Genomic DNA, 121,896 nt, shown 5'->3' with positions numbered 1-121,896 from the left:
GATTGATGCCTTGCACAATGTCTTCAGTGCTAGAATGAATGTCTAGACCCTACTTCTAGTCTTTCATGGCTGCTCTGCCCTATAAGTAAATGTCATTAAACAAGCCTTCAGCAAAAGTGGATATGATTTTTAATTTTCATTCCCTTCACTGAATCCTTAGGTGTCATCTTTGTATATTTTCAAAGTAACAGAATTTGGCAACAGGCCTTAGCAGTGTCAAGCCTTCTAATCAAGAGATGGAAGGCTAAGAAGTTTGAACAGATCACTCCAGAATTTTATCTTTTTTCAAAAAATAATGAATAAAATACTGTCAGATGGACACAATTGTATTTGACCTTCCCCAGTAGAAAAGTTTAAGGGAGAAATAAAGTGGAGAGGGATCTAGAAGATCTCTGGTGAGAGAAAAGTTGTTAAAAACACCAAAGTACATTTGAATTTCTACTTAAAAGCATGATCTTTTTCAAGTCTTCCCACATCCTACCCCACCCCTGGCTCTGAGTGAAGAGCAATTTGTAAGACAAAACAGTACATCAGAGATAAATTTACAAACTGACATAAGAGAATTGTCCCAGTGGCTACATTACCTCTTCAAGTTTATTACAGTATCTTTAGTTCTTATTGCATATATTGTTACATGCTTTTTACAAGTCAGAATTATATATATAGTATGCTCACTTTAGCAGAAGTTATGTCTATTGCTTCTCTCTTGGAAATCAGCAGCATGCAGCACAATATTTGGTGTGCAGAGTTATTGTTTAAAAAGTGAAAAACTACTTAGGTTTAACTGAGGAGGGAACATGATCTTTATTGGCTTATATACGAAGTTTAATTTTGGTTTTATGCAGAGTTTGCATAGTTCATGATTAATTTCTAATGAAAAACTAAATACGTTGTCAGTGACCTTGAAGAAGATCAGGTGACAGTAGCAAACAAAAATATCTGAAGAAGAGGCATAACTTTTAAAGTAGAAAGGTCAGCAAGAACTGCCTGAAACAAAAAACAATAAAAATTATTAATATCAGTTTTCTAAACAGCAAAGTTAAGCCTATGAAATAAGGTAAAACAGAAACACCATTACAATGTAATTCCGGCATTGACACAGACTCTAAGTTCTTCGGATTTGTCCTAAACCTCTGCAATGAAGCTACGTCTGCCCTTCTCTTTTCTGAGTATCTTAATGTTAGAATATGTGCCAAATGCTAAAATGTGCAGTAGAAAATAACCTGGACTTTAGCCGTGAGCCTTCTTCAAATACACAAAGTAGCATGAGTTTATAAGAGGTCTAACATTTCAACTTGCTTCTATAAATAAACGTACATTATGAATCCTAGTCCTGTGGTACTGGTATAAGGAGTAACTGATTTCAGGAAATCATTTTGAGATGGAAGCAATGTTGATTCAGTTGCAAGACGCATAAACATCCTCTTCCCTTTAAACAAAGAATGTAGCAACTATTTTAAGGATAAAATTTATATTTCTATGAGTGATAAATAGAGTAATAGGGTAAATTCTTATTTAACCAAAAGATGTTTCAGGTATAAATTATACTACCGAAAAGAAATCAGCTTTAAATAATTAACCCACAATTAAAAATAACCAAAAAAGCCCATGTATCTTTACTATATATCATCCAAACACACGCTCTTTAACTCTCTCGACTAGCTCTTCTTCGTTCTGTGAGCATAACACATGGACCTGAACACACACACACACACACACACACACGCGCGCGCGCGCGCGCGTGCGCACACACACACAAATGCAACATAAGACCCAATAGTTTCTATTAAAATTACTAGATATCTTGTTTCCCATAATGGGTGTAGTGGTTTCCTATAATAATCTTTTTTATGACTCTTTTACAAGAAGATTATTTTTAAGATATTAAGGAATTTTGAATTCTTAATATTACTTAGCTCAGAACTTACACGTTTTACCTAATTTAAAAAATTAGGTATGAGTAAAGTCTGTCTTATGCATCTGAGACTCAAGTGCCCGAGACTGGCAATCTCTCAGGAACTATTTCCATCCCATCAGAGTGAAACTTATCCTTACTTCAGCTGCAGCCAGTGATGTCACTTCCATCAGGTTTACTGCTCGGAAAGCAAACACGGCAGCTGCCAGCACTGGAAAAGAATGCACACTATTTCAATTGCTGGCCTACTCATCAGCCTGGCAAATTTACTGCTCTGCCCACAACCCACTACGAGAGCGCAGAACTAGTGCTTTACACGGCTGCATGCCTGCGTTCCGAGTTAAGGTCTTGTGGTGAATGGAAGTTGTCTCCTCTGGGGAACAGTACTTGACAGCTAGATAAACTGTATTTCACAATTTGGGGAAAAAGAAAGATTCGATGGTCTTAAAACAGCCATTTTATAAATTGTTTCTTCCATACTTAAAATTTAAATTATAAAAAATTTTAAATGGTATTAAGACCTAATGTCTGTCTTATAAATTAAGATCTATTTTGATGCAGATGTTTCTTACCGATGCGATAGAGAGGCTTCTGAAAAGTTAAATGGAGAACGAATTTTTAAATATATCATGTTTCATATGTATTGAGGAAGCATCCTGATAAAAATGTGATTATTACTTTTCTTAAAAATATCTTCATAATATTTTGTTATATTTATATTTTTATACTCATCATTGAACTTTCTTAGAGTGTCACAAATGGATATGTCTGTGGGAAGAGCTGCTATGGAATTGATCCTGACATTTGCATCCATGTTAGCTATAGGAAAAAGGTGAAACTTTGTGGCGGGGCGGGGATACCATTATGGGATACCTTGAAGGTCATTATACTCTGAGTAGAAAACAACATTTGGATTTTTGCTTCCATTAAACACAGGCATTTAAAAAAGAGTAATGCTAACATGCAATACTTCTCATTATAGAATCTACCATAAAACCCCACGTGAGAGGATGAGTCACTGCGAGCGATGGAAGGGCTCATGCAGGAGGCAGGCATCCCTGATACGGAGACAGTACTGTCTGGAGATGACTCTTGATTTCTTCCCCATTACCCGCCCCCCGCCCCCAACACCAGTGGTGGTAATGCATTTACTACCCAATGAGGCTATGAAGTTTAGGAAATGAATGGTAAGAAATCTTCAAAATTATTTGGAAGACTGGTTCCTAAGCATACTGCATAGTTAATGTGAATAGATATATATTTCTACTATGAGAATAATAATAGCAGTTAATTCTAATACCAACTCTACGAGTTAAATACTACTTTTAACCCCACTTTACAATGTGGAAACTGAGGCACAGTGAGTTTGAGTGACATGTTCAGAGTCATACAGGCAGAAAATAGTAGACTGACTACAACAACCCTGGCTCTGGCCCAAGCATCTAACCACAATGTGACGACATTATTGAGGCCGTAGGTAAGCAGTAATGACATCCCTAACATGGGAATCTGTGTGCTCTCCTGAGAACCATTTTCTCTGCTGTTGCCCAGAATGGGTTTCTAGAGATGGTGTGAAGGGTGACGCCACGGTGGTCCCAGGGAGGAGGGTGAGGCTGAGGAGGGGTCAGGACCCAGGCCTCTCAATTTTGCCAGACAGAGGCAGAGTGCAACCAGAGGCTGGGAAGCACAGGCATTTTTCTAGAGGACAACAGATTTTGGACAGCGTGGCAAAAAAGCATTAGAATTAGAGAGAAAAATTCTGGGGGAAAAATAGCAGTGGTAGAACAAAATTTAAAAGGTTAAATCAGCTGAAATTATCTAATATGTAACAAGGCATATAAGAGATCTGGAATGAAGAATTTACCCTTTGATTCTTTAAAAAAAAGAAGTACTTTGAAGTCACTGAGCTTCTTCGTTCACAGGAATATCAAAGAACACCAAGGATGTGAACCAGCATCTTCTTTATAGTTTCCTAATACCTGCAATCCTATTTGACAGTGGAGACATTTTAGAAGCTAGGGAGTGTGATCATCACTTCCATTTTTTGTGTGTATAATTTAACAGAGTTGGTAAAAGCTGGACAGGATGGTCAAATTTTCTGCTGTAGCAGGAAAGAGTTTTACATGGCGGGAAATTGTTTTTCCAAAGGTAGATAAGAAGGGGAAAAAAGAGCAGTTCACTCATTGACCTCAGCATCCAAAATGCCTATGTGCTCATACCCTTTATTTATCTTGGTGTCACATCACAGAAGTTCCTTTCCGTCCGCTTCATGTTTGCTTTGCCCAGCCCTTCCACAGAACGGGCTTGTTTGCCAAGGAGAAAACGTCTATACTGTAGGATATTTTCAAAATCACGTTTCATATGAAATGTAGAAATGCCAAGTTTTACCTTTGGTCTTTTAAACCATTCTCATTAATTTTAAGCAACTCTATCATGGACAATAAGACACCTTTGCTTTAAACTGTTCTGCAAAGGCTCTAATTAATTCGCAATTAAAGCCAGAAATGTTTACTAAAATATTTCTAGCAAATATAAAATAACTCATTTGAGCAAAAAAGGTGGATACAAAATACTCTGACTAAAAAATAACAAAATATTTGAAATAATCAAAACTAATTTGTATACATCTATATAAAGTTATCTTCCCTGTGACTCTTTATTTGAATTCCATGGTAGGGGAGTTCCTATCAATCTGGCTCCATTTCCAGATGTTCTATAATTCTTCTATGTTGATTTTAAAAAAGCTCTCAGGAAAAGTAGTGTGGATTGCTTTTCTACCTATTCATCAGTAACTTTTTTATTAAGGCACTGAGCTCATAGCTTTGTGTCTGCTTAGAGCAAATGAGGTATTCAGCATTCATTTAGCTCTCTTATACTTCTGTTTGTTGAGGGGTGATAAGTCACAGAGCCGAGAGAATTGAAATTAAAGGAAGGCCTTGGAGGCCTTCCAATTCAACATTTCTTTCATAGCAGAAAACCTCTTAACCCTTCAGGTGACAGTTAAAAAGCCCATTCTACTTTTGAAAAGTCCTAATTATTAGAAAGCACTTTCTTATACTGACCTCCTTTCTTTAACTTACTCTAATAATTTTTTGAAATGATAAAAAAACGCTATATATAATACTTTTAAAAACTTATGACATATGCTGAGGGAAGTTATTTGGTGGAAAGTCTAAAATCCTGTCGTCTGAGAAATGGTAGCAGAAAGCAAGTCTATCTGGCCCGGAAAACAGAAGACTTTGGAGAAAGGATGGGATGTGAGCATGGAAAAAAACATGATGATCCCTGGTTTAACAGGAGTATGTTTTAGCAAGTCGTTATTATCCAGAAATGAAATGGGCCACCTGTTAAGACAGGGATTACCCTGTACTGAAGTGTACAGAGAGAGGATGAGGACCGCCTAAAAGAAGACATACCTGATGACCACTAAGACTCCTTCTAGCTCTAGATTATATATATCACTGTCATTCGTCCAACAGGGATGCGGGCTCATATTTAACTCATATTTGTATAGGCTTTAAAAACAATTGGGATAGAAGGATACTAGGAGTTGTTGAAAACATTAGTAAGTGACAGATGCCTTTGACTACAGCAGTGGTGACATTTATCTTCATTGCACTTTAGTATTACTTTAATACTCCTTTTCAAATGCTACCCAATTACTCTAGACCTCTGAGCATTCAAAGAGTATGTTAATATAGTATGTAGAGAATCTTCTACAAGAAAAGGATCTTCTTCAATTAAGCATTATTTTCACAATATCCCAGAAAAGTGTCTTTACAATGCTATTGATACAAGGTAAGGAAACACAGGTTGACACAGTTTAAAAATTTGTTTAATATCACACAACTGGAGAAGGTGGGGTCCAGCACTCTGCCAATTTTTTTTGTTCTCCATTCATTGTTGTGAAAACCTTAAAATATTTATTTGAATTTCCTGGTAATCCCAATGATAAAAATAACTGAGTTTACTTTGGTACAAGAGAAGAAAAATAAAATAATTAATAAGAATTCTGTACCCCACGTGCTATCGTACAGTTGTCTTGTGCGATATCTGTCATAAGAACTGCTTAATTATTAAATAAATGGTGAAAATGTGGCTTGCTGAAAAAAATGAAATATTTTAGGCTTAAGAAAATACCTAAAAGGGGAAATTCAGCCACCACGGCGGGAGTTAGAGACATAAAGGAAAAGGTTTTGAATTCAATATAAACTGAAGTCCAGAAGAGCTGAGATTTCATTGGTGCAGGAAGGCTGAGTGTCAGTTTGGATTTTATAGGACAGTTGAGAAGGGGTCCAGAACAAATGCTGACAGTCAGAGGAGTCCAGAGTAGAATGAATACCTGCACTCTGTTGCACAGACCTCACAGGTGCTGAGAGCTGGTAAGCCCTGGCTGGACTAAAAGGGGGACAGGAGGAGAAACGGATTTTCCAGGGAGCCAAGAAGAATGGTTAGGAACAGGCTGATGTTGAGCAGTTACACAGACATACCTAGAGAGCAGAACCTCAGTACTTGTCTTCTAAGGCAGACATATCTATTAAATGTTCATGAATTAGAAATGACATAACTGCAGACTCAAACTCTAATTAGAGATGGCAGATGTTAGAAAGGAAAAGGACTTCACTATAGAAACAGTATGAGTTTTACAGACAAGCACTTAATCTTACCAGCAAGAATTTCCAGAGAGTTGTATCCTAGAATTCTATCCCACAAAAGCAAGAGTTGATCTGTAGCTAAGTATCCAGAGAAAGCTCGAACCATCCATTTAAATGATATGCGAAGTCTGTAAGCAAAGAAAAAATAAATTTTACCAGTGTGGTTTTTTTTTTTCCTCTTATAAAAGGTTGGAAGAGCCCAACCAATTCTTTTGTTAAGGTAACTCCTTTGTGAGTCTTAGAAATCACCTGGGCGTTTAGAACTCACGTACTCTCTTAAAAGGTGCAAAAGTGCAATGGCCAGGAACCACGAGTCCTCAAATTAGTGGTCTCAGAGTATTAAGAGGAAGACTTATACGTTATATAGTTCATCCTTTAGAAAACTCCCTTCTACCTTTTGTTTTTCAGGGTGTGTCTTAACGGTTTCAGGCAAGCCATGATCATTTGAATTTTTATTCAAAACACTTGAAATGGTGCTTGAAAGCTGAATATTTTTCCTATTCAAAACATTTATTCCACACGCCTGATCTCATCTGATCTCGGAAGCTAAGCAGGATCGGGCCTGTTTAGTACTTGGATGGGAGACCACCTAGGAAGACCGAGTGCTATAGGTGTTTAAAAAAATTATATTCCTACATTTCAGTCAAATGGCTACATAGGATGAATAAAATAAAACAACAGGTAGGAGCTTTTAAAATCAAAGGAAAATAGTTTTAATGCCATAAGGGACCTTAGAAATAGATTTCTGATTTCAAACCCTTCATTTAAAGATCAACCAGAAAAATTCAACTGAATTCCGTTTTGCAAAAAAAAAAAAAAAAAAAAAAAAAAAAAAAAAAAAAAAATGCTAAGAGGTATAAGATCCCACTATTTATAAGTAGGTTATGTTACAATAGCAATTTATCTCTGTAATCAGGAAATGAACTCTTTTTGCCTTTAATGCCTTAAAACATAAACTAGGTTCCTCACAGTTCTGTTCTATTAGTATCTAAACGTCATTTTTCTGCCCCTGAGAGGTGCTAGCCAAACTCTGCTGGAATTGTTATTATATAGATAAATATTTGGGTTATCCTCTTAAAACAAGAGAAAGGAACTCAGAGATCACTTTTGTTGGTGTCATATTCTCTTAAGACTGAAAAATCCCCTCAAGTTTCAGAAATTCCTCAATATGAGATAACTATTGTTCTAATAGAACAAATGCAAAGCAATATTGACAAATTAAATTTTTTGGTTAGTTTTACAATATCTGTTTAGTGATGTCAAAGAAACTTTTGGCCACTGGATATTTAAAATTTTTTAAATTCACTGGCTTTTAAGTCTAATTATTAACTTCAACTAGTTTCATTTTGCTGGATCTCTCATAGTGTCTTACTAGAACAACGGTATCACACATTGGGCTCTCCCCATATACAGCACAGAATTAGTTTCTTAAAAATAAAGTTTAGTGAGCTATAATTTATGTATAATAAAATTTACCCTTATTCATGCACAGTTCTATGAGTTTTATTAAGAACCAATGGAAATTTTAGAACTGAAAAAACACAAGAACAACAAATCAAAAATCCTCATGGGATGGATCCAACAGCAAAATGAAAATGACCCAAGAAAGAGGGAGTGAATTTGAATACAGATCAATAGAAAGAATCTAACCCGAACCAGAGTAAAAGGATTGAAAATAAATTGAACAGCGCTTCGGGGACCTGTGAAATAAGACCAGAAGTTTTAATATTTGTATCATCGGAATCTCAGAAGAAAAGGAGAATGAGTATGGTGCAGAAAAAAAAAAAAATGAAGAAATAATGGTTGCAACTTCCTAAATTTGGCAAAAGACAGAAGCCTCCTGAATCAAAGGGTATAGCAAACCCCAAAGAATATAAAGCCAAAGAAATCCATGCCCAGATTCAACAAAACCAAACTTCTGAGACCTAAAGACAAAAATCTTGATAGCGGCCAGAGAAAACAAAGACTGACAGTATTTCTTCCTAAAATGTTTGGCAGAATTTGCTAGCGAAGCCATCCGGGCCTGGAGTTTATCTAAAAGTAGAATGTGATTAATTAAAGATGTATATTGTAACCTCAGGGCACTATTACCACACTGAATGTCTGTGCTCTGCTCACACAAACACATCAATGTATATGTTAAAACTCTAACCTCCAATGCAATGGTAAATATATAATGTCTTTATCCCTGTTAAGAAATCTACTATGTCTGATATAGCCATTCCAGCTTTCTTTTGATTACGGTTTGCACGGTGTATACTTTTCTATCCTTTTACTTTTAAAATATTATCATTGTCTTTTTTATGTGGCTTTCTTGTCAGTAGTACAGTTAGGTCTCCCCATGTGGCAGTTTGTCTTTTAATTGGCATGTTTATTTCATTTTCACTTAGTGTAACTGACATTATTAAAGTAATATTAATTGACATTATCTCCTATCTTGCTAAACATATTTTATTTGTTCCATATTTTCTTTATTCCTTTTTCCCTCTTTTCCTGCCTATTCTTGAATTGAGTATTTTTTTAGTCTAATTTATCTTCACTGTTGGATTATTATTTATATCTTTGTTAAAACATTTTTTTTGTAGGTACCTTAGTTCATTCTGTTATAACAAATTACCATAGACTGTGTGGATTATAAACAACAGATATTTATTTCTGACAGTTCTGGAGTCTGGAAGTCAAATATCAGGATGATAGCATGGATGAGTTCCAGAGTCTTTTTTCCTTAAATTTGTAAAAATTGACTTCTTTTTTGACTGTTGTGCAAGGAATATTTGAATGTAATCAGACTTTTCTTTACTAGGATAAAGACATTTAGTTTATTGCTAAAAACTAAAATTCTGATATTTTTTCTAACTTGTTTATATACTTTAATAATTAAAAGGAACAACTTTATTTTAATGACTTATGATAAACATTAAAATTCTTATGTAGGAGAAAGTATAAAACTTGAATTGTCAAGCTAAAAGTCAATTTTTAAAAGACTTTTATAAATTAAAACTGATGATGTTGGAAGGTTTTTAATTCCAAATATAATTTCTTTGATATAGAAATATTCTGGTTATCTATTTCTAGAGTAAGCATTGACGCTTTGTGCGTTTTATCTAAGTTATCATATTATAGACATAAAGTTATTCATAATATTTCCTAATTATCCTTTTAATATCTATGGAATTGGAATGACATCACCGCTCTCATTCCTGAGTTTGATGTTTGTATCTTCTACCTTTTTTTAATTATTATTCTGGCTAGAGGTTTATTCATTTTATTCTCTTTTGAAAGAGTCAGTTTTTGGTTTTGTTGACTTTATCTGCTGTTTTTCTATTTTAAGTTTCAATGATTTATGCTCGTATATTTATCATTTCCTTCCTTATACTTGCTTTAGGTTTATTTTGCTCTTTTCTTTCTACTTGTTTAAGGTAAAAGTTAGACCATAGGTTTGAGACCTTTCTTCTTTTCTAAAATATGTGATGGTATCAATTGCTCTCAAAGCACTGCTTTAATCCACCCAACGAATTTTGATATGTTGTGTTTTCATTGTCATTCAATTAAAAGTGTTTCTTCATTTCTCTTGTGACTCTCTCTTTGACCAAGGATAACACAGTGTGTGTTGTTGTTTAATTTCCAAGTATTTGGAAAGATGTGATATCTTTCTATTATTGGTTTCTACTTTAATTCTGTTGCATTTAGTTAGACAACATGCTTTATAAGATTTCAATTCTTTTCGATTTGTTGAGGTTTGTTATATGACCCAGAATATGATCTGTCTTGGTAAATGTCCCATGTTCACTTGAAACGAATTTATGTTCTGTTAGTGCTAAGCAGAATGTCCTATAAATGGCAGTGAAATCAAGTTTGTTGGCAATGTTCAAGACTTCTATATACTTGCTAACTTTCTACTTTTTCTATTGATTGAGAAAGAAATGCTAGCGTCTCCAACAATAATCGTGAATTTGTCTTTTCCTTTCCTGTTGCTATACATATTTTTACTTCATGTATTTGAACCAATTTTTAAGGAATTTTTTGATTTTAAAGACAAGGAAATTAAATTATTTTGATTTAAAGTGAGAAATTGAGGCTCTTGAGATAAATTTAATTGGACCAGGTATATACAATTTGGTAGAGAGAGAATTTGAATCTGGGTCTGTCTGTTAAACCCACGCACTCATCCCTCCATCTGATGTGGATTCAAGTATGGAGAAGACACATATTAAACTGTTCCATTTCCTATTAATTCCTTTTGCGGTCTCAAAGAGTTAATACTCTTTTCAAATATGTTCTCCTCAATAGGAGAAAATGGTTGCATAGAGATAGTAATAAAACATGATAAATCATTTTTGATAAATCATTCAATAAATCATTTGGAAATTTCTGTTGCCTTAGACATTATGAGTTAAAAAAAGAGAGAAGTGAACCAATAATATTGAAGTCCAGAGTTCCCTGTATATGCACCAATAACTCATACTGAGATTGATAAACACATATCCAAATTTTTGAAAGGAAGAATCAATGTACAACCACTGGTCGTTAACTGAGCTAGTTTCCTTTAACAAAAGACAGCAAACTTTAACCTATAAAGCTTCCATCAGTTGTCCTCTGATATATTTAGCCTGAACTAACTTAATTTCAGTGTAATTACAACTCTCAGGTAGTATTTGTTTCCATAGTTTTTGTCTTAGTTTTGGCCAGTGCCTTTCATTATGTATAAAAATTAGTAATTCATTTTGGTAGTTCTTGTACCATGCACAAAAACCCTAGCAAATAATCCTTCCAAGAATTTTTGGCACAATGTAGAGTAACAGTTTGCTACTTAATAATTGTTTTATTACGGAAATTGTTAGTTTAATTTATCTGAAAAATTATTGCATCTTTGCAAGTGCTTTACAATGATGAAAAAGCCTTCTGATGTCAAACAATCTATTCTTCAATTAGGAGAGAAAAATACTCACGGTTGAGCCCCAATTTCTCGTAGATGATAAAAGAGTTGGGGGAGATAAGTTTGAAGAAGAGTTTCAAACAGCAAACAGAGTGATACAATACCCTGGGTACAATAATAAATCACAAATGAGATACATATTTTAGTTTTTAAAATTTAACTGTCAATAAATTATTCAAATGGAAGTGAGAAAGATTACCGACATGAATATTTTCAACATAAGTATTTTTTATATTGCTTAAGAGTCAAAAACAGGAACTACACTAATGATCTTCAACTTGTATTTAAAGATATATTTTACCCCTTTATGGAAATGTATTCTTACAGAGATGCTAAAGAGCCTCCTTTTTAACACAATGGGTTCTCTACATAACTTGGTATGTAATATTCAGAAAGTCCAAGGAAAACATCATTTTATAGAAAAGCTGTTACTTTGTAAGCCATGTATTATCACTTTGGCCCAGCAAAATTAGTTTTTTCTGGATGCATTCCAGTTTCCAGGCATTTCTCTGGTGCTACGGCCACACCTTCTACCTTCTCCCTCCGTATGTCCCTTTCCTGCCAGCTGCCTCACACATCAGGGAAAGCATTTCCTGCTTTTTTTCCACTCTTTCTTTGAAATCCATCTACAGGGAAAGACTGACTGCTAATTGCTTGATATCTGCACCAGAAAGTCATCAAACAAGAATGCTGATTTCATATGAAGATAATTTTTTCACTGAAATCTACTTTTATAAAAGGGTATTATTTATAGAGTACAGGAGCAACTGATTTAAAAAGATGGTTTCTCAAGTGTGTTTATTACTTGACGACTGAATAAAGTCTTTCTTGTGGCTCAGCATTCCTCAGGATTGATCTTTGTAAGGAAATTTTAATCCTCTTTTTGAGTTTCTAAAGAAAAAAAAAGACTGTAATGGTTCCAAATATTCATTCTGGCTTCAAGTCAGAAAAGGAGATGACCGCCTGGAAGTCTTTATTCCACTGGACAAAGGGCAGAGACGGGGCTGGCCAAACCAGTGAGCTGACAATAGACACTCAGGGTCAGTATGGAGATGGAGGAGGAATGTCCAGAACTGCCCGGTGTCAAGCTTCAGTGCTCTGCACAGGGAAAAAGCCATGGTGTGTACTGAGCATCCAGTTAAAAAAACTTAGGGGGAAAAAAGAAACTGAAGCATAAAATGGTACGGAATATGAGCATCAGAAATTTGATGCTAAGAATGAGGTTTTAGAAAGAGAATTATTCATATATTTCTGATTTTTCTAGATTAAATATTAATATAAGATATACACTAAATCAAGTTGTCTCAGAGAGAAGTAACCCAAGGTAATTGGTGGTGTTTCATTTATTCATCTGTGACATCCTGGATTTTTGTTATTTGCCAGTTTTCACTAGCAATGCATGAGAGCAAAACTGAAGATGGAGGAAGGTAGAATTGGAAAGCATAGGACTAAACTGGGGGGACAAAGGACAGCACTTAGTTTAGTAGCAGTGACGGTGTTAAGTAGCTAGTCAGACATGAGCGACAGGGGAACAAAGGATAGGGGCTCAGTCTAGAGACTGCCCAGAGAACATCCTACTGGTAGTTAGAGAATCAATCCCTCCTGCATCCCCAGAGACAAAGGACAGGAGGGCCATAGTCCTAGCTGGCTACAGATGCCTGCGCAGAAGGTACTACCTAATTTGCCTACAATTTAAGCTTCACTATAATACTATGTGTATGCCTGGAAGTTCATGAATTTAATTATGACAGACGAATTTGGGTAAGCACATGCACACAAGGCAAAGAGTTATATAGAAGCCAGATGTCAATCGAAATGACCTCACTTGCCAATCACCTAAGAATGTCTTTGTAACCACCCATCAGGGCCCTAAATATAACACAGACCTCTCCCTCCCCTGGCATTCCAGCTCTCCACCTTCCCTGGCTGTAACCAATACCCCCTCCCCCACTCCAGGGTACAAAACCTCGTCTCCATGTGGTTAGCCAGTTTTAGGCTTGACCCATCTTCTACTTCATAACGTGCTTTTAATAAATGAATATTTCTCATATTCACTCAGTTGGAATTCATTTCTTCAGCAGGGAAAAGGACCTAGAGGTGTGTGTGTTACCGGAACTCCGATGGCTCCAACAGTAACAACAGAGTCTCCTCTTTGGGGAAGCTTGGTAGCCCTGACACATTCTAATTTAAAGTTTCTTCGGAAAAGTCAGTCTACTTACTTAGACGTGGACCCCAGCAGGCCCCAAAGTGGAAACGTATAACTGAAATAAGATAAACATTGCTTTTACTTAGGCTCATAGGGGGAAAAAAGATAGGATAAAGGACCAGCCCAAATAAAACAGATAAAAATGTTCAACTCCCAATATGCTTCTCCTTGACTTTCATACTGAGGCCAAAGGATGACTTATAATTAGCCAAATATACTAAAAAATAAGTGAAAAACAAATATTTGATTTTCATTAACAAAAAAGGGATAATGGTGATGATACTCAGAACAACAATAAAAACAGCAGCCACTTATTTATTGGACATCTCTCATGAGCCAAGTACTACCCAGGTGCCTTGCAGACTTCTCTATAGCCTTAGAGAAACTTATCATTAATCTCATTTCATAGATGAGGAAATCGGCGTCCCAAGAAGGTAGGCATCTTTGTCCAAGAGAATAATGCAGATTTCTATGTTTTTTCTTTTAACATATAAAAGATCATTTAAATGCAATCAATAAAGGGCTTTTTTCTCTCTATTGCCAAAATATTTAAATATCGATTTCCTTTTCTCTTTCATTTTTCTACAGAAACACGTTGCTTGACATCACAAATTAAGATTTGCTGCTTTATAATTTAATTGAGTGGGAGACTTTTTCTTTAGAAAGAACAGGTTAGAGTCTGATTTGATCCAATTTTTTATAAACTTACAGAAGGATGAGAAGAGATGGAGTGAAGTCTGAAGAAAAAACGCACATACATCTCACGGAATATCTGATACAGTTTGGACGGTTCGTGGTATAGAAAACAAAGTGGTGCAACTGAAAGAATAAAAAAATTAATTGATAATATTGCAGGACTACTAAAATTTTAAAAGTAAGTTCACAAACATGAAAAACAAGTCAATGTTTTAGAGTAATAATAGTCATTCATAGACAAGTTTAAATTAGAGAAAAGGTCTGAATTAATTTTTAAAAGACAAGTAGGTTGAAAGAAATACAGTCACTAAAACTGAAGTGGTAGAGCACTAATTAGAGTTCCGTGGGGATGATCTGTGATTATTCTAGTCTACTGGTTCTAAATAAGGGGTTACTGCTAAAGTTTTTGTGGATGCTTAACATATTTTCTAAAATAGTATATATAAACTTTTTATCAAACATTTTGCATCATCTATTTCCTTAGTGAACATTTTCCCCTTGGATGTATAACCCTTAGCCTATTGAAATGACCAGAAATGTGAATAGGCAGGAGTTGACGTATTTTGTACTCTGAGCATTGTTAGCAGATCTAAACTGTCTCCCAAACCACTTTTAAATACTATTTATTTGAAAAATTCTTGCAGTTGGAATTATTAAAATAGGATAAAAGGCTACTACCATTTTATTATTAGAGGTAAAACTTTCTATTCTTAAGCTTTTTAGGTTTTTCATTTTAAATTCACATATTTATAAAAGATAAATAGGCTGAAAGGTCACCATAACATCATGTATTCCGTTATGAAATTTTGATTGTGCAAGAAAAGAAAACAGGGAGCCCTATACGTCACGATCCTCCAGACTACTGGTATGCACTGCAGTGACTATGTTAAAGCATCTAGTCAGCTTGATCAACACCACTGAGGAGAACAAAATGCAAAGTTCTAGATATTTTTGAACCCTTTTCATTGTATGCTAGTTTTAAAAGTATTTTTTTTTTTTTATTACATCATTCACCATGACTGTCTGATGTTGGACACTGAGGGGCTTTTTACAAAGAAAAGTATTAATTTATTGCTGATTCTTTTTATAAAAGTAAAATTTTAAAGTATTTCTGTTTAGCACAAAAGTGGGAGGGGGTAGCAATAGTGGGGATTACAACCTTCAATAAGTTCGTATGTAATGCAGGAAAATTTTAAATTAAGTGGTATTTGATGGAACATTCTTTCTCTGCTAATCTTTGTTAAGGCTCTTGCATTCTTCCTTCAATGACACAGGAGGCAAGAAAGGCAGTGTTAAGGAAAAGGAATTTTCCTCTACCCTACAAAGGTTCTTTTGGGGGTCTAATAATCAAACCAGCATGAGACATATTGACAGGAGAAAATCAAATTTAATTTCATATATACGGGACCTCACATACATGAGAGAGTCAGAGACCCGGCATGCATGAGTGGTTCAGAGGCGGAAAGGTAAAATGAGCTAAGAAATGAGATCGCTGAAGCCCAAGGCTGCAGAGCGGCAGGCCATGATTCACAGAATGGTAAGGAGAGCACGTGTTCAGTAAATAGATGTTTACCCTGACATACGAATAGGTCATCAAATTTTTTTCTGGTAATAACTCTTATTACAGTCAAGGCCCCAATTTAAATTCTTTCAGGGAGAGATAAAAGTTTCTTTTGAGCCCACAGGGTCTCAATTGCCTTTAGCTCAAAATAATCCTCATGCCAAGGGGCACTTCTTGGAGAGGCCTGTTCCGAACCCCTTCGGCACTCAGGCCTCTCAGGCCTGCACGTGTGTTTCCCATGTGTATCTCAGGATGACCAAATGCTTCAGCGTAATTGTTGCTGTGCGAACCACCAGTCTGGAGACATCACGAACTCAAACTCCCTGTTGTCCCTCACTGCACATTCTTTCTGACCTAGTATATATATTTTTTTTTCAGAAGATTTATGAGAATTAGTTCAGGAATTTAAGGAACCTCACTTTACACCTATTTGAAATAAATATTAACATGTATCTGTAGTTTCCATTGGATTAAAAAATGGTATAGAACCATTTCATAGTATGTTCCAGTTCTAATTTGTCAAGCAATCACCATCTGAACAATTACGATGACTCTTTAAATTTTTTCCCCCACTGGACATATAAACAAATACTAAACTCCATGTTTAAAAATGTTCACAATAAATTGTTAAGTGTGTGGGTGATGTGATATATAGTGTGATCTTCAAGTTAATTTTCTAAAGTAGAATACAATAGTAAATATTTTAGAGACCAACTTACCATACATTGAAAATCCATGAAAAGGGATTACACCTAAAAAAACAGAAAAAGTATTTCTTTTCAATTAGTATACCCATTGTATTATTAGGTAAATTTTAGAGGATTAAAACTGAAAATAGAAAGTTTTCCTATTTTTGTTTCGACTTTGCTCATGAGTATTAGAATGATTTAGTGATAATAACTAACAAGACAGGCTTTTTGATACCTTTAGAAAAGCAAACTAAAGGTTTTCAAAATATATCCAGATAATTTTCTATTAATGTTGAAAAATTAAAACTTTGGATAGAAGTTACAAAAACAGGGCAAAAACAGAATAAGGTAGATCACATAGCCAAGTGTAAGAACTAATTATAACAGCATAAGAAAGTCAATAGATTATGTCCTCCCTGAAACAACTTCATCCTGTATGTTAGAATCCAATCTGTTAAAAGATAAGCAAGCATTTTAAGGTCCTTTTGTATGTATAGATGTATTCCTTTATAAACTTACCAAAAATCATATCATAGAATGTGGTTCAGAAAAAATATTGGCAGCAATATTTTCAGTATAATTTTTGGCAAGAATATTAAACAAGAAAATTAAACACCCATTTCAAAAAAATACTTGAAGCCTAACTTGGTGTGCTAAACATCTTGTTACATTATAAGTGAAAAATCAGAATTTGATCAGTTTAGGTTCAAAACAGAAGTTCTGCAATATACACACACTGTGTGTCTAGCATTGCACCGAATCAGGGTGCAAACGCAGCACAGAAGAAAGCTGAGAAGTTTACTCTTCTGAAAAATAGTACAGAAACGCTTTATTCATCTGACACGTTCAGAAGAAAAAAACTCTTAGTGTTGTGTTGGCAGGGACTGTAGGGGTCATCCAGAGTAAGTTCTAATAAATGATCGTTCAGTCTCCATTTAAAACAAATCCAACAATAGGGGATGTGGTAATTTCCAGTGCAAGCAATTACAATTTTGAACAGGATTAACTTGGGGGAGTTATTTTTCATACTGAATCCAACTCTGCCTCCCTGTAACCTCACTTATTACTCCTAGTACTGACCGCGAAGGTTACACAGAGCAAGTCTAACATGTTGTCTCTGAAAACTTTCAAAATGTCTGAGGACACTGTTCTGTTCTCTCCTCCCACCCCTACCCCCATCACCACCAGGTTTTTAATTTAATTTAATTTTTTTTTTTTTTTTTTTTTTGCTCTAAGACTTTATGAGTTTCTTTCTTATTTAAAAAATTATTTTTTGTTTAGAGAAGACTTGATGAGTTTCTTTCACGGCTCCTCAGGTAAAGTGATGCTGAAGCGCTTCCTTACTCTCGTGTCCTCTGGACAAGCTGCCGTTCGCCACAGTCCATAAAGCGAGGGGCTAAAACCTCTGAGCACGCTCCCTTTCTGCACAGCACACAGCTAAGACACAGCGCATCTGCGGAGCTGTTTGTGACCTAAGTAAATGACTACACATTCGCATCTCCATTACATGCCTTGGTCTATTCTTCTCTGGTGAACCATTCCAGTTCAAGATCACTCTGGATTCTCACTATATTATCTAATGTATTCCCTGCTTTCCCTGGTTCCACATTACTGAAATATTTGATAAGTACACTATCTACATCCTCATCTAAAGCATTATAAAAATGCCGAACAAGACAGAGTGAGGACAGGACTTCCACACTGATAAGTAGTTCATTCATCGGCACCGGATTGTCTAGTTACGAGCACAGACCGGGTGTCAGACACACTTGATTGGGCTCATCCAGCTCTGCCACTTAAGAACTTTCTGCCTTTGGGTAAGTTCCTTAACTTCTCTAAGCTTCGATTTCCTCATCTGTGAATCAGAGATAATGCTAGAACTTAATATGATTAAATGAGATAATGGCTCTAGCTTATCCATTAATAAATAAACAGCATGGGCCTTAATAAAAGTTAATTAACTGGTATTATCATCCACAAATCAATTCATGTTTCTTTATTGTTTCAAGAAGCTATTTTTATCCAAAAGAGCATGAGGAGCACGCAGGACTGCTCCGAACGAGTGTGCCAGGGGCTGGCGTGCGGCCTCACTGTGCGCTTTCACAGGCTGGGGTTCTCAGGAGCTGCCTCTTCCGTCTCCCCGACCCACCCGAACATGCCGGCTTCGTGTTGTCCACCTCCGGCTGCAGCCTGTGCTGCTCATCGACCTCGGGCTCGTCTCTGTGTGATTAGCCTCCCTCCCCGCTCTTCACATGCTCAGCACGGTCGGAGCCGCTGCTGCTGCTGTGAGCTCCCTCACTTGTCTGTTCTTCAGCCCAAGTGTTCTTCACATACATCACCTGTTTTCTCGCTTCCCTTTAGGGAAGTGTTCAGAGTAAGATGCTTCTTTTTTTTCTGTTTCTTCTTCTTTCCACCCCCCAAGGGCTACCATCTTCACGGGTGCTCTTGATCCTCTTTCCTTGACATTCACAGCAGCTGACAAACTAGTCTGGTCTGTGATTTGTTTCTGTGTGGCCTGTGAGCTAAGAGTGGCTTTATATTTTTAAAGGATTACTTTAATAAACGACAAAGAAGAATATATGACAGAGACTGTGGCCAGCAAAATTTAAGAAATTTACCGTCTGGCTCTTTCCAGAAAAAGCCTGCCGACCTGCGCTCTGGAATCCTGCCCCGCCAATCCCCTCCCCCTCTCCCTTTATGTGCGTTACTTAACCAACGTGTCTTGAACCTCTAGTATGTACTAGACACGGTTCTAATAACTGGAACTTCCTTTTTATTAGGAACAGAAAAATTATGATAAAATCAGTGACTATATGTCAGATGGTGGTCAGTGCTACGAAGAGAAATAATCGAGGGAAGAGGGATAGAAAGGAAAAGGCCTTGTTGATAAAAGAGCCACTGGAGCGACAGAGGTGAGTGAATGGATGAGGGCGGCCCGGGAGCCCTGGGCTTCACGCGGCGATGGCCGGAACGGGGATGAGTTACTGAGGGGAGCTGGTCTTGAGGCGGAGAGTGGGGGCATCTGCTCCCCACCCCTACTAACGGAGGAGTAGGGGCAGGGGCGGTTTGGTCCTATGACGGTTCTCACGTCTTTAGTCTCTCCTATTCCACTGCGCCCGTCCGGCCAAGGATAGTACGGCCTATTACAAATACCCTCAACAACAACACCAATATAATTGAAAGTTCATTTTCTTCCCTGAATCCTACTTTCCCATTAAACAAATCTCTAATCTCTCTCCTTCCCTTGAAGCCAAGCTTAATTTTTTGAAAAACATCTAAATTAACTTTCTTTACTTTCTCATTATATATCCTCAACTCCTTAGTAGCTGGTTTCTACCCCTCTGACCCTAACTTCTGGTTGCTAAATGCGGGATCTCCTCTCCGTGTGGTCTGGCCCCACAGCAACTGAAGCTCCTCCTCAAACCTGAGCCTGGCAGGCACTGATGACGCCGAGCGGACCAGGCTCCCTGCCTCTGAGAAACTTCTGCTGCTGGCTCTTGGTTTTGGTTGCGTTGTGTTGTTGGCTAGTTCTCTCTTCAGCCCACTCCTTACGGCTACTTCCCTAGACTCTGTCACACTTGTTTTCTCTCTCCTTCACCCAGCATCTCATTATTAACCTGTAATTCCCACTGTAAAAGCCCAGGATCCTGCGCCTCCGGGATTTTCTATTTCTAGTCTTCAGGGAAGAAAGCTTTGAGTCGTCTTTGCTTTTTAGTTCTCCTTCAGCCTTTACACCTAAATGTGACCACGTTGCTTTCCTGTCCCTTTAGGACAAAGGGTGCCTAACTCTTCTGGATTTGGCCACATCTAACAGCAAAAATTCAAATTCTGTGTGACACTCTGAGTCTCTATTTTCATTTCCGAAAACGGCAATCAATAAGACTCAACTTTATTGGGTTGTACCAAATACCAGTGAGTTAATGTATTTAAAGTGCAGCAGCGTAGTACTTAGCACACAGCAGATGTTCGATAACCGTAGCTATTGTGTGCTCTTGGAGAGAGGGTACCACATTTCAGTATTAGCTTAAATCTAAGAAAAATTTTTTTTGTCAGTATTAAATAAGGATTCACTTCAGCTTAATCAAGATTAGCCAGGGCTTACAACCCCGAAAAAGGGGACACAGGCCACTCTGTTGAAGGACGCGTCAGATTCCGGCAAGCAAAAGCGGCAGGCATGAGCGGCCCTGAGGAATCCATTAACGCTGCAGGGCACATACCACCGAGAGCATTTCTTTGATCTCAGAGGCTGCTATGTTCTTGGGCAGTTTTTCAAAATCTTTTCTTTGGCTCTAATCACTCCAGTCTTTCAAGGGTTGAGTTTCATTTGCCTGGCCATCATCCAACAGTGTGTTACTTCTAACAGCCGTCAGGATGCTTGCGACACCATCTCCTATCTGGCCTTAGAGTTCTACAGGTTTGCTATGAGTGATTAAGATACAAACCTTCCTTTATTGATATGAAGACTGTCTAAAATATTAATTGCCTACTCTGTTCAGTAGGAATGACTTTATAATGATTTAGTGTGCCTTCGGCATAGCTCAGGATGCTAAATATTGGCAACAAAAATGAATCTTGAACTACATGAGATATAAATAGTAAATATGACTCAGAAAATATCCCCAATATTAACATGCTTTGCACTTACTAAATATTTCCCCTTTATTTCCTCACCTTTTCTATTAATACTTAGCATTTGTAGTTGTACCATAACACACACACCTGATTCACTTTAACATCGCTCTAGTTGAAAGCAAATTTTTACACTCTTTCATTTGAGATTACTTAGTACTATTTATTTAATTCGTTTGTTGAAATAATCACTTCCTCTGTTTATTCTCATTCCGCATGTAGCCTACAGGTCAGGAAGAGCAGGGATTAGGACAATGGTTAAATTGTTTTCTACCTATTTCCATTATCTTTCTGAACTAAAACGTTAGGGTGTGAATTTGTAACTTTATTTTAGCAGTTAACATTTCGCAAAACATCAGAACATATTAATACTTAAATATCAATCTAAAACTCATACTTTAATAAAAATTTTAATTAGGTTTTTAATTTATGTCTAAAGTTACACATCAAATGAGTTTTGGATTATAAACTGTTTTAAATTTATTTAATTAATATAGAGGACAGGGTACATTGCTATTTACCAACCTGATGCTTACGAGTAGATTTAAAATGACCTACTTTCATTATTTCTTCCAAGAGCCTTTCCCAATCCTTGCTGCACTGTAGGAGGTTTAGCAGCATTCATGAAATACCAGCAGTGCCCATCTCCACACCCGACCCCACCCACCCCCAGCGGTGATAACCAAAGCATCTTCGGCATTGCCAAATGCTTTCCGGGGGTTGGAGGGTTGGGGTGGAACTGCCCCTGGTTGAGAACCACTGCTCGAGAGCACTAATTTTCCTCTACCTAATGCTCATTGGCAATTAATTATTTTCTTTTATAGGACACGAATGTATTTCTTATAGTACACACAATTAGCAAATTATGATGTTTTAAGTCTCAGTCAGAAAAAAGTCTTGTCTCTGCTTCTATTCTTGCTCCTCTGTATTCTACTATATTAATTCCCTCATTCATTCACTCATTCATTTAACAGTGTTTACTGACCAGTGACTGTACGCCATACCTGATTCTAGGTGCTAGGCATGCTAGTCATCAAAACTATTGTCATTGTTCCCTTGGAGCCTACATGACCACCTTAACTAAACACCTGTGTCCTCCCCCATCCCCGTATTAATAATCGATTTATTCCCTTTCATTGTTCACTTTATCGCTCTGAAATTATTTTCATCAGCTATTTATTTACTTGTTCGTTGTTATGTCTCCTTCACTAGAATGCCAGCTCCTTAGCAGCAGGTACTTCCATTGTGGCTCGCCCACCCACAAGAGGGAGCCAGAGCAGGGCTAAGGAAGTATTTATTAAATGAATAAACGAAGACAAGTTGTACATGTTGAACGAAGAATAAAAACAAGAAAAGCTTATAAAATTCTGTGAGGAGTCTCCTTCGGCTCAAAAATTTTGCTCATCAGCTGTTTAATGGATCTACTAGAGAAAATCTGTCCACTGACAAGGCCTCAGACTAGGTGAGAGGGTCACCTCTGATACCACTAAGGCCGGTCGTTTCCACTGGCAGAGAGGGGCTCACAGGTGGGCGGGTAAGCCGGCAACCTCTGCCCCTTGTCGGGGACCGAGTGTGTTGGTGAGCTGCACGCAAACCCCTGTGCAGGTCCGGGTCCCGCTTCGTAGTGCTGGTGGTAGAGGTATCCCTGAGATTTCAAGGTAACCCTATCTCTGGCCGTGGTTGAAAATCTTGAGTGGGTAATATAAAAATGTTGCCTTGAGTAAAAAATAAAAGGACGGCAGACCAACTGGTCTTTGTCTCATCTCGTTCTGCAGCTTCAAACGTTTCCCAGAGAAGCAAGTCCTCCCTGATTCTGGTAAGGTTCCAAAATAACCAGAACAAAGAAATGTTTCTGAAAAATGAAGTTTATGAACCAGTGTGGGTTTACTCCATTAACATTAAACTACTTTTATTCTCAATGAAAGTCTTTCTAGAATCTATTATATATAATCCTTTTCTTTTCCAATATGTTAAGCACTTTCTTTTCTTTTAAAAGACACTGTAGCGAACTCAATAACATTTTATGAGGCAGTAAGGCATAGTGATTAAGAATATTGCTTCTGATGTCAAAGGGCTTGGGTTTAGAGCCTGGCTTTGCCACTCACCAACGGGGCAGGTTAACACTCTGCCTCAGCATCGTTGTCTATAAACAGGGATAATATTAGTCCCTGCCTCAGAAGGTTCTTGTAAAGATTAAACAAATTGATACATGTAATGTAATTAGAACACTGCATGGTATACAGCATTGCTTGGAAAATGTTACCTGCTGCTGTTGCAACTACTACTACTACTACTACTATTATTATTATTATAGCAATATTTTTTCTTGGTGCCTTATGTTCAAAAGTCTTAAATTATTATAATATGTTACAACCCAGCGATAGCTTTTTAAAAGCATAAGGTTACTAGCGTTTACATAAAATAGCCCTAGACTGACTTGCTGGAGTGCTCTTCTATGCCATTTTATAGTTTTTCTATTTTTCTTTGTAGGTCTTCTACTGGTAGTCATTTTCTTATCTCTATCAGCCTCTTTCCATACTTCTAGTTTTACATGGAGAATAAGAACTAATAAACCAAGTTTGTTAGACATGAGCATTTGTAAAAGCTAGCATGTGTTTTAAATTAAAGTGGAAGAGCTCCCCTGTGAATAGAGAGAAGAACTTGACTCCACAGACATCTCCTCTGGCTCTTCAGAGCTATTTTATTTTCTCTTATTTCCTAACTCATACATAATATAAAAAGTGATCTGAAATTTAATTTTTGGGGGGTGATAGATATAACTAAGGTTATATATAAATATTAAAATGAAAAAGCTTCTAAGTAGTTCAAATAAATACTCATTAAACTCCCACTATAGGTAGATACTGGGGGAACAAAAATGAATGATATGGTCCATGAACTTGCAATCTGGAGGGGAAAATAAAGCAAAAACAAACAATGTTAAGGGAATACACTAAAAGATACCAAAGACTTGCACACTGGGCACTGTGAGAGTCCAGAGAAAGGGCCCTTACGGAACCTGGGGAGCAGGCAAAGCTTCCTGCTTCCGGCAGTGCGGAAGGGAGCCCTGACGGCCAGCTGAGGAAAGGGGGAATGGGCAATTCGAAGCGTGAAAATGGAGCGGTAATGAGGTAGGAAGCAGCATAAAGCTTTCGTGAGAATATGTAGGGCTGTGTGTGTGTGTGTGTGTGTGTGTGTAATTAACAGTTTGATGTGATTTTTTTTTTTTTTAAAGTGAGATGGGAAATGGTGAGACATCAGTGAAGCCAGGAGTTAGGCTGAATAGAGGCCAGAGTCAAGAGATGTCCCCATGTGCTGTGCCGAGAGGCTTGGCCATTACTTGTAAAGATGGGGGCCAATAAGAAAGCTTTAAGAAGAAAAATGACAATTTTCATATTTTCCTTTTAAATTCATAACTCAGACAGCATTTCGAAAGACAGAGCAAAAGTAGAAAAGACTAGAAAGAAGAGAGACCAGTTAGGTGTCTGTTGCAATGAACAAGGTAGAGATGGTAAAGCCTTAATGAGGACAAGGCAGCAGGTGTGGTGAGGAAGAGCGAGGTCCCAAAGATCAAACTGGATGGTTCTGGGGCATTGTTAGACGAGGGCGGTCTAAGGCTGTGAGGAGTCAAGGACGACTGCCAGGTGTTAGGCTTGGAATCGCTGGTTAGACGACAGTATAATTAACTGAGAGAGAAACAGCACATTTTTTGTTTTGTTTTGAAACTTAATTTTGTTTTTGTTTTTCTCTTTTGACTAGCGGGCATAAGAAGATGAATTAATGAGTTCAGTTTGAGACATGTTAAGTTTGAGTTAATTATTATAGAGGTGAGAATTGCAGATATAAATTTTAGATTAAATAACAAATAGAGCCAAGAGTGAAGCTGAAAAGTCCCAGGAAAATGTGTGGAAAGAAGAGCAGAGAACAAGGAGGAGGGCCCGTGAAAAGACCTGGGCACCACACTGACAGCGGCAAGGAGGGAGGAGTGCCAGGAAAGCCAGCTGTGGGCTTTAGACGGATTGCTCAACAAAGAAGCTAAACACACTTGTTACCGCTGCATTTCTGAGCGCTCATTACACACTAGACACTGCGCTGCTTTATACATTGTATCCCACTTAATCTATTATCCATATGCTATAGATCAGCGGTTCCTAACCTTTTGCTCACTACACACCAGGCGCTTTGCTATTTTATACACTGTATCTCGTTTAATCTACTATCCATATGCTATAGATGACAAATCTGAAGTTCAGCGAAGTCATATAACTTACCCAAGGTCATAAGGTGGCAGAACTGGGGTCTGAACCCAGGACTGTGGGATTACAAAGCCCATGTTCTTAACTCTGCTGGAGTAAAAGTCCTTCTTCAGGATGCAACTTAATATTATCTAAGGACTGCTATACATTGTTTCCCAGGAAGCGCATCTTAAAAGCATCTAATAATCTCAAAGGAATATTTAATAAGCTCATTATACATCTGATCACTTTGCATAATGAAAATAGATTACTTTGGTGAGATATTTCTTCATAATCTTTTTACTTCATAAATACCACAGTTGTCCAATTATTAGAACAACAAATGGTAACAGAAGAGAAGGCAATCCACTCATTAGAGCACTGCTCTAAAAAAGCCAAAAGGAAGATCCCGGGTGGACCAGAAAACTAAGTGTCCTGGACCTGGACACATGCCTACTTAGTGTTCTCACAAACATTACTATCGATCTCAAGGAAAACCAGAGAAGATATGCACAGTTTAGCACAAGCCTACCACAAACATCAAAAAGTTCCTTAAAATCGGTATTCCACAGGTTTATTTTAGACAATGAATTATTACACATTTAAAGACAGAGAATAAGAAAGTCATTCCTATTATAAAAGTTGTAATTTTCCTATTTCCCACTAGAGGAAGCAATAGCATTACTCTTACCATTTGGTGGATAAAAGACAGCATATTCTTCTATTCCCAGTTTTCCTATAAGAGAAAGCAATAGGGGGTTTCAGCATGATTAAATAAACAAAATTTTAAAAATTAACTAATTTTGTGAAGGTACTAATAATGAAAATTTTAAAACTACAATAGTAAAATCTCGTTTTATTTTATGATATGGAATTAATTTGAAAGTACGCACACATTCTTCTGATATTATTAAATTCTTCCATCAATTAAAATCAATAATATAAACTTAAGGACAAAGTAAGTGATATAAAGTAATTTACAAAACAAATGCTTTCAAGCTTTTTAAGCACTTAAGAGAAGCATCTATTTATAAGCTTAGAACTGTATTGCTAATTATAAACAATTCTAATATATTCAATAAAGAAAGTCCTAAGGGTTGCAATGCCTCATTAGTTCACATTTTTATAGAATGTGCTGAAAAATTAAAAATTAGATGTTTTTAACTATTTGGTTAAAATATTTTCAAAATCTCAAAACAGTTGATAATGTTCAAGATTGAGACTAAATATTTGAAATCAGAATTCTCTCAGAAAATTAAAGTATATTCACCACATTCAAATGTTTGAAAGAGTTTAAAAAATAGGTTTTCCGCAAAACTTTTAAGGTTCTGAGTTTTTTCCCACTTTCCTCAATATCTTCAGATAAGTTTTATCTTGATAGTTTTTCTAACACCCCTGAGTCTATTGAAAAGTCACATGCAATCTTGAGCTTTAAGGGAATATTTTTGATTAAATAAATAATTTTTTTGTTGTTGTTCTCGTTGGGAGTGGTGGCAGAGAGGAAATGAATAAGAACCATGACGAGTTTAGGTTAAGGTGGAGACAACAGGGCTGATTTTGTGTGCAAGGAGAGAATTAAATAATGAAAAATAGATTACAGACAGACAGATGATGTAGATAGATGATGATGATAGATAGATAGATAGATAGATAGATAGATAGATAGATAGACAGATTATAGAGAGTACCTGGTGGTGTGTACTTGATACTGTGCTAGATGCCAAGAGGCAAACAGAAAAAATATAAGACTAGGTAAGTCTCTCAACTCTGTGGTTTATAATCCAGACTAAAAAACATGAAACATTTAGGAAATGTTTGCTAAATTTCCTGCCATAGGCTTTAAGTATTTTTGAGGTTTAAAGGAGTGAAAAATTGATAATGGATTGATGGACTTGGTGAGATACAGACTACTACTTCAAGGACCTATAATTTGGGAGGACAAGAAGTAGAAATCCTTCCATATGTGGGGTACACACGGAGGCTAGATTTGGGGAAATGTGGAATAATCAAGAAAGCGAAGTTAACTAGGTTAAAACAGGAGCAAGTGATGGACAGCCTTAAAACCTTGGCTGAGTTTAGAGGTGATTCCATTAGACAATTAAGTTGTACAATCAGGTTTTTTGTAGATGATGTTAAAGAAACAAATAAGCAAACAAAAGTCTTCTGTAGGTTCAATTTAGAAGCAGTTGAACAGAGGGAGCCCCTAGGCTGGGGGAGATTGATCCCAGCGCAAGGTGATATGGGCTTGTCCTAGGTAGGACAGGAGTTGCAGCACTCAGAGGGTCAGACTTGGGACACACAGGAGAAACTATTTCTTTATGGGAACAGCAGAGGGACCAGACACAATAGTTTTAATGCCGGGTATTCACCACTAATAAAAATAATTAGCTGGGAAAGGGTCCCAGGTGAAAGTAGTTCAGTCGTCAGGATATTGAAATAGTGCTACCTTGTAGGCACTATTAGTGATAGAGAAGAAAGCACTAAAAGGCACTAAAAAGCAATTAGAGCTCTATTAGCATATACATTGTATCAAAGTTTTAAGTGTTGTAGAACATTTAGGGAGAAGGAATATAGAAGGTTAAAAAATGTAGAAAAAGAAAATTTATGAGATGAACTCATAGACGGAAAAACAAAAGTCAATAGATGTGACATAAACAGCAACGGGGAGAGCAAACAGAGCTGATAAAGGCGAAAAGCAGCTGCTGGGAACCCCTGCCGTGTGACCCGTGCTGAGGGGGTTGGGCGCTGACTCCTGCGGGAGTGAAAGGACAGTGATAATCACCCGGGGGAAACCTCGTTCAGTAATTTACAACAAAACAATTGGCAACACCGATCTACGCTATTAAATGAACAGTCTTGGCCCCATAATGTACATGTTAAAGATTACTTTCTTTATGTTACTAAAATCTTACCTCTTATGTATGATTTCGGTGGTGAAGCACTGTTGTACGCAAAGTGACCCAACACAGATGTATCCCGGGAAAAACAAAGTAAAACCTGGGTGGAACATTGGGGGGGAAAGAAAATTAAGCACCGTTTAATGGATTGCTATTTCCTGCTTGGGAAGTGTTGGGGTAGAATCTTTCACGTTCAGTACAGAGACTGGCAATGGGAAGGGTGCCCTCTATTGGTAGATCTGTGGTGTTACAGTGATGCCTCGTGTGATGGTCAGAGTTCATCCAAAGATTTCTTACTGTTAGCCACTTAAACAACAGCAAAACATGCCAGTTGCTAACTACCAGTTGATTCGTTTATTGCGTTTTGTAGCTGGAAAGGAGAAACATCTGGGAAAATTTTAACAGATGAGAAATATATGGGGAGACCTAGAAAACTGCAGTGGCAGAGAGCAATTTGGGAAGTGCAGGAGCCTGGAACTAGACTCACTGCTGCGACGCAGCAGCAGGCAACCGACTGGGCGTGTCAGGGCGGGAGGGAAGGCAGCTCATGTTATTAGGAGGGATGGCAGCAGAAGCAGAACAAGTGGCAGCCCAGTACAGGTTAGAACCTGGTTGTCCAGACCAGCAGGTAGAGTGTGGCAACTCTACCTGAAGGTGAAAATAGGTAGGGCAGAAAAATCAGAATCAAGGATGTGCATTAGGAGGAACTGCACTGCTGACACCAGCTGGAATTTTGGGGTAAAGGGCCAAGCTCCAGGATGGCAATTAGAGACAGGAAATCCGAGTCCTGGTATTAGAAGATTTGGGATTCAAAATATGTTACTAAGAAAAGAATTGGGAAATCACTGGAAAAGGCAGAAGCCCAGATAACAGAATAGGGATACAAAGTCAGGGCTGGACCAGCAGCACAGTGAATGGAACGAGAACCTGCTGGTCCAAGACACCAGAAAGGCCAGATTTAGAAAAAGGGTAGATACGGAGACTGGGCATCGGTCAAGCCCAAGGGTGAAATGTGTACCAACCATTGCCACTGATTTATTTTTATTATATTCTAAAATACTATACAAGCAATATATGTTTATGATAACATTAGATACATAGGTCACCGAAACAGGAGGAAAAATGCCCATAATCTCATCAGTGTTAATATTTTTTATGTATATCCTTTCAGACTAGTCTTATACACACATAATTTTTTTAAACAAAATAGGATTACACATACTGTTTTATAATCTGTCTCTCAATATTATAAAATAAATATTTCCTACCTACATTTTTTAATGTTGCAGAATATTCTATTGTATAGATGAATAATTGTTTATTTAACCTGCTTTTTTTGTTGGTCATTTAATTATTTCCACTTTCCCAAACTATAAACAGTGTTGCAGTGAGCTTCCTTATAGCTAAATATTTATGTACATCTTTACTTAAATTTCTAAAACTGTACCAGATGTTTTGTTAAACTATGAACATTTTAAATCTACTATTTAGAAACTCTTCCCTATGAATATTTTATACATTTTGGACAATAAATTAACTTGTAGGTTGTCATTAAGTACTGGAACCCAAAAATAGTATTCACACTACCCAATTTACTTCCATGAAATAAGGTGCATCTTCTGTTTGAACACATTTTAAAATTCTAACATAATTTAAGACTTACAATACCACTAAGTATTTTTAAGAATTTGATGTAAAATAAAACTAAACTTTGGAAATGATAAAAGGTGGACTTATAACTCAAAACATTATTTCTATAAAATTCAGTGTTGTTGTCTATAAAATTTAGGTAACAACTGCCACGAGTCTCTCGGGAGCGGAGTCTGTGTATCCTGGTAACATAGGCCCAGATTTTCCTTAAAGAGGGATTGCTGTAGTTTTTCTCATCTATATATGAACACAGAAATGCCACGTGCCATCTAATTTTGTAGTCTAGTCACAAAACCCACTAAATGGGTTGGACTCAGAGCATGGCCAGAAACATTAAATTCACTCCATTATCACCAACAGTTTTCCCATAGAGCACTTGTGTTGCTAGGCAGCTCTGCCAAAGGAAAGCCTGTAATTAATGATAAAAAGAGCTTTCTTCTGTCTTATCTCATACACACACACACATACACACAACCACACAACCACACACACACACACACACACACAAATAAATTTTCCCCAGAGCAAAATCAGAACTCGATTTCTGATAAAATATTTTCAGAGTATACAATTACATATTTTTCTAATAATAAAATATTGTTTTCAATGCATACAACTACATTTTTTATTACTTAAAATAAACTTTTTTCTAATTCAGATAAACCATTAAAGGGTATTATCATGGAAAGTGTTTTCTTAGTAATTATCCACAAGAGGAAAATTTAGTTCTACATAATTCTCAAAAACAGAACTTAAGTATTGTAAGTATCCTTTCATGTATGTTATAGGGATAAAGATACATATTAAAGCTTAGTTAGTGTCATTTCTAAAGCACTAAAAGCAGCAGATGACAGCAGAGATCTATGACTGAAAAAACTATATGAAATCTAAAATTAATACAAGAATAAAATATCGAAATGGAAAATAAAGGTTAAAGCACACTCCTATAGTACTTACTGTCTGTGACATGAATTTAATATCCAATGCTTTATACAGACACTTTAAAATAATTTCAAAACATTTTTAATGTTCATGTCCTGTCTTCCTGGTTTCATGTCCTGGTATCATTTACATATATTATAAGGTTCAATAAATATTTACTGATTATCATTCTGCTTTTTCTCATCATTTGTAAATAATTCCATTTTTCAGACTCAGTCGCTTTTAAGTTTTCCAAGTTAATGTGGGACAGGCAAAAATGAATATACCCTCAACAGTTAATTCTGGCACTATTTGGAAAAAATGTTACTGCTCTCGTTTACAATGATATCATTACCAATTGTTAATCAAATGAGGCAGATTTGTTACCTGGGGAGTCCCTTTTATCACCACCAAAAGGCCTTTGTAGTTGTAACTTAAAACTGACAATCCTTTCTCCAGTCACCACATGGGATGAAACTGTCAAATTTACACTTTCTGTACTCACACGCATCATGGCCTTCGGTTGATGTTATATACTTAATGTTATAACAGTTAAGTGTTCAGGATCAAAATAGCATAGAAAGAACCAAAAATTTAACAAGTTACATTTTAGACAAGTAACAGAGATTTAGTTTGATTTTATTTGTTTTATTTCTTTAATATTATGTAACATTAACTGATCTGTTTCCATTAGGAGTCAGTTCACATAAAGTATCTATCACATCTAGAAGTAAACTCTAACCGAAGGGAATCTACAGCCCCACATAATGACAGGAAAACCTTAGTCAGCCAATAACTATTAATATCAAGCTTTCAAATAAAAGAAGAAATCTTCCTTGTTAACAATAAAAAAAATAAAACTGTATCAATTTTAAAAAGTATATGATGTTAAGAAAAATATTCAGAATCTACAGCATTATGTGCCAGAAGAAACACTGAGGATCTTATGGAATTCATATGGGAGAAACAATTATAAAATAATTAAATGAGTTAAAACAAGTAAATAAAAAGCATTATATGGCACTTTAAACACACATTTTAGATGGCCATAATCTTGTCGTGTGTGTCTGTACTGGCAAGTAGGGAGTAGATCAGGAAAGGTATATAGGAATAAATGATATTTCGGCTGAGAACTACAAGAGAAACAGGAATCGATTAGGAGAAGAGGGGAGAAGTGGACGAGGAGGCTGGAGAGGTGGCCAGTCGTGCGGTGTCATGGACGCTCCATGAAGGATTTTAGTCTTTTTGGTTTTAACCACATACATGACATGAATTGATTCGCATTTAAATAAGATCACTCAGGCAAGAAAAAGAAATTAAAGGCATTCGAATAGGAAAGAAAATAGGAAAACTGTCTTTATCTGCAGGTGATATAATCTTATATACAGACAATCCTAAAGACTATCAAAAACATGCTAGAACTAATCAATGAATTTAGTAAAGCTGCAGGATACAAAATCAACATACAGAACAGTTGTGTTTCAATACATTAACAACAAAATATCTGATAAATAAGAAAGAAAACAATCCCATTGACAATAATATAAGAAAATGCTAAAGAATAAATTTAACCAAGGAGGTGAAAGACCTATATCTGAAAACTACACGACTCTGATGGAAAAAAAAACTGAAGAAGACACAAACAAATGAAAACATATTTCACATCCACGGATCAGAAGAAATAGCATGGTTAAAATGTCCATAAGACCCAAAGCCATATATAGATTCGATGTGATCCCGATCAAAATCAAAATGGCATTTTTCATAGGAAGAGAAAAACCAGTCCTAAAATTTGTATAGAGCCACAAAAAAACTTGAAATATCCAAAGCAATCTTGAGAAAGAAGAACAAAGCGGGAAGCATCACAGTTCCTGATTGCAAACTTTGCTACAAAGCTAAAGTAATCAAAATATTATGGTACTGGCATCAAAACAGACATTTAGACCCATGGTACAGAATCAAGAGCCCAGAAAAAAAACACCTACAAAAACAGTCAACTAATATTTAACAAGAGAGCCAAGAATATTCAATGGAGAAAATACTATTTACAATAAATGGTGCTGGGAAACTTGTTAACCACGTAGAGAAGAATGAAATTGGGCCCCTATCTTATACCACTAACAACAAAAAAAAAAACTTAAAATGGATCAAAGACTTAAATTTTAAACCTAAAACCATAAAACTCCTGGAAGAAAACATAAGAAAAAGCTCTTTGACATTGATCTTGGCAGTGATTTCCTACGTATGACACCAACAGCATACGGAACAAAAACAAAAATAAGTGGAACTATTTTAAACTTAAAGGCTTCTGCATAGCAAAATAGACAATCAACAACATGAAAGGCAACCTACAGAATGGGAGAAAATATTTTCAAATAATATATCTGATAAGGGGTTAATATTCAAAATATATAAACAACTCATGCAACTCAACAGCAAGGAGGGGAAAACCCAATTTCTAAAAAAATAGAGAAGTTGGATAGGCAATTTTTCAAAAAGGATATGCAAATGGCCAACAGGTACATGAAAAGGTATTCAACATCACTAATCATCAGGGAAACGCAAATCAAAACCACAATATGTTATCACCTCACACTTGTTAAAATGGCTATCATCAAAAAGACAAGAGATAAGTTGGTGAGAATGTGGAGAAAAAAGAACCCGAGTGCACTGTTGGTGGGATTGCAAATTAATACAGCAACTATGGAAAACAATATGAAGGTTGCTCAAAAAGTTAAAAACTGAACTACCATAAGACCCAGCAATCCCACTTCTGGGTATATACCCGAAGGAACTGAAATCAGCCACTTGCAGAGATACTTTCATGTTCATTACAGCACTATTCAATAGCCAACCTAAGTGTCTCTCAATAGATGAATGAATAAAGATATGGTATAAAAATACAAAGGTGTGGAATATTATTTGGCCACGAGAAAAAAGGAAATTCTGCTATTTGCAAGCACTTGGATGTATCTTGAGGGCATTATGCTGAGATAAGTCAGATAGAAAAAGACAAATAATGTATGATACCACTTACATGTGGAATCTAAAACAGCCAAAATCAGAGAAATAGAAGGTAGAGTGGTGATTACCAGGAGTTAAAGGATATGGGAAACAGGGAGATGTTGGTCAAAGAGTAAAAAATTATAAGATTATAATTTATAAGATTAACAAATTCTGGAGATATAATGTACAGCATGGCAATTATAGCTAACAAAATTGTATTATATACTTGAATGTTGCCAAGAGAATAGATTCTAAATGATCTCACCACAAAAGAGAAACGGTAATCACATGACAGAATGGAGATGTCAGCTAGTACTATGGTGGTGATCATTTTGTAACTCATAAATATCTACCTAATCAACAGGTTGTTTGCCTTAAACTTATACAGTGTTATATTTCAATTATAACTCAATAAAGCTGTGGGGTAGGGGGAGGAAAAGAATTTTCTTTCAGTACCTATTTGCCTTTCCTAGGAAAGAATTTATAAAGGAAAAGCAAGATATATAGAATAGCTGCTTGATGCTTTCCTTCATTTATCAATTTTTAGAATAACAGGTTGGTGCTCTAGCAAATTTCAGAAGTAACTAATGAGATTTTTGAAAAGATACCATTAATGAACTGCAGATTTTAGTCTATTTGATGTTTTATAAAACCAGTCATTATATTTTTTGATGCTCAAATTGTACCATCTTTGGCCAGGTGAGCCTGTTTCAGTTACCTGTTAGTATATAACAAACTACCCTAAAATGTAACTGGTTAAAATAACACACAAATAAAAAAAAAGACCACTCTGATTTTAGTTTGTAAAACAAACTAATGGTGGCCAGCGTAATGTAAGAGAGATGAATAAGAAGGCTGATTTACATTTTAGCTATAATAAAGAAGCAATATTTAAAAAAAAAAACATACATTATACCAATAAAACTATTCTGTTTGGGAGAAGATCAACTGAGTTCTCCTGCATAAGAAATTATGAAAATCTCAACAGATATAATTCAGAAACTAGTAACTCTTGAGATTAAATTTTAAAATTTGGGGTTAAAAAATAAACTGAATCTCTGATCACCTTTATGGAGATAAATCTAATTGCTTTGCCATGTGTCAAATCACATGATTTGACAGTATTTTTAAAGCCCTGTTATATACATAAAGGAGTCTTTAAGACCATCTAGCCCAAACTTTCATTTTAATGATAAACATACAAAGGCCCAAGGAGGCCTGGTAAATTGCCATAGGTCACAGAGATGTTTGAGGACAGAACTACTAGAACCTGAGCTAAATGAAGAAAAAAAGACACTATTCAATATTGATTTGAGCACTTTGATTATATTATTTCACTGCTTTCTGACCTCCATGGTTTCTGATGAAAAATCAGCTGTTAATCTTATTGAGGATCTCTTATATATGACAAATCTTCTTTTGCAACTTTCAAGATTCTTTGCCTTTTGGATAGTTTGACTATGATGTATCTGGGCTTGTGTCTCTATGTATCCTACTTGGAATTTATTGAGTTTCTTGTGTAGATAAATGTTTTTCATCAAATTATGTCTTTACATAGTTCCTCTATTTCTTTTTCCTTCTCTTCTCCTTCTGGTACTCCCCTTATATGTATGTTGGTGAGTATAATGGTGTCCTACATTTCTCTGAGGCAATGTTGATTTATATTCATTATTTTCCCTCTGTTCTTTGGGTGATATAATCCTTATTTATCTAGGTTTAAGTTCACTGATTTTTTTCTGCCTGTTAAAATCTGTTGAGTCCCTCCAGTGAAGTTTTCATTTCTGTTGTTCTACTTTTCAATTCCAGAATTTCCATTTGGTAGTTTTTAATAATTTCCATCTCTTTATCGATCTCTATTTGATAAGACATCATCATCATACCTTACTTTACTTCTTCAAGCACAGGTTCCTTTAGTTCTTTGAACGTACTTAATAATGGCTGCAGTGACATCTTTGTAATGTCTGATATCTAGGCCCTCCTATAAGCTGTTGGGACTTGTTGCTGTTGTTGGCTTATTTGTTTAGCGACTTAATTGAAATATTTTATTGAAGTTTATTTCTCTCACAGTGTGAAACCTGTGATATACCTTGAGGGTAGAGCCTTGGGCATACACACAGTCACTCTTTGATGACACTGGTTTTAGCTGGAGTCTCTTTGCCTGTCTCTTTCCCTGATTCTTCTGCTAAGCTTTCTGCCCTTGTTGGTATTACAACCAGATGATAAGCTCAACTAATTGCCAGCTGTTTGCTCTACTGTTTTCAACAATGTTCTTAGGAATAAATTGCCCCACAGTCTGACCCAATTTAATTTGGAAACCTTTGCAGAAATCATTTTGGAGGCCAAACTTCGAGGACTCCTCCCATCTGTCTCTACCCCTGGTCTCCCTGGTAAACTACCTGACTTATGGTTTAGCATGTTACTCCCATGAAGCTAACTCCCTCTTCTTAATTGCCTACTTTTAAAATCTCCATTACTTTAGAGAGCCCTATTAGGCCTGAACTTTCTAAAACTCCATTTAAAGTCCATTCTTTAAGGAGAGCTTCAGATCGTTCTTTTCTTATGGCTGCCTCTTGTGCTGTGGGCAAAATATCTGAGTCACTTCTCTGGAGTTAGGGATGGGGACAGTGGCTCACTTCTTTCACAGTGACACTTCTACTTTCTGAGAAGGGTGCTGGCAGGAATGGGGGGACGAGAGGCCCTTGTCTTCTCACTTTGCTCTACCCATGTGGAACCTCCACCCTATGAGCAAACTGGAGTGAAAGCAATGGGGCCCCAGTATTCTCAGCCTGTCAAGAGCAAGCAGAGCTCTCAGGGCAGAGTTCTGCCCTGTAACTGGAGGCTGTTTGGAAGAAGGGAGCCCCTGACTTCTTGACAGCATTCTTCTAGAATTTAGCATCTGCAACACAGAGGTAAGGAGCATGAGAAATATTGGCTATCTGCCCCTCTTGTAAAGATACTGTGGCACTGACTAGAAGAGAGAAAGGAATTCCTTCTTGGCCATACTCAGCTGAATTGAAGCCTCCTTCATGCTGACCTGGACGGGAAGGGATGGGGAGAGTACATTATGGCTCAAGTGCCATAGGTTGTCCCTTACTGAGATTTAATAACTTCCCTGAATAAATGTGGTTTTTTTATTTGCTAACTTGACGTATGAACTTAGGATAGTTTCTAATACTTTAAATGTTTTTGTTTTTGTTTTACCAGCTATGGTTTTTCTACTAAGAATGGTTCCATGGAGCTCCTTATGCTGCCATTCCAAGTCATAATTTCCACTAAATATTTCTAAAGTACAGATGTTATCAGTAAACTAACATTACTATATAAATAAAGCATTAACATTATCTATATATTCTGAGTACTAAGAATTAGGCACTAGGCTACATATTGGCTACACAAGTAAATAAACTTTTAGATTTTTGTATTTTCCAACTTTTAATTAATGACTAACTTTATATCAATGACTAACTTTATATTAAAAATGAGATTTTAAATCTTTATTATTTTTTAAAATAAAATTAATTGCATATTTGAAATTGTTGGAATTCTCTTAAAATTGTTTCTAGGATTATTTCAATTTTTAATTTTATAAATAATTTTTTTAAAAGTCTTCAGACTTCATAGCTTAAAAGGTATGATTGATTAACCTTCTTGAGAGGTTCTTATTTAAGTCTGTCATTTTTTCTTAGACAGATGCACACCGCTACCACTATTACCAACCAAAAAACTGCTAATCCAAACAGCTAGGACTTATTTACATTTAATCAAACAAAAATTGCTTTGTGGAATCTAGATATTTTCTCCATGACATTTATATTGACATTTACACAAAATTAAATTATTAATATATATGTGATATCTTTAAAAATATCCTTTAGGCCATTCTATATAAGTTACATATTTTCTATTTATGATATTTTTATTTTAGCTAATAATAAAAGGACCTAAATAAAGATCCAAACATCCACAATATCAGCTTATGGAATGATCAAAGAGTAATCATGACACTTTGACCTGATTTTAAAACATTTAATTATTTATTCAATACCTTTAATAGAAAAGTATTATGTAAAACATTTTTTTCTAAACATCTGGGGATGGCTTAAATATGAATTTGACACTTGATTTAAGAATCTGTGCCTGTACATCTCCTGGTTGTTATGACCAAAAGGAACAGTCCAAACACTCATTCGGGAACTCTTGTTCTCCCACCTAATGCCATATAAGAACAAAAGTTAACCTTATCCTAAATTTAGAACCTGTAATTTGATACAAAATAAACATGGCTTGGATTTCAGAAGGATTTGGTTAACAACAGAGCTGTCACCCAAACCATCGTTGAGTCAGAGAACTTAAAACAAGAATATTATATATTTTAATTTTTCAACTTACCTGGTATAAATAATCTTCAAATACAAAATAATAATCATCATTGCTTGCCGTCAACTTCACATCCTAAAATTAAAAGTAGAGAATACTGAAAAGAACCTAAATAAATATGTCTATAGTACTAAGACATAAATGCAATATTTAGAAAGGATACTGTAATTATTACTTTATATACGATTATAAACTTCTCAGTTAGATTTTACCACTGCTATAAATTTACTTGACTAATATATGTGACACATTATTCGACATCAAACTGCTGACGCTTTTTTAGGTTCCATTAGTAATTCCTTATTACTTATTTCTATTTTATCTGCTTTTAATCTACTTAACTGTCTTAAAAGTTGGAAAAACAGATGTAATCATAACATTCAGAAGCAATCATAACAATCTGGACCTAAATTACTATTCCAATCTCATCGTCCACTGTTCAGGTCCACATTCTTGCCATTCCCTCAAAATACCAAAAATCTCCTATACCTTTGTAATTATTCACTTGCAAGTCATTGCTTATCAACAAACAAACAAACAAACAGGATAATGTTTATGTTCAAGAAGTCTACAATCTCACCAGCAGGAAAACATGCAGAGCAGAAATATGAAAACAATTAAATGGAAATATTCCAGAAACCTCCGATAATATTGCTCAATCTACAGAATTCAACTGGGCTGTTGAGCATGGCAGCAAAAACGGAAGGATGACGTGAGTCACAGATGACTCTGGAGGTGGTTGAATGTATGCTAAGTCCTGAAAGACTTAAAGACACAGATTCAGAGAGGAGAAAGAGGCCAGTCTTCCACGTCAGAAGACCCCATGGGCAGAGGCAGAGATTATGCATTCTCAAACAAGGATGATATTGCCTCTAAGGGGGTGAGAATTGGTTCTTGTGGGCCAAAAATATTTACATATTACAATGGTTTGTGGACCTCCAAAGCTTATCCCTACCCAACAAAATCTTATTCTTTAGTATCTAAGTTTTATGTTAGAGAAAAATTAGTTATTTTTCTCTTTAGGGGGTAATAATGAACTGGTGGAAAACAGTAGACGATTGTGGGGATAAAATTCAAGTTTGTGAAAAAAATACAGTCCAGAGAGAACCATTTAATAATTTAGCTTAGGGACGGTTTGATGATGTTCTATATTTAGTGTTGCCTTCTTCCACGCACTCCTTTAACCACTAAAATAACTTGACTTTACTTTCAGTTAAATTAAAAATGAGTCTTTGCCAAAGAGAGCTATAATGAAACTTCAAATGATTTTTTAAATGCTCGTTCCCTCAAGGGCTGACTTTAATAACATTTGGAGTTGCTCCAACAAGATCAGCAAAGCTAAACTCACGCAAATCTGGAACAGAGACTGACATCTTCCTGAAAACACTTATGTTGTGGACAGTCAGGTCTGATTCTACCAAAACTTAAATTTAATTCTTCAGACACAAACTGTTTACCTCTTTCTTACTGATTTAAACTGACATTATGTTGGCAGGAAACAGAAGTCTCAAGCTAGCACTCCCTGATTTTCTAAATGCCTTCTCTTGTGAGGATTCTCTCATTCGAATAGAAAAGAGGTTGAAGGTATTAAAGCCCAAAAGATCTCTCATCCAGTTGCTAAAATAATCGCCTCACACATGATCATTGGACATCAGTTAACAGTAGTACCTGTGATCCAAATCTGTGTAAAACCTCTGTGAGAACCAAGATTTTTTTCTCAAAAGACTGTATCCTCTTAACTCTCATCTTTGCGCCCGGCAGCATACAGTAGGTAAAAGTAAGGTTGTGAAATCAGATTGCCTAGGTTCAAATCTTGGCTTTTCTACTCAACACGCAAATTTAAACAAATTTCTTTAATCTTTCTTTGCCTCAGTTCCCTCATCTGTAAAATGTTAAAAATAACAGTACTTCCTATTTTGTTATACTTGTCAATATGTGGCTGGTGAGAAAGGGAACGACGTCAGCATAACATGGAAATCGTGTTGGTTCATACACGATTTTTCTTTAAGAAGAGGGAGACAAGACATCAGGATTAGAATTATAACAAGGAAGGGAAAATGCTTTCAGCTCAACTGCTGCACAAGCATGATCCCCTATAACTATATTTCAAAAAAATTACAAACGATGGCTGCACTGGGGGCTCCCCCTCCAGAGAGGCACGCCTCTGTCTTGGACATCTCTCAGTTGCTTTACCTCCTACCATGCTCACCCGAACACAGCTCCAGTAGCCCCGCCTACCGCTTTCGTCTGCATTATTTTAGTATTTCTACTTTATTATTTTTGTACCATTTTAATAGTTCCTGCAGGAGCAGCCTGCCTGAGCTGTCCAATTCATTTCCCAAGCTACCAATTATTCTGTTAGTACTCTGGTTACAAATTGCAAAAGCTATCTCATCCTATTTTCCCCATAAACTCTATGATTTTTAATGCATGATTTTGTAGAATGCGAAGTTTTTTTTTTCCAGAAAAAAAAAAAAATCATTTACAGCCTAACTACTGGTATCTGCTACCCTTAAGTTTCGCTGTCAGGATCAAACGACAATCCTTGTAAAGGGTTTGGAACAGTGCACGGGACATACTTAGCGGTCATTAAACATGCATGATCGTCATTATCAACCACGGTCGTGTTCCACCCAGACAAACCTGCAGGTCCTCCTGTGCCATCTTCTTTCCCTCGTTTCTAAGACCTGAAATACTATGCCTTTCTCCACTGTCTTACAAGTTCTAAAATTTAAAGCCAAGTATTTTACATAGACTAATTATTAACCCAGAATCAATCATGTCCTGTATTATGCTTACGGCATGTACATCTCGACTTGATACCAGATGCCTGGAGACAAAAACTCAGTGTATTGCTATCATAAAACTTGAGACGTGCTTAATCATATGTCTAGAAACTAAAAGAAATTAAAAATAACAAATGACGTCAATATGAAAGAATAAACCAGTAGGTTATAAAGAATCATGAGATAAAGAAGAAATGCTTATCATTCTCTTAATCGAAACACAGGAGAAAGAAGAAAGGATCGTAAGGAGAGCTTCAAAGGGAGAGAAGATAACATTGAATGGAGACTGAAAATTTTGAAGGTCAACCTTAACTTTACAAATAAAATAATCACTTAAAATTATTTTTCAAGGTTAATATATATCATTATATATAAAGCAGGCCCTGTATGTTAAAGACTTTCAATAAGTGTTTAATGATATTAATAAAGTAAAAAAAACTATGTACACTTTTACTTACTTTATAAATTAGACTATCCACCAAAAGGTCATGTTGTATCACATTGGTCTTAAGCTGCTCATAATATAAGACATCCTAGAGTTAAAATATAACAAACAAAAAAAATTAAAGGTCAATCACATTTATAAAGTGTGAATCAGCCTCAAACTTTAATAAATAAGAATCATTAATAGTACTATAAATGCTAAGAGGATAGGGACTTTATTTTATTTGCTGCTACATTTTCCATGCCTGGCCAATATTAGGTGCTCAATAAATATTCCTATCTTAACACTTAGGATGAGATCTGGCACCTGGTAGGTATTGAAGTAATAATTGCTAAATTGATTACAAGTTAACTTTAATAGCAAATACAGTATTTATTAAGTAATTACTAGGTATCAAGAACTGTTTTACCCACTATTATGAGTTAACTCATTTAATCCCGTACCTACAAAATAAAATGGTTGTGATTATTATTCCCATTTACATTTGAGAAACTGAGGCCCAGAGTAAAAAGTTCTTGCTGTCCCATGCCACGAATGTAGTATGATTTGATCCCAGAAAACGTGACCCCAGAACCTATATAAAAACCAGGACCACTCTATACTGCCTTTCTAATACCTAAATTATTATAAAATAAAAAGTTTAAGCATACTAAATCATCCCTAGTAAAAAAAAAAAAAAACCAATCACATAGCTTATGAAAGAAGTTAGTTGTTTTATATTAGAATATGGTACCATCATACTATAACACATTATTAACTCTACACAGTGATAAGATTAGGCTAATATTTAATCTAATAAAGAATAAGAAATAGAAGGAAGAGAGGGAAGCTGGAAAGGAGAGAAAAAAAGAGGGAAGGGAAAATAAAAATGGAGAGAGAGGAAGAAAGGGAGGAAGGACTTGACACTACATCCTGCTAAGTATCAGATTAATAGTTGGTCAGGGAATTTATAATGAAGGTTAAAAAAATGAATAACAGTTAAAAAATGAATAAAGATCAAGTTGGTAGCGGCTATGTCAGAGAGAGAGAAATATCTCATTGCTTTAGCTCACTCCTGTTTTCCTCCAACTCCCTCCATCCGTCTCTTAGGCACTTTAGCCCTGGTTTCTGCCCATGTCCAAACACTGCTTGGCTCCATTAGCACACACCAGAGAGAATCTGTATGATTCTCTATGAAGACATTCCCTCTACCAAGGGTTGTGGGACAGGGTCGTCTGGGACAAAGAAGAATATCTGCTGCCTAGCTGCCTTGGCAAAGGCAGTTACAGTCTTGTAGTGGGGTGTTTGTCAGACTTCGGTAGAATAAGTAAGAGCATCCAGCATAGACTTCTTTTTTAGAGTGTTTAGCTGTAAAGGTAGAGGTTTGTAAACTTAATTACTAAAAAGAAGTGGTTGAGGAGAGTGAAGGTCAAAAACAGACACTGTGAAGACGAGGTGGGCTGACCAGAAAAATCAAGGTCAGGCATTATTATAGACCTAGGTAAAGTGGAGAACCTTATTTAGAAATCACTAAAGCAAATCTTAAATGTTAATATTAGTCTTGGCTATTTTACCAATAAGCAAGTACCTAGAAAAAAAAGTATTAAAAATTTTTCTGACTTCTTTTAATTAGCAAGCTGAAATTAAGCAAAAAAAAAAAAATTAAAACATGAATGTTTACTAAATATGAATATTTTGACACACACCTAAAAATATGTAGGAATAAACTGCATAAAAGTAATCCTTTTAAACTTATTGCTTATTTTCTTAAAAAGGGAAAAAAAATCAAAGTTATATAATGTTTTAGTAAAAATAGTAAATAAATTAACTACTAGGAACTTAAAGCATTATATCCAAAGTCTTCTATTGAGATAAGATTTTTAAAAAATAGCTTTATGGGTGGGAAATATTCCATTTCTCTCTCTAACTCTTCAACAATGACTGCATTTATGTGTGTAGCTTATTTTAAGTGATTGAAAAGTAATTGACCAGAGTTCCGGTTAAGTATTCTTGATAAGAAGTATTCTCCCTCTCTCCCCATTCCCCCACCCCTGCCTCACTCTCTAATGTACCACCCTCAACAGTTATTTTGGAACTGTTACACACGTTTGTTAAGGTTGCACTTTCACAGCTGAAACTAAGTGTAAGTGATGGAAAGTTTTATTCAACAAAGATTGCTTCTCTAAAAATACGAATTTCTATTTATAGATGTGTCATTTTGCATTTAGAAAATTAAGATGACTATTAGTTACAAAATTTAGGAATAAAAAACCGCCATTAAACATTATAATAAACAATCATTATCTGGGATTACTACTTTACTCTAGAGTGATATCTCTGGAAAAATTCTAAATTTGTTTTTGAAATGGCAGTGTTAGTTTCTCTGCAGAGTCAGGATTTGTTATCTAGCTCCTGCTCAGTGAAGATGGTAGGTCATTTACACAGTTAGATCAGTTACACTTCTACTGGAGTTGATACACTAACAAAAAAAAAAAAAAAAAGAAAATGCCCAACACACACTCAAATCTATTTTGTAAACTGTTACTTCTAAAGTGTCCCCACATTAGATCAGCAATATCATTTGCTTTAAAACTGCTCTGAAATGAATCACAAGCTTTATTCTTCCTAAAAGGAAACAAGTGATTTTTGACAGTGCTGTTCCCAACAATAGATTTAAAAACACACACATACATGCACATGCACGCGCACATATATGTAATTTGCAAAGGTCAGAAGTGTAGTTTTTATGATGTTTGCCTTTAAATACTGCATTGTTATAAATTATAATTAATTTGTAACATAATTATATTCAATATGTAATTATTATTACTACCATTAATGGTAACCATTTATGTCAAGCACTGTGTTAAAAGACTCATATACATTATTTCATTTAATTCTCACAACCACTCTGTAATATAAGCATTATTACCTATATTTAAGAATGGGTAAATTGAAGTTTGAAGAAATTTAAAGAGCTCACTCGATGACGTATTTCAATAAGTCGGGAGAACTAGGAGTTGAAACCAGGTCTATTTGATTTTAAAACACATGTTTTTAACAAGTAGGCTAGGAAACTATTAGTTTTCTATTTACTAAAGTATTTAAATGAATGACTCATATGATTAATGAGCTTAGGAAAAAATCCCCACTAAAAATAATTTAAAAATAATCAGTCTCACATTTTTTCTTTACTGAATCTATTGTCTGTTGATGATTTCTCTTCATATTCATTATATTTCCTAAAATAAATGTTCTTATACTTAGAAAAATAATATTCTCCCATAATCTGTCAAAATAGTACATATAAAATAGTACGAATAAAAGAGTACATATTTCAAAAGTAACTGTAGGGACAAAGTATTCATTAATTACACTGAGTTGCCTGTCTTAATTTCTCTCTATTCTAACACCTGTTTCCATTACACGCCTTCAGTAATCCAAATGGGCAGACTCCATTTCTTAACATTTTACTTATTGTTCTTTGTGTATATAAGTACACACTAATTATTAATAACAAAAACTTTTATGTTAAGAGTATAGTAACTAAATGATGCTAATCTTAGAACTAAAAACTACAGTAATTTTGAAAACAAAAAAGGAGGTAAATGTTAGATTAATAAACAAAAGTATTTCTACTTTGAATAACCGGCATTTGAAAAATAGTTCAAATTTGGCCCATCCTTTTTCCTTCTTACCTCAGGTTGACTGGAAATATTCAAAATGAGAGCCCATAATTCCGCTCGCAGAGCTGTGGGGCTTCCTTGTCTGATGTATTGTTGAGCAGCAGCACTATCTTGTTCTGCTAGAACTGGCCAAAGTATATTAAATCTTATTAGAAAATTCATAATTTAAGAAATAACGCTGACATTGTTCATTGAAAATCTTTTGGGAAACTAACATTTCATCTTTATGTCTTTCATAATTACATCATGCCTTGACAACCTTCTTTTACTCTCTGCACTTTGATATGGTCCTATTTATAGCTCTCTAAGGTTTAAGCCTTAAGCTCCCCCGCCTTTTACCCTGCCTGTAAAATTTTTTAATGTAGGTACCTTGAGATCACTTTGCTTTAACTATAGCTCCATGGATCTGAAATTAGTGATGCATATATATAATTTTTGGATTCTATAATCAAGTAAAGTCATATCTAGAGAATCCCAAAATTTCTTATGTATATTCTATGAAGTCATAAATATTTTAGTATTTGGAAGTGTTATGGTATATGAGTACTATGATTAAGAATTATAAAGGATGTAAGATATCCATTCTATTAGGTGACTTCTTAGCTGTCTCTCAAAATCAAGAGAAAAGAAGGATTCTTTAAAGAAAACAAAAAAGATCTGATGACCTTTTAGGAAGGCCAAAATTTATTTGTAAGCAGCCAAATTTATAAAATCAATATATTATACTTTTGCTTTCATTTTCATTTTTGTTCTCTTTAGTGAAAATACCAGGTATCGAGTCTGGAAATAAAGCTCCCCCCCCGACAACAACAAAAAGACATACTAGTCAACTACTGATATTTGTTTAACAGTACTCTTTTTTTATATTTTCTTCTTAAAAGGGAAAAATTCTTACACTAAATGAAAATGACCAAATCAAATGAAACAAAAAAATGAAATAAAATTTAAAAAGATGAACATTTTAAATGGGCAATTGTGTTTAATGAAAATTCAAATCATACAGATGAAGTCTTTTAAACATGAATTTGATAAATTAAACTATGGAGTTTAGAATATGACAATATAATTGCCATAGAAGGTTCATTCTGAAACAAAGACTTATTTGTACTACTTCTTATTTCAAAGATAAAACAGAATTTACATAGACAAGGAAAAAAAATCTTCAAAAAATGGGGAAAAATTATTCCCCAGAACACTAGAAGCCGCTTCAGTTATTAAGTCTTACCATTATGAACAGTCATCAGGAAGCGTGACGGTTACATTTTCTCCTGATGCAGGAACATATTCCCATTAACACTAATGAGAAGTGTGTGGGCGCATCAGAGAAAGAACCTGCTTCTTTGATTTTAAAATGAAATTCTACCGCTGAATGGATTAAGCTAACATCCTTGAGGAATGTGTATCTGCATTTATGATTTTCTTTTTTGTGAACCATCTGTATACTTCTTTATCTGACATTTATTGATGAAGTTAAAATGATGCATTTCCCTTCTTTACAAAGATTCCTATTATACTATCTATGCAGTTAAATATAACTCCTTTTTAGGTTTTTAGCTTTTGGAGATTAAATTTCAGTTGGGAGTATATGATACAGACATTTACTTAGGACTGTCTCATTTTCAGAAATTATAATAAATATAATCAAAAGCTTACCTTTATGCCCGATACGTACATGCTCATTTTCAAAAAGTTCTAAAAGTGATAAAAGAAAATAACATAATTAAATACAAATATGATGAACCATATTTAGGACAACGGTATATTTTTTCTGGTATCGATATTTTCAATAATTATGTTTAAAGCTGAATGGTTCTAAGAATATTTATATGTGTATGTAGAAAACCATTTTTAAGTTGTTTAGAGTTTGTAGAAATTAAAAACGAGTTAGGTACATTTAATCAGAAGAAAAAATTGATAAACTAATTTTCCTTTGTTAAAATAAAACTGATCATCTTAAAACACAAAAATGTTTTTGTTCATTCATCTTTAATTTTTTCCCTAAAAAAACACACACACTCACACAAAACTTGGGTGGTTGCCAGAGGTGGTGGTGGGAAGCAGGGGTGAAATGGGTGAAAGGAGTCAAAAGGTACAAATTTCCAGTTATTGTTATTAAGTAAATAAGTCCTGGGGATATAGCATACAGCATGGCAACTATAGTTGATACTGTATTACATATTCAAGAGTTGCCAAGAGTAAATCTTAAACATTCCCATAAGAAAAAAAATTCCGTAACTATGTATGGTGATGGATGTTAACTAGACTTATTGTATGAAGAATGTACACATTTTTCAATATATAGGAATATTGAATCATTATGTTGTATACTTGAAAATAATATAATGTTGTATGTCAACTAGACCTCAATTAAAAATAACTTGTTGGCAGCTTCATTTGTGAAGTCCTACTTCTACTCTAATCTACCATTAAAGCAAATCTAATTTTTAAAAGGCTTCATACTACATAGGTAAAATTGTACTACACAAATGCCATTTAAAAAGATTATACAAAAGAAGCAAAGGTTCGTTTTAAAAGTACCAATCAACAAGAAAAGACTCATAAACTAGACCAAATTAAAATTTTAAAACTTCGGTTCATCAAAAGACACTGAGAATGAAAAAAGTAAGTCACGGAGTTATAAAATGTATTTGTGATACATGTATCCAGCAAAAGATCCAGAACATATGAAGAACTCCTGGTAAGTCAATACTTATATACGACCCTATTCTCCTTTCCAAGTAACACTGTGGCCTAGCAATTCTCAAGTCGGGCAAAATCTAAGAATTATACCACTAAGAACAATCTCATTGGATGAACAGTCATTCAACCCAAATTTTAGCAGTTCTGCTTTGAGAAGCAGAGAGAGCAAAAATACGTGCACCAACTAAAGAGATCATCACCCCCTCCAGGTAGACGGACACTCTTGACTCCAACGGCCTTTGTACATAATTACAGCAAACACCAGGCTGATTCTTGTTTGAATCTTATCTTCCACCGTATCTTCCCTAAAAGCAAAGATTATGTCATATCTACATATTCAAGTCCCTTGCCCTTAGCAGGGTCTCACGCATACTTGTATTCTAAGTGAATCAAAGAAGAAAGAACTGTACTCGAAGGGGGGAAAAATAGGTTTTTTAAAAAAGCATGGCTATTGTAAGGTTTAGAATAATTTAAAAACAATTCTTAAGGATTATTTCGAAAGTGAAAAACATAAATATTAAGGTATATTACTAGTTCCTTTTCTTTTTGTTAGTTATATATGGCTATTGCTGGCCATGAACAGAAGTATAATAAACATAACTTCTAGGTTGCTGAGAGGTTAAAATGAGATAACACACACAACACATAATATATGCTCAATAGTTTATTTTTATGTGTATTGTTATTATTAAGAACAATAAATAGCCAACTTCCTTATTTTATAGAGGAAGAAACAAGTGCAGAGATATAAAGTGACTTGTTCAAGACACACAGTTAGCCAGTGGCAGGCGGAAAACTACGACAGTTAGATCCCTGACTCCTGCATAGTATTATTTCTAGTACAATAAAGGCCTCCCATATTTAATTTTTACTTCCTTTTTATTGTAGCTAAATATAAATTTTGTTTTTTTTAATGAAAAATATTTTGTATTTATGCACAAAAAAGAGAAAAAGAGAAAAATTAGGGAAATTTTCAGGATGATTTAGATTTAAAAGATACTAATTTTAAAGCCTAAGTTTATTCAAGGTAGAGTGTCATGTTTGCTTAATAGTGAGATGCAAAATAATAATAATAATAAAATAGTGATGGCCAGTAAAGGGAAACGTGAGTGCTGTCAATAAAGATTTTGCCAACAAAATGACTTTTGTATGTCCAGCAACTTTTCAAAATTATTTTTAAGATCTTCAAGTAAAAAGACAAGAACTAATTGACTGAGAATTATAACATCTAGGATTCTAGTCAATAATTAAGAGTAACCAAGGTGTTGCAAAAAGCATTCTTAGTTTTCAGATATAAAAGAGTTACTGGATTAATCTGGAAATGATAAGATAAACCTTAACCTCACTCTCATTTATCATTAATTATATGCCATTTGGGAGAAACACTAACCAGGAGGCACTTGTGTAGAATCATCTATACCCAGTTGTCCTGTAGTTAAGCCAAGTTCCACAAAGAATTCTTTCTGAAAAATAACACACATAGAGTTAACAAACATCTCAGACTTTGCTACACATTATTTTTAAAAAATCACCTTCACTTTAACATCAGCCTAAATAAAAATGACAATGTAAAACAAATCTTTGCTTCATTCAAATATCTAAAACAAACAAAAAGAAACATTACTGAACCTTTAAATAGTAATATACTAGTTCAAAATTAAGAAGCGGAACAACTATAATTTTACAAGTATTGCTGTTTTAACATTTATTATTTTTGTATGAAATAAACATGAATAGAAAAGATAACAACTTACTGGGAAAATTATATATATATATACATATATATATATAATGAGAAAAAAAAAACACACATAATATTTCTCCAAATGCAGAACCTTCCTTTAGTAGTAGTTTTCTTTCTCCTTATTTCTTTGACCTAAGAAAAGCTTTTACTTTGATACCTTCTCACCGATACATGTGATGCCAATGTTTAAAAAAACTTTTTAAAAACAGTTCTTGATTTTGTCTTTTTAGGTACGAGGCTAATTACTAAAGGAAGGAATGATAATTATCCTTTAAGAACTATTACTATTCGAATCTTTGCTGAAATACACATATACACATAGTATATGCAGCAATTGTCAATTTATTCTTCTAAAATCACTGTCTTAAATGATCAATATAATTCTGTATCTGTGCTTCCTATGGTAGGTACTTACTTTTTTCAGCTCTTAATTAACTAAACACCACAAATATCCAAAACAACTTAATAATTTTTAAGTAAAATCAGACAATCAAGTGCTCTGCTAAAATAAGAATAAATTAGATTTATTCTCCAGACTTCCTCTACTTATCTAGTAATGTCTGGGGAAAGTAATCATGTTTAATGTTATTTTAAATATATAACAACCCTGTATTATTTGTATTATTTTTCTTCCCTAAGTAATTAAATATTTCTATTAATATTTGTTTCAGTGTTTTGTTACTATTCTAATTGCTAAAAACAAACTTCCTTCTCCTTTAAAAAATGAAATTAGTTTTAATCTTTCTAATTATCTATTATTAGTTAAGTTAGTAATTTATTAATGTCCCTCACAAGACAGTTATTCAGCCTAATATGCACACACATTTCATTTTTGTATTGATTTCAAATAACTGCATTATATTTCAATTTTTAACTAAACTTGATTTTTATCTATACTTTTAAAAAGCACTGCATGATGTTAATTTTTTAATGACTAAAGAGGTAAAAATTTAATGTTATTTTCCATTTTCAACCATTGTCATCCATTTATTTTAAATTCTTCCTTCACCAAAATCATTAGAATTAATGATAATGTGTTTGATTTTTTAACTAATTTGATCTTCATACTACAGAGGGACTTAAGTCCAACAAACATTTCAGTGTTAAGTTCTATAATCACAATGAAGAATTATACTTATGCTGAGACATGTTTAGAACATAAACAAAACAGAACATCCATTTTCTATTTCACTGCTTTGGACTATTTTTTGCTCAACATCAGTTGACCTGAGCCCTAATCACAGTATTCCTTCAAAACTCACCCAAGATGTTAAACCTTCTAGGACACCTTCTTTGATATTCCTGGCTGATTTAAGCAACTCTCTATGCACATATGTTACCTTTTATCAACCTCTACCAAAGCATATAATCACATCCATTGAAATTATCTTTTTACTGTCCATCTCCCCACTAGGCTGAAGCTCCTGGAAGAGAGGGACTGTCTTACACACATTTGCACCCCCAGCGTTTAGCATAATGCTAAATGACACATAGCAGAGGGGCTCAATAAATATTAAACCACACCACTGAGCTCTAGTCCCGATCTGCTGCCACATGACTGAATTAGCAAACAGGAATTAGTTGGGAACTTCACCTTACAGTTAATAAATTGCAGTTTTAAAAAATTTCCTTTTAACACTGATAAATAACATTGTGTTACATAATGTTGTTAATATAGTGTCTACATAACATTGTGAACTAGGTTTAAGGGCCATCCATTACAGACTCACTGAACCTCACCAAGTTAAATGCTCATACAGACAGACCAGGGTCACAGATAAACCATGCATCCCGGAGCCAGAATTACTATATCTCCAGATCATGTGATTCAGGGAAGGCGGTGACAATTATCTCTAATGACTGTAGGAAGAAAAAGACTAACAATACTCTTAGTGGGAATAGTCACAATTTCTTGAAAATTAGTCACAAGTTTTTGTTTTTTCAATAGCTAAGAGTGAATCCACATTAGCTCCAGGTCGCCTCAGACAGACAGAAAATATAATTGGTCCCACTCACACACATGCTGAACTTTTTCATACATTATCAGCTTTCCCTGCTTCTTGAGTAGCAAATTCCCCTGAGAAGACTTCCCACCGTTTCCAGGAGAAGAATCTGCCATGTCCTCTTCTGTACGGCCAAAGCATTTTGCACAAATCACTACTAATATGGGACTTTTAACATTTTTCAGAAATAACTTCTTAAAAATTAACTTTGTAACAAAGTTGTGGTTAATAATTATACGCTATTTACTATGTTCTACTAATAGGGTAACTTTAAACAACAGAAATTTATTCTCATAGTTCTGAAGGCTAGAAGTCCAAAATCAAGGTGTTAACAGGGCCACGCTCTCCCGAAAGGCTCTAGGGGAGAATCTGTTCCTTGCCTCTCTCTTAGCTTCCAGTGTTGCTGGCAATCTTTGGTGTTCCTTGGCTAATAAAAGCACCACTCCAATCTCTGCCTTCCCTGTCATATGACATTCTCCTAGTGTCTCTCTCTTCTGCATCTCTTCTCCTCTTCTTATAAGGACAGTAGTCATATTGGATGTAGGACCTACCCTACTCTAGAATAATCATCACCTTAACTTGATTGCATCTGCAAAGCCTATTTCCAAATGAGGTCACATTCACAGGTACTAGAGTTTAGGATTTCAACATATCTTTTGGGGGGAACACAATTCAACCCATAACTTCTATCTTCTAAAATATGTTAACTTATTTTTATATGCCTGTACTTACCAATTCAGGGATGTCTTTTACTTTCAGAGGAACTTGGATTAAACCCAAATGAGTCCTGAAACTAAGAGAATCACCATTTTCATAATTTGGGTTGCGAAGATTAATTAATACCTTTAAAAACAAATCCAATGAAATTGATTAGTTTCTTTATATGATATCTACACTTATAAAATTTGCAGTGGTATTCTTGATGTATTGCCCCCAAATTAAAAACTATTTGGTGTTATGCATATATTTTAATGACATTCTAAAATACTGTTAAATTTTACTAAAATGTTAAAATACCATAAACATGATGATGATGATCTATCATGAAAAACTAAAAAGTTTAGTTTTAAAGAAAAAGTTTTGATGGTAAGAAAAAATAAGACCAGGGAAAGTGACAGAAAAATTAAAAATGCTTGATTGTAATATTTATCAGGGAAAATTTTAGGACCAACTTTAATCCTTCTAGAAACAAATATTGACAATGTTATTAGAAAGATGATGAAGTAATATTGCAGGGTACACCTCTAAACCAAACCCACATGGAAAAAAAAAAGAAATTTTCAGAAGGCAAGCTAACAAGAAAGACCATTTATATGCTTTTCAAAATTAAGCAAATAAAAAAAGTAAAATATCTTCATATCCTCTAATCTAAAAATCTAATTTCAATGAGTATAGTTATGGAAATAATTAAAGATGTTTGCAAAAACAGTACAGAAAGAATGTTAATGAAGTGCTGTTTATAATGGAAAAACATAAAACAACTTAAACATCCCACTAGAGGGAATTACTTAGATAAATTATGATTAATTCACATAAAAAAATACAGTGTAACTACCTCAATTGATATAAGCAATATAGATGATAACACAAAAAAAGTTCACAACGTATTATGTTTTTAAAAGTTATAATAATTATAATGTTTATTGCTGTATGATGATATTATGAGTAATTTTTGTTTTAAATTTTCTTGTCATGTATGTTTTCTTATTTTTCTATCTATTAACATGCATTTTGAGGAAAATAATAATAATTAAAAAAGTATTTTAAAATTAAAACTCTTGAGGGAATGAAACCATCAAGAATCCATCCATCAAGAAGAAGATTATGATAACAGAAACACTATCATATTGAGGAAGGTATTAATAAACTGATAACTAATGGCTGATAACATGGAATGTGCTATTATGCTAAGTTTCCTAAAATTGCAAACACAAATTGAAACTAAAATTATCAGTGGTATTTATTTTAAAGAATATAAGGTTTAGCAAAGGATCAACAGTATTAAATACAGACTAATAAATATAGCACAATTTTAGCATAATTATGCAAATAAGGGATCACTTTAAATGGGAAACTTACAAACACAGAAAAGGAAAAGAAACTTTGACTAAGTGGGTAATAGAAAAGAGAAAATATTAGAAATGTAGAAACTATAACTAAGGAAATAATTATAGAAAATTTCTTGAATTAAGAATCTCAGCATGACCACAGCAATACGACAAGAAAGAAAAATAAAATGTATCCAAATTGGAAAGGAAGAAGTAAAACTCTCGTTATTTGCTGATGACATGATACTATATAGAGAGAATTCTAAAGAGTCCACTAAAAAACTGTTAGACTTGATCAATGAATTCAGTAAAGTAGCAGGGTACAAAATTAATATTCAGAAGACAGTGGCATTTTTATACATCACTGATGAACTATCAGAAAAAAAGTTATGAAAACAATCTCATTTACAATTGCATTGAAAACAATAAACTACCTGGGAATTAAATTAACCAAGGAGGTAAAAGACCTGTTCTCAGAAAATTACAAGTCATTAAAAAAAGAAATTGAAGAAGATACAAATAAATGGAAGCATATACCGTGCTCATGGGTAGGAAGCATCAACATCATTAAAATGGCCATACTACGCAAAGCAATCTATAGGTTCAATCCAATCACCATCAAAATACCAATGGCATTTTTCAGAGAGCTAGAACAAATAATCCTAAAATTTATAAGAAACCAATTAAAGATCTCAAATAGCCATGGCAATCTTGAGAAAGAAGAACAAAGTTGGAGGTATCACACTACCTAATATTAAATTATACTATAAGGCTACAGTAATCGAAACACCACGAGACTGGCATAAAAACAGATACATTGATCAATGGAACAGAATAGAGAGCCCAGAAATAAATCCACCCCTATACACTCACATATGACAAAGGAGACAAGAATATACAATGGGATAAAGACAGTTTGTTCACTAAATGGTGCTGGGAAAATTAGACAGAGATATGCAAAAAAAAAAAAAAAAGGAAATCGACCACCTTCTCATACTTATTATGCTAAGTGAAATAAGACAGAGAAAGATAATTGCCATATGATTTCACTTATATGTGGAATCTAAGGAACAAAAAGAACATACTAACCAAAAATGGACTCACAAACACAGAGGACAATCCAATGATGGCCAGAGGGAAGGGGAGTTGGGGAGACTGGGAGAAAAGGGTGAACGGTTAAAGAAGTACAAATCAGTAATTGCTAGATGGTCACAGGGATAGAGAGCACGGCATAGGGAATGCAGTCAGCATTAATGTAATGGCTAGATGGAGAGCCAGAGGAGAGAAAGAACAATTAGGGGGATCGCTTTAACGGATGTACTGTACACTTGAAAACAATAATAAAATTAAATCTAAAAAAATCTCAGCGTGAATAATAAAGGATCGTTTCAGCAACAGTCTTTAAGGAAACAGAATATGTGACTATTAAGGAGAAAAAATATTGTTAAAGGTAACCATGTAAAAAATACATAGCCTTTAGTGCTAAAAAAGGAAAGCGTTTGGGAGAAACCTTCGATAAGTAAAAGAAACAATGCCATCACTATAAAGGCAGTTGCTGACCAACCTACTTGTGTTTAAAGTCAAAAGCAGGCTATTTATAACTCCAAAGGCCTGAAATAATTTCTAACAATGTTTAAAGCTGCCGAACTGGTATCAGAGACAATAGGTTCAGAAAAGAAATATAAATAAAATGTAAAAGATTCATTCATTTGCTCATTCATTCGACAAGTATTTATTGAACAGGTATATGCTTAACATTGTTCTACCTGTTGGAGACAGAGCAGTTAAAGTTAGATTAACTTGCAGCTGTTATCTATCTATGCTTATACCCAGGGATACCTGGAAGTTTATAGTGACCTAGATGGGATAGAATGTACTAACTAGTCAGTTATAATGTGCTACTTAATGTCCTTTGCACTTACATTGTTTATGCCTGGACCACTTAGAAGAGGGAGGGAATAAAAAAGGAAAATATTCACTGAGAACCGATATGTGCTAGGTTGCAGGCTACATGATTTATGGTCATTATTTCTTAATCTTCCTAATTGATTTACTTGCTTCTAATCTTTCCACACACCAATGTATTTTCCAAGAGCATTTTCCAAACACAAATATGTTCATGATATTCCACAGCTTCAGTGACTCAGGGGCTATTTACATGGTGATTCCACTGCCTGGAGCTATTCTTATATCATCATTTCTTTCACATTTTCTCCTATTGCTATACATACGTTTAACCAATAGAACCTACCTCAAGAAAATCCTTAGGTGCATAAACAGGTCTGAAAAGGCTTAAATCTAGAATTAAGAAGATAGATTAAACCAAAATTCCAGTTAATATGTTCTATGAATGTTTATTAATAATAAACATTAATAATTCTTTCATATGTTGCTGTGCAGCTAGATTAATTCAAACATTTGTCATTTTGTCAAATACTGGGAACACAAAAATAAAAAGACAGTTCCTCCCCTTGATAGCTTAAATGACATATTCTGGAAGAAATTAAGAGTCTCCCTTTCACAAAATTGTGATAGGTTACTTAAAATTGAGTTGAAAAAACATTGTCGACATAATATAAAAATTCTACATGAGAATTCTCAAAGTATATAGAATACAAACGATGCATTCTTAGTGAATCCCTCTAGTTGTTTTGAACTGTTCTCCCTTTTAAATTTCTATAATATAATGCTTCCTCTATTATGGCACCAATTTCTTGTCCAATTCCCCACACATATTTTTAAGGAGTGGTGAGAAATTATGTACATGTCTACCTATGTAATTACATATATATATAACATAGTAAATTATATAAAGTTGTTACACATTATACATTTATAAAATTGGTTGACTGAATTTTAAACATTAAAATGAACCAAAATAAGCCCGTAAAAACATTTTAGAAACCCATTAACCTGTCTTTAACATCTCAATGTAATTAAAGCTTGAAAAATATTTACCTTAACTATGAGTCTAAGAAATCCACTGAATGATTTAATTTACTCTTTTATAAAAATGTTTTCAAGTGCTCCTTTAAAAAAGTATAATTGATTTAAGTATTCTAAAAATAATGGAGAACACTGAAAGTTAGGAATTTTTAAGCTGCAAAGTAAAAGTTTAAGCAAACAAAATAGATGACAGTAAATTACTGGGAAGGGAAAGTTGCTTTCTACTCAAAAGAATTGTTAATGTTGTTAATTTAGGTCCATGATTAAGAAGGCAATTTTTTCCCCACTACCACATGTAGAAAAAAGTTCTTAATATACCTGGTTCATCAGTTCCCATTTCATTCCATTTATTGAGAAGTTCTTTCTGTTCTCCAACTGGCCTCTAAAAAAGGTAATTTAAAAATTGGTTTCATTTTGTGATGTTCAGCAATGCAGCTGAAAAACAAGAATTGATAACTTATCTAAAGTTTTAAATAAGCTACTATAACATAAGGAAAAATAATTTCATTATATATGGTAAACTTTTTTGGCATTACACTTAAACTAATATTATTATTTAACTATTGTATCTAGTCTCAATGGCTCAGCTAATGAGTCTAAGAAATGAAGGTAAATAACCTGTACTGGCCAGTAAATTTCACAAAGAAAAACTGCTCCTCAGCCACACACTACACCTCTTACCCCATCCAGCAACCTCAGAAATGCATCGCAAGGGGGACTGGCCAAGAGAGTATGATTGTGAGTCAGTAGCATCATCTTCCTATATGAAAGACAGTATATTACACAATACTACATATTTAGTCAGTTTTTCATATAAATTTATCCTTTTTTTACACCATCCTTCTGATGTCTTCAGTGACTTGTCCTTGGACATTATCCAAAGTACATTCATTATATTCTGTCCAACAGCGGAATAAATATCAAATGGGGAGAATGGAGAGAAACTTGTTCTCCCCTAGTCATGAGCAGCTGTAACGAATCCAGAATGCTCCTCAAGTAGATTTTCTCTCCTTTTTCATCCCTCCCCACTGAGAGCCCAGACTGACAGACAAATGTTGAATATTAGATCTAAGTAAATGTAATACTATTCAATCTAAATAGTTCTGCAGAGAGATGAAAAATCATTTTTTTCATTCCCTATGTTAATACTGAAAGATGGTAGCATATTGGCTACTACAAGATGACAATATGCCTGAATTTCATCTTTAATTAAAAAATACGGTAACTGTGCTAATTAGCCAAAAAGTAAAAAGATTAAACGTAATTAAAATCTTTAAAGTGCATTTATAACCTTTATAGCCAAATCTCTAAATAATGTGTATTATAGATTCTATACTTTATTTCTATTTATTCTCAAGTTATAGGTTTATTACAAAAAGCATTACATGTATAATAGAAATCTGTATAGAATATACCCATATAATTGGCCTTTCACAGATTTGTTTCAAAACAAACCAATATACTAGCCAAAAAAAAAAAAGATAAATCTGCCTAACAGTTATAACTTCATGATACTTCCTAGTGCTTAATACACAATAAAATACCTAAATGTTAAAAGTAAGTACCTTTCGTGCCAATGGAATACTCAGTTCAGTGCACATACTATTTAGACTCTTCAAAATTCTTTTTTCCCAACTTCCCTGAAACATAAGGAAAAATCTATTATTGTTTCTGGTTAACAATACTGAAACTGATAAAAACAAAACAAAACAAAACAAACAAACAAAACCTCTGGTTAAAAAAAATAAAAAATGAATTATATAGAAATGGTGAGGTCGGTTGGGATTTAGTATTCATTAGTCAATAAATATTCATTACTGCCTGCTATGTGCCAGATACTATCCTTAGTGCTGTGAATAACAGAAAATCTCAGTCTTCATTAAACTGACACTGTAGCAGAGGATGAGAATGAGGGGGAAAAATAATAAATTAACAAATCACACAGTGATAAACATTATAGGAAAAAATAGCAGATAATAAAAAGGTAAATTAAATTTAAGCATTTTATAAATGTTTGATACTCAGGAACCACATTAATGACCTAGTAAAAAAAAAATTTTACAGAAATTATTACATATGACTTTTCAGCTCTAAGTAAGTACTTCAGTATGAATGTTCTAAGACGACCTTCTCCTACAAAACCATAATACCACTATCACACCTAACAATAATAATATTTCGTATCATCTAATATTTAGTCCAAATTCAAAATTTTCCAGTTGTCTCCAAAATATCTTTACAGATTTTTTAAACCTAGGAACCATTAAAAATTCATTCATTACATCACATTTGGTTGTTACGTCTCTTTCAGTGTAGCTTAATCTAGTCTCTTTGTCATTTTCTTTTTTAGGATATTGAGTTTTTTGAGGAGTCCAGGCCAGTTATTTTTTAGAATGTGTCACAATCTGGATTTGTCTTAACTGTTTTTCACGGTATTGATTACCTTCTCCTCTATTCCCTACATTTCTTGTAAACTTGAAATATTAAGTTAATTTTAATAGATATAGATTTGATTATTCACATGTATCATGAATATTTTTAGTAAACTACTCTTTTTTACGTCGAGATAAAATGTCATAAGTTCTGTTTGGCTTTTTACTTAAATATGCCTAAAGTCTACTCCTGCCTTACTGAAACCAAAATAAAATAATCCCAAAGCTCTAAAATTTAGACCAAGAAAAAGAGAACTATATATTATATTATTCATAAAAGATAGTTATAACCCATCAATAAAAGTAGAATAATAACAATAGGTCCTTTATATGGTTATTATAAAGGTTAAAGGTGTAAAGTACTTTGAACAGTGACATAACAATGATAATAATCATTCAATAACTGAAAGCTTTTGCTACAGCTGTCATTCATAGCTTCTTTAACACACACATTTATATTACTCTCTTTATCTAGATATACTGTCCATGCTCTATTCCATTCCCTAACATACTCATTCCTACTTTATCTGAATAAATCTTATTCACCTTTTAGGTCTTCACCTCTATTAAGCCTTCTCTTACCTGGTCTTCCACCCCAGATGGTATTAGGTGCCTACTGCTTATGGGCTCTCGAAGCACCCATTCCTTCACCTATCATGGCACATTATCTCATTTTGTCTAGCACATAACAGATGTTCAATAATTGAAAAGTTTTCTACTCAAAGTAATGTTATAAGCATTTTAAAGTTTTCTGATACAATGACCTAAACAATAGATGAACAAAAAAAACTCATCTATAGAAGAAATATAGAGCTGTGTAAAATAAGCCTTAGTTTATTAAATATATAAAATAGATCTTCAAGAATAAAGTAATACCCTTAATCAATTATATTAAATACTCCCAAAACTAATTCCACTTACTAGCTTATTTTCGGTTCTCTTTACTACTGTAAATATTTCTCTTAGATCCAAAACTTAAAATATGTTAGAGTACCTTATTCATGATCAAACATGAATTACAACAATACAGCTCACTTTCATCTCCAACATCCTTATTCTTAATCTTTCTGGGTAAACCTTATTCCACCTTTACATCTCAGCATGAATCACTTTTCTTCTAATTAGCCTTCTGTCACTTGCTCCCCACTCCAGATTGTGGTGGGATCAGGTACAAAAAAACTTTTTTTTTAAGAAAGTAATTTTAATTTAAGCATTACTATGAAAAGAACATTTGCATGAAGATTAAAAATCTAATCCCTGAATTTGTATTATTTATCCTATTATATAAAGAACTAAATTGCTGTCTATTGAAACATGATTCAAAATATTCTCATTTTCATCCACTCATAAAAAGGGCTCTTAAACTGATGAAAAGACAACTCTCATATAAAAACAAAATTAAAGTAACAGCAGACACAATGCGTGGCTCATAATATATTCCACACATATTTTCAAGACTGCAAAACACAATTTTAACATAGCATAAAGTCTAAAACCTCAGCATGAAAGCCATTCAAAATAGAATACCACCTTCTGGAATGACACATTAACAAGATATTCTGAAACATATTTGTTAACTTATCCTTTAAAAAGGTTATTTTGGCAAAAATATCTCATTGAGATGATTTCTATAAACTATAATTTTAAGTAATTAATCGTAGTTCTCCTAAATGGGTACCCCGCTGTACCAAGTATTTCAACTTATCAATTTTAAATTTAACATTGTATGTTAGATATAGAGAAAAAAATACTTAAGAAAAAAAAAGTACACAGAAATAACACATTAGAATAAAAAGAATGAAAAGAGTTTAGGAAACAGAGTTCTGTAATTTACATATGTTGTTACAGCTGTGAAATATGTATCATTACTCTCCTTTTATGAATAAGGAAACTTAAAAAGAATACATGAGAATAGAATGAGAAAGAAAGCAATGTTGATTAAATCTTTATTCAATTATCATTTTTTTCTGTGTTCCTAAAGCAGAATCTTAGAAATAACCCAGAAGAGAAGAAAGAACATGACTAAAAATTAAGGAGGGATAGAGAAAAAGAACATTCAGTTCAGAAAAAAAAAATGAGATTTTTGTGGCTAAAGAGATTTTTGTTCTAAAAGGAAAATCAGGTGTAGTAGTTGAGTTTTCAAATAATGAAAAGACATTGATTCAACAAATATTTATCAGGCATCTATTTAAACACAGGCCATTAAAGATGAATAAAAACAGCATCCCTGTCCCTAAGAAACACATTGCTTTTGTGGTGTGGAAAATAAGGCAGGTAAACAAATAATGTGGGATGGGTTCAAAAAGTTCATATGGGCTGTATCAGTCCATATATCATAAACCACAGAAAGAACATAAAAGAATGAGCAAAGAAACAGAAAGCTAGATCAAAACTTCTTGTTGTCAATTGAACACATACCACTTGCTTTAAAGTCCTAAAAATAATGAAAGAAAAGTGATCCCTGTGGTTCGCCATGTCTTCTCCTTCCCCTGTTCCATGTTGATGACACAATGGCATTGTTGGCAGGGCTTTTCCAAGTTACCCTTTGTAAGAACTGCGGTCAGATGGTCAGAGAAGTCATTTCCACAGATATCAGAAATAGGAATGTAACTTCCTGACAATGAAGGGAAATCCAAGATGAAAGGAGTGGCTGCTTTCAAGCTGGGCCATCCGTTAGATTCCCTCAAGAACTCTAATCTTAAGTGGTATTCATTCATTCCTTTGTTTACACACTGACTCACTGACTCACTCACTTAATGCCTTTTATATGCCACACACAAAACTAGGACCAGTGAGTAAATCTTATAAGGATCATATAACTGTTTAATATAAAAACTTTCCAACCAGTAGAAAGACTTAACCAAAATGGCTTAAGTCGGTGTTTTCAGAAGTACTTGAGAAAAAGGAGATCAACTCCAGAGTTTAGACTGGATAAAACTAAAGGCCCACTTCGGCTCCAGCTTTATAGATACTTAATTTTTCTCAAGTTCTATTTGTAGAGGTGACTAAATAAGCCCTGAGTTTCTAAAATAAATGCTCAAAAAAAATCATAGTTATTCCTGTTCTATTATTTATATAAAAATTTCAATATACGCTTAGCATAAAAAAAGAGTGAAAATAGCAAATAAGTTCTTAAATGACAGTAAACTAATACAAAATAGAAAGTAATGTTTTCTACCCAAAAGGCCCACAAAATAAATAAAGCTTTAAAATTCTATTTAAAAGGAAAATGAATGGCCTTTTACATTTAAAATGTTTAAATAGGAAGACATTATGTTTCACTCAAACCCATATCCTCTCCAAATGAAATTATTGTTGCCTTCAAATCAGTTTCCCTAATAATTGGAATCTATGATATTAACTCAAAGAATTTCAAGAGTTTTATAAAGAAGGCCAATTTCTAAGCCATGAGAAGCAAAAGATTTATATAAAAGAATCACAATTGTATTGAAATCTTTAAATGAGTATTAGCTATCATATTTTTTATAACAATGAAAGTAAATAAGCCCTTAAAAACTGTATAATAGTGTGCAAAAAGTTATGAAATTATAAAATTGAAAAATACTTCACCCTGTCAAAAAATAAAGAAAAGCAAAATAATTATAATGCAGCTACCTAATGAGAAAATATTTTACTAATTCTTCTTTGACTATCGATGTAGACATTTATTTAAAATAATTTATAAAACATAACACTATGTAAAGAAGGAAATAACAAATAAGAATCCATAAATTTCCATCAGCCAAAAATAACCACTGTTAACATTTTGTTTTCATTTTTTCTATGCGTGTATGTATATAAATGAGATATGTATGCGTATGTACATATTTAAAGTGGAATTAGACTGTTTTATATTTGCTTTTTTCATTTGAGACTACATTGTATGTACTTATTTCATAATACTTCTTTAAAAAATGACATATTGATGCTTGTATAACACTGTCTTTTGGAGTGACCATGTTATATTTGAGCAAGTCCTATTACTGTTCATTCAGATTTAAAAAAATTTTTACTATTATCATAACATAAATTTTTGTTTCTCTGATTCTTTCCTTTAGATAAGGTTCTAGAAGTATAATTATACCAGGAAAAAGGGTATAAATATTTTCTAGGAGGAAACATTTTCCACTTTTTGTGTATTCCATTCATTCATCATTTTAAATAATATCTATTGAGCATCTACCATGGGCCAGGCACTGTGCCAGATGTTGGAGATAAGTTGTGAAAAGAGAGACTCTGAGCCTGGTTCACAGAGACTACGGAACCTCGGTAATGATACAAACAACTCAAGTACGGTGGTAGGAAGTATAGGGTGCCTCCCGTGTAGAGGATCGGAAACACAAGAAAAGTACCAGAAAATCCGAAATATGGGGGTCAGAGGCTTCTTTAAAAACTATCATCTAACCTGACACCTGAAGAACATGCATAAGTTAGCCAGAGACATTCGAGATTTGTGGGGAGGCAGTTTCAGGTAGAAACGATGACACGAGCAATAGTTCTCCCACTGGAACAACTGGAAGAGGTCAGGTATGATTAGCCAGAGAGGACGTGGATGGAAATGGGGACGGATGGGGCAGTGTGAGACGGCAAGAGAGAAAATGAGAGGTAAAAATGGGCAAGATCGTTTACAGCCTTGTAAGCAAGAGGAAAGGACTGGAATTGTATCCTAAAAGTCTTAGAAGTTTTAAGAAATGGACAGTACAGAAAACTGAAAGACTGATTAGGGAGGGGATGGGAATTGAAATAATATAAAACTAACAAATTTCTCATTTTTGCCTAGGTTACTACATTGACAAGGAGCAGGGTAATTCAACCACGTAGCATATTTCAAGTTTGCCTGAGCATTTCTGGACTGGATAGTGGAACAGGCTGAATATCACCTAGAGCTAGACTTCCAGGTTCAAATTTCAACTCTTCCACTTACTAGTTTTATGAAGTTAGACTTAACATCATAAGAGTAACTCACCTCATAAGCTTGTCATGAGTATTAAATCAGTGAATACTTGTAAAGCACTAAAATGGTGCCTGGCACATAATTAGAGCTCTATGTGCTTACTAGTACTTCACAAGAAAACTCATGCCTTTATATTTATCATGCTGTATATGAGTTTCTTCAAATACTGCCTTTTCTGAAATGTGTAGCAAAGTAACTCCCAAAGTATTTTAATGGGTTTCACGGTCATAAGTTTGAACAACACTGGATTAAATAAAATTGAACGCTTCTTTACTGTTGAACTTCTCTGAGCCTTTAACATGCCAAAATTGATTGTAAGCAACAAAATTAGAGTATTGGATCAAAACCCAAAATATAAGATAAAAATCCATGAGTCCCTACTGATACACATAAGTGATTAGAATAAATAATTAAACAGTGGGGGAGAGACAACTCTTCTATGCAAAAAAAAAAAATTCAAATAATTTCTGTTGGCACTTCCTCCTCAAGGAGGTGGAACACAACCACCCCTCCTGAAGTGTGGATTATATATAGTGACGCCCTTCCAAAGAGTACAGCACGTAAAGGGAGAGACAGAGTGCCTTCGCAGTGGAGACGCCTCCCAAACACTACCTCAGCCAGGAAATCAACGTCTATATCAACAGTGACAAATCACATTGATAATGGGTACCCTGATACGATGTGATGAATATAAATGGCACTTTATATCTGTGGTCTTCCTCCAAAAAAACCAACAACTACAGTCTGATCATTAAAAAAAAAAAAAAAAAAAAAAAAAAATCTGACTAATTCCAACAGAGGGATATTCTACAAAATACCTGACTAGCACTTCTCAAAACTGTCAAGGTCATCAAAAACAAGGGAAGTCTGAGAAACTGTCATAGCCAACAGGAGCTTAAGGAGACATGACAACCAAATGTAATGGGGTACCCTGGATGGAAGCCTGGAACAGAGAAAGGATATTAGGTTAAAACTGAAAAAATATGAATAAAGTATGAACTTTATCTAATAATAATATATTAATACTGGTTCACTAACTGTAACAAATATACTATAAAATGTAAGAAGTTAATAATAGGAGAAACTGGTATGGGATCTATGAAAGCTCTCTGTATTACCCTCTCAATTTTTCTATATATCTAAAACTCTTATAAAAATAAAATCTATTAAAAACAATAAATTGTGATTTACCAACAGGAAGGCAGTGTGTGCCTCAATTCTCAAATTTTTTTGTCCATGGAACCCTTTATGATGGAGCATCTCTCAGGTCTGGTATTCAGCAGAAAATACTCTGGGAAATGCCAATACAGCATAAAAGGACTCTTTCCCTCATCAGCCCAGAAAATTAAACACCAACCCAGCTTGCCAAAGACTGCTGAGAGGTGATTCACATCCCAGCTCTGAAGACACAAGACAAGCTAAGTGAAGTTATAATAACTCATAAAACTTTATTTGGAAATAAAGGAATCAAAAATTTCTAGAGTGCAGTTCTAAAAATATTTTTCCCACATACTTTACCGAATAAAAGTGATTTTTGATTACAAAGAGCAAAGAACAACTTAATAAGGAACCACCTCCTTCCCAGTATTCCTACAAAACTTCCTAGCCACCTCCCCTATAGTACACAGCACTTTCTACCTTAGATTACAACTCCTTGTATCCAAGTCTTCTTTCAACTATTAAACCATGAAATTAACTAAAGGTAGAATCTATGTCTAAGTTACTTCCAAATCTCCATAGCCTATAGCAGAGTGTCTTCCACTAGTAGGTATTCAGTAAATATCTTTTAAACGAATATTGTAATCATTTGTAGAAGAGCTAGCAAACGCTTTTACTATTCATTCAACACTAATTTACTAAACTCCTGCTACGTAAAGGTAAGTATGCTAGATGTAGTGGGTGTACAAAATGTTTTGAAATCGTTACTGCTTTCAAAAGATTTATAACAAAAGTCAGAAAGATGTGTACAAAAATTACTATAATAAAATGAAATTTATAAGGGCCATAAAATGATTGTGCGCTAAAAGAGTCCGAAAGGGAGAGATCCTTTTTAACAGGGGTAATAACAACGTCAGAGACGAGATGTCATCTGAGCTGACCTTAGAAAAATAGATGGGATTTCTGTAATGCAAAGCAGGCGGACAGGGCTTTCCATGACAAGAAAGCAAAATAAGAAAAATGTTAAGGATGAAAGAGGGAAAAGGCAAAATGATTCACTTGGAAGGGCACGAAGGACAGTTTAAGACAGCAGAGACTGAATAGGTGAAGGGGAAGCTGGAGACAAATAGTAAAAATTCTTAAGTGTTGAGTTTGGGAGCAAAAACTTTGTTAGGTAATTGGGGGTCACTAAAAGTTTATTAGAAGGCAGCAAGATATAGAGCTGTTCACCTGCTTGTAGTTAAAGTTAATTGCATTGCAATTATACAAGGTGATGGGGTGAGAGACACACTGAAAGTTAGGAGGTATAAGAATAAGACAAGGACGTGAATTAATGCCTGAAACGAAGTAAGCACTCAATAAAATACAGTCGCCATTATCATCATCATTACTGTGATCACTATGGTAATGGCCTTGATAATAAGAAAGAAGAGGAGGCTATAACACTACGGAAAAAAATAATTTATAGAACTTAGTGACTATCTAGATGTGGAAAACTGAGACCAAAGATATTTCAAGTCTAAATTACTATAATTATGATGGGAAGCAATGAACGGAAATAGGAAGAGATGCTCATTTTAGGAATAACATCATAAACTCAATTTTAGACATGTTGAGTTTGCTCTCACAGAAGAAATATACAATAGACAGTTGTATATGGTAAGTGTAAGTATTGTGTATTGTGTATATGATGGCAGGAGCCAAAAAAAGAAGAAGAAAGATGTGGCAGAAAACAGGGAAGCTGTGGAAGCTTGAATGAGATGACCTAAGTATCCTTACTAAAGCAGGTGGCAAATGTTAAAAATGAGAGAGACGGTGGTAGAATTTCGGGCTACACAAGTGTGGAAAAACTTTGGGAATACCTGGAAAGCAGATAATGAATAATAAATAATTAAAGGATCGACAGGCAACAAAATGAATCTGATGAAAGATGAATAAATGAACTTAGACAAAATTAATGGTAAAATAAAACTTATGTGATTTTCTTCTTGAGTATACAACAGTTTTGGAAAAGAGAAAAATAGACAGTAGAGGTAGCCTTAGGCTGAAGACTGGCACAGCAGACAGAATGGAAGTCTAACGAACAAGAGCGTATGAGGTGCAGGAGAGGACGCGATGGGACGGTAGTGATGTGGTCCAGACGGGGTAGCTTTCATGCAAGCAGGAGAGAACTCCCCAACAGAACAGCTCGCTGAAGAACTAGATGACTCAAGGAGAACAAACACAGGAAGAAGGCAGACACTAACTGGTAGAGGAGGAATTCAGTGTAACCATGGTTAAAGAATTGATTATTTCAACAAATATTTATTGACAGTGTTCTGTAGACTGGCACTGTGCCAGATATTGAAGATGAAAAAAAAAACAAAAAACCATAGTCCCTACTCTTCAAGACTGAATACTTTAGTATAGGGATTGGTGAACTTTATGTAACAGGGAAAACAGTAAATGTTTTAGACTTTGAGGGTCATAATGTCTCTACTACAACTATTTAACTCTGATGTTATAGTGCAAAAACACCCACAGACAATATATAAATAAATGAATGAGACTATTTTCCAATAAAACCTATTTTACTAATTCCTGTAATTTTCAATGGGTCACATGATATTATTCTTCTTTCAATTTTTCAATCAGTTGAAAATGTTCAAAAAATATTCCTAGCTTGCCAGCTGTATAAAAACAGGTGGCAGGGCAGGTTTGGTGCACGGCTATAGTGTGCCAACCCCTGATTTGGTGGCTAAGTCGGGAAAGAAAAGAGAGAAGTACCACACATATACACAATGCGTACACTTACCATTCCTTTATCTGCTCAGCAGCTAGTGGTAAGCTGTAAGAACAGACCTATTGTTTATCTCTCTATCTCTTCTTTTCAGTCAAGAGAAGAAACCAACTTTTGTGTTTTGTTTCTTACGCCTAATCTGCTAAAACTGATACTTCCTATAAAATTTTTAGAAATTTTCAAATTTCACCAAAAAAGATTTAGACCCAAAGTTTTTATTTTTATTTTTTTGAGTTTATATTTTCATAACAAAAGATCAAAGTTCTTTCACACATGTGTCATTTAATGACTATGCTTTATGACATACCAATAATAAAGAAATATTGTCTGATCGTAGCCCTAAAGGTACCACTTAGAGATAGAAATATATTACATATTTCCTCAAATATCGCCATGTTTTTTTGTTTTTATTGCTTCCTTTCACAATCTAATTTTGAGGGGTTTTAAATGAAAATAAAACTTGAAAAATATCCCCCCTCATACCACTGCAGTGGGACGTGGTAGCTCACGGCAGAGGAATATTTCTTAGGCACAGCAGAACCACTGTCATCATCATTGAAGCTGGATGATGGTTCATGGGAGTTCTCTGGGGGTATTTTTGAAATTTTTACAATAATTTCTGAGACTATGATAGAGAAAAAAGAGTAACTCTGTGATAGTCACTAAGCGCCTTGGCCCTGGCAGTCAGAGTCCTACCCAACACTGTGAGGTACAAACAGCGCCACCCGGCAGGCAGGCAGACCAGGCTCCACGGAGACAAAGGACAGTTTAGAGTCAGGGGCATGTGACAGAACTGATTTTCTATTTTAATAGCTTTTTATATTGTTTCTGCTTCAATTATTTTACTTTATTCTTTTAAAGTGGTATTAGTTTTCAGCTCATTTTAGATACCAGGTTCATTTGACTTCTGCAAAAGAACACGATTAGTACCTAACAGCCTGCTGCGAGGACAAATATATTTCAAATACAGTATCAATAACACTGGCTTCAAAAGCCAAGATTTTAAGGGAAGAGTGAGTCAGTTCATTCCCATTTTATTCCTTTAATATCACAGAGTATAAAGATGATTGTTGTATAATACATTTGTCATATTTTAAATTTCAGGCCAACATGACTCAATAATTTTTTTTTTCTTCTACTCAAATGTTTTCAGGATTACTTTAGTAAAATAAGTGTGATCCTTGGTTACTGAAAGTAAAAAAGAAGAGTATGCAAATACTATTCATATCACTTTAGCAGTTCTTACCCAGTTTTTCATATAAAGGATAATATATAATCCTGACAGCAATAATGATCTTTCGCTCTGCATTGTATAACCTGGCATGGAAACATATAATTAAAAAGGAACGATAACCAACCTGTGCTTTTCTCATGTATACCAAAGGTTCTTTTAGATGTTCAGGAGGTGCAGCAGGATGACTAGGTAAAGGAAACCTAGGGACAAAAAAGGCGGCTAAATATTGTATATTATTCTTGATAATTAACTAATTCTCTTGGTTAGAAATTACTTACCTCTGTCGTCCATGTTAGAAATGAAACAATATTTGTTAGCAGTTCTATATGTTTATACAAAGTGCAACAGACTAATAAATTCTTTATTCTTATCCTATTAGTACTATAGTTTTATTTAAGCAACTTAATAACTAAGTTGCATAATAATCTGAATTCATAAAATGAGGTATTTTTAAAACTATTTAGCTCTGTAACTGCTCATATGAAAACTGTCATAACTTAATTTTAACATACACATATAAACATTTAGAGAGATCTTGACAGGTTAAAAAAAATCCACATCAACTCTTTTCATTTCCCTCAATTTCCTTTTCCAAAAGATTATATATTTTTACAAAGTTGAAATAATAATATAAATATAATCTATTATACTACTCATTTTAATATGTAATACATAAATTTATAAGTTCGATAAAATTTAAAATTTTAATGTCATGAATTCTTTGTTTTTTCTAAGTAACTTTACATTTTGTATTCAAAATGTATTGTTTTTACTAAGAAAACATTTATTCAACATTTTTGAGTCATTCTACGTGCTAAGTATACGGTGATGATTAAGACAATATCCTCTATTCTCATCTACCTAACATTCTAGTAAAGAAAGTCAATAATTCCAAAAACAAACAAATACATAGAATAATATCAGGTAGTAATAAGTGCCATGAGAAAATGAGAGCAGGGTATGAGACAGAAGTGGTTTGGAAGAGTAGGGGAGGTATCTAGGGGAGATAATATTTGAACTAAGACATGAATGAGAAGAAGTTGTCTACGATATGGGGGGAGACCATTCCTGGTAGAGGGACAGAAAGCATAAGACCCTGAGGTGGAAAGCCGGAATGGTTGGACTGTAATAATCGAGGCACAGAGTGATGTGAAATCATAGACAGAGAAGGCAATAGGAAAACATGATCGCTTTCAACATTTACTTAGAGGTTCCAAGAGCTTTCACAGCAACATGTAACTCCTTTTGAAGTTGGTCATAGGACTTGTACCTACAGCAAAGCACCATGTTCCAATAATTGAGAACCACACACTGAATTTTCAAGAAATTCTTCATGCTGGGACATCAGCATGTGAAGAGTTAACATGCCACTTGTACCTATCCCAGAACCTAAGTATCAAAGGCTCAAATGTCCTTAAAAAACATTTCTAGAATAAAAAAGTCAACCTATCCTACCTAACTTATAAAGCAGTTTCACTTACTAATTATTTCTAGCTGTTTGTCCACTAAAATCTACATTCCATGTACTTAAATAAATTATCTTTCTCAAAGGAAAAAATGATAGCCTCTAGATACCTCAGTATTCTTTCTTATATGCAGAATAGTTTTAAAAGCTATATATTTCATATATATAGCTCAATATATAATTTGTAAAGAGATACGTGGTTTAAAATAAAATAGTGCTCTAAAATCCTTTCATTTTAACATTAAGTCTTTCTAAATGTAATAAAACTTAAGACATTTAGAATTGAAACTTGAAAATACTTCCTGATAATCTCAAGAGTTAATTCTCAAAAAAATTGATCCAAAAAGCGGGTAGCAAGAAGTGGCAACCCAAAAACATTACTGCTGAACCAAAATCAAGTTAGATATTTATTCATTCAGAAACATATAATGAGAGGCTACTAAGTGTTTAAGGTAATAAAGATACAGCAGTGAACAAAATAGGCTAAATTCTCTGCCCCCACAGAGCTCACACACTGGTCTGCGGAGGTGAGGGCTGTCAGAGAGGAGCCATGCATGGAGCCTGTGCGTCACTGCTGACTCCTGACTCTTCCTGTCCACTTGAATACATTTCATCTTTGTCTCCCCCACTGACTCTGCGTTAAGCAACCAGCATCTCTCGCCTGCATTCATCCAAAAGATTCTCAAGTAGTGTCCCCTGCTTCCACACTATTTTCAACCTATTTGCCAATTTGCCTGGCGGCTATCCAGGAGCAGCGTCTTCCTTATTCAACACTGACTGTATTTCCAGCATCTAGCATTATGCCGAGCACATCTTAGATAACTGGTATGTTGTTGAATGAATAAAATACAAATATGGTCATGTCACTATTATGCTTAAAATTATAAGTGAAAACCAAAATGTTTTAGGATCCAGTCTACAAAGCTTTGAGTACGAAGCACAGCCCTGCCTACACATCCAGCATCATCCTTTACCATGCCCTTTCCCCTATATCACCCAGCCATACAACTTTTTTCCTCCAATGTGCCACATTTTCACCTCTAAGTCTCTAAGCCTCTTGTTCCCTTCTAAAATATCTGAGCCCATTGTACCTCTTTGCCTAAAGCACTTCTCTTCTCTAATCCTTCCCCTAACTCTAGCTTAATGTTTTGATCTTAGTATGAATACTGTTTCCTTTGCTAAGCCATATTAACATCCTCAATTCGAGTCAAGTACTAGATGCTCCTTGTACTTCCCCTATCATAGCACTTATAATATTGTACCATAACTTCCTCTTTAAAGGCTGTCGGCTCCACCAGGATGTAAACTCTGTGAAAGCAAAGACTATCTAGCTTGTTCATTTTCCTCAGTACCCAGCTTGAGGCATAACACATAACTAGTACATGGTAACATTTAAAGTAAGGCAAAGAAGAACTATATGATTAAAACATTCTCATCGAGGTTGACTGCCTGAGCACTCTTCCAGCAAACACCAGGAACATTATAAAGGCTCAGCAGATGTTGAGGTCTAGTGTAAGGTATTCACTATCTAAAATCTTTCCATTTTTGTCCTACTACTGTTCAACACTCATACCTCTCCAAGGTACTGTAGACATTTACATATATCTACTATAACAGGAGACTATGGTATATCTTCTTAAATATGTATAAAGGGTTTTTTTTTGTTAAAGGTTTATTTACTTCTTTATGTTCTTTAAGGGAAAATGATAAGTCATCTAATTCTTTATAAATGGCTTTGCACAAAGTACAATGAAGACTAAAACAAAGAAATAAACTGGTGCATTTTCAGTGTAAAGACTGTCTTAGTGAACTCTTTCTAGTAAGTTTAAGATGAATAATTATACTGAATTCCCCAATTCAACAAATATTTATCATGTGTTAGCACTGGTAAATGGCTCAATAACTTTTTTTCTAACTAAATAGCATCTATTTGATGCCATAGGAGGTGCTTAAAGTAAAACACAATTCTCGCTTCATAACACTTTTAATCCAGGCAAGAGATACATGAAATGTAGTAAAACCCAAGTGCTTTGGAATCAGACATCTGGAGGTCAAGCCCTCACACTGCCATTTGCTAGCTATAGTTACTAAAGTGGGCTGAGCCTCAGTTTTCTGTTCTGTAAAATAGTGATAATAATAAATTCTATATTATAGGGTTGCTATGAAAATTACATTACATGAGGCAATGTATATAAAGTCCTTAGCACAGCACTTGACATAAAATATGACTTCGATCAATGTAAATGACCATTAATGTAACATTAAATCATTATTTACAACACAGTAACTAAACAAAGTGGCAACCTTGAGTGTGAAGAGCTGACCTGGGCTACAATTACAAATTTCACATAAATAACATAAAAATGGAAAGTTTCCAGTTATATTTGTTAATTAAAAATCTGACAAAAATCTTTGGAATGTTTACTAAAGTAAGTAAAATGAAGTGAACAATTTCTAGGTATCATCTGTATAGCTCACGTGTCCACACCTCTATTAGGCGTGAGAGTAATTCTTTTTAACTCCGATTATTTAACCTAAAGAATATTTCTACTTCACTTTCTGCCTTCCTTGCTTGTCTGTCTAATGGTTTCTGCCAATAAAAAGGGCAATGAAACACGCCGAGTCCCCTCTCCTCTCCCGAATTGTGTGTGGGGACCCCTCTCCCTCACTCTGGAGGGTCCATCCCTGGGACAAGAGCTCTGTTACTACTGCAGCCCTGGCCCCTCTCTGGAACCACAGAAGAGGTTTAATGCCTTATCTGATTTTTAAATTTTGGAAGAATAAACTGAACATGTTCACCCACACTGTGTAACTGGAAGGGCAAATCCGTTTAATTCTGGAGTTCAGTTAAAGGCCTCATTTTGCTCTCACACTAAGCTATGCCTTCCCACCTAGTCATTGTCAGAAATAAAAGTATAATTTTGATCTCCCATTTGCCTTTATGACTTATCTTATTTCTCAATTTATTCAGAACCCCAAATGAGGAAAAAGGTAGTTTCACTGGACTCCTTCAAAATTATTCAAAAATATTTAGTTAACATCTATTGTGTAAGGTACTGAGGATATGACCATGAATGAAATAGTGTCATGCCACAAGTATAAAAAGGCACTCTGTCTCAAGAACAATTTTCAAGATTGCATTAGACCACAAAAACGGCAATCATCAAATGAGAATCCAATGTTTGGAATTACGCACAACAGATGCTTTGATTCTATCAGTATCGAAGACAAAGACACTGAAATTACAAGCTTTCTATGCAATTGTCAGAGAGAGAAATCACCATGTTCGCATTAATCACGCTGTGGCATCTCTATATATATTGTGAATTTAAAACCTTACTTGTCATGGTAAACATCCATTCCTTTGGTGACTAGCACCAAAAGCATAGTCACAGTCAACTTTAATAGATAACACTTATATATGATGTTAAGACTTCATACACCAAGTGAGAAAATGGTGATAAACAAAGAAGCAAATACCAATTTTAAAAATGTGTGTCAAACACAGGTGCCCAGACTTTCACTGAGTCTCTTTATATTGAAACGGTTCTGGTAAACTGAGTCGTCTTGTTTCCCGGTCAATAGCAGGTTAGAAGGGGCAAGTTGGAAAGGGGAGCATTAGAAAGGAGAGGATGCTACAGACACAGATGCATTGGTAGTGGTAAAAATAAAGAATAGCGGGCATAAGAATTCTGTCAGACTCTATATACACTCCATGAGGGCAGGGACTGTGCTTATTGTTCTAGTCTATATGCCCAGCCCCTAGCATAGTGCTGGTACATGGTAAGTACTCAATAAATGACTGATGAATAATAAAATATTAAAAACTACAAAAGCTAACTTGTAAATCTACATTTTTGTAATGACAAATAGTTCTATATACCTCAACAGACTCTGAGAGCAAGTCTACATAAACAGAAACATTGATTTCTTAATAATGATACCAATTTTGCAAAAAAGTTAATCATGTCTAGTACGGTCACTTATGAAGACAAATAAAAGGGGGTGATATCTGAAATGGCAGCAATAAAAAGAAGGCTGGTAAGCTCCAGTTTTCTGAAATGTTAACTTGTGAGAAACATCTTATTCCCTAATTACGTTGGATAAATGAATTGTTAACATAAGATTTTTGGTGGTATAATTTTTGGTGGTATAAAAACCTCACCTATTCATTATTAATTCTCAGGTAAAACTGTAATTGTTAAAAGTATTAACTTATTTAAAATGCTATTAAATACCAATGAGATATATTAGTACAATGAGTATATATAACAATACTGTATTTGGTACTTACAAAGTAAATATAGCTAACATGACAGTATCTCAAAATAGGTATGAAAAACTCACACAGTCAGTTCACTATAAACAGCATTCTGAAGTTTCTTTTCCCAACCTGTTTTTTAAAAAAGAATAAAATATATAAACATATTAGTTTCTAATATAAAGATACATTATAATTAAATTTACCTAAAACTGTAACATTATATTTGTTTTTGAAAGAACTTTATCAACAGCCAATTGCTGAGTAAAGTGTTATTAAGGAATTAGTTACTATATATTCACTATATCCCTTGGCAAACACTGCATAGCCAAGTTGTCAACATGACATTATTTTTTAAGTAAAACTATTGCACCATTTTATCAGGATGTGAGGAAAATTCCCTTTTTTCTTTTCTTTCTTTTTCTTTTTCTTTTCTTTTTTTTTTTTACTGTTAAGGTGTTCGATGAATGCCAAAATCTTTAGTGATTGCACTGCTAGTGCTATGAGGAATGTTAAGAAGGAAGGGCAGAAACAGCCAGGCACTTGACAAACAGATCACAAGTAATTAGTTACAACTAACTAATCAGACTCCTAAACAACAGAGGCAGATTAGTATAAGGCACCGCCAATTAAACCAGTTAGATTAGCTGCTAACTACCTGAACTTTTCTGGGTAAGTAAACCACTTAATTCATCAGTTTCATGTGCAAAGGTTATAACAGGGAACTTCTCTTCTTGAAAGGGTAGAAAAGAGGAGGGAAAAGAAGTGTAGAAGGAAAAAAGCCACAAATAAAAAGTAAAAGACAAGTCACTTAACCAGGGAGATTCTTCATACATTCAGGATGTATTTTGAGCAGGAAGGTAACAATATTTAAAACTGATCAATGTAAAGGAGTCATCCCCCACTGCTCCTGAATTTTTGCAGCATTTTATTAATATGTATAAAAGTTCTAATTCTTCCCAAATAAAACCTATCCGGCCACTGTTTCGCAATTTTGAATGAGTAATTGGGCAGCTGGGGATAAAATATTCCCTTCGAATAACGTATTTCCTTATTTTGCCTTAAAGAATTAGGGGAAAAGGCAGCTACAAACCTGAGGTTTTAAAGAATTCTTTAATGTCTTCTTTTAGTGATTCAAGTTTAATCTCGGGTCTCTGAAGACTGGCCTAATTTGGGAAAGAAAAAGAAAGAAAAAGACAGAGGTCAAAAGGAAGTCATTTAATATTAACTAAAATTTTAAAAAGAAATGTCCGAATGTTCATGCTATTTAAAAATTCCCCTTTGAGGTCAGAGCACCTTAGGATTAACTGGACTAGCTCACAAGAGAGAAGACTTTTTCGTCTATTTTTAAAATAGAGGACCTGTGACAGCACAGTGCAATCCACTCGAAATATAAAAACTTGTAGCTTATGAACAGTTAACATCATCTACGGTCTTTATCTTTATGAATATGTAACAGCTATTTTTCTAGTAGGAAAAATACCCAGATTTCATAAATTCATTCTCTTAATACTATATTCAACATATAAACAGCATCAACACCTAATGACCAAAACCCCAGGTGCATCCATAAAATAGATTTTTGAATATTGTCTTCCTCTTTGGATTGCTGCTCAGTGTGAACCTGCATTTGTTGTGCATATTTATGAAAAACATATAAAACTACAATTTCACAAATGCTTATTAGTATCTCTTTCATTTGCAGGCTTTCTAGTCTACTGGTTTTTCATACTGCAATTTTTACCAAAAATAATAATTTCTCCAACTTAGACTGGCTTCAGTTACTTTCAGTGCGCTGGTCTTTCATCACCTCCTAGCTCTCTCCATCAAGTTCTGGAAGCCCATTTCTTAATAAGGCATTTCTCTTAAGACATTTTATAAGCAATTCAAACCTAGTAAGTCAAAAATTGATTTTATTTTCCATTCACTACCTTGCTCTTTCTCTTCTATTTTTTAACCCTTATCCATGCAATTACCATCCATCAGATCTTCCAAATAGGAAACTTCTATTATTCTCAATTGCACACTAACTCTTCTAAGATTCAACCCATTTCTGAGAAGATGGCATTGGTGGCAGTGTGTTTTGTTTTTAACCTCTGATTTCTGCATAAAAACAGACCAGGCAACTAGATAGCAAAAGCAAAATGCCAAGGAAAACATGTACAACAAAATTTGGTCCTAAGATATCCCCCACAAACCAACAGAAACAAGACCTATATGGTATTAGCATCCATCCAGGAAAAAGCAGAGGGAAGCAGCTGGGTATTTGGTGGAGGACTCCATAATAGCCAACAAGTATTCACTGGAACATATGATAAGCCAATTTTAGAACAAGAGCTAAAACTGGGAGGAGTTTTGCCTGCTCCAATATAGCATACGAGGTCTGAAGAGACTGGAGTAACCTAGCATCTATGAATTCTCAAAACGAACCAACCAGGACACTTTCCAGAGAAGGCCACACTGAGGAGAAAATATTGATATAATAATAAAAATTGAGGATGACAAGGAACGAACTTATTACCTCGAAAACTGGTAAATAAAGGAAAAGTCATTTACCCTGCCTTTCCTATAGAAGCTGCACCACTCAGTAACCAAATAATAGATAAGGGGCAATGTCTCTTTACAAGAGTATTCCAGCTAATAACTAAAACAGATACGATAGAATTAGAATATCACCATTTTGCAACCCCTAATCAGTTACTAATTATAGGCATAGGGCAAAAAACAGCTATTAACCTTGCAAAAGACAACCAGATGTGATGTGCTTCTCAATGACAAAACACTCCACTGCCAACAGCCATGGCCACCTGGGTCTGCTAAAGCCGCTGAGTCCAGTTGTCAATTTACAACTCAAACAAAGGACAGAGAAACATGCTAAGCTTCACTATGAGTGTGTAATCAGAAAAATTCAGGACGTGAGAAATTCTAAAGGTCAAACACAAAGTTTCACTTTTTTATCAGGGTGGATTTTACAGTCATTCGTATTATAATAATTCATTATATTACATATTTGTTTTGTACAATTTGTGTTTTGATTTACAATAAAAAGAGTTAAAAAAGAAAAAAAAATTATATCCCCCAGTCAATTCCTTCTCTCCATTCTAAAGTCCTACACTTAAGTCTATGTCCTCATCGTTTCTCGTTGGAACAACACAACGGCTTCTGAGCTGGACATCTGGTCATCTTATTTGAATTGCACCTATCCCTGACCCCCATTCTCGCACCCTCTTATTCTACTTTTTCTTCTTTCTTAACATTTATTACCTCCTAATATACTACATGATTAATTTATTTTCTATGTTTATTGGTCTCTATTTTGCTACACTTAGAAGTAGGGCAGATATCTTTGTCTATTTGTTCACTGTTGTATCCTAACTGCCTAGAATAGTTACTTTCACAAGTAGGTGATCAGTAAATGCTTATTAAATAAATAAAGCAATTTCTCTTTTTTCCAATCTATCTATCCTCTAGCATTTTCGTCCTAAAACATAAGTCTTTCCTGGCTGTGGACCTCCACAGCACACACAAGAAGTCTAAACTTTTTAACAGGGTGGTTATACTTAGTTAGCCCTTCATTATATGGACCAACTTATCTCTCCAAATTTATCAGCTGCTTCTTCACCAAGCTAACAACATCCTCTCTTTTCTTATACCTCCTCCCTATGCATACTCTACTCTCTAGTCACAGTGAACTATATTCACTGATTCTCCAACTGCCAAAAACTTTAAGGGTTCCAGGCTTTTGTTCATGTCTCCTCAGATATAACGGCTCCTCCACGACCTTGGCAAACACCTACTATCTTCCAAGACATTCCTCAAATATCACCTTCTTTCCCACCCTTGCCTGCAAAGATAGTACATTCTGTTCCTCTGTTACAGCATTTATCATGATTATGAACTCACCTAGTTATCTTCCTGACTGTTAAATTCAAAGGCAAAATGATATCTTCTTTTTTTCTGCATTCCAAATGTTAACTTGGCACTGTTTCTTGAAAAAAACTATACTGACCAAACCATGTTATATCCTTTTTAACAAATTTCCCCCAAATAAACAAGGACCTTTATAAAAATTATTTTTAACGGTCTGTTTTTCCTAGGATTTTAAAAGCTGCAAACCCCTGCTTATTATTCAAAAGCACTGTGGCAAAAGGAAATAGGTTTTCTTTTACTAAGCTTGTGTTTGGAAATGACTCAGAGGTAGCACAATTTGAAAAACTTTGAGAGAGAAATTGGTTATTCCTTCTAAACATTTTCAACACTTCAAGATTGCTACACCTCCTGGGTATACTTTTTTATATCAAAGGCAAACCAAATTCACTAATCATCTCGTCTAATTATAAAATTATTGAGAAATTGGAAAAATCAAAAGCGGAACAGTAGCAGGAGGACAGCATGGTAAGGCACAACAGTTCTCAAACCTGTTTCAGCAGCGTAACCCCTTTTCAAATGAAATCTGAGCCCTAATAGGGACCCTATTATAGAAAACACTTTGAAAGTGATATTATTAGACAATGAGAACAATGAGTCTTTTTTTGTTGACTGAAGTATGATTAACGTTAAAAAGGTACAACTTTCTACTGCTATAGCCTCCATACGCAATTTGTTTTTTTGTATTTTGTTTTGGTTGCTCAATGTAAATAAAACTCTTGATTCCCAGAGATAAGTGTTTGCATTTTTAATAGCCATCCTGGCAATCTCAGCACACTCCCCAATTAAACTGCTGTGGGAAATTGAAGGAGAAGCAGTTGGAAATTTTTATTCTGAAGACAAATCACTAAAATTATTTATCATAAATACAAAAATCAGACAAAGAGCTTCTGGTACTTGTAACTGCTAAAATTATGCATACCATCATATCACTACCTCATGATGCATCGCTGGCTCACTTGTCCTGCATCTCAGCAGAGCCCCACGATGGGGGCTGCTGAGCAGATGCACCTGTGCTCAGCTCGGCCGACACCAAACACTGCACACCCCCCTGCACTACTATCCCCACTTGTACGATGTACCGTGAGCAGACATGCACAAGCCCAAATATTCTGAAAAACCAGTGCAGAATACATCCTTCCTTATTGATGACACATTTGTAAGTGTTCCGAACACACACACACACACACACACACACACACACTCATGCACACAAATCTTTCTAGTTTCTTTCTACTTCCACCAGAACAGCCTAATCCAAAGCACTGGCCACTGGCAATCTTAAATCCCTAAACTTGGTGAGTAAAGGAAACTACAGAAGCAAAGTGGCTGAAGTTGCAGCTGGGTCAAAGAAGCTGCGATAAACCAAGGCCAAATACTCCATGAAGGCAGGGACTTGAACCAGGGCATAAGAAGGTCTATAAAAAGGGTTCTAAGGAACCTTTAATTCCCTCTAAAGAGGCCTCATCCTCTCTACTCTCACTATGCCACCATGCTAATCCTGGACCTCATCTTTCTGTGCCTGAAGAATCATAGAATTTCAGGTTTAAAAGGGACTATAGTGTTCTTCTAGGTCAACTAACAATTACTGACTGAGTCTCCTCTCCAAGTAGCTTTCTGGCTTGGAAACTCTAACTTAGACACTGTAAGCTAGCTTCCTAGTTTACAAGCTCACTGCATCACTACCTGAGCCAATTCCATCTTTGAACTATTCTATAAAAAAATTCTTTATTATGAGCTAAAATTGATTCCCCTTAAAATCTGCCTCCATCACTCCAAGGTCACAGAAAATAAGCCTAATCCCTTTTTTGTGAGCTACCTACAAATATTCAAATGTAGCTATTGTGTTTTTCCTGAAAGCTTCTCTTCTCAAGGTCACATGTATTTCCAGGTTCTCCAGGTTCTCTTCATGTGACAGGTTCTTCTTACCCCATTGGCCATTCTCTGAGCAAAGTCCAGTCCAACTTGTCCCCCACTATTGTAACTTCCTAACTGACCTGTCTACTCCACTCATTCCACTTGACCACTGATCTTCAAACTTTTAAGTCTCAAGACCCTCTAAAAAATTATTAAGGATCTAGGAGTGCTTTTGTTATGTGGATTATATTTCTTGATATTTATAGTATTATAAATTAAAACAGAAAAATTAAACCTGGTTTCTTATTAGTATGGCAGTTCCTCAAAAAAATCAAATTACCATATGATTCAGCAATTCCAATTCTGGGTACATACTCAAAAGAAATGAAGGCAGGTACTTGAACAGATAGTTTTACATTCATGCTCATAGCAGCATTATTCACAATAGATAAAACATGAAAGTAACCCAAGTATCCACAGATGAATGAATGGATAAATAAAACTAGTATAAACAACAATAGAATACTATTCAGCTTTTAAAAAGGAAGACAATTCTGACACATCTATAATACAGATGATACTTGACATTATAAGTGAAATAAGCCAGTCACAGGAAAACAAACTTAGCAAGTCCTCAAATAACATTGTTTCATTCAACATGATTCTTATACATGTCAATTAGCCTATGGTAAATTGTTTTCATTATGTATCGTTTCATTTAAAGTCACAGAATCCATCCACAATGTTAAGTGAAGACTTACTGTACTGATTCCTCTTATAACAAGGTATTTAGAAGAGTCAAATTCATAGAGTCAGAAAGTAGAATGGTGGTTGCCAGGAACTGTGGGGATGGGGAAATGGAGAGTTCTTGTTTAATGGGTATAGACTTTCAGTTTGGGATGATGAAAAAAGTTCTAGAGATAGACAGTGGTGATGATTGCACAACAATGTAAATGTACTTAACGCCATTGAATTGTACACTTAAAAAATAGTTAAAATGAAAAATACTACATATACTTTATCACAATAAAATTATTACATATATTTTACCACGATAAAATTATTTAACTAATTTAAAAATAATAATATAAACCCATTAGAATTTATTAACCTAAATATTTTTATTAAAAATAACTATATTTTCAGAAACAAAAGTTAGGCATTATTTTAAATTTTTGCAAATCTGATATTTGGTTTAAGAAAAGATAGCTGGATTCTTCAATCTGCTGTGATATTCCATCTGTGACACTAGATTATTGATTGATGTATATGAAAAAAAAATAGTGTCACACAGATAATGTAACTGGAAAAGGGAAGGGTATTATAATATCCTTTTCTAATAAGGTTGATATTCTCCTTTGATAGTACACCAAAGTTTAACAAGGAGTGGTGTCCTACAGATTAGCTACAACGTTGAATCTGAATATCAATCAACTTTTCATACTTTATTATTACATAAATATGTATCAATCTGCCTTACACTTTGAACCAATCTTCTACCTATACATGCTTTTGTAACATTATGCATTGATCATTTCAAATATATTGATTGACTAAGTGATGCAGTGGACACATTTCATTAAATAATATCAAAAAGCTCAACATTCTTTAATATCACCATCAACAGTATCAGAAAAGTCTTTAAGTAGTAGGAAGCCATCAAGTTCACAGAAGTGGATTCAGTTTTATAGAATCTAATTTTTATTTAAAGCTTGAATTTCATCACTGGCAACACATAATGGTTTTCCTTGAAGTGAGGCTCACTTTGTTTATTTTAGGGAAAATGTCTGCCAAATACCTAAGTCTGAGTAACAATAGTTTGTCAATTGTTCTTTTAAGTAAAAACAGTGTTTTGTTTTTTTCAAAAAGCAGTTATGCTTGTAACTCAATTGATCAATTAATTGCAGAGTGCTTTCCCTCTAGATAATCATCTTATTTCAACATACAGCAGAAGTGCCTAATGTGTACTTTCCATTTTCTCAAACAGAATATTTAAATATGTGTAGGCAAGAAATGAGATTTAATAAAATTAATAACTGTTTACTGTTTCATGAAGGACACTCAAGTAAAACTGACTTTTTTAACTATAAATAAATGATGGTGAAAATACAACTACTAATACAGTTTGGTACAAGTTCCCTGCTTTGTGCTAAGACACCAGCAGTTACATGCACTGCCATTGTTTTTTACCATCAGCACAAATGTCAGCACAAGATTTTCTTTTTTAGAAAAGGTATTATTATATTACATATTATATATTGTATTACATAAAATAGTTTTGACCTGAAAGGGTCTTAGGGACCACCAGGGGTCCACAGACCGTACCTTAAGAACCACTCCACTAGACTATAGGCTTCTTGAGGACAAGTGTCTTTCATCTTTGTACCCCAGGATCTAGCACAGTACCTATCGCATAGCACTTCGGAAACACGTTTTCAATGAGTGTGTTTGCTCTACAGATTCCTTAGATCCAGACCTGCAAAATCCCATGGGAAGCACAAGACAAATAAGACACTGTTCTTCTCTGGGATTTTTAGTCCAGAAAAGAATAGCCAATAAAAATAAATAAGTAAGTAAATAAACAAACAAACAAACAAACTCCACCATAAGAAAGAAAATATGTTACAACAGAGGTACCATCCAGGGAAAGGAGCAATGAAGACACTAGAAAGAGGGGTCACGGGGAGAAGAGGCTGACAGCAACGGCATGGGAATGCTCCTCCGCACAGGCAGCCTGTGGAACGGCAGAAGTTCCAATAGAATGTGGGAAGGAATAAAGTGCAGGGTGAAGCGGAAACACTCTCCTTTATCCCTGTCCTGCTCACCATTACTCTGTCACCAGTGCCAGATTAATGCTCCCGAAAACCACCTTCATGTCTTCACCCTCCTCAAAATACCTCAATGACACCTTCACTGCCTACAGAATAAAGGCAAACTCATTTTGGCATTTACAATCCTCTAAAACCTACACCTACCTAACCCATATAATCTGTGCTCCCTAGAAGTGCCCTGTAACAGAAACCTGCTCAGCCTTCTCACTGTTCTTACACTGGGAATTCACTCCCATCTTCCCATCTCGGGTGCCGTCCCAGTCTTCTCCATCCTCAGCCAGCCATTTTCTTTTAGTATAATCTCTACCCTAGTCTAAGCCTATTCGTTTGCATTCTTCTTTCAATAATTAGGTGAACACTTCCTGTGTGCCAGTTGCTGGATATAAAAAGAAAAACAAGACATAGTCCTCCCTCACTCTTGATGAAGTCACAATGTATTGAGGGACATAAAATGAAGGAAAAGTGTGATTAAAAAAAAAAAAAAAAAGACATGTCTACAGCCATGCTACCCTGAACAAGCCCGATCCCATCTGATCTCAGAAGCTAAGCAGGGTCGGGCCTGGTTAGTACTTGGATGGGATGCCACCTAGGAAGACCAGGTGCTGTAGGTGTAAAAAATAAAAAAATAAGGCAGTGAAAGGACATGATGCTCTTTCTCACATCAATCTCCAAGCGTTCTTATCATGAACATAATTGTTTTGGACTCTGTCTCATTTCTCCCAAGAGCCCCTCACCACCACAGAAGAGAGGCTCATTAAAACACGTTGAGTTGAATATTCTCATTTCTTCCTAAAACTTTTGGATCTTTCTAAAACTTTAGACCAGATTTGTTTCTATAATTTGAATAGTCCCAATGGACATGCCTTAGTTTCGAAATGGACACTTTGGCCCCGTGCAAGCTGACCGGGTCCTATGCTCAACCTGGGCTGCGTAACTGGGGCCCTGCTCTGGCTTCTCTCACCTGAAGATGGATCCCTCACTGGCTTCTTTTGCTGATGTCCCCAAGCTGACCCACTCCTCTGCCAGCACTGGCTGTCTTAACCCCCTCACTCCACATCTTTACATTTAGCCTCCTTGCCTGAAACAGTCTTCAGTTTACATTTAGTAATCTATCTTTTCCCTCTCATTTCAACTTGGCCTTACTTAATTCAAGAATCTTACATGACCTTCTCTAAGCAACTCAGTGCAGGAATAAAACATGGAGAGATATACTTACTTACACGAAGCAAACCCACATTTTAATAGTTATCTTAGCCCTCCAGTACATAAATTCTATGAAGACAAGAGGTTTCTTATTTTGAAATCCTGTACACCATAATTCATTTCTTCACTGTCTCACTTTCCAGGATTAAAGGACATGACAGGAGCCAAGGTAGGTATGGGTGAGGATGATACCACTCTCTGGTTCACACCAAACACAATCAGAGTCCCTGAATTATTAATTTATATATCAACAGCACTGGTCCAATCTGGAGTTTTCCCTAGTATATGCCAAACCCCATCTTAGAGAGGAAAAAAAAAAAAAAAAAACAGAAGACAAGCACTAATCATGGCACAGGTTTTTCAATAACAATATATGTTCTACCTATCCATGCCTTAGAAAAAATATGTTTAATTAAAATATTTAATTAAATCCATTTGATTTTCATTTCCCTAAAATAAATAATAAGTGGTCAGTTTCTTCTCTCCTTTTTTATGATCTCAAAATTCTGCATACATGGTACATATTTCTGATAATGATGAATACAAAACAAACGATATTTGAGATATAAGCTCATAGGTTTGTCAGTAAAGGGACATGAGCATCGGGATGCTTTGGAGTTCAAGACTTGTGACAACATCCTATCATTTATATTATGTCTTCTCTCTCCAAAGCCTATCTTCTTTCGGCTTCCTTCCTTTCACAATTCTATTACTTATAATAACAATCTGAACAAAAAGACTTATTAAATACTTAATGGAATGGAAATAACATTTGAGGTTTTACACAACATCCATTTTAAGTACAAATTATGCATGATATGAATAATGATGATCTATTGCTAGATACCAAATTTGGATGTAGGCTATTTATTCTAGTGTCTAGAAGATGAGTATATTCAATTTTAAGATGCAGGTTGGCTTCATAACAAAGTAACTGAGGAAACTCAGAAATTAAAAACATAACCCCTTCTAGAAACACAACATTCCACGTTACCACACTAAGATCTTAAATAATTAAACTTCAATATATATAAGGATATATGAAAATACAGTCAATGCTTAGTTATAATACAAAAAGAGAAGCAACAGTGGTGGGGAAAAATCTAAAAATCATTTACATTGTCTTTGAAATGCTCTATGTGCTTTTATTTTTCTAATTAACTTTTTTCCTAACTGCTCCAGCACTTACTGTGTATGCTCAAACAGACAAAATGGAAGCAGTCCAGAAAACGATGGTGGCAAGAAAATGCCCTCCAGAATAAATTTGTAAAGACATGTAACAAATAAACATCCAGTTGTTTAAAAGTATAATGTCAAAGCTGATTTGTAAAGTTGCCTTTTAAGAGTTAGCTGATTTCTATTAAATGTTGATGGATATAAACTAAAGCAAAGTTGTTATCACATATTTTCAAGTCCAAAACTGCATTATCTTAAAGAGTTCCATAATTATATTTTTGAATTTATAATACTATAGGTCTGTTATTTTATTTATCTTAAGAACTAATAAATACGTGTTTTTGAGTTTCCCATGTAATCATCTCCTTACTCTGCTTTATCTTTTTCTCTATTCCCTTGCCTTATTTTTTACTATATCAAGGCAATTAATTGTCTGATGTTATAGATATGGATACATAATCCTTTATTTGAAATTCCAAAAACTTTAAAACTAAAGTTTTTCATAATGTAATTGAGGCAAATATGTCCTGACTTGAACTTATTTGACAGCAAAATCTGATCTGACCTGAACTGACATGAGACTATTTATAGTCCTTATTTATCACACTTGTGAAAATCCACATTTTGCTGCATAAATATTAATGTGGATAATTACAAAGTGCTGCAAGACCATGTTAGGGATATTAAATAGCATACTGTATCTGCATAAATTACCTTTCTAAAATTTGAAAAAATATAAATTCGAAAGCACATCTGGCTCCAGGTTTTGGATAAGGGATTGTGAGCCTGTTTTATTTATAACATTAGCATCAATCCATGAGTGCGAAATTTTCTTATTCACTGTTGTATCCCTGGGCCTAAAATTGTGCCTGACACAAACTAAACGCTCTTAAAACTCAACAATAAGAAAACACCCAATTAAAAAAATGGACAAAAGATCTGAACAGAAGACACACAAATGGCAAATAAACATATGAAAAGATGCTCCGTATTATATGTCATTAAAGAATTGCAAATTAAAACAACAGTGAAAACTATTACAACATACCTATTAGAATGGCTAAAATCTACAACACTGATAACAGCAAATGCTGGTAAGGATGTGGAGTAACAGAAACTTTCATTGATTGCTGGTAAGAACGCAAAATGGTACAGCCAGATGAGTTGAAAACTTATGTTGGCACAAAAACCTACATAGGAATATTTTTAGCAGTTGTATTCATAAGTGCCAAAACCTGGAAACAACCAAGACATCCTTCAATAGGCGAATGCATATACAAACTGTGATACATCCACAGTATAAAATGCTATTCATCAAAAAAGAATAAAATAGAGGAACATAATATATATTGCTAAGGGAGGGAAGCCAGCTATAAAAGGCTACATTCTATATGAGTCCAATTTTATGACATTCTTAAAGGCAAAAAAATAGAAATAGTAAAAAAAAAAAAAAAAGCAGAAGAGAGAGGAATGAGTAGGTGGGCATGGAATATTTTTAGGGCAGTAAAACTATTCGATAAAGTAGTACAATAGTGGACATATGACATTATAAATTTGGCAAAACCCATAAAACAGTACAATACAAAGAGAGAACCCTAATATAAACTAAGGGCTTTAATAATAATGTATTAATATTGTTTCACCAATTGCAATAAATGTACTATGCTATGCAAAATGTTAAAAATAGCAGAAATTGTATGCAAGGGTAGAGGGAACTTCTGCTCAATTTTTCTGTAAAGCTACAACTATTCTAAAAAATATTGTCCACTAAAAAAAAAAAAAAAAAAAAAAACTTCCCAAAATAAAATCTGAGACATAGGCTTCATTGGAGAATTCTTCCAAACATTTAATTTTAAAAAATCTCATAAGGCTCTTGCAACAAATAGAAAATAAAAAAGGAAGAATATAAAACTTATCAAAGACATTTTCAGAAATTAAAATTACAGACCAATCGTTTTCGTGGACATAGATACAATCCTTAAACACCTATTATTGGAGTTCTGCTGACAGGATATAGAAAGCCAGTATAAGAAACGTCTCTCCCACCCCAACAATGAGAAAAAAATAGCATAATCTACAAAATCATAACTTTTGAACTTATCAGAAACTGAAGATGAGACAATCAAGTGAACTAAAGTCCAAAGAATAAGAAGCCCCTTTAGGGACAGCTGGGACTCCAAATTATTTCACCTTTGGTGGAGCACAGGAGGAAAAGGAGGCTACCATACAAGTAAGAAAAAGGAAATCAGCTACTCAGCTAAAATTTTAACTGTTATAGATTAGATGTGGGCTAGCATGTTAGTACAGAATGACTGAGAGCTCAAAACACAAGGGGAACTCACACTCCCTTGCATGCTGTTTTCCAAAGTCTTCTACCAGATGCCCACACGAAAGACTGGGGGAAGATCAGGGATCTGAAGAGAGCCCCTTTTTTTGTGGCCCAGGTGTGCAAGAAGGGATAGGTTGCTACTGCAGAACAAGCATAAAACCATGCCACCTCGCCCACCCAAACTCTCCTCTCATGTGAGGAAAAGACATTACACCTCTAGGGGAGGGTTCAGAAACCAAACCACTCTGAACACCAGGCAATAATTCTTTGCTTCTGGGGTGAGATAAATTAATAACTACCTACCTCATGGGAAGGGAGGGAAACTTTCTTGGGCCCAGGATATACCAGGCATAGGTAAGCCAGAACTAAGAAGGAGGAGGAGTCTCTCGCTCATCATCTGTTGTGACAGTCATTCTGTACTAACATGCTAGCCCGCATCTAATCTCTAACGGTTAAAATACAAGGCAGAGTTTGGCTGCCAGTGGGAGAAGAAGAAGGAACTCTGAGAAAGGCCCACTCCTAATGCACACGGACTTAGACAGTACCAAGGAAACAGAAAACACCTGTACCTACCATGAATTTAGGACTGAGAACCAATAGACTACTGCTGCAGAAGGAATAAGAGCAAGGAGAGAGACCTCTCTCTGTGGCACAGGTAAGCAGAGACAGATGCAAGTGGAGGATGTAGTAGAAACTCTGAGAAAACCCCTCTAATACCCCAGGACCCTTCCTAAGCACAATGCTACAGGCAGCCCACCATATTTGAAGCTTGTGGTACACCGAAGCTAATAACAGTCATAACAAAACTCAACCCTAGCTTGCCTTCTGACTGTTTTGACTGAAGCCTCCATACTCAGTAAGGATATAAAACACTTCAAAAAATTGTCAAACTACTTGACCTAATTGACATTTATAGAAGAGCAACAGCAGAATGCTAATGCTTTTCAAGTATAAATGGAGCACTCGATAAGATAAATAACCTAAATAGCCCTGCATATATTTTTTTAATTATTATTATTTTTATTTAAAATGTTCCCACGAAGAAAACTCCAGGCCCCAATGACCTTACTTGGAATTCTACCAGACATTTAAGAGAAAATAATATTAATTCTAGACAAGTTATTCCGGAAAATAGGAGTGAAAGGAACATTTCTCAATTCAATTTATGAGATCAGCATTACCTGATATTAAAACTAGACAAATGTGTTAAAACCACAAACCAATTTTTTATGAAAAAACTCACAAAGTCTTCAACAAAATATTAGCAAATTAAATCATAAAATATATAATAAGAATAATGCACTTGCTTTATAACCAAGTGGAATGTATCTCAGGATGCAAAACCGGTCCAAAATTCAAAACTGATCAGTATTATTCACCATGTTAACACATGAAAAAGAAAAACACATGACCATCTCTACAGATACAAAAAAAAAGGTATTTAATAAGTTCAACATGCATTCATTCAGAAACAAAACTCTCAGACCTAGGAATAGAAGAGAGCATCTTCAACCTAATAAAAGGCATCTATACAACATTGCACAGGAGGCACTAGCCAATATAATAAGGCAAGAAAAAGAAATAAAAGGAATAAAAGGCATATAGATTGAAAAGAAAAAAGTAAAACTATATTTATTCACATATGAAACAAGTAACTAGAAAACCCTAAGCAATCTATAAAAAAGGTTCTATAACTAATAAGTAAGTTTGGTAAGGTCACAGGATGCATGGCAGATAAGTATCAATTGTATTTCTGTATACTAACAAGAAACTATTGGAAACTGAAATGAGAAAAAAATCAACACTTATAATAGCATCAAAAACATGAAATACTTAGGGGAAATCTTAAAATATGTGCAAGATTTGTATAATGAACTATAAAACACTGACAATAGAAAATGAAGAACATATTAATAAATGGAGAGATAACGTGTATTTATGGGCCAGAAAAGTCAATATTGTTAAAAGGCCAATTCTTCTCAAATCAATCTATAGATTCAATAGAATCCTAATCCAAATTCTAGCAGCTTTTTCATAGTAATTTACAAATGATTCTAAAAAGGTATATGGCAAAGCAAAGGGCCTAGAATAGCCAAAACAATTTTGAAAAAGAGGAACAAATTTGGAAGACTAATTACCTGATTTCAAGACCTACTGTAAAGACACAGTTATTACCATAGTGATAGACAAATAGATCAATGGAACAGAACAGAGAGCCAGAAATAGTTGTGTGTGTGTGTGTGTGTGTGTGTGTACTAAATAAATTTTCAACAAAGATGCCAAGGAAATTAACAAATTGGCATTAGAAATAGATGTGGTATTAGACAATCACATGCAAAAAAAAAGGTTTACATTGCATCATATACAAAAATCAACTCAAAATGGATCACAGATCTAAATGTAAAAGTTAAAACCATAAAACTTCTAGAACAAAACAGAAAGATGCTTAGGTAGGGCACAAAGAGCACAAATTATAAAAGAAGAAATTGATTTTAAAAATGTACATAATCAAAATTAAACCTTTTTGCTATTTGAAAGATCCAGTTAAGAAAATGAAAAAATAATCCACAGACTTGGGGAAATATGTGTAAGGTGCATATCTGATAAAGGACTTGTGTCATATATAAAGAATCCTTAGAATTCAACAATAAGAGAACAAACACAATTTTTAATGGGCAAAAGATCTGAACAGAATACTTCACCAAAGAAGATAAAAACCTAATAAGATGCTCAATATCATTAGTCATTGGGGAAATGTAACTAAAGTCACGATGGGATGTCATTATAGTCCTACAAGAAGAATGTAATTAATAAATAAAATTAATTAATAAAAAAACTGACATCAAGTTATAGCAAGCAGGCAGAGCAACTGAAACTCTCATAATTGCTGGTGGAAATGCAAAATGCTACAGCCACTTTGGAAAAGTTTGGTGAATTCTTCTTACGAAATTACATATACACTTACTACACAACCCAGTAATTCTACTCATAGATATTTATCCCAAAGGGAGAAAAATAAATATTCAAACAAAAACCTGTACCAGGGTGTATATATCAGCTTTACTCACAATCTCTATAACCAGAAACAACCCATAACTGTATAACCGAAAATGCCCAGCAAATCAATGAATGAATAAACCAATTATAGTACCTCGAAATGATGAAATATTACTCAGAAATAAAAAGGAACAGAAATGAGATAGGAACTAGACTTACTAGGGTGATCACTTCGTAAGGTATAAAAATATCACTATGTTGTACACCTGAAACTAATATAATACCGTATGTGAACTGTCATCGAAATTTTTTTTAAAAGAACAGAACTACTGAAATACCAACAACATGGATAAATTTCAAAAGCATTATGCTAAATGACATAAACCAGGAACAAAAATTTACATATTGTATGGTTCCATTTATATGACATTCACACGCACACACACAAAGGCAAAGATCTGCTCAATCTCTGCATTCAAAGAACCTAGTATATTAGAAAACACTCAGTAAATGTGGGGTGGATGGACAGAAGGGGAATTATTGCCGGTAGGATAGAGTGAAAGGTGATAGCCTGAAGTTAAAGCAAAAAAGCACCTGGGGGGCTCAAACCCACCTATAGAACAGAAAAGGTGAGGGAAGGCGTGGTCCAAGCTACCTCCGCTGATTCCAGCAGTTTAAAAAAATTAGACCCGGCAAAGGTCTACAGTACAAATGAATAATCTCAGCGTTTCTCTGGCCTGAAGAAAGGCTTGATGCGCCCCACCCTTCTTTAAAAAATCTATTACCCTACTCGCGAGGCTGAGCGAGTGGACCTTACACCTGGAAGAGAGGATCTTCCGTGCACAGTAGCGGGCTGGAGTGACCAGATGCGGGCCCCGGCTTAGGTTGGCGGAGTGCAGAACACCAGGCACCGCCGCAGCCCCGCCCGTCTCCATCCCTTCCCACTCGGCCTCACTTACCCAGGCCTGCCGTTCCAGCTGAGCGTACAGACTGGAGCCCTTGAGCTTTTGGACTATCTGAGCAATAATGAGAGACAGATCCGACTGCTCTTGCAACATTTCCCCTGGCCTAGGCCGCCAAACAGCGGAGACAGGCAGCCGGCGCGAAGGGAGCGGGCTACAGGGTCCCACTTTGGGCTAGTGACACTTCTCCGGGACCTTATTATGCTGGGACTCCTCCGGGCGTTACCAGGCAACTGCGGGCCTTGTGTCCGTTCCTCTCTGGTCCCCCCGGCGCCTGAAGGTCCCAGTGCCTGCGTTCCGTTTGCGGAAAACGACCTGCTGGGAGGTAGCTTTTCATTGCATTGTTCTTGCTTAGTTTGTGGTTGAAAGGCAAGAGGAGCTCTTTCTTCCAGAGACACAGCGCTTCTGATGCACAAGGGGAACTCAGAAAGTCGTTCATTGTTGTATTTTATTATAAAGGATCATTCCTCTTCTACCTTTCAATCTCTGCAGAAACAGGGCTGTGCACACAATGACATGGCAAATTGCAAAAATTATCAGGCTCTGACACTAGCCGTGTGAATTTGGGCGAGGTACTTAAATTTAAGAATTCAGTTTTTGCCTCTAAAATGATACGTGAGGATGTCGTGAGGATTAGCTGAGGTAACAATTATGAGAATTCCTAGCAGTATACTCAGCACGCCATTTTATTCTATTTCTCCTGCTTCCATTCTTTGTGGTCTTATGCCAGAAATAAACAGACTGGGTCCTCTTATGGAACAACTTGACCAGGAATCATTTATTGACAGGTTTTCTGGCAAGCATTGGCAATTCAAGGATGAGTAAGACATTGTCCCAGTCTTCAAGGAATGTACCATCAAGATTCCTCTTCTCTCATGTATTCATTCATTCAATCACTTATTCAAATTCATTCAGCTTTTACCTTATTGAGCATTTACATATAAGAAACTGTGTGCATGCAAAGGTAAATAAAACATAGTTCTTGCCTTCAAGGAAACATATCAAAGATCCTGAGGAGAACTAGAAATAACTGATTTAACCAACTGAATGGCATTCCCAAAAGCAGCTAGGGAAAGGTTTATGGAATAATACACACATTAGAATACCTTGCCAAAATAATCAAGAATTTGTTTCGAATGTGAATATGTATAAACTCTAAGCAAAGCAAAGGTAGGACTCCAAGAGAACAGATCAAGATTGCTGCAAAAACTCTAGCCTAACTACATTAAACTTTAATATGCTTAGGAATCAGAAGATTCCTCCTGTGGGGCCTGCTGAACTGTATTTCTGGAAACTCCCAGGGTATTGTAACACTAATAATCCAAGGACTACATTCTGAATAGCAAAGGACTAGAACAGGTAAAAAATAGAAACTCAAAGGTACTGGACCTCTGACATCTATGCATGACACCCCAATATTCATAACACCACTGCTCAGAATATTGTGGTGGTTAATACAGATTTCAAATAATCTACTTGGTCAGGTTTGTTTACTAAAACAACTTTGGAAAGAAGCAAGCAGGGAGAAAAAAGTAAAGGCAATTAATAACATTCTACAAAACATAGTTTCTCTACAAAACATGTAATTTCTCTACAGAACATTCTCCCACAACTCGGAATTTCTCAGATTTACAGATGAGTAAATCTCAACTCTTTATCAACTCTCCATTCTAATACCCCACCCATTCATGAATCTCCCAGCACAAACCTCATTTTGAACAATAACAACAACAACCACAAAACTATGGAGACAGTTCTTTTGAGATTGAAAGGAGTAAAGTAATTAATAACTAAAGAGATAAGGATGCTTATGCTAAGAAGGTTAAAAATCATACAGGGGAAAGAAGAAAAAACTGTGGAGCAGAAGGAAAGGCATGGTGCCTGGGACAGAAAACATCCTAGCTCCCTTCCTGCTGTGCACCCTTGGGACTGCATGAGTCCCTGTCCCAATCAGAGTTTCAGCTTTCTAATCTGTGACAAGAGGGCAAAATGCCCACCCGGGGGGCAAATGTACCTAGCATTAAAATATCAATAAATATGAATGAATTAAATATTAAAATTGAGATAAGTAAATAAAAATAATGCCCCGTACTATTAAAAGGGGGATGAACAGAAAGTAACTAAATGCAGCAACATATATAAAAGTGCCAGGACAATTCTTCCCATAGATAGAGGCTTTTAAATTAAAGCTTATTTAAGGAGAGAGTAATTTATAGTCTTAAAGCAACAGCTAAGAAGTTTAGATTTGATTCTGAAAGCATGCCTGAGCAAAAAAGGAAATCTTAATTCTAACATTAAAAAAAATTGTTTCTTACATAGATAGAAACAGGTGTACTGAAGTATAATTCAGTTCCAGGATGCCCTCTGTTCTCTTTTTCCAATTCAATTTAGCAAAACTTTTCAGAACAACTGCCCTGTGCTAGGAATGGCAAGGAATACAAAGGTGAGTAAGAAATGGTCCTTTATCTCAAGGAATTCTTAGTCCCACCTGGATGGTGAGGCCAGTGCACAAAGAGCTGTCATTGTAGAAAGGCCCCTTGAGTCTCCCACCTGCGTATCTGGAAATCATATTATTGAAGTTATTGTTGCATAAGAAACAGAAGGTGTAGAGCCCCATCTCCATTCCACACGGGGGAACTTTGCCTTGGAAAATCTTATTGTACCCAGAGTGAGTGGAGATTGGGAAAACATTCTATTTCTGACATTTTAGAGTGAACCATGACCCAGCTTCAAAGTCTCTTCCTGTTACTTCCGGGACTCTTGGAAAGCGGCACTTGCGTGCCTGGGGAAAAGTCTGCTTGTGATCTGCTTTGCTTGCTTCAGTGATGTCTGATGTCCCAAAACCACTGTCCAAACTGCTGCGTCTTGGTGCTCCCCAAACTGCAAAACCCCAGAGGTGCTTAAATCCTAAGGCTCACAAAAGCCCTCTTGAAAAAAGCCCCTTCTGATTCTGCTAGCCGTCTCTCTTTGCAAAGGTGGTCATACCTTGTTTCTGAGTCCAGGCTGAGTGTCAGACCATGTTCTCCTCCATTCCCCGTCTTTTACGTCGCTGCCCGTAGGCAATGGTGTGTGAACGGAGAGGACTGGGCTACAGGTTCCGTGAGCGATCTCAGGGACTGTGTGGACTCCATGTAGAATATAAAACTCACAGGAGACGATCCAAGCAACAATGATTTAAATCATAGGATATTTATTATTACCAACAAGTCTGAAGCAGTGTCCCAAGGTTGGCTCAATAACTCAACAAAGACGCGCACTCTCTCTCTCCTTCTCTCTCTCTCGCTCCGATTCTTTTGAATATTGGCTCTCCAGTTTATTGCTTCAAAAGACAGACATGAATTTGGAAAAATAAAAGTTTTTAATGATTGTGTATATCTCTCTTTTTCGAGGAAAAAGAGCCCCTTCTGATTCTGCTAGCCGTCTCTCTTTGCAAAGGTGGTCATACCTTGTTTCTGAGGAAAAAGAGAGATATACACAATCTTGTTTTTCCAAGACTTCCCCATATATCTTATTGCCTGAAGATGTGTCACATGACCACCTCTGGCTACAAGAGAGGCAGGCAAGAAATAATCTGGTATTTTATCCTCAATCTTGGGAGAAAGATAAAGGAGAAGAGTGGTTTGTGGGCTCTACTATTTTGTCTAGAATACTTCAGTGTAAGAGTGTTACTATGAAATGATGTGAATGCACATTCCTGACTGACATTTGAGCTAATCAGACCATAAATAAGTTAAAGTACTTAGAGTTAGGCAGTATCCAGATCACTCACCATTCACATAGAGTGGATTGTGTGCAGTTCAGGACCCGGAATCTAAATTATAGTACTTATCGATGTAGCACTTTCTCGGTAACATGGTGACATTTTAAAAGACAAAAGCAAATAAGATGAGCCCATTTGAAAGTAAGGTCTATGAGTAAAAGATTACATGACATTTGCAAATGTTATTACAAAAAAAGGAAAAACTAGTGACTTGTGAAGAAAGCAGTTTGTTCACAAATGACTTTCGATTAAGGCCTCTCTATATCTAGAGGCCACTCTACTGGAATTTTAGGTTATTCCCTCTGATCGAATAAACAGAAATAAAATTGGACATAGTCTATTCTCTAATATAATCTGTACTTCCTGGGGCAAAAGAAGTTTGCTGCTGCAAAACGATGTCCTAATTTCTCCAGGTGTTTCCTCTGAGTTTCAGGTACTGCAGGATTCACTCAGCATTTCTCCTCCTCAGTCCTCTGATTACAACTCTGGTTTCTCACCTCCTCCTCCAGACTATACCCAACACTTCCACTCCAAGATGTCTCCTTTTGTATTGTTCTTTTTTATTTTCCAGGGCCTTTCTTCCATTGCCTGTTGGAAAACTTACATAATGTCTGCCATCTTTGTTTGTTTCCTATTTTTCTGAAGGTATAGGAACACATACAACGTAAGCATATATATGAGAATAAAACAGTTCCAATATTAAGTGCTTGAGATCAGATTAAAGTGTGCAGTGGGGCTTATCCCTATCCATTATAGAAGGTAAAATTTGTCTTTATGGATGCAGACAAGGAATTAGGATCAAGTTATAGTTATAGACCTAGAAAGAAGATCAAAACCATGTGTCAGAAGCTCAGTCATCTGGGAGAAGAGCCAACGAGGGGCGGAACATGGAACTCTCATGCATATCCAGCAGCCCCACTGCAAATACTGTTAACAGAAGGGACTCCTAGGGAAGGGGCCGGCAGGTGTATTACTAGAACTTAAGCCTGAGACAGGCTCTGCGCAGTGGAAGGAGGAAGGGCATGGACCCTGAATAAAGCGAGTGTCCTGGAAAGAAGGAGCCTTTCAAATGGGAAATTGAATTAAAAGTTTTACACAGAGAAGAGAGGAGAAAAAGACAAACTACACTAAAACAACAGTTTTTAGCTCAAGTACCCTTGCATTCTCATGCTTTATCTCAAAAATTCATAAGACTACATGTGTATTTCAAAATATGCCTTTTGTATTCTAATATTAAAATGGTTTAAATAATGGAACATCTACAAATTAATGTACCATTCGTATTCTTGGTATTTTGCACACTCCATGGCACACAACCAAATGCCCCAAGGGCATGATGTTCCTACCAGCTCAGTGACGTTAAATCTAATAGCCCACAGCTATCCTTTACTCATTAATATACCCTGTTTTATTATTTTTATTCCCTTCCCTGCCTCACTTCCTCACTCCCTTACCAGTATTTGCTGAGATCACCCCCGATACACTATTTTGAGTTCTTATTTCGTAGTCTTCTTCTGGGGAATCCTAATCAAGTCTAGTACCTAATATGGTACCTAGAAGGTAGCAGGCACTTCTTAAGTGCTGGTTAAAAGTGGGTAGAGTCTTCTTCAGGTGAGGTTGCTTGGCTGGAGTCATGCAGCTTTAAGCCCAAACTTTTAGCCCAGCAGTTTTCCAAACTTTACATCCTTGAGTTCAAGGAGAAGAATATCACCAGAGGTATTATCAGTCAAGATCCCCCAGAGTAATAGAACCAATAGGACATACATATAAATATAGATGATATAGATATAGGTAGATACAGATAGATAGATAGATATAGATATAGTATAGGTAGATACAGATGAGATATATAGATATAGATAGATTTATTTTAAGAAATTGACTCATGTGATTGTGCGAACTGGAAAATCTGAAATTTGTAGGGCAGGTCAGAAGGCTAGAAATTCATGTAAGATTTGACGATGCCGTCTTGAGTCCAAAATCCATAGGGAAGCAAGCTGGAAACTCAGGCAGGATTTCTAGGTTACAGTACTGAATTAGAATTCTTTCTTCTCCAGGAAACTTCAAATTTTGCTCTTAAGATCTTCAACTGATTGGATGAGGCCCACCCACATTATAGAGGACAATATGCTTTACTTAAAATGAACAATTGTAGATGCTAACTATATCTACAAAATACCTTCACAGCAACATCTAGATTAGTGTTTGAACAAACAACTGAGCACTGCAGTTTAACCAGGTTATCATATAAGTAACCATCACAAGAGATATTTGTCTTCTTAACATGTATTTTTAATAGTCCTTGTCCTGGTCACACCTCTGTCCACAAAGTCCCATTCTACTTTGACCCGTCTTTGTTTTCCTAACATTCTGACTCTCTCTCTAGCACTTCAATTCTGATTTTCTGTTTACGGGGGCTCTTCGACCCCTTACACTTCTGCATTGTTCTTCTATTTCTGGTTTGTCCCTGTAGAATTGGACTTCATCCTTGGGGACTGAACTCTTGAGCTGGGTCCAGAGCCCCTTCCAGGGTGCCCCTTGGCAGGCATCTAGGGCCAGTGGTCCATTGTTCTGGGTCCTAATAAACAAGGTGTGATAGTCTCTCCAGATTCCTAAAACAAAACAAAGTTTAATTCATGGAACTAAACATGACATACGTGTCAAATAGCACTGTTATTAAGGGAATGGAAAGGTGGCAAAAGCAAACCATGGCCCCTAGGGGAAAGGAAGAGGTGACTGTGATTCACCACTAGTATAGAATTTCAGTCAGACTGTATGTGTGTGTGTGTGTGTGTGTGTGTGTGCGTGCGTGATGTCATTTTAATATCAAAACATACTGGAAACACTTTAAATGACTGTCATTGACATATTACATCAGGTAAATAAATGTTTCCATCTTAATTCATTTGCTGTAACTTTACTTGACAATATAAATAAAGAAGGGGACAGGAAATGTGGATGGTTGAAAAGCACGGTTTAAAGTTTTCAAGATATGAGCAAAGGTATAAATTTTTAAAATAAATTTCAAGAATTACTTTTCATGTTCCTGCAACATGGACTGTCTGAATTAGAACAAACCTGGGAAGTCAAAATGTTCATTTCCTTTCAATAAAAGTAAAATTAAGAGAATTGTTTCAAGTCTCACAACAAGGGAGAGGGCCAAGTTTACCTCCAAGTTCTCTGATTATTTGTCCCATGCATTCCTATGATTCTAGAATGTTTGTTTTTGTTTTTCATGAGTTGTTGTTGTTGTTGTCTAGTTTCTCTTCTTTTCTTTTTTGTTTTAGCTTCAGAGCTGCAGAGATTCAACTTGGAGGGAAAAAAATAAATATTATCTCACTTAACCATTGGAACACCTTATACGGTAGGAGTTATTTTCCCTAAATTTTATAGACTAGCAAACTGAGACTTGAGAGACAGATTGTCAAAAATTCACAATAAAGTGTATAATAACAGAGCTAGGATTTGAATCCAGCTTGTTTAGGATCACATTTCCTCTCTGGGACAAATGAGGGTAATTTTTGCCTCAAAAATGTTCAGATTCCATTTTTGTCTTACAAATCCAACTATAGATAAAAATGACATCTTTAGAAGTTTTCAGAAATCCTCTCTCTTAATGATGATAAATTTAAATTTGAGAAATCCTATTGGCTTAAGAGGTTACAAAGTATAAAAGGGAAGAATGTTTCCTTTTATTCATTGTGCATTTTTGCACATCTCTGTAAGAGGTTCCTTTGGACATCTTCTAATATCTTCCTCATGTTATTAATTTCTAGGCATTAGAAGAATAATAAGATTTTTTAAATCTTAGAGATGCAATCTTGAAAATGTAAGAAACACAATTAATAAGAAAAAAGGAGCGTGGAGCTCTGCAGCCAAGTAACACTATTTTGATCTCTTCATCTTAAAAAATGTATAGTGTTTTCTCTAATAAATGGATGAACCTAAGGGTCATTTTTTATATTCTTAACTTCAAAGATAATAACAAGATTCAGGGAATTATTAGTTTTGTATTTGAGAGCAATTATTCCTCCAAGCTATTTCTTGATTTAAATAGATTTTATTAGACTTTGAAGTATGTTGGCACATACCCAAGAGACTATTGTTTCACTAGAAAAATTTTTGCTAGCCCAGTATTTTTCTTTAGTAACAAATCACCTAATCAGAAATACTAGGTTACTGTTAAGTTAAAAAAAAAATTTATTTGGAGGAATATAATAAATTTAAATCAGATTCATTTTTAGGCTCTGCAAAGAGAGGGGCTCATCCAAGCAAAGGAGTACAGTGGTCATGAGCTTGGGTCTCATGGTTATGCCCATTGGTGCTTCAGGTTAGATACTAAGATTTATCACTTACTAGCTGTGTGATCTTGGGTACCTTTCTAAGGCTCTTCACAGCTCAGTTTCTTCATCTACAAAATGGAGATAATCTTACTTCCTACTTCATAAAGCTATTGAGAATTAAATGAGTCACTGAGTATCAGTGCTTAGAAGTCTGCCAGGTCCCTGATAGGCCTCAGAGAATATTTAAACCAGAGCTTCTCAAACTTTGGTGGATATTAAAATCTCCTTAGGAACTTGATAGAAATACAAAGTTTAGGGCTGTATTCTATCTCAATGCTCCTGGGCCTTCGTCTTTTTTATTAATGTTTCAGGTGATTTTGATTCGCATCAAAGATTAATAACCACTGGTTTAGACAACAACAAGAAACACTGGTTTATCTTTCACATGCCTGGCATTATGCAAAATACTAAAGACACAAGAAGAACACCACACACCTGTCAGGGTTCAGTTACCCAAAACAGAAAATGTTCCAGTGTTCTTAAACAGCAAGAGATTTGATACAGACCATTAAATACTAATGAAACAGTAGGAAAGCCTCGAGGAGCGAGTTTTAGACCAGGGCTCCAGAACTGAGTTTCAGAACGACACTGCCCATGTTGCCCACCAACGCTGCTGCTACTACCTCTGCCACGACCATTGGGTGGGAGAAGCAGGTCACCCTTAGGAACTACTGAGTTTGAGGACTCAATGCCTCAGCTGCCATCTAGCGATCAACAGGCTACCTTTATCACCACGACTGTCTCTCAACAAACCCAGAGCTAGGGACTCGATACTAGAATACAACTGCAGAAAACCCCGAATGACTGTGTTTGTCTCAACAACACTCATAGTGGACCAAAGATGGCCCCTGCATCACTCCCACGAGGGCACGTAATGGGGAAAATTAATTTACATTTGAAACTGAAAGAGGACATTGTGAGCTCTCTGGCGTCCACAGTACAGGAAGACGCACTGGAGACAGGTTGAGTGCCAATCTGCTATTTCCATCATAGATGAATGTATTAGTTGGCCAGGACTGCCGTAACAAAATACCACAGACTGGGTGGCATAAACAACAGAAATCTATTTCTCACAGTTCTGGAGGCTGGAAGTCCAGGGTTGAGGTGCTGACAAGGTTTAGTTTCTTCTGAGGCCTCTCCTAGGCTCCCAAGGAGATGACTGCTTCTAACTGTGTCCGTACTCGGCCTTCCGTTGGTGTATGTACCCATCCTCAGTATCCCTTCCTTTTCTTATAAGGACACCAGGCCTGTGAGATCAGGGTCTTATTCTTGTGGCTTTGTTTAATCTCAAGTACCTCTTTAAAAGCTTTATCTCCAAATACAGTTACACTGGAAGTTAGAGTTTCCACAAATGGATTTGGAGGGGCAAAAATTCAATCCAGAACAATGGGTAAGACCTTTGCCCTGGAAGAAAAAACCTGCTGGAAGAGAAAAGGTTATAGACACAGTTGCAGGTGCTGGTATCTTAACAGAAGTAGGTAGAGATTATGGGGAAAATACAGCGCAGGATGTAGGTGTGCCTTTGACGAGCTATATGTGTCTGTCTAGAGCTTATAGGTGGAATCCTTATCTTTATTCGTCTTTCCCCATTGCAGATGCAGGGTTCTAGTGCAAACTCAAGTGCCCAGCAGTGAGGAAAGGAGATGGTACAAAATGTTGCCTGGAGGAGGTTACTGACGCTCTGCCAAACTGCCACTCCTTTACCTTCAGGAGCAACCCGGTGGCCGCAGGAAGGGCACAGAAGCTTTGGTCATTAGCACCCTGTTTATTAATTAGAAATATATAACTAAGGTGGCAATTTTGAACACTCGGTAAGAAGCAGGTACAGTGCTAAGATCTTTCCATGTTGTCTCCTTTAAGCCTCGTCTCAGAATGTTCTACACATTCCAGGATTTGAATTCGAGCGGTTTCCAGTAACTAGGAGCTTATTTTTAATGCCAAGATGATTTAGCTCCTCTGCCCTTGTCACTCCTCCAGGATTTAATTCTCCACAGATTACTGCAAAAAGCATCTCAACCCTGCAGTTGAAACCTTCTACTCAGTATCTTACCTTTTTGGTTTAATCTATTTGCCTTTTAATCTTTTATTTTTCTTTGAATTTTTAGCTGTAGAATCATTCAAATTAAATCATTTAGTAATTACTGATTAACAATCATTTGGTTTTATTCTTTATCTTCTAGTCATCTGGCTTTGCGTGTTTTATTCACTCTCGTGTTTTAGTTATCCCTAACTTTTTCCAATTTCTCTATGTTGTCTTCTGGGACTTTCTTCTTTGCATGACAACTTGGAACTTAGTTTTCATTCCAAAGGAAAGAGATCTAATCAAGGCCATATGCCTTAGACTTTGGATATTCATTTAACAAATATTTATTTAGTGTCTTTGCATGTACCAGGCTTCATCCCAGACAGTGAACTGGTTCACCAGGGAACCCGATGTTACAGTGCCTAACCCCATCAGGATGTACACAGTAAAGACATAACCAAATTCTTTTTTTTAAAAGGACAATTTTAAATAATCATGGTTTGTGTGAAGAAAACAAAACATCGTGAGGAAGAGGTATCTGATATGTAGATTGGCTGGTCAGAAAAGGCGTCTGTGACATTTGACAAAGCTGACCCAGGTTACTTAGACATTGACATCAAATTACGCTCATCATCCAAATAGTTTATACCAATTTAAAGGTAATTATTGCTTCTTGAACAAATGAAAAACAAAGGAAGCAAAAGCCCAGGCTGCTAGTAGTTAGAAATTTGATAGCTCTGAGCAGTAAAGCGTCCCAGCACTGATGAATAGACGTGGGTGAGAGCAGGCCTTTCTCATTCATGACACTCTCCTGCCTTGCCGTGGTGTTTTCCTTGTTTCCTGGGTACCAGGGATTTATTTGCTGAACTTGCACACAGATGAATGTGAACCCCTGAAGCCACAAGTTACGTGTGTAGATGTTCTGTCCTGTTAGAAATCAGGAGAATCAGGGCTTCCCTTCCAAAGACCTTGCCGTTATACTGAAACTTTTCAAATCATTGTCTTAGTGAACGCTGATATTTAAAATACATCTCATCATGCCAGCAGTATGCTGCTTGCTAATTACAAGTTGCAACAGAATTGCTTCAGCCCTTTCTCTTATAAGATAATATTTTCCTTTTAACTAATTTTTTGGCTTTCTGAGTAGTACTGTTCCATATCCTGCTGGTTATGCTCATTCATTATGCTAGTAATCATCAAAATTGCACCTTTGATTTTCAGTAACATTCCAGGTAGAAACAAATTGTTTCTTGATGATAATGCAGGTTTGAATTACATGGTGTGTCCATCACTGTAAATCTGGGTGATAAAAAATTTAGGCAGTCATAAATACTTGCAAATAGCTATACTTTTGTCAGTATGTAGCCAAAATACCCAGACAATTGACTGTTTTGTTTTGTGTTTGTTATTTTATTTTTCCGATTTTTTTTTTCAGAGGATTCAGGTACATGCAGCCAACGAATTATAAGTGCTCAATTTTCATGGTAGATAAAACACTTACCAGCATGAATCATCAGGCTTTTCTCAGGAAAGAAACTTCCTTTTAGGACCAGTCAGTTTTCTTAGGAATTCTTTGAGGTTAATTTTGAATGTACCCTTTGCTCTTTGAGATGAGCTTCTGAATTTTAAACACAAAATGAAGACACATAATGAGAAAAACAAAACAAACAGCCAATTTAGATTTGTTCGCTTTATCGCTCAGTTAAATGTTTCCCTTCCTTGTAAAGCCAAGCAAAACAAAAGGATGTTGAATGGAAAAATCAAACTTTTGGAGACTAACACATCATCTAAGAACAATTCCAGTGTTTTCATGAAGCCTAGGAAAAGAATAACTTAGTCTCCTCTCCTATTCCAGAATTGGATTTACTCCTAAGGAATCCTGCCAGATAACATTCTCCAGGTTTGAAATTTATAGGGTAAGTGTCTTTCTGGATCCGCCAGAGGATTCTGGGTTTATAGACTGGTGCCATGCGGTGCTGTGGCCGGAGGGCTGAACACAGTTTCAGGGAACCTGGGCTCTCATTCTGGCTCTGCTACAAACTACGCGCGAGGCTCTTTGGGTCTCAGTGTCTCATCTGAAAACATGATGTGACTAACTAAGATGATCTTTAAAGATCTCCCACTGAAAATCTGTGATGGTATAAAAGTAACAGGAGTCCAGGAGCTCCTTAAGGATGGACATCTTTGATGAGGTAATGAAAGAGCCCGGTATGAAGAGAACTGTTGACTTTTCTAGTATTCCACTAGATATTAAATTTCATGACCATATAGAGAATTATAGATTAATGCAAGTAACAATGAATGCAGGGACAAAAGGTAATGATTACAGTAGGTGAAAACAGAACATTGGTAGGCACCAGAAAGGTGACATCTGCTACTGCTCAGATGTAGTTCAGTTGGATTTAAGGAACAATGGTCACAACAGTGACAACAACAAAACCCCGACATACTGTACCAGGCCTGTGTCTCAATAACAACAACACACCTTAAGAGCCTTTCTTGATCAACTGAACATTTAGTCTTCACATCATCAGCTGTCTTGATGATTAAGACATTTTGATCTAATGGCTCTAATGAATCAGAATATTTTAGACTTTTTTTCCCTCAATTTCGTTATCTATAAAATGAGGGCTTTGGCCAAAATAACTCTCGGATTCTCTAAGCTCTAAAATTCTGAGAGCCTATATTTTTAGATGGTTTGAAAATCTGGACTCTAATTAATTAAATTTGACCAATCTAAGAAATGTATGCTATCGGCTATCCAGACCCAGGGAGAGGAATGTCTTGCCAGACAGCAAAATGGCTTCCTAAATAGCTTCATTCCAGGAATATTAAAAAGGACGGTTCAAGTCTGATGTCCTCCCTCCCCACCCCCACCCCCGAAAACCTCTTCTGCTGCTGACCCGTAGAATTACAGATTCATCTATTTAACTTCAGACCTTATCTTCTGGTAAAATACAAATACCTCTGGAAAGGTCACAGATTAAATATTATCAGTCACTTTACCTTTATTTGAATGATTTTTTCTTTCTGTCTGACCCTGTCTTGGTCCATAAAAGATCTGAAGCTCCTTACTGGAAATGAATTGAGCAAATGCATTTCTAGGATCAGATTTGGTGAAAGCCCATGGGACCAGAGGAGAACATGAGAAGGAGTGTGCCACCACTAAGAAAAGCTCTGTGTAAATTGCAAAGTGCTATAAAAATATTAGAAATATTTTTGTTATTAATAACAGGAAGAGACTGAATGGCTAAAGATAAATCTTGCTTGGTTCCCAATGATTCGGTCTGCTATTTTAACAGGTCAAATTATTCTTTATTCTTCCTAGGAGTCTTAATGTCCCTTTTCTAATTCTTTAGAGCCTTTGTTAGAAAATAAAATTCATTTATAATTTGCTCTTTACCTTGCTCATGTTGCTTTCCTATTTCCTGAATGGCATGAAATGCTGTTAAGCCGCTGCGCTGTCTGGGACCACTATTTGCAGTCTCATAATCCTCCCTGTTTCCTGAAAATGCAAAGATTCTTTCTCCGTCTTTGTATAAATAGGTGTCTATTAAGCTCAGAAAGGAAAAACAAAAACAAAAACAAAAAACAGCTTTAATTTGAAATTACTCTTTCAGCATTGCCAGAGCTGATTATAGCAAAATGGATAGATCTGCCATCAATAGCAAAGAAAAGTCATAGTCCATTTTCGGAAATATAAATTTTAGCCAAACACAAAAATATCAAGAAATTTCTAAATCGTACTGTACAGATCACATTTTATTTAGATCACAATGATACCATAACCTTGAGAAAGAAAGAAAGTTTTAAACCCTGAAAAGTAGACTGAAACTAAATCACCTCACTGGAAGATGTCAGCCCAAGAAGGAGCTCTAATATTGGATCAGAGAGTCAAGAAAGAGAAGTAGGCTTCCTGGGGTAGCCTTTCTGACCCTGCCAGTAGACCCTAATCTTGAACGAACAATTTAAATAGTCTATTAAGGAAATGTTTTCCCATTATGAAACAATCGGCCTAAGTTTTCTAATCAAAAGATACCGATTGGCAGTATGGATTAAGAAAAAAACCGTGATCCAACCATATGCTGTCTATAAGAGACTCATTTTATTCAAAGACACAAATAGGTTAAAAGTAAAAAGATTGAAAAAGGTATTGTATGCGGACAGTAATAAAAAGAAATCAGGAGTGGGTAAACCAGTATCAGACAAACTACACTTTAAGTCAAAAGAATTTACAAGAGACAAAATATATTATATACTAACAAAAGTTTCAATACAACATGAAGATGTAACAGCTATAAATATTTGCACATCCAATAACAGATCATAAACATATATGGAGCAAAAGTTAATAGAACTGAAGGAAGAAATAGACAATTCTACAATAATAACTGAAGACTTAAATATCTCATTCTTAATAATGGAGAACCAGACAGAAGTTAAGTTAGGAAATAGAGGACTTGACCAATGCAATAAATCAACTATATCTAACAGATGTATACAGGACACTCTACCCATAAACAACAGAATACAAATTTTGTCAAGTTCACATAGAACATTTTGTAGGATAGACCATATGTTAGACAATAAATTAAGCCTGAATAGATTTAAAAAGACATATATTGTGTAAAATATCTTCTCTGACCACATAGAATTAGATGACATACTCTTAACCAATGGATCAAAGAAGATATCACAAGGAGAATTAGAAAATACTTAGAGATGAATGAAAATGGAAACATATTATACCAAAACTTATGGGACATAGAGAAAACAGTATTAAGGGAGCTATTTATAAACACATTTCAAAAACAAGAAAGATCTCAAATCAACAACCTAACTTTACAACATAAATAACCAGAAAAATAAGAATAAACTAAACCCAATGCTAAAAAGAGATGGAACTAATGTAGATTAGAGGAGACATAAACAAAATAGAGAATAGAAAAGCAATAAATTCAACTAAAATAAAAGTTGGTTCTTCAAAAGGATTAACCAAATTTACAAAACTTTAGCTAAATGTACTAAGAAAAAAGATAGAAGACTCAAATCGCTAACATCAGAAATGAAAGTGGAGCCATTACTACTGATTCTATAGAAATAAAAAAGGTAGTTGGAATTCTTGTGCAGCAGAAATGTAAAATGATACAGCTGTGTAAAACAATATGGTAGTTCCTCATAAAATTAAAAATTGATTACCATATGTTCCAGTAATTCTACTCCTAGGTATATACTCTAAATAATTGAAAGGTTGGTCTCGAAGAGATATTTGTGCATAGCAACATTATTCACAATAACTAAAACATGGAAGAACCCAAGTGTTCATGGGTAGATGAATGGCTAAATAAAATGTTGTATATACATATGTATATACATACAATGGAATATTATTCAGCCTTAAAAAAGAATGAAATTCCAACATATGCTACAACAAGGATAAACCTTGAAAATATTCTGCTAAGTGAAATAAGCTAGCCACAGAAAAAGACAAATGCTATGTGACCCCTCTTATATAAGGTACCTAAAGTAGTCACAATAAAAAAGACAGTGTGTAATGGTGGTTGCCAGTAGCTGGTAGCGGAGGGGTCGGGAAGTTATTGTTTAATAACTTCCCAATTTTGCAAGATGAAAAAGTTCTGGAGATGGATGGAGATGGATGGTGGCGATAGCTGCACAACAATATGAATGTTTATTAATATCACCAAACTATGCACTTAAAAATGGTTAAGAGGATAAATTTTGTTAAGTATATTTTGCCACAATAAAAAGATTGCTTCTTAATTCATTTTAAAATAACAATAGCAAACCCATGATATGTTAAACTAAATAGTTTTATTTCAAAGCACTGTATTTCTAGAAACAAAAATTAGTGAGAAAAGAGACATTGCTTTAGATTTCTGCAAAACTCTTTGATGTCTGGTTTAACACAAGACAGCTACGTTCTTCAGTCTGTCATGGGACTGAGTCTGTGGTGCTGTGTTGTTTTGGCTAATGAGAAAAACCCAGTATGTAACTGGAAAAGGGAGGAGTGTTTTAATATCCTCTTCAGTTATTGTGGGTACTCTCCTTTGATAGTATACTAAGTCACATAAAAATAAAAAAAATCATGCAGACAAAACATGAAAGGCCCCCACTACTTTTCAGCAATATTTAAAATCATGTCATATAAATATAATACTTTACAACATTTTGTTAAGTTGAATGATAAATATTTAGCATGCTCATGTGAGATGTCTTAAGATGAAAACCAAAGAAGCCGCATACCACTGGTGAAAACACTGCTTCTTCCCCTGGCCGTGAAAATGGTTAAAACAGCACATTCAAAACAACATGGTTACAAACACACACTTTTTCATCTGCCAGAAAATATTGTTGGAAGATATTTTTTAAAAATCTTATAAAATTGAATAAATTAGTATTAGTACAAGTTAAGAGATTAGGGAAGTTTGCTATCCTTTTGGAAGAAAACACAGACATCTCCAGCATGCTTCACCTAATAGAATATTCGGGGTTCTGTCTCTGTAATGAACACAGAAAAGATTACTTCCGTGTGTGTGTGTGTGTGTGTGTGTGTGTGTGTGTGTGTGTGTGTGAACCTCCAAGAAAAGGTATCTAATAGAAAGATTCAATAGTGAATTGGATAGGGTATGACTTTCATTTTTTTTTTTAAAAAGATGTTTTAGTTAAAAACTGTGTTAGTGTAACTCCTGATGGGGCGGGAGCCTTCACAGGAATAAATAAACACAGTCCAGGAAAAGACTACAAAGATAGCACTGTCTGTAGTGCAGTTTGTGTTATGTTGTAGTGAGATGGGAGTGACCATGAAGATCTTGGGAACCTGTGGTGAACTGAACTATGGTCTCAATCCTTCATTTCCCTGTTGTAAAATTACACGTCCATGCCCTTGACATGGACTCACGGTGAACAGAGTGTTCTTTCTGCTCTTGATTCTGGGTTTAGTGACTCGTTTGGGCCAAGGGAATGTTAGAGGCTGTTGCGTGAGCAGAGGCTTGAAATGCACTAGCCAGTCCTGGTCGCTGGCAGTGGCCATGAGAAGAATAAGCCCTGGGTTGCTGCCGCCTTTCAGCCTGGGCCCACAGTAAGACCCAGGGGCATCCCAGAGCCAAGTCCACCAATCCACAGGCAAAACCAGAGTCACCACAGACCTGAAGAAAGAAAAAACATTTCTGCCACAGGCCGCTGAGGTCTTGTGGTGGTTTCTCACACAGCGGGTACCACAGACAAAGCAGTTATCTCAAGGTAAAATCATTGCTGAACTCAAAGATGATACTTTAAAAAAACAAAAACAAAAACATCAATCTTATCAATCTGTTGTCCTTGTCTGTGATGACAAGGGAATACCACTAGAATGCTACCTAGCAGATATTTTTGAAGAAGTAAATATTTTTAATATGTCCATTCAAGGTAAAGGTGATTTTTAATGCTGAAAAAAAGTCATTGCTTTATAAAAATATATTCATGCTACGGAAGGATTATTTTGGAAACCGGAGCTGAGTTTTCCATGATTACTCATGTTATTACCTCAAAGAATATAAGTTTGTTACCTGTAAAAGCAGCCATATCTACACACTTGAAAAATGTGGAAACTGAATTTTCTCTACTGCTTCAAAATTCTCTATTGAGCTTATGATCAATGTATTTTATATAAAAGAATTTTTTTCTCAGTAAAAACAAATTTTTAATGTGCTTTTTATTTTTATTCTTTATTAAGTTTATCAGAGTAACATTGGTAAATACAATTGTATAATTTACAGGTGTACAATATAATTTGACATCTGTATATTCTATTGTACGTTTACCACCAAAAGTCCAGTTTCCTTCAGCTACCATATATTTGATCCCCTTTACCCACTTCACCCCCTCACCCTATATTTGACTCCCTTTACCCCATCAACCTACCCCCTCCTCCCCCACCGTTACCCTCTGTTAGCCACTATTCTATTACCCATGTCCATGAGTCTCTGTTTGTTTGTCCTGTTCATTTGTCGCTTTTAGGTTTATATCCCACATATAAGCGGTATCGTGTGATTTTCAATTTTTTCTGTCTGGCTTATTTCACTTAGCATGATTATCTTGAGCCCCATCCATGTTATCACAAATGGCTGTATTTTATCTCTCATTATGGCTGAGTAATATTCCATTGTATATATGTACCACAGCTTCTTTAGCCAATCATCTATCGCAGGACACTTGGGTTGCTTCCATGTCCTGGCCACTGTGAATAATGCTGCTATGAACATCAGTGTGCAAATATCCTTTCAGTTATGGGTTTTCAAGTCTTTGGGGTAAATATCCAGTAGAGGGATTGATGGATCATGTGGTAGACCAATTCTTAGTTTTTTGAGGAACCTCCATATTGTTTTCCATGGTGGCTGAACCAATGTGCAGTCCCTCCAGCAGTGTATGAGGGTTCCTTTTTCTCCACACCCTCTCCAGCATTTGTTATTACCTGTCCTGCTGATGACAGCTATTCTAACAGGTATGAGATGGTATCTCATTGTGGTTTTGATTTAAGCAAAGAATTTTAACGGGTTTGAAATTCATTTGTTAAAAATATAGAGACAGACACCTGACTGTTAAAAGAACAAAATGACTGACATCAAGGAAATTGGAATTCCCTCGGCGAATTTCAGTAACAACCCTTGCATTACTGACAGGTGGGGAGGAAAAATGAGTATCATGATTTGGTGAGCAAAGAAAATGATACGCTAGTTTCTGTCTGATCTACGCCTCTTTGTAAGGTACCTTCTTCAGCTGTGACAGATGCAAAATCAACTGTCAACATAAGCTAAAATTAGAACCAGACCCTTGAATTGCCATAATACAAAACGTTTAATCAAGATTTTCAAAACTAGTGAAGCATATTCAATTACTTTGCTGCCACTGAAAATATTATGACTATTAATATATGATAATGGATATAAATAATATTTTGAATACAAAAGATTTAGATATCATAAATAATTAAAACTATTTTAAAATATTTTATTTTTATATCATTTTAAAGCATCTATTTTGCAAATTTTGTAATGACATAATAATGGCGCATATAAGCAATTTATATGTAAGTAAATATGCTTGAATTCAATGTAAGCCGTTAAAAATATTTTACCAATAGGTATGGCACAATCAGAAGATTCAAGACCAGTCACCTAAAATATGCCTATTTCTCTTACATTTGTGGGCTCGCACCTATGCCCTTCTGCTCCAAGGTCTTTAATTTCCTTTGGTGCCGCTTCCTTTCTAGTCAAGCATGGATACCTCCAACCTGTCTTGAAATCAAACACATGAAAGTATCCTCATTTCATCCTTTAACCTGCTCTGAGGTTCTATTCCTCTCCTTCTCATGGCCAAATTTTTAAACTATGTGGTCATCAATGGCGCCCATGTTGCTTGAATAATTGTACCTCCCTTGCTTTTTTTTTTGTCCTCACCACCATCCCCAGCATGCACGTGCACGCATAGACCCTGTTCATAAGACCGTACAGATAAGATGCCACACCTCTGGAACTGGTAGTTTTGATGTTCACACAGGTCTTAATGCCCAGTCTGAAAGGCTTTCCCTGGTCCTTGACTTCCTTGTACCCATTCAAATCCATTGCCCTTCCACATTACTTTTAAAAAACTATGTTCAAACAACATCTTTTGTCCTCATCCTGAATTACTGTGGGAAGTCCAGTGTCTTGTCAGATTCATTTTAAGACTACTGGGTGAAAGATGCTTGTTGCCTCTCTCAAAATGATTGTACCAGGCTCCTGTATCAGGTACGTCTTGCCACCTTGCCACCGCTGTCCAAGTGTAACACGGCCCCTTCCCTCATTCCCTGCTAACAACTTTACTATGAGGAATTATCTCATGGTGCAAAAAAATTAAATATGATTTCAGTCACAAATCAGATACAAAAACCCTGAAGTTCACTGGCTACGCCCTTTCATGGGGGTAGAAATGGGACCAACAGGACTCCAGCACTGGTGGCTCTCTCCTTAGCCCTAGGGCAGCCATGGTGTTGCAGAGGGTTTACTCCTGGATTAGATCAAAGACCCCCTCTCTTGTCTGTCCCTCCTAACTCTTGAGCTCTAGCTCTGTGAAAGGAAAGGTAAATTTCCAAAGTCTCATGCAATCTCTGGCCTCAAAGAACACCATGCTTTCACCTTATCATATAAAATAGTTTAGTTCAGTCATTCTCAATCCTATCTATACATTAGGGTCCCCTGTGGAGCTTTTAAAAAATTCCAGTGATTGGACTGTACTTACAGAGATTCTGATTCCTGTGCTCTGAATTAGGGCCAGGTTAAGGTTCTGTTTTAAAAGCTCCCCATGTAGCTTAATGTGTAGGCAGATTAAAGAAGTCCTGGCTGCCCTATTCACTATTTCAGCTCCTCAACCCCAGTAATAAAACTTTTGCATCCTTTTTTGCATAGCTAAAGACTTAATCACTCCCTTCTCCCATCAGAAGTGAATCCTGACTTATGACCCCTAACAAAATAAATAACAAGCGGAAGCTTTCAAAATTATTCATTTTCCTTGGAGGCTGCAGTGACCTCAGATCAAATTTATAGGCTGGGCTGAAGGCCAAGTGCTCAGGCTTTTTCTAAGTGGAAGAGTTTTCCCTAAGCATGGGAAGACCAGTTCTGATTTGGCTCGGGAGAGATTGCGGTGGCAAGTTGAATCTCCCTTTTCTGATTCACTGCAGTAAACACTGCCATCTCTCCATTTTCACTGAGACTTCCTCTTATCTTTACTAGAGTGACGCCTGATGAGCCACATCTCTGTTTGGTTCAGCACCTCTCTCTCCTTGCTCTTACTCAATTTCATTTAGGCCCTGCCCAAGGCTCAGTCTTGGCTCTCAGCTTTGCTTTCTTTTCTTTCTCTCATAGATTATTCATGATGATATTTTCAGCAACAACATCCATCCCTTATTCTAAGTATTGGTCTCACAGTGGAAAGCTTAAATCAATTGGACCCTGGTGGAAGGACACAAATTTACTCAAAAAAAGAAAAAAAAAGAAAAAAGAAAAAAGCTCCCAAGCAGATGTGTAAATGCAAGTTGCCTTAAGAAAAAGGACAGAACTCTCTAAGGGATGGGCCCCATTTTAGGGATTATGGAAACTGACATTTGAGCTGGGATCTAAGGCGAGAAGGTGAAATCAGCATGTACAATCGCCTTCGGCCTCCCCAACTAATGTGGGAACTACCCGAAGAGACATTGGGCCTCCGAGTTTTGTGGTACCTAACCTTCAGTGTCGCGCTTCGGAAGCTCAGTGAACACCTATTAGTGTAACATTTCTGAGGCGACTATCGGTTGTTCTTGCCCGTCTAACACACCTCCAAGGAGAGAAATGGATTTATACCCCCAGTTGAGTGATTCCTCTTTCTCATCCCCTTCCCTGGTCCTTCAGCCATTCTGTGGAAGGCTGCCTCTCCCATTCCCTTGGCCATGGAAAAAGGCTCAAGGGCGAGAAAGCGACCAGGTTGGGGCAAACACGGCTTTTTGGGTTGTTTTTTTTTTTTTCCATTTAAAGTTGAAAGAACAAGGAGATTAAAAAACAAAACAAAACATGGAACAAGGCTGCTGGTGGCCCTCTTCCATACCACATGGAGAAGGCTCACCATCAACAGGTGAAGATAAACAAAGAGAGACCAGAAAATGTGACAGACAGATAGCAGAAAGTTCTGGCGCATTGGGGTCCAATTTCAATCCCAGATACCCCTGGAGCCGCCATGATTTCTGCAAGACTTGCTTTAAGTTTGTGAACTACTCACAATTAACTTCAGTCCATTTGAGTTAAAATTCTTTTCCTAACAATCGACAGAGTTATGGCTGATACATCTTGGCTTAACCCCAATTCACAAACAGCTTTTTTTTGGGGGAGGGGGAGGTCTACTTTGTCCTTGATTAATATAAAAGTTGGTGGTCATTATGTATTGTAAGCAAAATCAACCAACCACATGACCCTGGAAATACAGAAATGAAAGGATGCTCCTGCGAGGGCACTCACAGTCAACAGGGGGAATGCTCAACAGGCAGTCACGACACCGTGGGGCAGGGCAGTGACAAAATATGCACAGGATCTAGTAGCCACTACAATATAACTCCAGTTTCATCTTGTCATTTAAAATTTATAAGGAACTAATATTTAAATGGCATTTGTCCCTGTTCTCTGACTACCCCAAACGCGTAGGCAAACAATTTCATTTTAAAATACAACGCAGTTCTTAAAATATTACAATTACCCTTTCCTATTATATACCCATTCATAAGTTTAAATCGAGTAGCCAGTCGGCATGTCTTTTTCTCAGTTGCAAAGTAAGACATCATTTTAGAGCAGGAAGGTTTAGGAAACATTGTTTTAACACTTCTCTCCTTTACCATGAATAGGTTGGTTTTTACGCTTTTTTCGCACATTTTCATTCCTTTAAACAATTCGTCTTGGCTCCTTCTCAGGTTGTGTCAAATTTCGTCTAAAATAGAATGAACTTAGACCCAAAGCTCTAATTTAAAGAGAAGATGAGCTTCCTCGGTTTGTTTGTGATTTCCCTGGTCATATATTTATTCACTGTCAGACTGGATGTGCTTCGTAGAGCCTATGTGACCTGGGGCAAGTTACAAACCTCTGTAAACCTCAGTTTGCTTATCAGTTAAATGGGGGCATTCATGTTACCTACATTATAGTGCCTGTCTCTTAAAAAGTATCCAGCAGATGCCAGCTGTACCTTCTTGGAACAGCAGGTCTAGTGTGAGTCGTACCAAGATGCCAATCCTCTGTCTGTCCTGGGTACAGTCATGTCTTTCAGAACCTGAGTCACTGCCATTTGTCTGCCCCCCTCCCCAAATTATCTCACTTGCTCCTTTTGAAGTTTATTTTTATTCTTGGTGGATCATTTTCCCTATGGTAAGGTGACTTTGAATTACATTTATTTTCCCCAATGTGTTAACAGCAAGGCTCAGTGGAGTAATCAACAAGCAATATAAACAAGTTTTAAAATGTTTTCATTCACATAATAAGAACTAAATCATTTTGACCTCTATCTCCTAGGGTACCAATCAGTGTGAGTCTCCAGGGTGACTTTCAGCCACCTGTCAGTCTACTTGTACTACGTCCTCCTGATTTAATGAGGAAAATCATTATCATCATCAGATTTTCATTAACTGACTGAAGCAGTGCTAAGGGAGACAGAAAGAGACACACACAGAGAGAAACACCAGAAAGATCTGATCTTGCTTAATGAGAGAGATTTTTAGAATACATAAACTTGAATAGACCATGTCAGTAACTAGAAACAAAACGAAAGATAATATATTGAACAGCATTTTAGGGGTGGAATTGTATTTTAAGTTTGAATATATTAGCTCCAAGATATTACTCCAAGCAGATCCTATTCTAGGCACTTGAAATATATGACTGAATAATAGAAACGCCCTGCCTTCATGGATTTATCATCCAGTGAAAAGTAACAGACAAAAAATAATGATAAACAAATATATGATTGTGCATATTACATTCTGTGGTCATTGGTTATTATGAAGAAAATAAAACCAAGTGATAGGGTAAAAGAGGAACAGGGGGGGGGGCGGTGAGAGAATTGTATCGTTTTAGAAATAACGGTCCAAAAAGCCTTTTTTTATGAAGTGATATTTGAGCAGAGATTTTAAATGGGTGAGCTATCTGGACATGCAAAGAATCTGCAGGAAAACTTCTCAGGCAGAGGGACACAAGCGCAAAGGCCCCGAGGCAGGAGCGGCTTGCTGTGTTCGAGGAACAGCAAGTGTGGTTAGAGCATGGCAGCAGTGCCGGGGAGACGGGAGGAGGAGGGCTGACCTCAGAGAGGTGGCGAGTAGGGGCGGGGCGTCTGGTTCCCCTACGGTCTTGTAGGACGTGTGACTCTGAAGCCTGTTCTGAGTGAGCCAGGAAGCCGGAAAGCCGCTGGAAGGTTCCGGCTAAGACCACTTGAAAGGTTTTGGCAAGGCTGGGATTAGAGTAATGCAAATGTGACACTTGCCTTGGGCAAAAAATTTAAGGGGCACCAAAAAAAAAAATCATGAATAATCAAGATATATAAAATTTTAGTACAATATTTATTAGAGCAAAATTATTGCGAAAAGAACTGTTATGGAATAAAATATCAGAATTTTATATAAAGATAGGCTCTTGTTTATTTGTTTTTTGACCCTGCCTTATTATGCACCAAGAGCTATTATTTACATCAGCCTGTGATTCCTGATGGAGCCCTCCGCCCCATTTATCAGAGTTGACAATGACATTGGAACTGATTCGACAACAAGGGCTTTACGGATAGTCAGTTTTTTTAAACGGAGAACTTTTATTACCACTTGGTTCAGAGTCCTGGAGTGTATTTCCATAAGGGTCCACAGGAACTCATGTGTTTTCTTTGGCCTCAGGCTCAACATGACACTGTCTCTAAGGAGAAATGCTGAGTCCAGACAGAGAGTCTGAAGTCCAGGAGAAAAGCAGGAGCAGGAGATATAAATATAGGGTATGGACACATAAATGCGCTATTTAAACCCACAGGACTGGTTGAGGTCAGATGGAGGGAAAGCTCGAAGACAGAGGAGGTAGTAGGTTTGATGAGTAAGAGACATAAGGAAATGAGTAAATGTGACTGATAAGGAGGAGCCAGGAGAGGACTCGAGAGAGCGATGTCACAGAGATCAAGGAACAAGAGCATTTTAAGAAGGAGGGAGTATGAAACTATACAGAGATACTACGTTTGCTTCTATACGATTGGTAAAGATTTTTTAAAGTTTTAACAAACTTGTAGTGGGATAAATGGTGGCTCCAAAAGAGATATGTCCCAAAAAGATATGTTCCCAGAACCTGTGAACATGACTTTATTTGGGAAAAGGGTCTTCGTAGATTAATTCAGTTGAGGATCTTGAGATAAGGAGATGATTCTGAATTATCCAATAGGCCCTAAATCCAATGACAAGTGTCTTTATAAGAGTGAGGGAGAGGGACATTACACAGCCAGAAGAGATCCAATGACAAGTGTCTTTATAAGAGTGAGGGAGAGGGACATTACACAGCCAGAAGAGAATGAGGCCACGTGCAGATGGAGGCAGAGGCTGGAGTGACCCTGCCGTAAACCAAGGAAGCCAGTGGATGCTGAGAGCCACCAGAAGCTGAAGGATGTGAAGAAGGATTCTCTCCCAAGACCTCTGCAGGGAGCATGGCCATGCCAGCACCTTGATGTTAGATTTCTGGCCTCCAGAACTAGGGGAGAAACAATTTCTGTCGTGTCCTTGTAAGCCACCAAGTTTGTGATAATTCGTTACAGCGGCATCAGAAAACTAATATAAAATTCTGTGATTGAAGGTGTGGGGAAACCAATTTTCTCATACATTATTGATGGGTGGTGGACTGGAAGCCAATTTTTATGGAAGGCAATTGGTAATATTTATCAAAATTTCAAACACACACATTTGAACCAGTAATTCCAATTTCAAGAATTCATCATACAGCTATACTCACATCCCTATAAAATTTTGTATGTGCAACGTTATTTACTGAAGCATTCTTTGTAGTGATAAACTGAAAACAATCTACATCTGTTGACTTTTGTGTTAAATGAGCTTGATTCTACAGGGCACAATAAAAATATAATTTTATTTTTTCACTCATTGTGGAGCTAACTCTTATCTGCCTCCAGATGAAATCACAAGTTATCCTCCTATTTCTGCCCCCACCCCCACCCCCCACCAGTCAGTTAGGATAATAAAAATGCCTTTGGTAATTTTAATTACAAGATTGGTCCTATTGCATTGACATGGATCCCCAGCCCAGGACAATATTAAAATTGTCATATTCTTAACCTATTTAAGGATGTCCCCTCCCCACAACCACGGGTTCAAAGTCCGCCATGGGAAAGGGGCACGGCTGGCTGCTTTTTCTGTTTTTGCCCTGGCTCCTTTCCTCCCTGCCCCACAGCGAGTCAGCTTCTGTTTTCTGCAGGGTTGGGGACGGGGGGGGGGAGGACTGGTGTGGGAGAAGCAAAGAAAGGTAAGGGTCAGAAAAAGCCTTAGCTGTTTGTCACAGACAATAATCCGGCAATGGTGTCCTCTAGGTGTTGGAGCGTACTACTCAGATTTACACTAAGTATAGTGTAAACAATCCCAAAGCAGAGTGACCTAGCAGTGAACATTTGTCACTCATGGATCAGTGCTGGAGCCAGGTAGGGATGCAGGACTCTGCTCCTCAAGATATTTGAAGCTCCCGCTTCTTTTAGTCTGTGGCTTCTCCATTTTCTAGGGCCTCATCCTGCTCTGCTCCTGATGGAAAGAGAGAAAGCAGAGGATCCTGTGGGGTGTACCTTAGTTGGGAAGGTGTCTGTCCTGCCATTCCTGCCCACTCACCACTGGCTGTCACTCAGTCACTTGATCCCATTCAACTGCACGGGCATCTGGGAAATGTGGTCCACGTGTCCAGGAGCTGGAACGCAAAGTATTGTCTCCACTGCATGGAGATTCCCAAAACTGACTCATGTGGGCCGCTTTCATGGGTTCCCCAGAGATGCCCCCAAATATTGGTAACTTCCTTATTATAGAGAATTCCCCCTCTCATTGGCTGCTTACAATTCCTCCGAAGCCTGTGGACATCTGGCTGTCCATTCTTTCTTCTGGGGTCACATTACCCATTCAGAAGAGTTCTCCTGGGTGGACTTCGACAGAACTCCAAGCTGAATCTTCCAATTGGTCCCCTAGTTGGTCTCTCAGGAAGCATCTATGCTCCCCATCAGTCAACCACAATTCACTCCCACTTGGCCTTTCCAGTCGGCTACCCAAGGCTGCATTACAAAGCCACCTATCTGTAGAAGTTTTCAGAAGTGGGTCAAATACAAATCCCTTCGCTCCTTCAACTCAGAGGACACATGACAAGCTCTCTTGCAACCTGCCAGATTTGGCTTAAGGTGGGGACGCCGTGTTCTCCTCCCTGCCCTCATCGAAGGAAGACAGAATGCACAGCTCATGAGACTCTCTTCTCCTCAATGATCTGTCCCGATCATTCCCCCTGGGGTCCCTAAGTGGGTTTTCAAAATACCTTTTGCAAGTCCTGCAATAGCTTGTCTAACATCTCCCTCTGGAATGTAGAGGTTTTTGACATATTATTTTGCTTATGGTGTTTCTGCCATGTAAAAGATTGTGGTTATTGTCGTTTATTTGTATGTTTAATGTAGTCAAATCTGTCATTCTTTTGAACCTGGGTCAAAAAAAACCAAAAAATTCTTATCCCGCACTTGGTCTTAGAAACTGATTCTTCCTCACTTCTCCTATTCTTAACTAAGCTGCTGTGGGCAAATTACATGACAGGTAAGAACCTTGGTTTCTTTAGCAGTAGAATGAAGTAATAATATGCAATTCACAGAGTTATTGTGGAGGTTAAACAGAATATTATCTGTGAAAGCATCTAACACTGTACTCAGATAAGCTAACTGTTCAATGAGAAAGATCTGCCTTCCATCTATTCTAGAACAGATATGTCCAAGCTGTTTCTAAACCGTAAATGAATAAACACATAAGTAAAAAAGTTTTAGATATATTTATAATTAACAAACTGCTTTAAAGAGAGGTCCTAACAAGATGATGAATATGCTAGAAATCTAACCTGAACTTTGCCTTTTATGTTCATCTACTCTTATTTTGTAGGCAGCATACCTCTTATTTTGTGGTAAACTAAGAGCTTGGAACAAAAATGAGGTTTAGATTTTTACTTTATTTCAGCCACCCCCAACCAGTCCTGTATGAACATTGCCAAATTGCACACACTACCTACTGCTCTCTGGGAAGATTGTTTCTGAATATAAAGTACCCCAGGAAGACTGATAATAGTCTCTGAAACAAAACAAAGAAAAAATATATCTGGCTTGCAGCAGGCAGTCTGGTTCCTGTTCAGTGTTTGGATAATATTTAGTCCTGACATCACTGGGGAGTCCTGTCAAGTTTGCATACATGAGGACAGTGAAGTGAGTGGTCCTGATATGTTAAGCCAAGCCCTGGCATATACAACGAAAATCTCAAGCCAGGCCTGAAGAGTCACTGTAACCTGCTTGCTGTATTCTCTCATGGTTTGCTGTCATAAAGCATCTCCTTTGTCTGGGAAACTGGATGTGTGTGAAAAATAGGTAGGAGCTCAGATCATTTTAGGAGTCAGAGATGAAAATTTTAGCTGGTTCAGATTCCAGGGACTATGATCAAGCTCCTACCATGTGTTGGGGTACATGCCAGGACCCAATAAGTTCTGAAGTTAATTGGGAAGACATAAGAGTTCTTTTCTAGCAAGCATGTGTATTTGTTCTTCTGCTACATATTTGTCTCTTTAAATTACAGAGGAACTGAACACACGTTCCCAGCTAAGGTCGAACTAGGCTATACATTGCCTTTGTTTCAGCTCTCAACCTACAAATGTGTCTGTTCTCTTTGCAGTCTATTTAGTGCCACATATTTGGCCTTTTTGTGCTCTTTGTTGATGATTTCTCTTGTTAAAATGGTCCCTATGTGTGAAGTACTGTCTATGCCTAGTCTGTGCTGTGCTATGTGCCTTGCAGAGAAAACACATGTTAGATGAGCTTTGTTCAAGAACGAGTTACAGTGCTGTTGGCCATGAGTTCGATGTTAATGAATCAACAACATATGCTAAGGTGTCTTTAAACAGAAAACACATGGAATAAGGTCTGTATTAATCAGTTGATGAACACGTTGTGACCTCACAGAGGCCCACAGAGACCTAACCTTAAATTTTCCCTAGGGGCATTGGTTTAGAATCAAAACTAATATAAAGTTCTCAGCAACTCTATAGAATATAAATACTGTAAATAATAAGGATGGACTGTAATGTGGTCATTTTATTATTTTCGATGATATAACAAATCAGAACTATCATTATTAAGGCAGAACAATTGGCAACAGAGTGTTCCACTCCCAAGGTCTCACGATAACAGACATCGAAGCTCGCCCCCGGATGAGAGTTGCAGAAACACCTGAAGGGGCCGTAGTGCTGGAGGCCACCAGGGGACTCATGGTGACTGTCCCTTATTCGGCCCTTTCTCGGATGACCTGGTAAGTGAGCTGATAAGCTTTGATTTCAGACTCTGCAAATGCCAGTTGCAGGATATGGTCAACCTGCTTGGTGGGGTTGCCGAGAGGAAGTGTTAACACGATGAACGGGTTGGGGAAATCAGCTCTAAGGAAAAACACTAACAAAATTGGTGTCATTTTCCTCAAGGAAAGAGGAGGAAACATCATAATAAGTGGAGAGGCCATCATTAGCAGGTATTCTTTCTGTCAACCAAGGACAGACAGGTTGGGCCGGGAGCACAGCAAAGATTGTTACTGGAGTTGAGACTTCTGGGTGAATCAATAAATCCTAAGTTAACTATGAGGTCTGAGCTATTTTTTCCTTTGAAATGGCTTTCTTGTTTCTATTGACAATGTTTTTTTTTTATAAAAAATCAGAAAAGT

General features: G+C 35.8%; 1 protein-coding gene and 1 pseudogene across 5 annotated transcripts; one reads left to right on the top strand and one right to left on the bottom strand.

Moving 5' to 3' along the window:
• Positions 1–568: 568 nt before the first annotated feature.
• TBC1D19 (TBC1 domain family member 19) lies at positions 569–92,504 on the bottom strand. Of its 5 annotated transcripts, XM_016164958.2 has the most exons (21): positions 92,273–92,504; positions 76,087–76,159; positions 75,080–75,125; positions 69,392–69,467; positions 58,276–58,350; positions 57,029–57,092; positions 56,016–56,062; positions 52,449–52,559; positions 49,360–49,432; positions 46,923–46,961; positions 45,282–45,394; positions 41,618–41,692; positions 38,386–38,448; positions 28,435–28,519; positions 26,214–26,258; positions 16,689–16,721; positions 14,422–14,531; positions 11,520–11,611; positions 6,583–6,698; positions 2,056–2,126; positions 569–987 (listed from the first exon to the last, which is right to left on the bottom strand). In XM_016164958.2, the coding sequence occupies exons 1-21, from the start codon at positions 92,369–92,371 to the stop codon at positions 913–915; spliced, it is 1,581 nt and encodes a 526-aa protein (XP_016020444.1). In that variant the 5' UTR covers positions 92,372–92,504; the 3' UTR covers positions 569–912. The 5 variants fall into 5 exon arrangements, with proteins under 5 accessions (XP_016020444.1, XP_016020446.1, XP_016020447.1 ...); XM_016164960.2 differs by lacking the exon at positions 75,080–75,125 and having other exon boundaries at positions 92,273–92,290; XM_016164961.2 differs by lacking the exons at positions 75,080–75,125; positions 76,087–76,159 and having other exon boundaries at positions 92,273–92,384.
• LOC118608756 lies at positions 84,101–84,219 on the top strand (annotated as a pseudogene).
• Positions 92,505–121,896: the final 29,392 nt, after the last annotated feature.

The sequence above is a fragment of the Rousettus aegyptiacus genome, unplaced genomic scaffold (genome assembly GCF_014176215.1).
Source record: "Rousettus aegyptiacus isolate mRouAeg1 unplaced genomic scaffold, mRouAeg1.p scaffold_m13_p_10, whole genome shotgun sequence".
Classification (NCBI taxonomy): Eukaryota; Metazoa; Chordata; class Mammalia; order Chiroptera; family Pteropodidae; genus Rousettus; species Rousettus aegyptiacus.
The sequence above is the reverse complement of the archived record's forward strand: the minus strand, read 5'-3'. Positions and strand labels throughout refer to the sequence as shown.

What these genes read in the sequence shown, in the direction of transcription:
- TBC1D19 (XM_016164958.2), bottom strand. Translation starts at nt 92,371, where the DNA reads ATGTTGCAAGAGCAGTCGGATCTGTCTCTCATTATTGCTCAGATAGTC. An exon ending in AATGGGAACTGATGAACCAG is followed by an intron (nt 56,063 to 57,028) that starts GTATATTAAGAA and finishes TCTTAATTCTAG; the next exon opens with ATTTAAGCCTTTTCAGACCT. An exon ending in CCATCTCTTCTCATCCTTCT is followed by an intron (nt 11,612 to 14,421) that starts GTAAGTTTATAA and finishes TATTGTACCCAG; the next exon opens with GGTATTGTATCACTCTGTTT.